Raw genomic sequence first — 144179 nt, 5'->3', positions numbered from 1 at the left:
CACCAATAATGACAATGGTCCTCAAGGTACTTATAGGTACAATCTGCGGCGTGTGAATCAATGAGCTGGTGTCGAACAGCCACAGAATCATTCGATCGGAGGCCAATGATGAAAACCTCACGTTGAACATGAAGAACCTGCCATTGAGGCATGCAGGCTCCAAGGCACCTAAAGGGAGTCTCTAAGTCGCCTTCTTGGATAATGAGCTGAAGTCGACAGGAAGTAACCTTGATCGAAGGTGGGCCATAATGCTTCCCACATCATCGACACGAGACAGAGAAGGATAAGATATTTTGTGTGAGGTATCAGAGGGAGGTTGTAAGTTTCTTGCAGAGGTCAACTTCTCTTGAACATATCGGCGGCACAACAGTGGATTTGGCAGTATCTGACATCAAATGAGCAGAGGTCGTGGTGACGGGGCAATGAGCAGATGAGAGGTCAAATAGGATAACCCAAACCCACGGAGGCTAGTGTAAAACAAGATGAGAAATCCCCACCCAAACACGAATTCAAACTAGTGCCATGTTCAAGAGCGACATACTGCCGACACGACGATTATTACAGTTCCATTTTCTCCACCATTTCTGGCAGGTACCCCAATCATTTTTGGATGACAAGCTTGACGGGGATAGCATATGCTTGGAAAGCGTCATTTCGACGATATCCAATGTCATTAAGTTTTAACGAGTCTGACAAAGGAAGAACTCGGCGTCTTTTCCTGTTTAGAGAGTCTGAAAAGACAGCAGAAAAGAAAACTCCAGGGGGGTCCTTTTCGTAAAGTTGTGTCTCTCGAGCCCGAAAAAGTATAAAACAATGCTCGAAAGAACCGCCCAACCAGTATGATCGAGGAGTACTTTTCGTAAGTAGTGACTTCGACCCGAAAAGTAGAAAAGCGGTCAGAAGCACGTCGTTTTGGAGCCAATTACAAGTTCAAAACGACAAAAACCCGACAATCTTTTTAGTTTAAACGGTCGAAAAAAGAGCTTTAAAGGCGACCGCCTCTCATTTCTTTAACGAGTCGAGAGGGGGACTCGACAATCTTTTCATCTTTAAACGGTTAGAAAAGAGCTGAAAGCAGACCTCCATTTTTATTCTCTTTAACGAGTTAAAAAGGGAAAAATACTCAGCAATCTTTTCACATTTTACGAGTCAGAAAAGAGCTTAAAGGTGACTCGTCCTAAAGGAACGAGTGGTATAAAAGGTAGCAACTGGTTCCGACAATGGTGGAACTGCTCAAAACATGTAATGGTCAAGAGGCTGGCTAATAAAACCATTCATCGTTGCGGTTCCTTAGGAAAGGATAAACAACCAGGTGAGAGTATATGATCGGCCAAAGAGATGGTAGCAATGGAATGAAACAACCAAGGCTCATCTAGCAGAATTCAGCGGATAAAAATGGCAATCACGAGATGTAAATCGGGTATGGGTTCATTTTTACACAAGCTTGAACCATGGAGAACTCTGCTTGGATTCAGTTTCATGTTTACACAAGCTTGAAACAAAAAACTATGCTTGTTATAAGTTCGCATGCCCCTAGCATAATAATGCAAATCGAGGTACATGCCCCCCAAGCTTCATTGCATTCAACAAAGTGGATGGAATGAAGGTTCACTCTCGAGGTCTATGAAAGACTCGACTTATATTTTACGAGATCTTAATCAAAAGACTCGATTTGGAAAGGGAGATGTTTCATTTTTTAATGAGGTTGACACAGTAAAAGAACTATCCTCATTACCCTTGTTTCATTTTTTAACGAGCTTGACACAAGATCAGGAACTATGCTCGACCAAACCGAGTTTCATTTTTTAAGGAGCTTGACATCGGAAAGGAAGTATGCTCCAACACCTAGTTTCATTGTTTAAGGAGCTTGACACGGGGAAACAAACTATGCTCCAACCAGACCCAATTTCCTTTTTTAAGGAGCTTGACATAGGAAAGCAAACTATGCTCCGACCAGAACTTCATCATAATGAATAGAAAGTCGGGGCTTCCAAGATTGCCACTCCCGGTGGAAAGACCACATCTTGGAAGTTAGGACCCAATGCCCACAGGACACTATGCACAACGGTGTCATCACTGGATACAGGCACGGGGTAGGTGGCCACGTAGTTGATCTGTGGTGGGGCAGATACAACTGGTGGATAAAAACTAGGAGGGGACGACAACTGCATAGGAGGCATCGGGGGACTAACGAATGACACTTGATCGATAGTCACAATTCTTCCATCGTGTGGAAAACAAACCACACAGAAAAGCGAAGAAATGAGGGCCCCCATGGCGTAAACATAGTCGCGACCAAGGAGAAGACTAAAGTCTAAAACACCTTGGGTAACCAAGACGTCTATATAGACGGTTTTGCCTCCCAAAGTAATAGGGAACTTTGGGAGAACTCCTAGAGATGGACAGGCTCCCCCGCCGAAGGCCAACAGATTCTGAGTGACTGGCCCAAGCTGCGGGGAACCTAAGGCTTGCCAAGTAGTGTACGGAATAAGACTGACTGACGCCCCTTCATCCAAAACAGTGCCAGGTACTGCCTTAGCACAGGCATGTACTGTGATCTCGAAAGGCATATGGGATGGAAGGCGACCGGCGATCAGGTGATTCCAATCAAAGGAAGCGACCAGACTACTTGGTGGGGGAATCGTATGACTGCCCCCATGTGCTAAAGGAACCGAAGGAGAACCTTCGGGAGCAGCTGGGTTAAGAGAGTCATTTTGGGACTCAGGAGAATCTGAAGAGACGAGAAGAACATGGGCGTGATTCTCTTCTGAAACAGAGTGAGCGAGCGGCGGACTCGAGTCGACACTCTTTCCGACCAATGGTTGGTCTGGAACAGGCTGGACACAGCCGGGTTCGGGAAGAGAAGAATGTGAACCAATCTCATTGTCGGGAGGCGGATGATCTGCAGCTGCAGAAAGACGTTGATATCCAACGGGGAGTTGGGGTGAGGGAGCTGGGAGACTTTCCAAGACACTGGAGGCTTTATCCATGAGTGGACAAAGGTGAAGGGGATGATTGCCTTCACAAAGTCTACAGGGGATTCGAATCTTCCCTTTTCCCTTACCATTCCCAACTGATAAGGTAGCATCACCGTGAGCTTCATAGGACGATGAGGGGCGGGTCGGATCGCGAGACCATACTTCTAGTACCTTGGGAATGCCAGGACAATCGCGAAGAAGATGGTCCTCCTTGCATAATCGACAAGGAAACTTGATCTTCCGTGGAGGAGCAGAAGGTGGCCCGACTTCAAGTGTACTCGGAGTAAGAGCTGTACTTCTAGCCTCTCCCTTGGGAACCTTCTTCTTCTTTGTCTTCTTCTTCTTCTTCTTAGCCACCTGTTTATTCGAATCGAGACTTTCACCAGGCGAAGTACAAGAGGAAGACGTAGAAGTAGGCGTTGAAGGGGAGAGATCCACCTTAGGATCAACATGATGTTGTTCAGGTGGAGGGACTGATGGACTAGCAGCCGATACGGTAGGGACCATAGAGGTTGAAAACAACCAAATAGGCAACCCGACAGTTAACCCCAGAAGGCATAACGTTGCCATATAAGGAGCACCAACATTCCCAAGAGGAGGGAAATGACCAAGATTCCCGTCAGGAGGGGAACTTGGGTTGGTGAACCCCGGAAAAGTTGCCATGGCAAACAAAAGAAGCCTACTCAAGCTAACGCACACAAGATCTAACCAGGTGATGTTAATGTGGCCGAATAAATTTTTAAGACACAAGAACTAAACTTGACCTTTTCATGTTTCGAGAGTCGAGAAAAGGACGAAAAGATGACTCTAGTCTCCTTCGAATGTTTAATGAGCACGGAGTGACAAGACGCTCACTGGCACCTTTTCTTTTAGGGAGTCCGAAAAGGATCAAAAGTGTCTGCTCTGGAGATTCTAGGCAAAGGGTTTACCAAGCAATCCGTAAAACTGCTTATACACCTTGGCAATCGTATGAGAACCAAGGACTTTCCGTACTGCAGTCAATCTTCCTGAATGCTGTGTTCGGTGCATTACGGTTCGCAGGGTGGTAGACTCGGCTTCCTATGGATCAAGGATAAAAGCCTAGTGGGGTCTCCCTATATACGCGACGGTACGTGGGAGCACAATCCGTGTTAGACCACTATCGAGTCACAGAAGGAGGAATCACCCAACCGTATTGTGAAACAATAGTGACTATGTTTAAAGACGCTGGAACACGTCTCTAGCCTAGACCTCTAGATGTTTGCGTTAAGCTCCAATGCATTTTTAGGTTTATTCAGTTTATTTTATGGTTTATCTTGAATTAAGTTTCGGTTTCAGGCCTTATCGTGTGATCTCTCACAATTACCTAGATGCAAGCTACATGCCAAAGAATATCATTTCGTTCGATGAATTCTAACTATGAGAGGGTTAAGAGTTTTCAGTCAAACAAAATGAACTCAATCAATCAAGCAATCTAATGCCGCTAATGGCAAAGAAATGAGACTTTTCTTTTGAGAATACAAATCAATGAAATGCTCTTATTTTCATTAACTATTGAATGCAAAAGGCATTAGTTCGATTCCTTTTTAAATGGCACTGTGCACTTAAAATGAATTTTGAGAGACAGCAACACCGAGTAAAGAGAAATAAAATCACTCAATGAAAAACAAAACAAGTGCGAAAAGAGCTGGTTGAACCCAAGCAATTGTGATCTGTGTCTGGGTAGTGAGAAGTAATCGAAACAATCCGAGGACTGGTTCAATGACAATCACCTAAACAACCAAGCAAAGAAAGAAAAAATAGGAAGGTTTTCACACTAGCAAAGGCAAGTAGCTACGAATCTTTGTGAACGAGTGATAAAACAAAGTCAATCCAGCGAAAACGGGATGATGGCATTAGGTCACAGGACACAAAAAAAGATTCGTCTGACAAGACTTCGCAAGCAAGTGTTTCATAATTCAAATAATAAAAATCAAGTCATAAACCAGGTAGAAAGAGTGGGAGATAGTCAAACCAACAGTCTCAGGAGGCAAAATTGAAACAAATTCAATTCTACAGGATCAGTGCGGGTAACTCGCAGCAACAATGCACTGACCAGAAAACATGCGTAGCAACAAAGCGCTGTCAGCGCGGAAGTACACGACTTAAGCGCGCTGGTTCGATTTTAGAACCGTCGCGACTGTTTAACGTGCAAGCGCGATGACCACGAAGTCAAAGAAACAGCTATGCGCTATCAGCGCGACTGTTTTGATATAAACCGCGCTGAGGCTAAAAAACAGGCAGAATCAAGCCAAAAGCTCCCAAACCAAGGCAATAACTCTTTAAACAATTAAGACACCTCCCAGACTGAACCAGGAAGTCTAAAAGCAGAGAACTAATCCCCAATCTTTGACAAGAGAGTAACAATCAAACTCAAAAACAAGAATGAACAAAAAGAGACAAAGGCCAGCTCCCCAGTGGAGTCGCCAAATTGTTGGAGAGGTAAATCCCCTCTATGGATAGAAGCGATCCCTACTAGCCCAAAATGGGTCTAGCAACAATTAGTCAATGCTACTATGCAAGTTCCTAATTGCAAATAAGAGATAGGCAATGAACACCTACTTGGATTCCAACGCTATTGTTTGATGAAGAGATGTCGTTCTCGCTCCTTCGCTTTGGCCGGTCACGATCTTCCACGATCCCCGTAGATAGATACCTACACACACGAAGAGAAACACAAACACAAGCGTGAAATCTAGTAAATGCAATTATACATCAGTCAGAAAGGATGTAATTCACATTAATCATTACAAAGACAAATGAGAATGGAACCATAATAGTAGTCATCTATTATTAATCAATAAGAGAGAAAGGTACAACCAAAGTTCTGACGTTGAGTCCTTCTCAAGAGGGTCCAGCCAGCAAGTCTCTTAAGCATTCACCCTTGGAGGTAGATCTCCCAAGACAAGAAACTCTCTCTCACACAAGCAATACTCACAACCTTCCTTAAGCTCTCTAGCAAATCCACACTTGTCACACCAACTACCTACTAGCAACAGCACTCTAAGCACTATGAATTCCACACTATCCAAAAACTATCCAAAACTAGCTGCTCATGGCAATGGTAGAGGCTTAAATAGGAAGGAGTCTCCATGAATGGTGGGAGGATGAGCTTATCTCCAAGGAAGGTGGCTCAAATGACGAAATAGGCATGCCAGAGAAGGGAGGGCGACATTTACAAGGCCAACAACCAGGTCTGGAGTCATCTGGAAGGCCGGATGTTAGAACAAACTCGCCCAAACTGGATCAGCGCGGGTCCATAACTGCACTAGAGCGCTGACATCGCAGCTGAATAACAAAGAAGGTTATGTCAGCGCGATCAGATATGAATAACAAACGCGCTGGCTCATGAAATTCGATCAGCGCGGGAAACACGTGTGCTTCCGCGTTGGCAGCGCATTCGGTCTGTTATGGAGCGCCCATCAGCGTGGTTATTTTGACAAAAGTCGCGATGATAGTAAAACTTTGGCAAAGTGGGTCATTTGGCAACATTAGAGAGCATGAGCATGATTAATTTGAACTCATGACACAGTAGGAAGACTGACAGGGAGACAGTGACAAATTACTGTGTAACACTCATATACAAAGATATTTTCCCCTGGATCCCAAAACCGGGACTACCAGCTTGATTTTTCATTATTTTCCTTTCAATGTTACAATACTTATTTATACATTCCGAAGCATCCAATACCATGGACCGAAAACCATCGCGTCCAAAACCATGTGCAAAAAATCATGCACAAACCATAGGTACATCCACAAAACCTAATATAGGGTCCAAAAACAAAATTTTCCAGGGCATTACCTCGGACCCCATAGAGTGGGGTTACCTGCACCCCTAAAACCCCCTGTGACTCCCCCCGCTAAGCAATCGGTGCAACAAATGGGAGGCTCCACCCCCCTTCTAACTTCTGGGTTAACTATGTGTGCTAGTCGTGGAAAGAATATAACACAACCCAACATTCTCCCACTTGTTTTTTTCTTTCCACAGGGGGCCACAAGAAAGCTTAGTCATTTATCTAGCCTCTCAACGCCCATTGTTTCTCTACACCAAGAGAACTTCACAGAGCTCACAGATTTTTTCATTGCATCTGTAGTATTCTTCTAAGTGTCCACCTTTACCAGCAACACCTTTTTGTCTTCTATCATATCCCTCACAAAGTGGTACTGAACATCAATGTGCTTTGTATTTGAATGATACGCAGGGTCATTTGACAAGAAAATTACACTTTGGCTGTCACAGTCTATCCTTATAGCTCCATGTACTAACCCCATACTTGAACACAATCTTTGCAACCAAACTACTTCCTTGCTTGCATGAGTGGCTGCCATGTATTCTACCTCTGTAGTTGATAGTGCCACTACGGATTATTTCTTACTCATCCAATTGACTGCATTTCCAAATAGGTTAGACACATACCCACTTGTAGATCTTCTTTGATCCAGATCTCTAGCACAGTCTGCATCAACAAAGCCATGAATATCCAACACTATGTCCAATCTTGGTCTTGTTTGGTAGTACAAACCATAATCACTAGTGCCACGCAAATACCGGAAAACCCGCTCCACTATTGTCTAGTGCTCCTTCCTTGGTTTTGACATAAACTTGCTCAATACTCCCACCGCATGTGCAATGTCTGGTCTAGTACAAACCATCGCATACATCAGGCTACCAACTGCACTTGCATATAGAACACGGGACATGTCCTCTTCCTCTTCTTGTGTCTTGGGACACTTTTTAGTAGATAAATTTACACCTACAGGAATAGGAACCTTCACTGGTTTACAATCCTGCATATTAAACCTTTACAGTATTGTCTCAACATACTTCCTCTGGTTTAACTAGAGCTTCCTCTTTGTCTGATCTCTTTTGATTTCCATGCCCAAAATATAGTTTGCAGCACCAAGATATTTCATGTCGAATTTGGAGGACAAATGGGTCTTCAAATCTTGGATAATTTCTTTATCATTTCCAACCAAAAACATATCATCCACATGCAAGACTAGATAAATAACATGGTCACCAATTAATTTCAACTACACACAGTGATCTACTTTTCTTCTAGTGAAGCCAAGTCCCCGTATAAATGTATCAAATTCCTGATACCACATCCTTGGTGACTGTTTTAACCCATACAAAGACTTCTTTAACTTGCATACCAGTTCTTTCTTACCATTCACCGCAACGCCTTTAGGTTGCTTCATGTAGATCTCCTCTTCCAGATCCCCGTGAAGAAATGTTGTCTTCACGTCCATTTGTTCTAATTCAAAATCAAAAGTAGCAACAACAGGTAAAATTAGTCTAATAGAAGTTACCTTGGTAACAAGAGAAAAAATATCACCAAAATCAATTCCCGACACATGGGAATAACCTTTTCTACCAACCAAGCTTTGTATTTCTCCACCTTTCCTTCTGCATTTGTATTCTTCTTGAACACCCATTTGTTGCCAATGGGTTTCCTTCCAGATAACAACTCTAGGAGATCCCAAGCCTCATTTTTTTGCAAAGATGCCATTTCATCAACCATGGCCTCTTTCCAGAGTTTTCCATCCTCTAAATATACTACTTCCTTCACAGTTCTGGGATCATCATCAGTAATAGATAAAGCAAAATTTGAATAGAAAGTAGATGGACTATACATTTCTGGTTGCCTTCTTTCTCGAACTGATCTTCTCACACCCACACTTTGTAGCTCTTCATCTTCTGATTCCTCCTTCGCTGTAGAGTCTAATTCTTCCTCCTTTAGCTCAAACTCTATCTTCTCAGGTTCCTTTAGTTGGACTTCATGTTTAATAACATATTTCACCTCTCTGAACACCACATCTCAGCTGTACACAACCTTCCTTATTACTGGGTTCCAAATCTTATAACCCTTTAAACCATCCTCATACCCAATAAAGATGCACTTTTCAAATTTACTATCCAACTTGGTTCATTTCTCCTTTCGAGCATGTACATATGCATCACATCTAAAGACCCTCAAATGTGAAAGAGAGGGTTTCTTACCAGTCTATACCTCTTGTGGATTCTTATCCTCCAACATTGATGAAGGTGATCTATTGACCAAGTAACATGATATCTCCACGGCCTCTGCCCAGAATTCCTATCCTAACCTGACACCACTGAGCATGCTTCTTGCCCTTTCTATCAACGTCTTGTTCATTCTTTCTGCAACTCCATTTTGCCGAGGTGTATATGGAGTAGTATTCTGATGTGCTATACCACACTTATTACAGAATTCTTCAAATTCCTTACTGCAAAACTCTCCACCGTTATCTATCCTCAACACCTTTATCTCCTTCTTTGTCTGGTTTTCCACTAGAAACTTAAATTCTTTAAACCTATCAAAGACTTTAGATTTCTTCTTAAGGAAATATATCGATGTATTCCTTGAGAAGTCATCTATAAATGATACATGTACACAGACTTACCCAGTGATGGAACCTTCATAGGTCCAAACACATCACTGTGCACAAGCTCTAATATTTGTTTCACCCTCTTACCACCAGAGGGGAAACTCACCTGATTTTGCTTCCCATATACACAATTTTCACATAAATAAAAATCCAGAGAGCTATTACTCATACCTTCTAACATACCTTTACCATTAAGTATTCGAGGGCTTTTCTCTCCAATATGTCCAAGCCTTTGATGCCACAGCATGGTCTTCTCTCCAGAGACCACTAGATTTTCTTCTCCACTTTCAAGAACCACGTAACTGTTGCACCCATCAACAACAATGTTACCTTGCAGCTTGTATAGAGTTCCAATTTGAGCTCCCCGCATCTATACCAGTGCCCCCAAAACCATCTTGCAGGTATCCTTCGCAAACACTATTTTTACACCTGCATCATCCAACTTGCTTACAGAAAAAAGATTTATGGCTAATGTAGGAATATGCAGAACACCCGGAAGTTTTCTAAGCCTTCCACCTTACAACTTCAACTTTACTTTTCCGCGACCAATGATTCTAGCCTTCCTGTCATAACCCAAGAAGACATCACCACCATCATATTTCTCATACTCACAGAACCACTCTCTATGGGGAGTGAAGTGAAAGGATGCACCTGAGTCAATCAACCATGCCTCATGATCTACATGTGTACTTGAAGAAGCCAAGTACACATCCCCACCTTCATCTGACGTGCTTTTCGCCTCTGCAAAAGGAGCACCATCAGATCCCTTTCCTTTGTCTAGAGCTTTAGATTTACAGTTCCTTTTGCAGTGCCCTTCCTTTCCGCATTTCCAGCAAACCACCTTTACAGGTTTTCCTAGAGATTTAGATCTCCTTCTAGATTTAGATCTCCCACTCGATGACTTATTTTTGTTTTTATTCTAGGACCATCCTCGTACAGACAAGGCATCACCATTCTGGCTCTCCATATTTTTCTGTCTGATCTCCTCTGTCAGCAAGGATGAGACTATTTCATGAAACTACAAGGCAGTTTCATCACTACCTATTGCAATAACTAGCCTATCCCACGAATCTGGTAGAGAAGAAAAAAAACTAATGCACTTATCTTCATCTGAAATTTTAATATCAACAGACAATAACTGGCTTACCACAATATTAAATGCATTCAAATGCTCTGTCACCGAGTCTCCATCTTTCATCCTCAGGTTATACAACTTTTTTCGTAGGAACAGTTTATTGACCAAAGACTTATATTGGTACAAAGTCCCTAACTTGTCCCATAAAGCCTTCACCATAGCTTCCCTTGATACATTCATCAATACTGAATTTGAGACACACAATCGTATTGTGCTCGTTGCCTTGTGATCCAACTTCTTCCATTCTTCATTGGACACTCCTGTTGGTTTAGTACCCAGATCTACCGCGATCCACTGATCTTTATCCACCAACAGATCCTCCATCTTGATCTTCCACAACTCAAAACTCTGACCGTTAAATTTCTTGATCTCTATCTTTCCACTGCTCGCCATGTTATTTCACCACCAAAATTGATCCCATAGATCTTCCATTGAACAGAGTCTACCATAGGCTCGAGCAAAACCCCTTAGCAAAAAAGGTGTCCCCTTGAAGCCAAAATAGCTTTGATACCAAATATAGGTTTAACCCCGTACAAAAATTACCTGCATACGAATTCTAAAACATAGAAAATAAACAATGAGAGAGCATAACACATAAACCATATACACAGAGATTTTCCCTCGATCCCAAAATCAGGACTACCAGCGTGATTTTTCATTATTTTCATTTGAATGTTACAATACATATTTATACATGCTGAAGCATCCAATACCATGGACCGAAAACCATTGTGTCCAAAACCATGTGTGAAAAATCATGCACAAAACCATAGGTAGGTCCGCCCAACCTAATATAGGGTCCAAAAACAAAATTTTCTGGGGCGCTACCCTGGACCCCATATAGTGGGGTTACATGCACCCCTCAAACCCCCTGTGACTCCCCCCGCTACCCAATCAGCTCAACAAAATGGGGGCTCTGCCCCCCTTCTAACCCCCAGGTTAACTACGTGGGCTAGTCGTGGAAAGAATATAACATAAACCAACACTATAAGCATTTGAGAAATGGTCCAGTGATTTCATTGGACCAATCATCCTGCTTACTCATCATTCCCACACTAGATATATCATCACCACAAAAAATTATTTGACTCATTGGGCAAAAGCAGCCCCTGTTAAGGAATTCACGGCTGATATAATAACACAATTCATTTTTGAAAACATAATTACCAGATTTGGATGTCCTCAAAGTCTTACAAGTGATCAAGGTTCCCACTTCATTAATGAGACAGTTCGGATGCTGCTACAAAACTTTATGATACAACACCACAAGAGTAGTCCTTATCATCTGCAAGCAAATGGTACTATTGAAGCGTTTAATAAGATTTTGGAGAAAGGTCTTACTAAAATTTTCTCAGTGAATAGGGATGAATGGGATGAATGGGTTCCTACAACATTGTGGGCTTACCGCAATATAACCAAGGGATTGCATAACTATACCCATTTTCCATTGGTTTATGTTTGGGAAGGCGTGGTTCTAGTAGAATTTATAGTTCCTAGCCTCTTTATTTCTCATGCTACCAAGATGTTAAAGGATGAATCTGTAGACTTCCATCAGGCAATGGAGAAAGGAAGACAAAAATATTGACATGACGAGAACATCAAGAAGAAGTCATTTTCTATTCAAGGTCATGTTTTACTTTATGACAATAAGTACCTGAAGCATCCTAGTAAGCTCCAAATGCATTGGATTGGTCCATTTTATGTTGTGGAAATTTCAAATTATGGCACTATCAATATTTCTCAATTAGATGGCATCCACTTTCCTGGTTGGGTGAACAAAGCTCGCCTAAAGCCCTATTTCGGTTCATCAACTTCTAGTTAATGTGCTCTCTAAAAAGGGATTATTAGTTAGGTTTTTAGAGTAGTTGTGTCATTTATAGTTAGTGTTTGTTCCTTTGATAGTTCTGATCGTCTCAGATAGAGTATGTATTCTTTTGTTATAAGCTAAATAAGGATTTTAGGGTTGTAACCCACCGCAAGTGATTGTGTTCAGGGAGGATTTTGGCACGTCCTGTTTTGTCATTTGATTTTAATACTTGTATTTTTAGTCATTAAGTCCAGTCTTGTCTTAGTTAGTTCATAATCTAATCCTCTCACCTATCGATAAGATTTCCCATTACTCGTCGATTCGAGGTGTCAATCATTTAATTTTTCAAATACTGTTGAGAGATTTCGTATAATCATTAGGGATTTTCAGGTCCAATGCATATCGATACCATAATGGTCAATTAATTTCAACCTTTCGTTGTACATCTCTCTATATAATGATATATTGGTGTCTTTCACATGTCATTCCACTTAAAATTTCCCTAGTTTGTAACCCTAGCAATTGTGTCATGTTCTACTGAGTCTACAATTTCTGGTTTACCCGTTGTGCATTTTTTTTATAGTCGGTTCTCTGATACCATAGGTCACACTATTAAAATCGTCATGCCTATTTTCCCCATCGACTCCTATATTCATTCCTATGATGACCTCATTGGAAAATATGACAAAGCCACTGTAGTCGAAATGATCTCTTGGACCTTGAAGTTTTTCACTGCCTCCGCACTGAAGTTTTCATGGAGCTAAATGTCATACCTAGTGCTCGATTTAATCTCAAGATCAAATTCAACTTCCACCCATAAAATCAGTCCTGCTTAGCATGTCTTACCTATGTTTGGTACCACAGGGGATGTCATGAGGTGTACTAAGTTCCTAATCATTCGTCTGCATGGAGGTTCACTATGGTTGGATCGAGAATTATCTGATTCATGTTCATATTTCCACACACTCACATGACTCTTTGACTATGGATCTGATGCTAATGCAACATTCCATAAGGTCTCAAAGTGGGGCAAGAAGAAGGATGAGAATAGCCTCTACAAAAAGTATGGCACCGAGAGGAAGGGATGAGGAGTTTTCATTGATATGATCAACAATCTACCTATCAAGGTTTCCTTCACTATAATCGCTAGCAAGCTCATGTGACATTTCATGAGAGGGGAATGTTCCTCTAGATATAATTTATGTTTCCAAGGCCTGTGTTCGAGAAGATCAACTAAATTTGTCCAAATACCTACTCAATGAATTGTTTGAAGTTGCAGAAAATGTCCATGCCAGGGCCACTTACTTTATTTTTGGGTATTTACTTATTCCTCTCGCCATGTACAAAAGGTGCACACTCGATGGAAGTGAATTAGAACATGTTCCTAAAGATGAACTATTTTCTTATGCATATTCTTCATGGCAGAATACCAAAGATACAACCAATCATGATTTTAATGAATTTGCCTTTGGGGATTGGTACAATAAGATGGTCAGTGTCACCTATAGATTTTTAAGAGTGCCTCTTTCACTCCTAGACAGATATGCTCACCAAATTTGGTTCAGGATAGGCCACAATCATTGTTATATTCGGCCAATGAATGTTAGCCATGGAACTTTATCCATGGCTAGTTTTCCCTCTATCTCAATCAAAATTCATTCCATAACGAGGTTCTTTCATGTCCTAGCATGCTTGCGTGGATGCAGGATGATCAAGACTTTTATTCTTTTGATGTTATGTGCTTGTTAGCTCCATATAATACTAGTGTATTCCCTTATTATTATTTTCATTGTATCCCTTCATTGTTATTTTTGTGCCCATGTTGTCCCCATATTGTTATTATTGTGCCCCATAGAAGCCCACTATTGTTATTGTTGTGAACTTACATTATTATTGTAATGTCAGATCTGATTATATTGTGACCCATTAGACTCCTATATATAGAAATGAGGTCTTGCCATTTGTATCAATGAAGAATAGTTCATTTGTGTAATGTAAAGGAGGTTTCCCCATCGAAGAGGCTACTTTTGAAGTTGTTGATCTATCTCATTCTTCTATTTTGTGAGTTGGTTGCATAACAATTGGTATCAAAGCTTCGGATTCTAGGTTTTTGTTGCTTCAAACATTTTTTCTACAAAGCTTCAGAAGAGGAAATTAAAACCCATTTGAGACAAACCCCTAATGAACCCTAGGACTAAATTACAAATCTTGTCTCGCTATAGTTTCAACGATATGAACTAAGGAAGTTAGAGTTTTTGCAGGCTCTCGAATTCGATCTCAAACAGGTCACGTTGGGGAAATCATTATAACCTTTTATCTGAGTATCAGATTGCAATTTTGTAAATAGTTATAGAAAGAGGATGGACTGTAGTTTTTTTGTATCATCTTCAGGTTCAAAGGTCGCAACAGTGACATGTGGAACTTTGTACAAGTTCGCTCTACTGAACTAGTCTATAATCAGGTCATTGTGGGAGACTTGACATACATCTTTCTTGGAAAATCCAATCTGTATCATACTTATGGGGTTTGAAAGAGGACATAGACGGATATCACAAGATGAAATTTCATACCTTGGAGATCTGAAATTACAGATATACAACAGATTCAATATCGATATCCTACAAAGAGAAAAAAGGTGTGTAGTATTTTTAAATTTGTTTTTCATAAGTTTGGTTTGAAAAATTTGTTTGAAGTGATTCAAAGGGCACAATGAAGAATATTTATCATTAATTGATGCCCTGAAGAAATAAAATGGAAACACCTAGTAAGCAACCTGAAAGCTCTAGCATGACTCATGAAGAAGAGGAAGAAATGCAACATGATATATCAAAATTACGAGACCAAGTGCAAAAAATTTTACTCTCACAAAAAATAACATAAGCTTAGTTGAATAGTTTAAAATTGCATGGAAGCCAATATGAACAGTTTAGAAGTAAACATTGAAGATTTGAAGAAATAGATGGAAGGTTTGAAAGGAGGTTTAACAAAGTTGCTACAAGAAATGCTTCCTAATGGCAAAAAGGTAGTAGAGGAAACTCATGATGAGAAAAAAAGAAATGTTAGTCATGATTTCATAGACTCTAACGTTGGATTGAATACCCATCATGTTCCAAAGATCAATGTTTGGTCAATTTAGAGTGTCCTAAATTGCTGTATTAATTGTCAATCCGGGAGTTGTAAATTGTTGAAGTGTGGCGCACTATATGTGCAAGATAACCTATTTCTTACATTTTGTCGTTTTGATTTTTTATTTTGTTTTGGGGGTTTTTATCTTCGTTTATCTCCCAATGTGAAATGGAAATTCTATCCCTGATTTTTAAGATTAATCTAAAAGACAAGTATGGATATAAATTTTCAAGGAAATTATGTCCTTTATAATGATTTCCAAAACTTCAAACTTCAGAGGGTCTTAGAACATACTAATGATGAAATTAATTCCTAAAAGGAAATGAAAATGTGCCACTATTCTAATCAAACAAACAATGAACTATTGATCATGAAACCATTATCCCTGCTGCTGTCTAAATACAAAAGAAATGAATTAAGCTACTGCACTCAAAGAAATCCAAAAATTGCAAGCAAAGTAAAGCTAAAATCAAATTACATCAATTCATAGTCTAACCCCTCGCTAGTTAGTCTAGCTATGGCTTTCGGAGGTAATCATCAACAACATGAGCAATCTGATATGTAATTGCACAAAAGTAAAACTTAAAATCAAATCACATCAATTCATAGTCTAACCCCTCGCCAGTTAGTCCAACTATGGCTTTCGGAGGTAATCATCAACAACTTGAGCAATCTGATATCTAAACTATCTAACGAAGCAAATGAACTAAACTGAAATCAACAAAACAGAACTGGAATTAAAAGCTAAGAAAAGCAAGTCAGCAGAAAGACTGATTCCATGTCACTAGTTTTTGCAAAAGGAAATGTATGAATATGCCTGGGCCTACTGTAATCTGGAACATACACATTGATTAGAATTAACAACAATGTACAAAGTATGTAAAATTATGAACAAGAATGAAGCGTTAGTACCATAGTAAATGAAATATACATAAGTGAATAACTATGGCATATTTGCAATAAACATAAAGAAACACGACATGAAACTGTACAGCAGTAAGAAACAAAACCTCGGCATGTGCAGGGGCCCTCTGCACAACCTCGGGTAGCAGCTGTCAATCAAGAATTGCGCTCACGCAATCATGTAGAAACAAATTCTTCGCATATATTTCAAAACGCAGTCACAACAATGAAACTAGTGTCACGACACAATGGGCTTTTTATCAGCAAAATTATATTCAAAAGACTAACTCCTATGCGTATAGAAATTCATTTTTTATAACAAAAGGTTACATAACTATTTTCCTGTAAACTACGCTGACAGAGGACACGTAAACGACAGCGTCCATGGATTTAGCATCATGGCTGTCGAGATTATGCAATCTATTGAAAAACGCTTGTTGGATTCACATCGTGGGTAGCCTATAGGTGTCAGCGTGCCTCCAAAGATCTAGAAACGGCCATGAAAATCTTTTACGTGCTTGGAAACAGAGTCTTGTTGTCGTAGGACTCTTCTATTTGACCACCGCTTGACCACCATTGACCACGACTTCCCCTGATGAATCCGACTGAGCCAATAGCACTTGGTCCATGTCCAAGTCATTTCCAACTTGCCCATGTGGCTCGCTTTGCCTGATGACACCTATAGTGTAGACTTTAACAAAAACAGCTGCGGAAAGTTGAAGCAGCTGCGAAAAGTGACAGGATTCCGCAGCTCAATGAGCAAAAATCTAGTTCAAACAGTAGACACAGAACATAGTTAAAAAACCACTTTAAATGCTCTTTTATGATTAATATGCAATTATGTTGATAGCTTAGGATATCGAGGTGAATGGAAAGAGTCTAGGAAAGTGTATAGGAAAGATGTAAGTTTAGGGCTCAACAATCAATATGAAGAAGTTTGATGGCAATTATCCCTTAACATGGATACTACAGATGGAGCAATATTCTGATCTCCATAATGTGCAAGACACACAAAAGGTATGCATTGCGACATTATATTTGGAACCCAATCAGTTTTTATGGTATCGATGGCTTTTCTCTCGTATACAAATTGTCAATTACACAATTTTTATGGAATAAATGATAGCACATTATGAGGATACAAAAAGAAACACCTTTTTTAACCAATTGATAAATATCAAACAAAAGGGTTCAATGGTGGAGCACATTGAGGACTTCCAAAAATTGAATATAAGGGTAAAAGATATTCCAGAGGAGCATAAGAGTGATTTGTTCATAGGGACTTTAAAGGATAACAACTAACATGAGGTTCACCTTTGGGAACCTAATTCATTGGAGAAGGAATTCAAGTTGGCAAGAAAAATTGAAAGTAAAATTATGGCAACAAGGAAGCCCACCAATCACAACTATAAAGATGGAAGTGTTGTTGCCCCTAGCCTTCCACAACCTACAAGGTTGACACCACAACAATTGGAAGAAGAAAAAGCAAATGGCCTTTGTTACATTTGTGATAGAAAATACACTAAAGGTCATAAATGTGCTTAGAAGATATTATTTTACATAGATTGTGAAGATGAAGAAGAAAAGGAACAAGAAACATCAAAAGAAGAGGATACACACCAGGAACAAACCCTAGAGAAAGAATAAATGAATCCAACCATATCTTGTAATGCATTGGGTGGAACTACCACTCCTCAAAATATCAAGATAGAAGGACATATCAAGAAGAAAAAGGTAATAGTGTTGATTGATTCAGGCAGTACCCATAATTTTATTCATCGTAAGATAGCGAAGGAATTGAATTGCTTCCTATATCCAACACCAGAGTGTTAAGTGATGGTTGCAAATGGAGGAACCATAAATTTATCTAGAAAGTTCCATAATATCAAGCTATCCATGGAAAAATATTTGTTTAATAGCCTAATGCTTTCCATTCCAATGGGTGGTGCTGATGTTATATTAGGAGTCTAATGGCTACAATCTTTGGGTACGATAGCTTTTAGTTTTCAAGAAATTTTCTTGAATTTTTTTCAGAAGGAAAGGAAGCTGAATTAAGGGGTATCATAGGGAAACAGGTAAAGATAATCAACTCTAATGGCATAAAAAATCTTCTAAATAAATAACAACGTGGCGTAATTTCACAATTATGTTCGCTAGAGGTTCCCACATCGAAATCATCTATTTCTCTAGATCTAAAAAACTTCTTCAACAATCATTCCAAGGAATTTGAGACTCCCAAAGGCCTCCCACCTATTCTTGATGATGATCATGCTATTCATTTGATTACAAGAAGTGTTCCTCCAAAAATTAGGCCTTATAGATATCTCTATGCCCAAAAGAGTGAAATTGAACGTATGGTTGTAGAAATGCTAGAGGCTGGTATAATTGAACCTAGTCAAATTTCTTTCTCTACTCCAATAGTATTAGTTCACCAGAAGGATGGATCATGGCGCATGTGCCGAGATTATAGGAAGCTCAAAAAGCTCACTATTAATGATAAATTTCCCATTCCTATCATTGATGAATTACTGGATGAATTGCATGGAGCAATTTACTTCACCAAGTTGGACCTTCATTCAGGATATCATCAAATCATAATGAAGACTGAAGACATTCCAAAAAAAACATTTAGAACTCATGAGGATCATTATGAATTTTTGGTCATGCCTTTTGGCCTTACCAATGCACCTTCTACATTTCAAGGTTTGATGAATTCCATTTTCAAACCCTTGCTTAGAAAATTTGTGTTAGTATTTTTTGATGATATACTAATCTATAGCAAGTCCTAGAAGGATCATGTTCAACATGTTGATAGAGTGCTCAAACTATTGGAGGAGAAACAATTATATGAAAAAAACCTCAAAATGTTTCTTTGGAGTACAAGAGGTGGAATATTTTGGTCATATTGTATCTCATGAATATGTTAAGGTAGACTCTAGAAAAATTAAAGCCATTAAGGAATGGAAAATCCCCACATCCATAAAGCATCTGTGAGGATTTCTCAGATTGACAGGGTTACATTATCACAAGTTTGTTAATAATTATGGGAGAATAGCAGCACCTCTAACAACATTACTGAAGGAAGATGTATTTTATTGGACTCGAAAATAAACGGAAGCCTTTGAACATCTTAAAGAGGAAATGTGCCAAGCACCAGTCATAGCTACGCTAGACTTCACAAAAACCTTTATTGTGGAATGTGATGCCTCAGGAAATGGAATTGGTGTTGTTTTAATGCAAGAATAATTACCCATTGATTTTGAAAGTCGTCCAATCAAAGGAAGATATTTACACAAAGCTATTTATGAGAAGGAAACGTTGGCAATACTACATGCACTGAAGAAATGGAGACCTTACCCAATGGGAAGACACTTCAAGGTAAAAATGGATCATGATATCCTTAAATACTTTTTAGAACAAATATTATCTTCAGAAGAGTAGCAAAAGTGGGTCACAAAGATGTTGGGTTATGACTTTGAAATCATCTACAAAAAAGGGAAGCAAAATGTTGTTGCAGCTGCACTCTCAAGAAAGGATGAGGATGTGGATGCATTGCTTTGTGTCATTTCTATTATCCAACCAGATTGGATAAACAAAGCAAGGGATGAATGGAAGAATGACGAAGAAGTGCGGGAACTCATTCAAAAGTTGCAACAAGATCCTAATACATCTGATACATTTAGCTAGAAAAATGTTTTGTTATGGTACAAAGATTGCTTATACCTCTGTAAGAAGTCCCAACTCAAACAAAATATTCCTCTGGAATTGCACACATGTCCCTTAGGAGGGCATTCAAGATTTTTTTAAAATTACCACAAGGTTAAGAAGGAATTTTTTTGGGATGGCCTTAAATCTGATATTCAAAATTTTATGGCAGAATGTTTGGTTTTCCAACAAAATAAAGTTGAGACAATTAAGACCCCAAGTCTATTACAACCTTTATCCATTCCAAATCAACGTTGGGAGGATGTTTCAATGGATTTTATCACATGTTTACCCAAGTCTGAAGGAAAGAGTGTCACCATAGTGGTAGTTGATAGACTTACCAAGTATGCACACTTTTTTGCATTATCTCATCCATTTAAAGCCAGTACAGTTGATATTGCATTTATGGAAACAATTCAAAAGGTACATGGAAACCCAAAGATTATTGTAAGCAATAAATATCCTATTTTCACCAGAAATTTTTGGACAAAGTTATTTTCTTGTCTGGGTACTCAGTTAGCTCATAGCTCATATTATCATCCTCAGTCTGATGGGAAAACTGAGATAGTGAACAATTGTTTGGAAGGATATATTTGTTTCTTTGTATATGATAAACATACATAACGGGTCAAATGATTTCCTCTCGCTGAATGGTGGTATAACACTTCCTTCCATACTACAACAAAAATGACCCCATTTATGGTAGTTTATGGATATCATCCACCGTCCATCACATCATATTTAATATAAAATTCTAAGGTTCAAGCAGTGGAAGATCACATCGAGCATCAACAAAAATTTCTCCAACTCTTAAAGGATAACCTGACTTTGGCACATAATAGAATGAAACAACAGGCAAATCAACATCGTAGCGAAAGAAGTTTTGATGTAGGTGACTGGGTATTTCTGTGACTACAACCATACAAACAAATGTCCCATAAGCAAGCTAAGAAGGATAATAAATTATCACCGAAGTATTATGGTCCATAAAAGGTGTTGCAAAATTTTGGTACTATGGCATACAAATTGGAACTTCCTGCATCTTCCCGAGTGCACCCAGTTTCCATGTTTCATTCTTGTAGAAGGTTATAGGTGACAAGCTCTCAGTTCAAACAATATTTCTAGAACTTGACGAGGAAGGAAATCTCATATTGGAACCTCAAGAAATCACTAAAACAAGAACTCAACAGCTACGAAATCAATCAATTTCAAAGTATCTCATCAAGTGGAAGAACTTACCCATTGAAGATTCCACATGGGAGGATGGTAATTTTATAAAGAAGCATCCAGAACTACTCAAGCGTTGAGGATAACACTTTTTTGAAGGAGAGGGGCATGTTAGGTCTCTATAATACTAGTGTATTCCCTTATTATTATTATCATTTTAGCCCTTTATTATTATTGTTGTGCCCATGTTGTCCCCATATTGTTATTATTGTGCCCTTACATTATTATTATTATGTTAGCTCTAATTATATTGTGACCCCTTAGACTCCTATATATAGAAAGGAGGTCTTATCATTTGTATCATTGAATAATTTTTCATTTGTGTAATGGAAAGGAGATTTCTCCCTCGAAGAGGCTACTTTTGAAGTCGTTGATCTATTTGATTCTTCTATTTTGTGAGCTCATTGCATAAAAATGCTCTAGAGATTCCATTGAAGATGTTCCTTATTCCTCTCGCAAGAATCCCACTGATACATATGAATACCTTCAACCCCTACTAAAGAAAGCACAAGAATGAATTTCCTCGATGTATACCACTTGGTCAAAGGTAAGTTCTCTTATTCATCAAGCCAAAACTATTCATTCCATCCCCCAATGTCTATTTCACTGCCCACTATTACCTTTGAATAAAATGATGCTCGCTCATTCTTAAACAAAAGTGCCACATGGGACATGTCGTGTAGGAATGTGTCATTGGATTCTAAGAGCTCTTCCAAGTATTAGTAGCATGTTGTGCCATGTGGTAGAAAATAGGAATATGTTAATTTTAATTGAATAAATTTTAAAAGAGCCTAACATAAGATTCCAAAGTTTGATCTGAATAAAATTTGTGTCACCATAATTGTGTCACTGAGACAAACTTGATGAAAACATGTAAATTTTGTTTTGAAGATGTTGAAGAAACATCAAATTATTATTTTTAATTATCCCATTTCTCTAACTATACCAAAATAGTTGGGTAAGTATAGTGAACACATTCTCAAGGTTAAGGGGTGTGTTTAGAAGTGGTATCATAGCATTCAGTTTTAACACTTGGAATGGACAGGCTCTATCATTGGCAAGTAACAATACAATTCCCACAATGGGGTCTTATAATTAATTTTAAAATTAACTAAATTAGTGTTTGAGTGTTAAAATCCAATCTATACTTGATTGATTGCACACATGGTTGATATGTTTAAATGGTGATTTAATTATGCAGCATGGCACTAGCAACGGATAATATTTTATTGTTATTTCTGAGCTAAAAATCTATGTTGACTAACATATGTTTGATGAATATGCATGAAAATGTGGTAATGGTTGTGGCTTGATGTTGATTAACATTGATGTACTAACATGACTTGTTTTCTTACAACTAGTTTATTAGGGAAGCTCCATAAAAGCAAGTTCATGCCCATGATTTTTTTCATTTATTTATGTCATGATGTATCTAATAGTTTTGTGTGATTAAAAATACATCACAAGAATCAAAAGGACAATGAGAATCAAAGCATGAGTAGCAGGATGGGTCAATACAGTTCTAATAGGTCACAATCTGGGCATGAAGAGGCTTCATTGGACAACATGGGAGGAGAAAAATCTCCAAATTAGATGGATACCTTGGGAAGCCTAAGGGATGAGATCAAAAAGCTTCAAGGTATATAATGAAAGTTTGGTAAGGGCTTAGAAGAAGCAAGCTGAGGTAAATGAAATCATACTATAAATCCTCTCAGACTTAAAGAGATAGAGATAGCATGAGTTAGGTGTTATCCATAAAGACAAGCATAGCCATTTTGGATCAGAAGAGAGGAAAAATGGGGTAGATGGGAGAAGGCCTAGGAAGAGGCACACACATGAAATCAAAGACATCGTGAAAGAGAACACACCATTGATCATCCCACAGAGAAGAACTAGCACTTATGGGCATCTCTCTGGTAGAAATTCTAGCTCTAGTACTAGGAGGAACCATCATCACTCTCATCAACACCATTAACATCAAAGAAAGAGACAACGAGAATATATTCCTAAGGAATTCAAGAAGTCAAAAACACCCACATTTGATGGAGAAATCAATAAAATGAAGATGCAGAATCATGTTTATTTGGCATGAAGAAATTCTTTAGAATCCATGTCTATTCTAAGAATATGAAAGCAAATGTAGACATCTATATTTTGAAAGGAAGGTTAGACATATGGTGGGAAGATTTGAAGAATGTAAAAGACATAACTAAATAGAGGCTGGCTTGGAATGAGTTTGAGGGATCTTGAGAGATAAATATTTATCAGACAAATATTACGACATAAAGGCAAACTTGGAAGTTTATGAGCTCAGAATGGGGCAAATGTTGGACAAGGAATACATCACCAGGTTCCTAGAATTGCTAAGATATGTGCGATATCTCAAGGATGGGAAAGAAAAATTTCAATGGTTTATCAGTGGGATAGCTCATATCATTCAAAGATCAAATTGAGTTTTATGAACCCCAGACCTTGGATGATATCATTGAAAAGCTAAACCACTACTATGTGAAAGAAAAATGTAGGCCATAATTCAAGGATGATTGGAAAGAAAAGAGTTTCATTAAGGATAAGAAGAAATGAAATAAAAATATTGTGAATAAGAAGAAAAGCACAACTGAAGCCAATGCAAGATGATTTCAACAGAAATTTGGTCTAGCTGAAAAGGCCATGCACATCAGCCTGGAAAAGAGCAGCATAGATCTGCGATAAAAGAGCCATCAAAATGTTGGACACGTGGTTGACCTCTTTATTTTTGTAGGTCAGAAACTGTTGAAGTGGCTGCATTGGAAGTTTGACTTCACATGACCTGATCTCCTCTCTAGTTAAATTAAGGTTTTAGGTTTAGACTAGTTTAGGGTTTACTTGTTAGGGTTTTCTAATTAAGGTTTACCTGTTAGAATTTTATTATTAGGGTTTACTTGTGAGAGTTTTCTAATTAGGGTTTTCTTATTAGGATTTTATTTTTAAGGTTTTAGATTTAGATTGGTTAAGTTTTAGATATGCTTTTATTGTGTTTTATTTATTCTAGGTAGTTAGTTTGCTACATAACATTTCACATTTATCAGAAATTCATCTTTTTGCTTTGCATTACATCGTCCTTTAGTCGCAATTAGTTGATTTTCTTACATTACATTGCATTGCACTAAATTTTTGTTTCATGTATTACATGTAGTTTTTCCTATTGTATTACATCACGCATTCATCTTACATTACAAACATTGTTTGTTTACCTAGCATCATATTTGTTCTCTATGCTGCATGGCACCAAATCAACTTTCACATTTTCATGTAAGCCTTGTTCTATGTGTGCCCCCTACAAACCTTTAATGTCGTGATTATATTCTCTTATGTTTCTTTGAACATGTCGAAACCCTAAAAGAGCTTCTCTAGTCACTTTTCCCTAATGCTAAAACCCTAGTCAGATGGTTGTGTGTGTTTGTGATGGTTACTCCTAGAGGCAACCTCTCTTATATTTATTTATTAAAGATGCACCTTGAACGTAATTAACATAAGTTTGACTCATTAACGAGGAAAATATGAATAGGTACTTATGGGGAACCCTAATTAGTGCATATGACCTACACCTTAACCTGGACCCTATGTTCGACATGATCCTGAATATTTCAATGATTTGTTTTCAATTTTCACTTGTTAATTAGAGATGTGATGTAGAAATGTGGCAAGAGGATAAACCTAAGTTAGAAAAAAATACATTAATCTATGAAAATAAGGAATAACCTCTCTTTCCTGTAAAATAAATTGGGATCCCTCATCTGACTTTGAGAAATAAATTCCTAAGAAATGACTGCAATGTGCATGATAAAGAAAACAAATGAATTAAAGGGTAAATGATTGAGAAAGGCTTCTTGCGTAGAGAGGTGATGTGAGCAACTTCATCAAGGTACTGAAAATGGCTACTGGCAGCGAAGCAATGCTTGTGATTTCTTGAGTGACTTCGTCGGGATACTAAATAGCCCTGCCGGCAGTGGGTCACACCAAAAACTTACTTTAAATTTTTGAATACAATAAACCATCTTTCATGTTGTCTGCATCATCATTCAAGTCTTACGGGTTTGAGCTCATGTTCTAATGTGTAAAGACTAAAAGGACCCACTTTGGATTCATGGGAAGGGAATATTTGTACAAAGTAAGGTATCTCAAAGCAGTACCCACAGTGTCTATTGAATACTTCCTTGGGACATTCACAAGAATTGATATTTGTTAAAATTGTAGAAATAAAAAGGCTCCATTTGACTTGTGCTTTAGTCAAATGGAGCTTTTTGATATTCCACATCAGCGGGATGAATTAGATTGAAATTAGCTCAAGTGACATGGCTTTATATCCTAGTTAAATTAGTAAATTCAAGTTATATGATATAGGTAGAGTTGTGAATGGATTGATTGCTAAATGTAGCAATCTAGTGTAGTTATTATTAGTTAAAATCAGTTAAATGAGCTCTTGTCTTTAGTGGAGTCAGTAGGATTTCAGTTGAGTAGTTATAACAATTTTTAACTCACTGATCTCTCGGTTAAGTAATCAAGTTGCTAAAAATAGTCTCATTCATGCATGGAATTCTAATTTCCAAGTTGGATTGGAGGAAAGGCACATTGTAAGTATCAATTGTATACTAGCTAAGTGTATGGAGGTTTTGCATCAGAGCAGGTGAACAATTCCTTTTCAGAATTTGCATAATGAAATAGGGAATTCTCCTATATTTTAGGAGCTAATTTCCTCAAGGATTGTGCAAGGAAATAGGAAAAAAGGTTGATGCTTATTTTTCCTAAGTGTTGTTCAGAGCAGGTCAGTGAGTAGGAGATCAAAATTTTAGTGCGAGATGTGCTTCAGGATTGAAGCAAGACATTCTGATTGATCCATATTCTCATATCATTTAATGCAAAACAGTAGAGGGGTTTTTCCCAGTTGGGTTCCCTTGTAAAATCATTCTATTCATTATTTTTTGATGGTATCATGTTGTTATGCTCTTGACTTATGAGAAATTCCAGAATTCCAAATATGCGAAGAAATACAACCTAGAACACAGAACAAAATGAGAAAAACAACAAGTATTTTATTATTAAGAGATGAAAGCAATGTTCACTTGCCTCTTCGAGCGGGCAACCTCCAACAGAGCAAGGCTCGATTACAAAATAAGACTAGATATGTCTTAATTGGGAGTCTCTATCCTTTACATAGGATTCATACATACAATACCATGGGTCATTACCATGGTTCTCTCAATACCATCTATCTAATACCATGGCCCATTTGCTACTAACTATGGTCCCTTTATTAAATGCGGGTCAACCACTTACAACTATTAATATGGGCTTTTTTGACTATTTGAATAACTATAACTATGACTTGACCATATTACATAAATAAAGGGGTTATGGTTGGACCTTAACATGCCCTCCCCCATCAAAAGCAACCTTGTCCTCAATGATGAAGCTACGGAAACTGCTAAAGAATAGTGGTTGGTTCCCAGGTCACATCTTCTGGAGAGGTATGTTTCCACTTTATGAGGACTTATTTGATCATGCGGCCGTGCAGATGTCGTTCTCATGTATCGAGGACCTATTCAGGTTGGAGCCAAAGTGAACCTTCTTCATCAAATTTAGGTAGACTGGTTTGAATTTTGCAATTGTTCCCCACCACTTTCTTGAGGCATGATACATGGAAGACTGGATGGATTTTTGAAGTTGGTGGCAAGGCCAGCTTGTAGGCTACTGCTCCAATGCACTGAAGTATTTGATAAGGTCTGTAGAATTTTGGAGCTGATTTTTGGCAGCCCCTTTCTTTTAGCGATGTTTTCTTATATGGTTACAACCACAGGAATACCTGATCCCCTTCTTGAAATGTGTGCTTTGAACGATGTTTGTCTGCTTGTTGCTTCATTCTGATCCGGATCTTGGGAGGAGGCCCCCAAGATCTGAAAGATTGAAATGGATCTTGGGATAGAGACACCCAAGATCTGAAAGATTGGAATGGATCTTGGGGGAAAGGCCCCCAAGATCTGAAAACTTGAATTGCCAGAAGAAAAATAAGGAGAATGCCCAATAAACAAAACCACAAAGAAACTTTTTTATTAAAACCGATAATAACTGTAAAGGCTACATTGTGGCGGACCATCTATCCTTTTACAAAATATGACTTGTTACTTATAGTATTTTTCAGTTACAATACCACGGGTCAATTCCATGGGTGAATGAATACCATGGGTGGATTTTACAATACCACGGGCAGATGCCATTTACAATACCATGGGTAAATTCCATGGGTGAATGAATACCATGGGTGGATTTTACAATACCACGGGCGGATGCCATTTACAATACCATGGGTAAATTCCATGGGTCAATGAATAATATGGGTGGATGAGTACCATGGGTTGATGCCATTTTCCATTCGGATCATTCCTCCCTCCTTAAGAAGCAATGGTCCCCATTGTGTAAAGTTCCCTCCTGCAAAGCCTTTGTTGAATATGAAGATCCACTGAAGATAAGGGTTTTACGTGGTTAACCCAAAACCCTGATAAATGAAGATCCGAGGATAGAGATACCCTGTAATGCTTGTGACCAACTGTGATTCTGACAGTGTGTGGCCTAGCAAATGGACTTCGATGAACTGTGGGTTTGTGGATGACCCATAACCATGAAGAACGAAGATCCGAGGATAGAGATACCCTGTAATGCTTGTGACCAACTGTGATACTAACAGTGTACAGCCTAGCAAATGGACTTCGATGAAGTGTGGGTTTGTGGATGACCCACAACTGTGATGTTGGTTGCTGATGAAGTAGCAGGTGCCTACATAGCCTGGGGTGGGAGGGCACATCTCCAAATAACCCAAGCCGATTGCTGCTATGTTGAAACTGATGAATGTGAAGCAGGTGCCTACTAAAGTGGGGTGGGAGGGCACGTCTCCAATGGAAACCCACTCCGAATGCTGCTCCAGAATTCAAATGGACATAAGTCGGCCAATATAACTCAGAATATTTATTATAACCTGTTTTTGGAAGCAGAAGGACCATTTTGCATCTTCCCATGTGATGGAAATCCTTATCTGGGCACTCTGAGATCTCAGATTTGTGCTGCAACAGTTCCGCCGTCACAAAAATTCTGATAAAATAGCTGATTTTAAATCAGCGATATCTCCCACATCCGGACTCCGATTTGACCCATTTTTTTTTTGAAATTGGGTGATTTTTCGAGAGGAATCCAGATCTGGTATTTGATTTTGTAAATTTTGTACCAAATGTTTCAGATCTGATCTGCAAAGTCGCCGCCCAAAAAAAAATCCTGCAAAAAAATGAGAAAAGAAAAATTCTTCCTGCTTGACCCAAGAAAGTGCTCTGTGGAGGTTGTAGCACATGCCTAAAGTTTGTTGAATATTGCTGCAAAATTTGAAACTGAAACATGCATCAAACCCTCATTCACATGGAATCATAACCTGCTCCGATACCACTGATCCGAATCTTGGGAGGAGGCCCCCAAGATCTGAAAGATTGAAATGGATCTTGGGATAGAGACCCCCAAGATCTGAAAGATTGAAATGGATCTTGGGGGAAAGGCCCCCAAGATCTGAAAACTTGAATTGCCAGAAGAAAAATAAGGAGAATGCCCAATAAACAAAACCACAAAGAAACTTTTTTATTAAAACCGATAATAACTGTAAAGGCTACATTGTGGCGGACCATCTGTCCTTTTACAAAATGTGACTTGCTACTTATAGTATTTTTCAGTTACAATACCACGGGTCAATTCCATGGGTGAATGAATACCATGGGTGGATTTTACAATACCACGGGCAGATGCCATTTAGAATACCATGGGTAAATTCCATGGGTGAATGAATACCATGGGTGGATTTTACAATACCACGGGCGGATGCCATTTACAATACCATGGGTAAATTCCATGGGTCGATGAATAATATGGGTGGATGAGCACCATGGGTTGATGCCATTTTCCATTCGGATCACATTCACTTCTGAGCTTGATGGAGATTATCTTTGAGATGGGCTAGCATGGCTGCATGTTTTTGTAGGATTTGATCCACAACTTTCACCTTAGAGCATCCATGGATATAAGAAATAGGTGAAGGTGGGAGTTGGCCATACACTGCTTTGTATGGAGTCATCTTGGTGGCTTCATGATAGTTATTATTATAACACCATTTAGCTAACCATAGCCATTGTATCCGTTGATGTTTCTTTTCTGAAGTGAAACACCTTAGGTATGTCTCCAAACATTTGTTGACTGCTTCAGTTTGACCATCAGTTTAGGGATGATAGGAAGTACTTAGTTGGAGTTGGGTGCCTTGTATCTTCAAAATTTCTTGCCAAAAGTTACTTGTGAAAGTCGGGTCATGATCAAACACAATGGAAGTGGGCTTGCCATGCAATTTGAAGATATGGTCCATGAATGTTTGATCCACCAAAGTAGGGGTAAATGGGTGGGGTAGAGTGTAAAAATCAGCATATTTAGAAATTTTTTCCACAACCACCATGATGACTGATTTGTTGCCTGACTTGGGGAGGCCTGTAATGAAATCCATAGAAACATTAATCCAGATGGAGGTAGGGATTGGCAATGGTTGTAAGGTGCCTGGTAACTTGACTATTTCTCCATTGTGGCATGACACACATCACATTCAGCTACAAAAGTAAGAATTTCAGTTTTCATGCATGTCCAAAAGAAAGAATGACGAGTGGGAACTTAACCTGCATGGCCTACAGTGGGAGATGAGTGCAACTCTACCAAGATGCGCATTTTGAGGTTGGATGTCGGCAATATAATTACTCTATCCCTGTAGTGAAGAATCTCATCCTTATAAGAGTAGCCAACTGAGGAATTAGGATCTTCTCTAAAGTTATTAATGAGTTTGGAGATAGAGGGGTTTGAAAACCATTCCTTACGGGCTTCTTCAATCCAATATGGCATGGTAAGATAAATTGATAGCAGGGTGCTTTCATCCTAAAATTTGCGTGATAAAGCATCTGCTACTACATTATCACACCCTTTTTTGTAAATTATCTCATAATCATATCCCAACATTTTGGCTAGCCATTTATTTTGTTGGGGCAAGGATAGATGTTGCTCCAAAAAATATTTCAGGCTTTGACGGTCTGTGCGGATTTGGAAATGTCGCCCCAATAAGTATGGTCACTAGGTATCTAATGCATGTAAGATGGCTATCATCTCCTTCTCATAGGTAGAGTGTCCCAGATGTTTCCCACTCAATTGTTGGCTGGTGAAAGCCAAGGGTCGACCTTCCTACATTAAAACAACACCAATACTAGTACCTAAAGCATCACATTCAATCACAAAAGAACCTGATTTGACCATGGTTCCAAGAAAAACCTTCCTCTAGATCCGTCTAGCCAAAGCCTCAACAATCCTCTTTGAAATTCATACACATAGATGTCATATAAAGGAGATGGACATATCTATGAGGAAAAAAGGGTTTCCTATAGTTGGGAGTGTAGGAGACACAGGGATAAATTAGAATTGATCAGGGACCAATTGGATATAATATCAATATCCTACCTTTCTCTCGCCTTAGGCCTTCCCATGAGGTGCATTTATACACCCTAAAACAATTGTTTTAGTTGGGGTACAGTTAGGCTATGAGCTCCTATAGGTGGGCTTCTGGTGTAATCCATAAACCCCTCCCATAAAATAGGGATTTTATATTTTTTTAATATTTTAAATTATATACATGGTTTATGCATAGTTGTACCCGTGTGTGCATGCACTTTTTGAAGGGTAGAGTCACGTATGGAATTTAAAATAATGTTTTTTAGTAAATAGACCAAGTCTGAAGGGAAAGGGGTGCCTAAGGCCATGATTGAGAGAACCAAGTATACAAGGGTGATAAACGATGCTATAAAAGAAGCTTAAAGGAATAAATAAGGATTTGTAAGGCAAATAATGACATAATCATACAAGCATAAGAGAAACAAGAAAAGGGAAATTCTATACTTCTTTAAAGTTTGTCAAAATTGCAACGGCAAGGGCCTCTTCAGATCTGCCATGGACAACAGGACAAAAATAATGGGGCATATGGTAGTAGGTCCCATGGTGGTCACCTTTCAAATAGATATGAGACTATTAGAGATGGCAGGTTGTTGGATACTCCTAATAGCATAGGTGATGGATACAGGTACTATTGTAGTTCTAGTTCTAATAGACATCATGATTGTCATTGTTATCATCCTTACAGGAGGAGTGATAGGGGGTACTTTCTAAATGATTTTAGGAAATAAGGCCACCTACTTTTGATGGAGATGTGAAGAGTCCAGAATATGCAGAGGCTTGGATACTTGGGATGAACAAATAATTTGAGTTGCATGAGTACACATATAACATGAAGGCTAGAGTAGTTGTCTTTAACTTGAAAGGAAAAGCAGACATTTGGTTGGAAGATGTGAAGCAGGTTAGAGACATCAGGACAAATGACTTGAGTTCGCATGAGTTCAAGAGGCTTTTCAAGAAGAAATACTTGTTAGAAAGGTACTACAATAGTAAGGCCAAAGAATTTGATGAGCTAAAGATGGGGTTAATGTCAGATGAAGAATACACGACCAAGTTTTTGGAGCTATTGAGATATGTACCGTATCTTAAGGATAAGACGGCTAAAGTTTAGTGCTTTTTCAGTGGTTTTCCATTAGCATTTATAAATCAGATTGAGTATGATGAGCCTTAGTCACTTGAGGAAGTCATTAGGAAATTGAAGCATTGTTATGAACATTCAAAGTGTAAGAATGAATCTTAGCAAGGATGGAAAGGGAAAAACAAATGTAAAGGTAAATGGTAGCCTAAGAGAGTAGGGCCTCCAAAAGCAGATGAGAAAGAAAATGTGGCACCACAAAAGAGGTTCAATGTAGCTAGACATGGACATGCATCACAAAAAAAGCATAAAGGTGATGGTATTGGTCAGTTGGAGTGTTGGACATGTGAAAAGGAGCAGCTCAAGAGAGATTGTCCACAAAATGAGGGTGGTAGGCCTCAAAAATATAGTGCACAGGAGGCACATACTGTTGGGGATGTTGGTGAGAGTGTTCCTCGTATTTATGCAGCATTGGATAATAACTAGGTAGACCATCATGCATATATCACTGAGATCTATGCTAAGCATTGTGATCAATTTATTTCTATTATAATTGACCCTAAATCTAATTATAGCTATGTTAGTCCTCACTTGGTGGATAAGTGTTGTTTGAGTAAGGAACTGTATGTAGTATCTTGGTTAGTGCATTTGGCTACAGGTACAAAGAAGTGATTCCATCATTGGGTAAGAGCTTGTGCATTTGATTTGAGTGGTATGCCTACTGCAACACATTTGAATTTATTACCATTGGGATCATAAAATATGTTGTTGGGCATGGATTGATTGTATCTTCATATAACCAAGGTGGATTGTAATGAAAAATCTATTGAGTGTGTTGATGACAATGGGGAACCAAGATTACTATAGGGAAAGAAGAAAGCCACATCAGTTTGGATGGTGACATTTATGCAAGTAAATCGTAGTCACAGGAAAGGATGTGTGTTATTTTTCCTACACATTTCTAGTGACAAGGGTAAGGAAGTTGAGGATGTAGTTGTTTTGAGCAGGTGCACAGTTCTACAACAAATTCATAATGTATTTCGTGGGGACATTTTAGATTTTCCACCTCACATGGAAGTAGACTTTTCTATTGAGTTATTGCCATGGGTAGCTTCAACATCAAATTACAAGATGAACAGTCCAGAGTTGGTTGAGTTGAAGTTGAATTTACAGGAAATGTTGGACAAGGGATACGTTAGACCAAGTGTATCACCTTGGAGTGCACTAGTATTATTCATGAAGAAGAAAGATGGAAATCTCAGATTTTTCATTGACTACAGGAAGTTGAACAAAGTTACTATTAAGAATAGGTATCCATTGCCGAGGATTGATGATTTGTTTGATCAAATGAAGGGAGAAAATGTGTTCTCTAAGATCGACTTGTGGTCAAGATATTGCCAAGTATGCACCAAAGAGGAGGACATTTACAAGACAATTTTCTGGACCAGGTATGGGCATTATGAGTCTGTTGTAGTTCCATTCCTTTTGACTAACACTCCAGCTACATTTATATGCTTGATGAATAGTGTGTTGCATCCATATTTGGATAAGTTTGATATTGTGTTCATCGATGACATATTGGTATATTCTAAAAATGAGGAAGAGCATGTCAAGCATTCAGAAGTAGTGTTGAGGTTATTGAGAGAGCATCAGTTATATGCTAATCTCAGCAAGTGTAGTTTCTTTCAGACTGAGGTACATTACTTGGGACATGTTGTCTCCAAGGAGAGCATTGTAGTAGATCCATAAAAGATAAAAGCCATCATTGAGTGGTAGCTCCCACGAATGTGGATGAGGTGAGATCTCTCATGGGATTGGAAATGGCAAGCTATTATAGGAGGTTAATCAAGAACTTCTCACATATTTCTTATCCTTTTACATCATTGCAGTGGAAAGGTAATAAGTTTGAATGGATAGAGGAATGTGAGGCTATTTTTGAGCATCTTAAGAAGTTGTTGACACATCCACCAATGCTACAGATTGTAGATCCAGACAAAGAGTTTGTAGGGTGCACAAATGCTTGTAAGAGAGGACTTGTTGGAGTCCTTATGCAAGATGGACAGGTGGTATGCTATGAGTCGTGAAAACTGAATGAGTGCGACTAGAACTACCCGGCACATGATTTGGACTTAGAAACAATCATACATGCATTGAAGATCTATAGGCACTATCTTCTTGGCAGGAGGTTTGTACTGATGAGTGATCACATCGGGTTGAGGTATTTGTGTGACCAAATGAATCTAAATGGTGGGTAATCTATATGGTTGGCCACAATCAGTGAGTTTGACTTCAAGATCAGGTACATCAAAGGAAACGAGAATAGGGTGGTAGATTCTCTCCGCAGGAGAATACATGTGAATCAATTAGCAGCTATGAGCTCCTATGGTACTAACTTACAAGATAATGTCTTGTAGGAACGTCACCATGATGTCAGGTATATAGAGATTATGCATAGGTTGTAGTAGAGTACTGGTACAGGTACATGTGATAGTATAGGTACAGGTACATGTACTGGTATAGGTGCAGGTGCACAGGATGTGGACTATTGTCTTATGATAAATGGATTGGTTAGACTTAGAGATAGGATATATGTGCCAGACAGTAGTGAGCTCAAGAAGGTGATCTTGAGAGAGTTTCATGTGAAACCATATTCAGGTCACCTAGGTTATCAGAAGACAATGAGTGTAATGAAGAAATTTTATCATTGGTCAAATTTGAAGAGGGATGTAGTAGGGTTTGTGGCTAAGTGTTTTGATTGTCAGCGTGTGAAGGAAGAGTGTAATCATCAAGGTGGACTATTACAACTGATTGTGATTCCAGAGTGAAAACAAGAAGTCATTTCCATGGACTTCATCGTAGGTTTTCCAAGGAAAGTGAGACAACATGATTCCATCATAGTTGTTGTGGACAGGTTGACAAAGGTTGTGCACCTCATTCTAGTGAACTCTACATTCTTAGCTAGTGATGTAGAACAACTATTCATCAGAGATGTGGTCAATTTGAATGGTGTTCCAAAGATGATTGTGTCAGATATGGATGCAAAGTTCAATTCCAAGATCTAGAAGGAGTTATTTGTAGGTTTAGCCACAGATTTGGCCTTTAGTACAACTTATCAACCATGGAAAAATGGACAGACAGAGAGGGTTAGAAGGATATTGGAGGACATGTTGAGGATGTATGTGATGCATCAACAACATAAGTGGGAAGAGTATCTTCCACTGGTAGAGTTCACTTACAACAATGGGTATTAGGTATATTTGAATGTGAGTCTATTTGAGGCATTGTAGGGACAGAGTTCTAATACTCCCATCAGCCAAAGTGATATATTGAACATGGTACTTATTGGACCAAATATATTGGCATACATGGAACGAGAAATGATGGTAATTAAGAAGAATATAAAGGTAGCACAAGATAGAAAGAATAGCTATGCATATCGGAATAGGTTGTTCAAGGAGTTCCAGGTGGGGGAACAAGTGTACTTGTGTATCTAACCAAAGAATATCTCCTTACAAATTGGATCATGTGCGAAGCTGGCACCATGGTTTTGTTGACCCTTTAGTATAATTAAGAGGATTGGGCCATTAGCCTATTGACTTGCACTACCTTTGACATTGAAATTCCATGATTTTTTCCATGTGTCATTGCTTAAGAGGTATATTAGAGATTTTGATCAAGTGATTGATTGGTTTGTATTGCAGGTGGAACCAAATGGAGAATTATAGTTGGAGGTTAAGTGTATATTGCAGAAAAAAGTTCTCATGCTTCGAAACCAAGAAATTGAGCAAGTTAAAGTGTAGTAGAAGCGCAATGGGCCTAATGAAGCTACACAAGAGATGGTGGATTAGATGCGGGCTATGCATCATTCTTGTTTTCCGATTGAGGCAAAGCAGTTTTGGTATATGTCTTGGTATATGTTTTGGTATATGCTTGATGATGTTATGGTATGTGTACATATGTATATGTATGTAAATACCACCATGAGATATGTTATAAATCTCCAATAAGTGGTATGGGTGTGATGTCATTATGTTGTCATGTTGTTATGTTGGTTTTATTTTCAGTAGGGTGATCATTGTAAATACTCCATAAAGCTATGTTATAAAGCTACATGAGCAGTATGTTTTCTTTTCAGTGGTTCTGTTGAGGTATAGGTGTAGTTGGACACTAAGGACAATGTCCCCTAAGGGGGAGGGTTTTGTAACAACCCTGGTGAAAATTCCATGTAATAAAAGTTAAAAAAGGAAAAATAATAACCACAGTTCATAGGACACTTATTCCAAGTTGAATGTTGGGCAAGACGTCCTAGTGTGGGTGTTCATAAGTTAATTATAGCTAAGGAAAATGGAAAAGGAAATGACTAAGGCTTTGGAAAGGTAAAATAGCATTTTTGGCACATCTAATTATGAAAATAATGGAAATTAGGAGAAAAGGGAGGTGAAATGTCACAAGTTACATGTGAGTAGGAAAATGAAGGAAAATGAAGGAAAATAATGGAAAATAAAGAAAATAGAGGCCTCATTCATAAAAATGCTTATAAGGATCAGTTGATAACCTTTTGCCAGATTAGTTTTGGAGATCTCTCATTATTCTCTCTCACTCTTGGAGACTTACAGTTTGCTTCGAGCATTTTGGCATGGGATCAAGAAAGGAAAAGAAGAGAAGAGGAAGCAAAGATCAAGTAGGGAAGGGCGGGTTCAACCAGATACAGTAGGATTCTTTGTAGGTATCAATTTGCATGTGTATTTTTCTTGCTAGATTTGGCATGCATGGTCTTTCATGTGGTTCTTTTTCTATTATGGCATGGGATTTTCCAGGGGTAACAATGTTTTCAACCTAGCCTTGTCGTTTTCAGATAGCCATGGTGTGATGGGGTTCTCATGTTTTGGTTGAGCTAGATTGCTAGATGGATTCGAAGCTGACTAAGGTGGATCTCTAATTGATAGAGCACATGGCCTAGTGGTCCTTGAACCAAAATTTGGATCACGATAAAGCCACTAGCATAGTGACCCCTGAGACAGACTGTGCTTTGTGGTAAAGTGAAGATTGTGTTAACTCGATGGGCATAGGAATCCTTGCCAGTGAATGGAAGGACATACGGTAAATCCAAGAGGTGGTTTTCTCTCCATTGGGCCTAGTAATCCTAGGTTTGGGATAGATGTTAAGCCTAGAGAGTGGGTCTTGGTTTAGTGCCTAGTGATCCAGGTTTGGATTGCCGTAAATCCTAAGAGACTAGGAGACAATAAATTTCCTCATGGTGTAGGTGAAGAAATCTAGTGGCATCCATGCTTTTTTGTCCTAGTGATCAGGTGGATATCATGGTAAAGCCTGTTATGACATGTTTATTGTGAAGACCTAATGATCTAGGATGGATTACAGTAAAGCCTGATTTCTATTGATGAGGGTGAGGTGGATTAGCCTCGAGATGCCCTAGTTGGTTCTTTTGGTTTGAGTCCCAAGTTCATGCTTGGAATATGGTAGGGGGTGAATGGATGAAGAGAGATTTGGCTCAACCATTCTATGGTCGGGTGGAATGTCGTAATCCCATCCCAGGTTTGGATTTTACATCATTAATGGGAGGTTATTTCTCCTTGTATTTATATGAGTATTATATTGATTTATATGTGGACCATATGGTTATGATTTCATTGGTATTTTGCTGCTATTATGTTGGTTATGTATGTTTTATGATAGTGGGTATGTATGGATCTCATCATGTTTTTACTTGTAAATGAATGTACAATTTATGTATGACCTAATAGATGATAATGCAGCAAACGATATGAGGAAACAATGGTTCTTAGCGATTCCCATATAAGTATGAGACCCCTACACTTAAATCTATTATTTACACTTGCAGATTACATATTTGTGATATGTTTGACGAAACACTTGTCATGGCTAGTAGGGGTCTGGTTAAAGGCTTGTTCAACTATTTTCTTTTACATCATTGTTTCCTTATTATTTTAGTGTTCTGGAGATGTCATTCAATTTTGGGCAGTGACCTAGGCTATGGGCTTGAAAAGGTGGCTTAAATATTGAGGACACTGACACAGAACTAGAAAAGATAGTCACTGGACACTAGCATGCCTATAGCATGAGAGCATACAAAGCCTCTTAGATGCTAGTGGACTTATAGTACGACAGCTTCCAGAGGTCAAGTGATCAAAAAATTCAATGGGACCGAGGGGCTAGTTGCCTGAAGTATTGGGATGGTTCTTAGGGGCCCTGTAGCTGATATGGAATGTTTGTATGTGGTGTTTCCATCAATTCCATTTCCTTAAGGTCACATAGGAGGTTGAATCTAATGATAGTAGACTCTCATTGCATGTTTACCCCGGTTGGCTAGTTACTTGGGTAGATGTGGGAGGAGGGTGTTACAATCCACACATATGATAACTGAAAGTAAGGACTTCTTTTGGGCAAGTGTTTCTGAGAAAACTAGTGTCTTTTCAATCTACTAGCCCTCTAGGATTGGCAGCTATCCTAGAAACAAACAATCAAAGCAATTTGGGATTTCCTCTATGTATGATAGATAAGGGAGAGGCAAAGGAACCAACCTGAATTTTCCACTTGAGTCCTTGCTTGATTTCTCTCCCCCTTGATGGAACTTGCAACTCTTCTCCTACTTATCCGCTTAAAGAATGCCTGTAGAGGCAAAGTAACCAAACACCATCAAAGCATCTCGATATATTATAACATAAGCATTGCAGAATCAGAAATACAATGAACATACAATGACATTCATAAATAACAACATTCACAAATACACGATTGTATGGAGGAAAACTCAAAGAACTTTATTAAAATAGAAGGGAGAATTACAACCTAGTTGTCTAATCCAGTATCATCCTCCCAGCATCAAAGCCCTCTTCACCTCATGAAAAGCGAGATCACCCAACAATACAATGCTCCTTCTCAAAGATAAACTATCAACACTTCCTTACAAATTGCAAAATTCCAGCCTCTAGATCTCTCACATGAGGGATCCATTTATAGATGTCTGCAAGGGTGTGAATCATCTCTGGGTTTTTTATTAGTGTCATTCCCGTTGTTGTTCTTGGTTCCACTTGGAGATTTCTTGGATCTCTTACTCATCCTTAGGTGAATTCAGAGAGGCAAGTGTCATAGGAGAAGTTTCTAGAAGATTCGATGAGCATCCACTTAGAAAATTGTCTCGGACATTTGTCCATTCTCACTCATCGCACCCCATAGAAGGCCTCTTCAGTATGCATCGCACCTGGCTAGTGTAGGAGTCAGTATGCATCACACCTTAATAGTGGAGTAGTCAGTATGGTCTAGTTTTGGCCAGTTCTGAGTGGTTTTCCAGGTGGAACTTCTGGGGAATGATGTAGTTAGTTGACCATGATCCTTTAGGGTATGAAACAACACTTTTAGTGGTTCAAGAGCCCTTGGTTTATCAACATATACGATTGGGGTTGCAGTGCCCAAATATGTCTATAACAGTTGCCCCCTAAAGCATGAAGTCGTAAATCTTTTGATGTCGGGTGAAATGCTTCATCATGAGGATCTGAGGTATTTGACCTAAAAGATGACCTGTATAAGATACAATACAATACATCATCACAACATAATTTTCCATGATCTAGCTGAGGTGGGCATTCCCATGCTCAGCTTTATAAATTCATTTTCATGTACATAGAATAGATAATCATCTGGAGTTGCAGACTGGTGATTCTTTATATGTAGAGTCATCATCCCTTAGCTTGGATGATCATCTGTGCAGCTTCTGTCTATATTTGATGTCCTTATATTCCTGAATATATCGTAGCCCAGATGGAAGAAACTAGATCTGAGGTCTTCAAACTCATTCAATCTTCGCCTGATGTACAAGTTGATCCATGTGAAAAGATGTCTTGAAGTCGAACATGGATAGACATCGCCTGATTACTAGCCAATAATATAAGTTGTTAATAGATGTGAGAGGAATCACCAATAATGATAATGACCCTCAAGGTACTACAGTATAATTCACATGGTGTGAATATATGATCTGATGTCAAACACCACACAAAATCTTTCGGTCGAAGGCCATTGATGTAAACCTATCGCCGGAAGTGAGAAACTTGCCATTGAGGCATACAAGCTTCAAGGTACTGAAAGGGTTGTTTCTAAGCCAACTTCTTGGATAATGAGCTGATGTCGGAAAGAAGTAACCCATTGTGGGAGGGCCTTAATATATCCCACATCAACGACATGAAACGAAGCAAATGATTTTCTGGAGGTGAAAAACGATCTGACGATACAAGGTTCAGGAATGGCGGTCATGAAAAATGGAGGGTGAAGGTATTCCAGCGAATGAGGCATTAACTGGATGGTGAATTCTCTGAATGACTTCTATTGAACATATCGGCGACATTGAGATGGATTGGTACCGTTAACCCCAAGAAATGGATAGTATGGAAGACCAATGGTGATATGACCAATGAATGGAATAATCCAACCTGACTCAATCATGGTGATGGAGTGAAAGTGTCATGTTCAAGAGCAACCTGCTACCAATAAAATTCTTCAATTTTTCTTCCTTTTTTCCCCAGTCATTGCTGACCAGTACCTCTTTATTTTTGTCAAGCTTGAGGAGGATAACATATGCTTGTTCTATAATTTTCCCTTTAGGAAAACCTATCACTATGTTTTAGCGAGCCTAGCGACAGTGAAACTCGTTCTTGTCTGGGTGGACAAGTTTGTCGCTATTATTTTAACGAGTTTAACAACAAGGATAACTCGATCCTTTTCATGCTTAGAGAGTTTGAAAAGGGACTAAAAGGAAACTCCAGTAGTTCTTTTTTGTAGCATAATCCCTTAAGTCCAAAAAAGGATAAAATAATATGAAAGGGATGATTTTTCGATAACTTTAGTGAGCCGAAAAGACAAGTGCTCGAACTTTTTCATGAGATAATCCCTCAGGTCTAAAAAAGGTTAAAATATATAGGAGGGATGGCACTTCCCCTTAATTTAACGAGCTGGAAAGGCCAATAGCTCAACAATCTTTTCATATTTGACGAGTTTGAAAATAGTTTAAAGGAGACTCGTTTTTGAGGAATGAGTGGCATTTTAGGGTAGAAACGGGTTCCAGGTAAGCTTGGAACTTCTCAAAACATGGTGATGTGAAGAGGGTGGCTAACAGGACCACTCGTCACAGTTGTTCCTCAAAAAGGTAAACAATCAAGTGGAAACATATGATTGGCCAAAATAATGGAGGTGATGGTAGGAACACAACCAAGGCTCAAAAGGCTGATAGTAGGGCAATCACAAATATTATTTACTAAGGGTGGATTCATTTTTTAACGAGCTTGAACCAAGAGAAACTATGCTCAGTGGTAGGTTTATTTTTTAACGAGCTTGGACCATGTGATAACATTTCTCATAGCCTAGTTCATTTTTTAATGAGCTTGAACCGTGTAATAACTTATGCTTAGTTTGTGGTCAAAATGTTTAATTCGATGTTTAGCACATCATATTCTTTCATTGGTCGTTCAACCTGCTCAATCACTCCATCAAACTGATTAGAAATACATATATATGTACGAAAAATGAGTTAAAACTAACATTTTTCTTGAAGTACGTGAATAGTAATCATAAAAGTAGTTTTACCTTTCATTTTCATCATTCTATTTCAAATTTGGGATTTGAAGCTCTGGAGTGGTTTTCCCCCTCAAATTACACCAGTTGATTTCGGGAGATCCAGTGGACTATTCTCTACACTGTCAAGACCAGGTAAGAGCTAACCCTGAGCTCTTCATTTTCATTCCATCCTTCTTTGATTCTGAGCATGTTTTTTCACATTTCTGGGCCCTTAGGGTTTGAAGATCTCGTTCCCAAATCATCGCACCTTGCCAGTATCGAAAGGTGTGATTCATACTGAGCTACCAACTAGCCAATTAGTATGCATCCCACCTTGCTCAAAGGCAGGGTGAAATGGGTGCAGAAGGGCATCTTTATACAGTGATTTTTCACCAAATTTTTTCCTATTTTTGCTCAAACTTGGATCCTAATCCATCTTTTGTTTGCATTTCAGATTTTCATTGGATCAAGATGGTTGTTACATGGTGTGAACGCAAACATGAAGAAAAGGAGATGATTGCTTTACATGACCTGGGCACAGTTGTTGCATTAAGAAATTGTGGCTTGTTGAAGTTCTTTCGCATATCCAGCATGGGGAAACAAATTAGTTTGTTGTAGTATTTTCTTGATGCTTGGGATATTATTGACCAGGTATTCTAGATTGGAGGTAAATCCATTCCATTGACAGTCGAGGACATTTACTTTCTGACAGGGTTGTCGAGACGTGGTGCCCCTCTTTCACTTTCAAGATTCGCTCGTGGGGGTGAATCCGTGAAAGATTATATTCATCAGTTCTGTAGAGATGGATATCAGCCTAATAGAGATGGAAAGATCAATATCCAAGATGTCACTGATCGGCCTCTGAGGACCATTTTATTTACCTTTGATAGATTGGCTGATAGCGCAGCTTTGCATTTGGCAAACAGATCTTACATGTAGTTTCCCTATCCTGGAACTAAAGGTGTTCAACTGCTGCGAGGCGGTACTTCCTGTCATAAAGGAACAACTCTCCAAAGTAAAGAATGGAAGAACCAATAATTTTGGCTATGGTTCCATATTGTCTGCTTTTGCCTTGGAGAGGATTCCACTGATGCAACCTCAGTACATTTCATTAGGATTGCTAGCATCGGGGGAACCACAACAAGTCGGCGTATGCCATTTGAAATGGCATCAAAGAGAAGTTCAATCAACGTGCTATACTCAACAATTTTGTTCGTTGCTCGACCAATACATATCCCTCTGAAACTCACTAACTCACTGCTTGGAGTGAAAATGGCACAGGACACAGAGGATAGGTTCCATGTACTACAACTACCTCCATTGGCATACCCAACAAATGGTTCCAAAAAGTTTGACATCTGCAACAAAAGCGAAGTGGATTACCTAACCAAAATGACAACTCTAAAAGAAAACAAAAATGTAACAAAATCATATATACAATAAGCGTACTACACTTAATCAAGCATAGTAATGTTTAAGATACAACCCGTTATGGGGCTGTGATAGAGGAATCCCATCATAATCGACCAGCTCGTAGGCTCCTTTTGTCAATACTCATTTAACAATGTAGGGGCCCATCCATAATGGTTCTAACTTACCTGCTCCCAATTTATCAGAGTCCTGATCGTAAAGCAAGACCAGGTCACCTTCCGAGAAGACACGGGGCTTGACATTTTTGTCAAATTGCACCTTGACACGTTTCTTATGTGCTTCGTTAGCCAGCGCGGTGTCATGACCGGTTTCATCCAAGTGGATTAGTTCCAAGAAATGAGCCTCTTCCTCCGAAGTTTCGGGAAGCAGATCAATTGCGAGCTTGAGAGACGAAATTTCACACTGAATTGGTAAGACAACTTCTAGACCATACACCAACTGAAAAGGCGTAAATCTGGTCGCATTTCTCATCGATGTCCTATATGCCCACAGAGCTGAGTATAGGATTAAATACCAATTCCATTTGTGTACTCTAATCATTCTCTGCAGCATGCACTTAAGGACTTTATTGATTGCCTCAACCTGTCCGTTAGCCTGCGGATAATATGGAGTAGAAATATTGTGGGATAGTCCTAATTTGGTAGTCAATTCAACCATCATGTGATTGCGAAAATGTGATCCATGATCTGTGACTATAGTCCGTGGAACACCAACTTTAGAGACTACATGATTAAAAAAAGAAAAGAGCAGCCGTTTTGTTGCTGTTGTTTAATGTAGGCATCGCCTTGACCCATTTTTTAAAATAGTCAACAAGGACGATAATATACCCATGCCCCCCCGCCGAGGTGAGGTTACATGTCATGAAATCTATGCCCCATTTAGCGAATGGCCCAACAACAACTAATAGATGCAATGGTGCGGGTGGTAATCTGGTTTTGCGATCAAAAATTTGACAAGCATGGAAACTTCTGACTGCAATTATGTAATCTTTGAATATAGTGGGCCAGAAGTAACCAGCTCGTAAGATATTTTGTGTAGTAGCGTAACCAGATAGATGCCCCCCACACGCACCTGAATGACAGTCATTCAGGGCTTTTTCGGCCTCCTCATGCATGAGGCACCTTCGCAGAACTGTATCGACACCATGATGGTAAAGTGCATCACCGATGATCATGTAGTCTTTGGCTTGGTATCGAATACACCATTGTTTAGAGCGAGAGGTATTAGGCCTAAAGGTTTGGGTTTGGAGATAGACCAGTATATCTCTGTACCACGGATCGCTTGACGTTATCAGAAACATAGTCTCATCCACAATTAATGTTTTAGATGTTAAATCATTGGATGACGATGGAAGGTCACAAAGTAACTCTGCGAAGACGAGAGACTTCTTTGATTTGGATTTGGTGAATTCCATATCAAACTCTTGCAAAATGGCTATCCATTTGGAATATTTGCCCCCTAGTAATTGACATGACAGAATGTAGGTCATAGGGTTGCAATCTAACACAATGGTAGTTTTGCAAAAGAGAATATAGTGTCAAAATATTTGTACTACTTGAACAGCTGCTAAAGCCAGCTTTTCGACATAGGAGTACTTGCTTTCTGTATCATTTAGGTTGCGGCTTAAATAATATATAGGATGTTCTATTCCATTGTCTTCTTGCACTAAAACCATGGCAATGGTTGTATCTGTAGCGGCGAGATATAGGTTAAAGTATTTTTGATAGTCAGGAGCGTACATTAATGATGCTTTTACTAGGGAACCTTTTAAAGCATCAAAGGAAGCTTGCGCAACTTGATCCTAGTGGAAGGATTCTCCTTTTTTCAAAATACACGTATAACCTTTAGTGAGTTCGACATAATGTGGAATGAACCTCCTCAGAAAGTTAGCTTTCCCTTGGAGTTTTTAAATCTGAAGCAAATTTAAAGGTGGAGGCATGTCAAAGATTGCCTGAACCTTAAATTAGTCGAGCCGAATTCTGTCCTTAGAAACTACGAAACCAAGTAATCAATCCAAACCAACACAAAACATGCACTTGTGTGAATTGATTCGTATCTTGTAGTGTTAGCAATGTAGAAATATGGCTCTCAAGTGTTGCAGATGATCAGTTCGCTATTACGAATGAGTCAGTAGGTCGTCGAGATATGGTTGAACGATGTGCTTGATGTCATGGAAGGTGTAGTTCATTGCCCTCTGAAAATTTTCCCCTGCGTTCTTCAAACCGAAAGGTATCTTATGGCACGCGATTGTGCCCCACGTACATATAAATGCAGTATTCAACTGGTCCTATGGGTGGATATTGATTTGATTGTATCCGTAAAATCCATCCATGAATGAAAATATTTTGCATCCGACGCATTCATCAATGCTCTGGTCGATGAAGGGTGTAGGGTAGTTGTCTTTTGGACACGCTTGATTTACATCCCTATAATCGACACACACTCTAATTGTTCCTTGCTTTTTCATCACAGGAACAATGTTCGATACCCAATCAGATAGAGGAATAGGGTAAAAGAAACTAGCATGCAGAAGTTTTTCAACTTCTGCCTTAATGGTAGTGGCTTTCTTTGGGTGAACAGGTGGAAGCCGTTGTCATACCAGTTTGACATCTGGATACATCTTGATTTCATGTTCAACAATTCTTGAGTCAATGCCTAGCATTTCTTCATATGACCATACAAAGACATCTCTGAATTCATGAAAGAGAGCATAATATATTTCCAGTTCTGAAGGAGAACAAGATTTGCCAACATGAATCTACAACATTAGGTTTTGTCGAGATATTAATGGCGATAGTTTCTTCAATATTGGATAGATTTCACTTGAAATCCACTGTATTTATAGTATTTGATAAAAAAATAAAAAACTGAAGGATGATTAAGGTCGCTTGAATAATATTCATTGTTATCTTGAAGGTGGGAACGATGGTGGTAATCTTCCCACGGCGTCTCTCCTATCATCATCGACTGAATGGGTCCTTCATCTGTAGAATGTATATGAGACCAAGGATTGGAAGAGGTACCATACTTTAGAGACCTATCTATCCAAACACTCACTGAGTGTTGATTTGGGTTCGCCGCCCAGGCCCAGAAAATTGATTGCTACAAAGATTCTATGGGGCTTGGGGGTAACACCTCACGATGATCCACACTATCAAAATGGTCAGAGTTCTTCTTTATCTTAGACGATGTAGAAGAGATCATATGATAGGTTTCCACTGTGGCCACTTCCACCAGATTACTTGGAGGCAGGAGGGAAAAAGTACCCATTAAGGAAGGGTCTTTTAGGAGACCTACTCTGACATTTTGAAGCGATTGAGAACTTCCATGGATCAATGGAATGCTTCCAGTAGCTTGTGAACTATTGGGGAAAAAGGTTAGTTGGTCAACGATTGTAATTCCACCTTGGAAGGGAAATGCAATCTTTCTAAAATATGTAGACACAACAGCAGCCATAGCATAAATCCATGGCCTTCCCAGCAAGATATTGTAGTCAAGGTTTCCATCAATGACTTCGACCTCAATTTCTATTGTCTTGCCCCCCAGTTCAACTTGAAAGTTACTTAAAATCCCATACGACGTGTATGTTCTTCCATTGAATGCTTTTAATGTCGTTGATGATCGCGACAAGGGTGGTGAACCTAAAGTTTTCCAGCAACTCATTGACATAATGTAGGTAGATGCCCCCTCATCAATGATTGTTCGATGAACAGTTTTATTGAGGGATTTTACCTGTATAAGGAAAGCGAGTTGGGCCAATAACTGAGGTTCGTATCCTTTATGGTTAAAGGCCACAAGATTGGAATCCGTTGGATCAATCCCACCTATTGCTGATAACAAAGCCTGCTTTTGGGAGGGGAAATTCTGCAGTACCTCAAGGGTCGACATAGCAGATGGTGATTGAGCTAGATCCTCCACTATATTATAATTTTGTGCTACTTGAGCACGAGGATTAAATGTCGATTTATGTACTACTCCCTTTGGTGGCTTTATAGTTAATTCAGGAATGATGGGCGGAACAACTTCTGGTGAAGTTGTTGTCGAACTACTGGGTTGATCTATAGCCTTGTTGTTCGACGACTGTGGATTCCCATAATCTTTGTTCCTTGTTGATATCAAAGCATCATTTTTCTGTTTTGAGATGGATAGCATAAGAACTTGTGATGTGGAAGCATGATCGAGAGCAACTAGATTGGTTTCTGGGTTTGGAAATGGATCAATCAACACTGCCGAGGTACTTGAAGTTTTTAAAAATTTCGCAACCTCAGCTCGATGTGGACAATATTTCGTGAAATGCTCATCATTACATATGTAACATGGATAACGAGGTTTCTTTTGCCTAGTAGGTTTTTCAGAAGATTTTTCAGGAGTTGAATTCTCCTATTTCTTCTTATTATTTTTCCCTTTCTTCTTGCCCCCTGGTTGCTTTGGATTCTTGCCTTTGTCAAATGACACGGCATTAACCTCTGAGGCAAGCGGTTTATCATTTTCTTTTTGACTAGTAACTACAAGGGCTTTACCAGATGGAGCCTTTGCGATTTCCGTGCTTGAGATACCGATCACGCCATTATCGGCGTGAGAGTCCCTGTTCGATTTAGGAGGAGGGGGAACAAAAAATTCTAGTCTAGGAGCATTAGGAATTTTATCATAGAGTGTGCCAAATTGAGTATAGATCAAGTCTAAATATTGTGCATGAGAAATGACTTGCTCTTCAGTGACAACTCCTCCCCTCGCCACATCTTCAGTAATAGAAGTCAATAAGGACTTAATGAACCACTCAGATAGAAGCTAATTAGGAACATACATCTTTACCATTCGATGATGGCATCACCACTCATGAATATGATCGGATATGTGAGTGGATGTGGTCTATTTAAAATTGGTAAGGAGTTCTGTTCCCATTTCGTACCTTATGGGTAACTGGAAGTGGGTTAGAAAAGTAGTGGAAAGGGTGCTGAAGTTATCAAATGAAGCTCTCGGCAATTCAATATACCATTTCACTTCCGGACCAATAAGCGTTCTCTAAAAAGGCGAAGCCTAATCAAATCATCATTTAGGGTGTTAGATGAGCACCACAAATGAAAATTCATTACGTGATTCGATGGATCTTCGCCTCGATTTCCATTGAATTTAGGAATATCGGAGGGAAGTTTATGAGGAATCGTTGGTCACCAAGGGGTGTATGCAATTGGATCATTAGTCAACTGGTTCAAATCTGGTAATTCTAGAGTTGCTACAAAAGGCAACTGTTTATTCAAGTTATGTGAAGCATACCCAGGATAAGATGGAATCACCTGAGCAATAGGTCTTTACATACCATCATAATGTATCTGATGCTGGTAACTCTGATAAGGTTGTTGGTAACCACTATAGTGTGGGTGTTGATAACTGTTTTGAAAATGTGGTTATCCATTACCTACAAAGCCTTGTTGCTCAGGTCCTCAGTATGTTTGCTAGAATTCAGTTGTTGATATTGTACCAGCCATGGTTGTTGGACCATTTGCTATTGCCCAATTCTAGAATATTGACCAAGATGTCAGGTGATAATACTCATTTGAGCCTGAGTCGTTCGAGGTATGGAAGCACTAACCTGAGGTTGTGATTGAGCTGTAGAGACAAGAGGTTGTTGTATTGCAACCTGAGAGACTTGAGGCTGACATACAACAACCAGTGTTTGTACTTGCGACACAGTCACAATAGCAGGTGTAGTGGGAATATTTGACATAGGTTGGATCGGTTGCATTGAATATACAACCCTTGGTTGTTGAGGCAGTATTGGTACCCAACTGCTGGATGTAATTCCAGTTTGACCTGAATCTTTTTGTGAACTCTCATATGGTTGTGTCCCGGGAGGGAACAATGAAAAAGCATACTGCCCTCCATATGTGTTATAGACATTTTTGTGCCTTACAGCTATAAGCATGAAATGTCCATAATTCAAGGGATCCAAAGTCCCTAAAGATGTTGTTACAGCTCCTAAAGGAACAAGGTCAACCAATGACAACTTCTCCCAGAAGTTCTCCACCAAAAACCACTCAGAAATAGTCAATTCAGGATCAATTCAGAGGCTCCACTAGCTTCCTGCATTGAAATGCAGAGACTACACTGGCTAGGTGCACTGAAACACAGGTGGAAGCACTACCAGGGTGCGCTGAGTGAGAAATGACAAATGGCAAGCTCATTCAACGAGGTGGAAAGACCCTGGAAGCTTCCAGAATCTTCTCCAATGACACTTGCCTCAATGAATTCGACTAGTGATGAGTAAGAGGTTCTCAACCTCCAAGTGGAAGCAAGAACTGACAAAGAGAAGCCACAAGTCAAAACATAAGCTGACTCATCCTCTCTGCTTACATCTATATATGGATCTCTCACCCAGAGGTTCAGGAGGCTGGAATTTTGTACTTTGCAGAGAATTGCTGTTGGTTTGAGATTGAGATTAGTACATTGGGTGATTTATGCTTTGTTGGAGGAGAGGAAGGGATTCCTTTGCTGGGAGGTAGATGCTAGATCGGAACTCACTTGGTTGTATCTCCTCTTGGACTTTCTTATTCTAGCAATAAACTACTTGAGTTTCTCCTACATGTTGTGTACCAATGATGTTCTGTTATGCTTACATGTTTATCTTAATCTGATCTTGAGCTTTTTATGAATGTATATCTGTATCTTTGTGTAGTTTCTCTCTCTTGTGATCTTGCAAGAATTCGGTGAAGCTGCACCGGTGAAGGAGCAAGAAGCTGGGAGCTACTGAAGAGAGGAGTGATTTGGATCGACAAACTAGCGGAAGACACAAGTTAGTTACATCCTTCTTCCTCATTTACATTTCATAAAGAAGAATACTCAATTAGTTTACTTCGTTTGTTGCTAAGGCACTATCACACCTTAGAGTGGGATAGGGGCATTCCGAATTAGATACTTTTCCCAACAAAAAATTGGCGACTCCACTGGGGAGAGTATCTTGTTAGTTTATTTGCGTTTCTATTGTTGTTCTTCTCATAAACTCAGGAGGGCCGAATCGAAATGCATTTGCCATTTTCAAATGCAAAGTAGAGATCCGCCACTCTAGTCCACTCACTGGGCCTGTTTTTATGATCTGAACAAACCAATCCACAAGTGCTCTAACAGCCCTTTGTGATAGATCTTAGTCCTCCTTTAAATCATCCTCCTAATTGTACCTAATTGATAGCTTTTATCCGGCCAAAACTGTAGATTAAACTGCAAACCGTGACCCAGAACCTAGAGACAACTCTCGTTTCTGCTTCAGCGCAGACTCTGTGAAGAGGTTCTGCATTTCAACGCAGGTCCCGTGAAGGCTACCTGCGCTGAAGTTCAGTTTCTTTGTGCTGAGGGTGCGCTGATCAGCCCTTGCCTTGTGTAGCTGTGGTTCCCTGCTTCCTTTTGCTCAGTTTTATCTCTATTTTTGCAGCGTGTTATCAGTCAGTGTACCTATCTGAAACCCCTTTTCTTTGCCTCAATTCCGCCTTAGTTGTATAAAGAAAATGTATTTGTTCTTTGTGTATTTGTTACATCATTTGCAGTTTCCCATTACAAAAGTAAACTAGTCATACTGTTGCCCTTAGATCTAGACCTGTCGTAAGTGTCGTTTTGATCTTAGGAGTGAGTTTGTTTGCTATTCACAGTTGATTGAGCTTTTAATTTTGTCGTTTGGCTTGAATTTATGCATTTCTAGTGTCGAAACAAGTAAATCATAAAGTGTCGTAATCGTCTTTTTGATTTCGAAAAAGGAACTTGTTTATGTTTTCACTTGAAATCAAATTCAAATTTGTACAACAACTTTCTTTTTAGGCATCAATATTAAGAAAGCGAAAACAAATACATGCATATGTGCATTTTCATTTTGATAGTTTGCATGCTTTGATTTAGGAAAAGTGCATTTACAGTGTGCTCTATGCTCTTTGAGAAACGTTTGTGTCTTCCTTTTCCCCTTGTAGCTAGGATTTTCATTGTTGAAAAGATATAAAAGTTTGCTTATCATCTTTAGACTGCATTTAGGAATTGTATCATACATCTCGTGGTGATCCAAAAAGGCAAACTTCTAAGAAATATCAACCTAAAATAAATTAAATGAACTTAACAACGCTTTGTAACTTAACGCACAACATAGAGGTCTAGGCTAGAGACGTGTTCCGGCGTCGTAAAACTTGGTGACTGTCGGCCTCACTGATGGTTGGGTGATTCCTCCTGAGAGACGATAAGCGCCAGTACGGATTGTGCTCCCACGTACCGTCGAGTATATATTGGGAGACCCCTATAGGCATAAAACCTTTATCCTTAGGAAGCCGTGTCGGCCGCCTTACTGATCACAATGCACTAAACACAGCATTCGGGAAGATTGACCGCCCGTACCTTAAAAAGTATTCTGCGGTTTTGCAAAAAGTTTGGCACACCCTCTACCTAGAACTCCAGAGCATTTCCTTTTGGCCTTTTTCAGACTCTATAATGGAAAAAGTCCATCTGAGCATTTGTCACTTCGTGCTCGTTAAAACATCGAAGGAGACTAGAGTCATCTTTAGCTTTTTCTCGACTCTTTAAAATTGAAAAAGCAAGTTGTGTCTAAGCGTCGTTAAAATTTATTTTAAACGGAACAATCACCCCTTTTTCCCACATTGATCTTTAGGTTGAGAAAATGGAACCCACCAACCAAGGAATTCCCCTTGGTGGAAATCCTAGTCCCTTCTCCTCTTGGGGAGATGTTGGTGCGCCCCATATGGCCACATTGTCGCTTCCAGGACTGACAATTGGCTTGCCGGTCTAGCTCTTCTCAACCAATGTCGTTCAGAACACCACTATTCCTGAACAGTCGAATCAACAGTTAGACCAGTCTAGAGTTACCCACCAGCCTTCTACTTCCTCTAATTCTTCCTTTCCTCCTTCCTCTTCGCTTGACAGAACTGGTAAAACAAAAAACCAAGTTCCTAAGGAGAAGAAGGAAAAGAAGAAGAAAGAGAAGAAGAAGAAGGAGCCAAAAGCGACTGGGGGCAAACAAGTGTCGTCTAACAAAAATCCACACATAGCACTGACTAGGCCTAAATCGCCATGTGTCATATGCAAGGGAGACCACTTCCACAGAGATTGTCCCTGCATCCCTCGGATACTAAGGGATTGGTCTCCCCGTTTGCACAATCCGGTGGCATCAACCTCTGATAGCCATGTTGAATGCATACCGTCAACTAGCGAAAGTGAAGTCCTTGGACAAAAAGGGAGAGCTAGATCCCCCTGTAGACTGTGCGAAGGCAACCACGCCATCCACCGTTGTCCCTTCTTAGACGAAGCGAAAAGAGTTTTGGATGATCATCCGGTTTCGCCATTATGACTTCCTCCTGGATATAAAAAACTCTTGCCGAGTCCTTCGTTAGTTGAAAATCCAGCTGGCCCGCTCAAGTGGTCAGCTGAAGCGCCGGTCATTGAAGATGAACCAGCTGAATCCATACCCGACGAAAGTCAAAAGGTCGAGGCGGCAGTTGACCCGGTCTTGCCTTCAGAGGTTTTGTCTTCGAATGATACGGTCCCTGAAGAGGATAAAGATGACACCATCTAAATTCTCTTCATCAACACAGACTCCGACGAACCCGGGGGCAATCCCCCCATTCCTTTATCGCAGGAAGGAATTTCGTTAGAGCGATACCCGGCCGTCTACTCGGTCCCACCACCAAGCAACCTAGTTGTCTCCTTCGACTGGAACCAACTAGGCAGACCCCGTTTGCCAGCAAGCATACCATTCAGAATTATCGTCCAAATATACAGAATGGTCATGGCTGGCACCATCATTGATGAAGGGGCATCTGTGAGTATCCTTTCCTCTATTGCTTGGAAAGCGCTTGGTTCGCCAACGCTTTTGCCTGAAATGAGAAATCTGACAGGCTTTGATAAAGGAACCAGTCGACCTTTAGGGATCCTCCCCAATGTGCCCATAACATTGAAAGGGAAGACCATTCAAATGAACGTGATGGTCGTTCAAGGACCCTTGGATTATAACCTACTCCTTGGACGAGACTATATATATTGCATGGGAGCCATCGTCTCCTCACTCTTTAGAGTAATGTGTTTTCCGCACGAAGGAAGAGTGGTCAAGCTTGTGGACCAGCTTTCATTTCCTGGATCATGCATCGTGAATAGTCATATACCTTCCCTAAATGGTCTCTTCATGCAAGAAATGTCTCAACCCATGGTCCGTCCTCCCGATGAGCGCGAGTAATTCGGAGGGATATGACTGGAACCCAGGGGGCATGCGTCCTGGTCTGCTTCGGTAGGAAAACTTTGGGTATAGGGTAGGTTTCCGCGGGAGAATATGACTAGTCTATACCCCGTCCGTCTTGGAAGAGGGGTTATTCTAGAATAAGATTCTTTTGTCAAAGTTATGTGTTTGGCGCTCGTTGTCACTCACCTTTTTCTATCTCGGTAGACACCGCCGAAGAAATGTTTTGTTTGAAAGATTAATAGAACAATCTTTGGGTAACCTAAAAGAGGTAGGCCTTTCCTGGTAGAACAAATGTTTTATCTGCAAATTGAGGGGTAACCTTGAAATCGTACTTTATGCTTGGGGGCATGCAAACCTTTTTGAGTGCAAGCAAGGGGCGACTATTTATTTTTTAAATTTTTAGGTCCTCCCTTTAAACCCGTAGGTCTAACCCTTTAAACTCGTAGGATTAGTCGTTTCCGAACTTGCATAAAGAAAGGATTCCAGGAGCATAGCTTTGTGAGGCACAAGCTCCATAAAAAATGGGATCTTACATGAGACATTCTTATCATATGACTGGATAATCGAACAGTTTTAGCACATAGTTCATGCTCGTTAAAAAATAAACATAAGACCGAGCAGTGTTTTTCCGCGTTTAAGCTCGTTAAAAAATGAACTACCCTCCGATAAATAACCACCGTGAATGTAAAATTATCAGCCACTAAAGCCTTGGTCATGTTTGCACCGTCACCTCCACTTTTCCATTGGCCGATCGTTCACCTCCATATGATTGTTTACCCATTTTGAGGAACAGCAGCGAAGAGTGATTTCACTAGCCATCCTTGTGACACTGCCGTGATTGGAAAATTCCAACCCTTACCTGGAATCAGCTGCTAACCCGTTTTATCACTCGTTCCTCAAAAGACGAGTCTTCTTTAAGCTCTTTTCATATGACTCGTAAAATATGAAAAGATTGTCGAGTTTTGGCCTTCCAGCTCGTTAAAGCAACCGGAAGTGCTATCCCTCCTCTAGATTTTAATCTTTTTGGACCTGAGGGATTATTGCACAAAAAGATCGAGCGCTTGTTTTTTTCGGCTTGTAAAAACTATCGAAAATTCATCCCTTCTGTATTGTTTTATACTTTTTCGTACTTAAGGGATTAGATGACGAAAAAGGAACTTTGGAGTTATCTTTACGTACCTTTTTAGACTCTCTAAAAATGAAAAGGGACCGAGTTATCTTTGTCGTTAAACTCGTTAAAAAACATTAATAGCGACAAACTTGTCTTTAGACGAGAACGAGTTTCACTATCGCTAGGCTTGTTAAAACATAGCGATGGGTTTGCCCGAAGGGCAAATTATAGAACAAGCATATGTTATCCTCCTCAAGCTTGACAAAAATAAAGAGGTACTGGTCAGCAATGACTGGGGAAAAATTGGGAAGAAACTCAAAGAACTTTATTGGTAGCAAGTCGCTCTTGAACATGACACTTCCGCTCCGTGCCTGAGTCGGGTTGGGTTGTTTCATTCACCGTTCACATCACCATGGTCTCGCCATACCATCCATCTTTGGGGTAAATGCTACCAATCCATCACACCAATGTCGCCAATATGTTCAAGAGAAGTCATCCAGAGAAGTCAACTGTGTCCCATCCACTACCATACATTATCCTTCATTCTTTCATGACCGCCACCCTGAACCATATATCATCAGATCGTTTTCACCTCCATCAAAATCATTTGCTCCATTCCGTGTCACTGATGTGGGATACATTAAGGCCATCCTTTGACGGATCACTTCTTGTCGACATCAGCTCATTATCCAAGAAGTTGATCTAGGGACAACCCCTTCAGTACTTTGAAGCTTGCATGCCTCAATGGCAAGTTTCTCACTTCCGGCGAAAGGTATACATCAATGACCTTCGACCGAAAGATTTTGCGTGGTGTTCGACGCCAAGTCCTTTATTCACACCATGTGAATTGTACTGCAGTACCTTGAGGGTCATTATCATTATCGGTGATTCCTCTCGCGCTTGTTAACGGTTTACATCATTGACCGGTAATCAAGCGATGTCTTTCCATGTTCGACTTCAGAACATTTCTCACATGGATCGACTTGTACTTAGAGTGAAGATCGAACGAGTTTGAAGACCCCGGATATAGTTTCATCCATCCGGGCTGCGATATATATTTAGGAAAAATAAAGACATTGACATGTACTGTTATAGCTCCAAATCTCACTCTTATGGTTTGTGATGCTGCACTTATGGCCTAGGGCAACCCCTCCTTCCAGACCTGGTCCAAAAATTTAAAAAACAGTGTTTTATTCCCTATACGTGACTTTGCCCTGTGTTAAACGCGTGTACACGCGGGTCTGTCATACCCAACCCGCGTGTATCTATTAAAACACTTAAAAAAATAATAAATTCCTCTTTTTCGGGCGGTGATCGCGGGTTTACCTGCTGGATCACCTGTTAGTGCCCGTGGCCCAACTGTTCCCAACCAACTCCTAACTAAAAAACTACTTTGGAGAGGGTATAAAAAGACATCAAAGGGAAGGCCAAGGGAGAGAGAAAAAGGAGAGCAAGATTATTATGCTGAGATTTTTCCCTTAGACCAGGTCTGAAGTCCTTGGTGCATTCTGCACTTCCCCCATTTTGCATAGGAAACCCTTGTTTCCATGTGTATTGGTGATCATTCATCCTTGACATCATCATTGAGTAAGACTTGGAAGGAGCTCTTGTTGGAGGCTTGAGGCTGGAACGAATCCGGGAGGAAGCTTGCTTGGAGCCTGCTGAAGGTGTTCAGGTGATATCTTTCCGATATATGTACTTTATTTGCCTTTATATATAAAGAAACACGTCTTTGTTCCCGAATAATCTTTCTTTATGCTTATGAGATTCTTGTGTTGAATTCTTATGAAAGTGGTTACTTAAAGATTTTTTATAACTAACTTTATAGCATGAAGATGATTTATATATAAGTATTTGCACATGTACTGTTGTGTTCTTTGATTTGTTTGTCTTGCAGGTCAAAGAAAGAAGAAGGGAACTCCAAGAAGGGTTTGGACCCTTAAGGTCTTCTCGAACGTAGGACCTTAGGTACGCACCCTTAACGTTAGCATTTCCTTAAAAGTAAAATGATGGCTGTGTGTGTGTTTCTTTGAATAAGCAATTTTCATTCTGGTAGAGTCTTAGCCCAAAGGACCCTAGGGGTATTTTCCCTTCAACCAGAATTGGCGACTCCGCTGGGGACAACACTCTTGTTGTTCCTAGTTTGGGTAGTCCTCAAGCCAATCAAGGCTCAGCCCCTCTGTTTGTTGGCTCTGACTGTCTGATCTTTTCTTGAAATCCAAGCTTTTCCAGTTTTTCAGTCTGTGTTTTTTTATTTTTCTTGAAAGACTTCAGATACGCTCTTTTTCTAGATTACAGAAGCGTATATATGCAAGTTACACTAAGTGAACCCGCGTATACGCAGGTTTCCTTAGTTACAGGCGCGTATACACGCATTCTGCAAATAATTGCAGGCGCGTATATTCCATAATTTTCAAGATTTATAATTTTTCTTTTTGCTGAATATCTGTCTGGTGGTTTGGGTCAGTTTAAAGCAGTCAATTCCCTGTGACAGTTCTCTGTTTAACAGGGGGCATCTTGTTCTGAACTCTCTCTAGTTATAAGGAGTGCTAGTCTTGTTTTTCGTTGATTGCAAGCGTCATTGATTTTTGACACACAAGATTTCTGTTTAAGAATCTTGATTGCTCTGTTTCGGCAGAGTGGGAAGATTGTCTTCAATCTTTGTGTCCATTTTGTTTTCATGACATTTGTGTTTGCTTAACGAAATCATTTTTATGACCATTTACTCCTTTGTTTCGGGAAATTTGTTTGTTACCAGTTTCTTGAAACTTGTCTTTTGATATTTTGGACTTTCATTGCTGCTTTTGATTGTCAAAAGCGATTTCGAACACATTTTATTTTTGTTGAGTTCTCATCATTTGAAAGGTGTCAATTCACAAAAGTGTTTGGTTGCTTGTTTATCAATCATTAGTGTCAGTATTTTTGAGAGCTTTCCTTTGAAAAAGACTTTTTGGTTTGATTGAAAGAAAATCTTTTGAAAGTTTTGAGTTTCGCTTTCTTAAACTTGCTTTTCATTTGATTTCCTTTTTGCGAAGTGAAAGTGCTTTGTTTTTATCTTAAAACTTGTTTTTATTGTTTGGACGAAATGATTGGCAACACATCATCTTCTATCTAAGCATTTTAGTGGCAAGACAAAAATTTGGTAAAGCAGCAACTTTCCTTCTTTGTTTTTAGAGTAGTCTTTGAATCTTGCATCCACATATAGTTCTTGCATTAGGGTAAGATTTGCATCTCTTTTTAGGCATATTTAGTTTTGTTAGTTTTTGTGAGTGTGGAGTCTGAAAAGAAAAAGATTTTTTTTTTTTTTTATATTACAAGTGCCTTCTGAACCTCATAGAAATTGCTCTTCATCGAAAACAAAAGTGCATGTGCATATAGCTAAGTTTTATTAATTTCTTTTGCGTCCATAAAAACACCACAAGTTTCACCTCCATCACCTTTGACTTAAAGAACAGCCTAATAAAATCAAGCGCTTAATTAAAATCCACTAGAACTTTTTGTTTTAGTTATTACACCAACAAGTTTAGGATTTTAGGGCCTTGGATTAGGCGAGTGGAGAGTTAACTCTCCAAGGCCACACAAAACGTCAAACATAAGAGTCTGATTAAAGAGAGTAAATCCAATAGCGTTAGGAAGACCAGGAAAGCTCTGGATCTGGGAGTTAAGCACAAGGGTCTGTGAAGACAGGGAAGAGAGATACCCCCTCTCCTACTTGTCCGAACTTACCTCACGACTGTTCCGCCTGGCTTCTGCGACGAGTTGGTACCCATAGTTGCCTCTCCTAGGGATCTGCATAGGTGGCTGCAGAGGGGAATCCTGTGGCACCTGAGGTCGACGTTGTATCACTCTCGACAGTACTTCCGGAGGGCACCCTTGCGAAGCTTGGGGGCTTGCACCGGTGCAAGCTGTTGTTAGGAGGTCAGCGTAACTTCCTCTGATACCTTCGCTGATAGGACTGGGCCCTCATCATCCCAGACTATCTTCGGAAGGCCCTTTGATTCACTTTCTCATATTTTGGTATCCGGTCCTAATCACCCAGAGTGGAAATACTTGAAATTTGTTTGACTGGCTGTATCTTTAGGAACTTTATAGTGTGTGCTCTGTGCTCCTAGTTAGCCTAGCTTTTAATTTTTTGAGTCTTTAGATAAGATCATAACAAAAAATTCAAAGTGGCTGACCGGTCTCCAAGACGGTCTCGAAGACTTCGTGGTCTCTCGCCACCTAGTTTAGAGCCTTCTCCTAGAAGGCGCAGAGGGAATACTACCGGTGGGGTCCGTCCCACGCCGGTTGACGCATCGGGGATTGATCCTCCTCTCGGGGATATTAGTGGCCAAGCAAGGCCTGGTACTTCTGAACAAGAGAGGGACACTCCAGTCCTTTCTCGAGTTCGCTTTCAAGCAGAGAATAACGTAGAGGTAGAAGAACTTTCAGAATCATTAGTGATTCCAAATTCTCCACTACCATCTAGTTATCCAGACGTATTGCAATACGTTGGGCCTCCATTATATAGACCAGCGAGTCCAGGTTACGCTACGCGCTTACCATTTATGATCACTACTGGAAGCATGGCTTCTACGGGTGCTGCGACTATGCAAACCCCAACATCGGTGCAAGGGGGAGGAACCATTTCCATCCCCTCCGCTTCCTTGTTCGGATCGTTTGCTAGCACATCTTTGGTTGGGTCTACCTCCATTCCGTCCACGAGTGGAAATGCCCAAACCAATGCTTTTAGTACTGGTTCCTTCCTTTTTGGCACCCAATCACAGGGTATTCCATCAGTTCCGTTCAGTGCCGCTACGTCCATGATGGGCGGATCAGCTTCATTTCAGGGTTTTCCTTTTGGAAGTGGTCATATCCCACATTCCAACCCAACGGTAGGATCCATGCCTTTTTCTTCAATAGGACAAAGCAGCAATCCTTTCCAAGGTTGGAATAACCCTGGGGTTAGTAACGTAGGAACTGCGAATCCATTCATTGGCCAACAAGGAAGTAGGCCATATTCCACGGTTAGCATGTTTCAAAGTATTCCTCCCCTCGCTTCGGCTTGGAACCCATATCAGGGGTTATCGACTCCTTACAATTCTTTAGGAGGAAACTTTGCAAGCTATGGAGCTTATACGGCAGGAGTTGGTCAAACTCCGAATTTTGCTAGACCACAAGGCTTGCCTTTTGGTTCAGCCGGTTCTACTGGTCACTTCGGGCAACCTGGTGCCTCCCAAATCCCAGGACAATCTTTTCAGAACTTTGGGAGTTCTGCCCAGTCTGGGTGGAATCCCCTAGGTCCTCCTAGGCTTCCGTTTCTGGCAACGTTAAACTTGCCAGATCTCACTAAGCTAACGAATGACCCTATCAGGTATAATCCGGCCTGGCCTCCGGTCCCAACCAAACTCCCTTCGGACATTCCAAAATTCGAAGGGAAGAGTGGTGAAGATCTGGGCGATCATGTAACCACATTCCATTTGTGGTGCTCATCTAACTCCCTCATTGAGGATTCGATTAGGTTGAGACTCTTTCAGCGCACCTTGACTGGTAATGCGGCTAAATGGTATATAGAGTTGCCAGGGGGCAGCTTTACATCGTTCGCTGACTTAGCCAATATCTTCTTGAATCACTTCCAGTTGCCTGTCCGCTATGACGCCGGAACTGAACTTCTGGCTACCTTTCGTCAGGATAAGGCAACCCACATTTCTGATCACATTCAGGAATGGAGACGGAGAAAGAGGCTCATTAAAGCCGAAATCCCTCCGGAGTACCGTCTAGAGTGGTTTTTGAAGTCTTTGCAACCCGAGATCTCCAAGGATGTCTCCATGTCTGGGGTCTATTCTGAGGAGCAAGCCATTTTCAGGGCCCAGCAATTAGAACTGATCTACTCTCAGTCTGGGATCCTCCAAAAGTACTTGCCAGATGCTCCTGGATCTAAGGTTGATTTAGCTAAGCCAAAGCCAGGTCCGCACGCGGATGGTATCGTGGGGTCAGTAGACTCGACTACAGTGAACTTGTTGAATCAATTGCAGCAGTTGTCATTACAAACTGCTCCTAACAACCAAGTCACAATGTCTAATCCTCAAGCCTCCCAAAATTCTTCCATTAACACCGTCCAATCCGATAACCCCAAAGGAAATCAAAATTCCAATGGGAAAAAGAAAGGACGTGGTAAAAAGAAGAATTCGGATGGGAAGCCCGATGCAAATAAATCCGGCAACAACGCTGGTGGTGGTGGAAATGAGTCGAGAAAGAAAGTCAAGTTTCCTTGCAAATTGTGCAATGGAGACCATCTAACTCATCTCTGCCCCAAGATTCAAGACGCTCAGCGCTTGTTAGGGCAGCAAGGAACTTCTAGTTCTCAAGCTGTGTTAACTAACCCGTTTCCCCAAGGGCAACAACTTCTTGCTGGCGCGAATTCAAACCCTGGTACCTCCGCAGGGGGCAACCAGGAAGGGGACAAGTCTTCAAATGTATTCATGATGGGTGCTCACGCTAATGTGGCCACACGGTCACGCGATTATGGTGAAGGTGAAAATTATAAGGGTAAATCAGTTCCCGAAACCAACAACCCACTTCATATTGAGCGACCTTCTGTTGAGACTATACCTCGGGTGCCGAAAGGTTCCGCTAAACGCGCGACTATCAACCCTAATCTTAGGGCAGCCCAGAATTACTCCATTGTCGAGGATCTGGCTCAGAGTCCATGTGCTATGTCCGCGTTAGAGGTTCTCCAGACATGTCCTACTCAACGAAGTGCCTTTCTATCGGCAATGGGGGCAGTCGATCCAAGTAATTCCTTAGCTCTCTCTTTTGATATGAGTAATGTCAAAAAGAGACTTCCTCATCACATGGCTTTCCAGATAAAGTCTACCTACCAGAAAACGAATATTTTCCGGACGGTTGTAGATGAGGGAGCTTCCATGTGTGTCATGTCTATGTCATGCTGGAAGGCCATTGGATCACCGACGGTTGTTCCTTCGCCCACCCTATTGACAGCATTTGATGGTCACTCTCATAGACCATACGGGATTATCCCGGCTTTTCCTATATGTGTTGGAGGAAAGGTCGTTAATATTGAAGTAGAAGTCATAGACGCTAACCTAGATTATAATCTCCTATTAGGAAGGAACTGGGTATACGAGATGGAAGCCGTTGTTTCGACTCTATTTCGTGTCATTTGCTTTCCTTATGAGGGGAAAATCGTTAAGGTTGACCAATTGGACTATTGTCCAGCTGATCCTCAAGCAAACTCTGACTCTACCATTCCTTTAGTGTGTAACCCCCGTCCGCCTATTGAGAGTCTAGGAGTCGGGATGTACTCTTCATTGATGGGTACGTTTAATCTTCCCCCTCCTACAGCTGGTATAGATACAATTTCATCCTCCAGGGATCCTTTACGGAGAGAGTTTGTTCAAACTCCTTATTCATCGAATCCTGGAACCTTAGCTTCATCTGTGACCACATCAGGTGACGACAAGGTGGGTGAAATAGAATCTCTTATGTCTGCAGCAGAACCTAGATGTGAATCTATCGACAACTCTGTAGATAACCATTCTACTATTTCCTTTGGGAAAGAAATAGATGGTGATGTGGCTCATTTTAGGACCCTTGATTCCACCACTGCATTGGATTGCTCAGATATTGTTTTTCCATCGGATGAAGCGGTATTCGAAGCAATGACGGCCGTAGATCGACCTTTGGAAGATTTACATCGTCGGTTACACTTTCATTCCCCTGTGCATGAAGTAGAATCTCGGTCCTCCGGTTCGACTAGTGATGTTTGTACGGTCCCTTTGGCTCCAACACATTTATTTGCCGAAGAGAGTATATTCATTGGTTCGATTGTCGTACCTATAAACATCCCTCGGAGTCAGTTGGCGGAGCCCCCTGACGGGCTCTACCTCAGGAAGTGCTTTGCTTAGCTTTGGCCAGGCAATGGCTTCTTTGTGTTTTAAGTATATTTGTACATATCTTATCGAGCGTTTTCTGATATCAGCACTTTTTGGTCTGCTTTGGCAGGTGTTGATGGATGATTTGGTTTATTTTGGATTCGCCGATGGTGCTAGTCGGCACACTCGGAATCTTGCTTCCGCAGCTTGGGTAATTTATTACCCAACTGGTCAGTTGATGACATCGAGAGGCGTGTGTATCGGTCCTGCTTCAAACAATATGGCCAAGTATACAGCTGTTATCAATTTACTATCCGAGGCAATCTCTTATGGGATCAACTCGTTGGTGGTGTATCTTGATTCTCAATTGATAGTGTCTCAGTTAAATAACATTTATCGGGTTAGAGATCCATCATTATATCGCCAATATTTAAGGGTGAGGTTGTTGCAAAGATCATTTACTTACATTAATTATTTGCACATTCCAAGATCTCAAAATTGGTTAGCTGATTCTATCGCTAATCAAGCATTAGACTGGCATATCAATCATTCATCATCATAAAATCATGCATCAAAAAGTCAAACTGTATATATATATATATCGCAAAGCGTCTCGAGTGTACATATGTGTGTCCAAAATATACAAAATTGGGACTCAAATGCCCATAATCATGTCAGGCATATCTAATGCCTCGGCTCTGGATGAGCAGCTAAATAACTAACTATAGCAGTGGCCACGCGCCGAAAGACGCGAACCCAGTCACGTGGCATCCCAACCACATGACGCTACATATCTGGAGGAAGGTCCTCTATCTCGGCCATCGGTACTTGGTAGCTCAATCTCGCCAAGTGTCACTGGACGTTGGCGAGGGTCCTTTGCGCATCCGCAGCCGCCTCTTCGGCTCCTCGGCCACGCCGTCCGTGCCGTGGGAATCCATCTGGTCGCACAGGCCCAATGTCTGGAAAATGATCATCATATTAGCCATTTGAATCTCATCAAAAATATTTTTTCAAAGTTCATCATTATATTTGAAAAATCATAAAAATCATAAAATCATAAAAAACAAAAAATCTTACCGATCTCGCCCCATGCTGCATCCGGTGGTAACACTAGATCAGGATCTCCTCGGAAATCCAGTCCAACATAGGGGTAGTCATCTATGGCGATGATCTGTTGCTCCCACCAAGCAAAAAAGTCGTCGTCGAATGCATTCCTGGGCACTTCCCCACCCCCCAGACGTTTCATCAAGTCAGCCCACCGGCCCATACGTGGATCACGTGGACTACTGATGGGAACTGCTACCCTGGGGCGGAGTGCGGGAACCTTCTCGAAGAAGAAAGTGCATAAAATGGTTCCATACCCAAAGTTCTTGGTCTGTCCCCTCCTGATAGAAGCAAGTTGTTCCTTCATGTTGGCAAGTAGAGGAGTACACCAGTCAAACACCGTGGTGAGACAGTCCACTGCTACGCTCATGTTTACCCGTGATGCCTGATGTAGCGAGGATGATCCGTTCACTCGAGCTATGGTGAACAAGATTATCCGCAGTGACAAACTCGCCACGTGTGGGATCGAGATCTGACTCCCGACCTTCCGATGACCTGGGCAGTAAAGTTGTACATAGTCGTCTACACTGAGACTATTCCGGGTCCTGCCCCGGGAGTGTACTACCTCTCCCCTTCGGGAAAGGCCCGTGATGAAATATATATCTTCCACTTCTACCCTGAGTGGCATCTGATCAATCACAAAAGCTTCTTCCTCGACATCCCAATAATCAATGAGTCTCTTGAGCAGACGCACATTTGCTTTCATATTTGGCAACTTGAAGAATTTTAACAATCCGCATCCCCGTAGGGCGTCTAATGCCTCATCATTGTTCATAACTTCATTATCTACGGTTGAGTGCTCTCTTTCACGCCATGTGAGAGTCATCCTGGAAGAAAAAATCATTTTCATCCATTAGTTTTATGTATAAAAAATTTTCGCTGCGCACACGCGGTTTACCCTATACACAGTCGCGTGTAGGGCCGTCGTATACGCGATTTATATACATCCAACCCGCGTGTACGCCGCAGAACGATTTTTTGCAAAAATCTAACGGTGAAACATTAATTAAACTTCCTAAAAACTATCACAATTGATTGCAAGACAAGTTTAGTGCTTACCTGGAAGTTTTCGGCAAGTTTGAACGGTTGAATAAGTCACGGGGAAGTTTGCTCCTTTTGCTCCACAATTTTTGCTCTCCAAGTCAAACGGTGAAAATGGTAAGTCCAAAATTTCTTTTTATAAGTTTTGAAAATGCAAAATTTTTTCAAAATTTTATTTTGTTTGGTTTCATGTCACTTTTAACTTGGGAGCTTGGAATGTCGAGATTGAGTTGTTTTTCAGGACATTTTGGACATTTTTCGATGGTTCGAGACGGTTCCATGACTGCTGACCCGTCATGGCAGGTATCGTGTTCTCACTGGCATATAGGTTAGGGACACCATTTCTCCGTTGCACTATCCATACTAGCCTCCATTTGACCGATACATCTGCCGTAGGGTCGACCCCATCATGTTATGGTTCGCAAGCCATTTTCACTCGCCGATTCTTTAAATCATGACATGATGGTAGAGCCATCCTTTTACATGGGCATCCTAGTTAGCACCTCACTGACATTTGTTGCCCATGCTGCTTCGTTTTGAGTAGGCTCGGGAGTCCTCTGTAGTCCCGCCATGACTTATGCGTTGAAGACTCATTCTTCTTTGCTTCTTCGCTTCGTTCTGGCCTTATACCCTAGAGGCTCCTATGTGTGTTGAGTTGTACTTCTGCATTGCATGTTGACCATTTGCACCTTTTGGCCTATAGCCGGCTTCACTTGGACTCGTGTTTAAGCCCACTTTTGACCATGATGTCTGCAAAATCAACCTTGCATACCCTTGACCTCTGCAGCTTGACATACCCAGATCCGTGGAAGGAACATACCTCTGAGTGTCACTGACCAGTTTTTCACCTCCCTGCATTGAGCATAGGAACGTTCCTTTCCCAGGAACTAGATCATCTGTTTCACCGACACTCGTTCTTTCCACTGTACCATAGCATTCTTTTATTCTTTTTTCGGCTTATCAGAAAAAGACAAAAAAATTAAATATTCCAAAAAGAGCGGGAACAGGGACATTATTTCCATTTATTGTTGGCAGCTAGAGTCAGTCGTGTCGCCCTTGAACAAAGCACTCAAAACAAAGTCTCCTCCGCATGGGTGGGATTTAGTTTGACTTAGGTAAGCCATAACCTTGTTATCGAGTCAGTTCTCCCCCGATTGGTTATCTCTTCCAATCATATGGAGGGTTCGTTCGTGCCTCCTGCATGACGAACTTATACAGATTCATTATATGCTGCCACATAGTCACATTGAGTCGTGCTTTTGTTCAAGGGAAGTTAGCCTGAGTCGGCCTTTCTGCGGTGTCTCTTGACTCATTTTTCAGTCGGCCATCCCTGGTTGTCAGTGTCATGTCTATCATCACATCAGTTATATTGGTCCTTCACTCGTGCCGGTTTGAGAAGGTCCCCATTGACTTCTTGCTGGCGGGTCTTGTCCTTATCGACGACGACACATTGCTCTAAGGGCAGACCTAGAGACCGCACCCTGGCCCTATTTTCATTATTGATAGGTCACCTTGTGCTCAGCATCGATCAGTATCATGGGTCTTTGACTGAGTGGTTTCCCTTGTGTTCGACATCAGCATACATTATCACACATTGGGATTCGTGCAGTACCTTGGTTTCCATTTGACCCTATTGGTGGATACCTCGCCTCTGTGTCAGCTTTCATTATTGGTTGGTTCAGAGGGTTTCTGCCGTGCGCTAGCCACATCTTGTGTACGCCGGAAACGTACTTCGGTTGGGTTACTACATCTTTTTCGTCCGATTCCTTCCACATTATTGGCCTACGGGTTACACTCGCGCTAGATTGATGGAGGATGCCTTAATGCCTTCCTTCTAGCGGATCTTTCCCTATCGACTCCGACTCATTGCTCTGGGGCAAAGATCTAGAGTCCATTTGGCAGTACCTTGGGGTTTGCAGTCATTAGTGGCAGATTCCTCGCTATCGACAGTGGGAAACCATCATTGTCTCCTGATTGATAGATTCTTACAGGTGTTCGACTTCAGCTCATCTATTCACACTTGTTAGATTGTACTGGGTACCTTGACGCTCATTATCATTATCGGTGAGTAGTCTCGCGTTTGTTAACGGTATACATCAATGACCGGTAATCAAACGATTTCTCACATGGTCGACTTCAGATCATTTATTCCCATGGTGTAGAAATGTACCACGGCGGTCGGTGAAGACCTCAGGTTGTATCAGCATTCATTGGTTCACTTGACAGTTGCTCCTGTTGCTGCTAGTTGATACCACTCCACCTTATATGTTGCAGTCAGTCATGGCGACATTCTATATGCTGGCACCTGAGTTTGTAGTGTAGTACCATCCTATTCCATCATGTTCAGTTGGTACCTTATGGGATCAGTCTTTGATTTCAGTGATCCGTTGCATCTTTCAGCATCATTGATAGTTTTATATGTGATATTCAGACATGTACTTACTCATTATGATCAGATGATCCATTATGTATTTTACAGTCATTTATACTTGTATACTTAGTGGATCCGCTCGTACTTGATATGCGGACATGCTTTACTTTTCCTGAGCATGGGTATGCCCGCCTCAGACAGTGTTTCTTTCTGATCTCCTTTCGGTGGCTTGGCAGGCTGAATTCTGGTGAAGTCCTCCTCGGTTTTTCGGCAGAGTTCCTTTCCTTGTACTTACTTAATATATTTCGGCCATCATGTTCCCCTTCTGACCTCATACATTAGGGGGAATCTGTTATAGCTCCAAATCTCACTCTTATGGTTTGTGATGCTGCACTTATGGCCTAGGGCAACCCCTCCTTCCAGACCTGGTCCAAAAATTTAAAAAACAGTGTTTTATTCCCTATACGCGACTTTGCCCTGTGTTAAACGCGTGTACACGCGGGTCTGTCATACCCAACCCACGTGTATCTATTAAAACACTTAAAAAAATAATAAATTCCTCTTTTTCGGGCGGTGATCGCGGGTTTACCTGCTGGATCACCTGTTAGTGCCCGTGGCCCAACTGTTCCCAACCAACTCCTAACTAAAAAACTACTTTGGAGAGGGTATAAAAAGACATCAAAGGGAAGACCAAGGGAGAGAGAAAAAGGAGAGCAAGATTATTATGCTGAGATTTTTCCCTTAGACCAGGTCTGAAGTCCTTGGTGCATTCTGCACTTCCCCCATTTTGCATAGGAAACCCTTGTTTCCATGTGTATTGGTGATCATTCATCCTTGACATCATCATTGAGTAAGACTTGGAAGGAGCTCTTGTTGGAGGCTTGAGGCTAGAACGAATCCGGGAGGAAGCTTGCTTGGAGCCTGCTGAAGGTGTTCAGGTGATATCTTTCCGATATATGTACTTTATTTGCCTTTATATATAAAGAAACACGTCTTTGTTCCCGAATAATCTTTCTTTATGCTTATGAGATTCTTGTGTTGAATTCTTATGAAAGTGGTTACTTAAAGATTTTTTATAACTAACTTTATAGCATGAAGATGATTTATATATAAGTATTTGCACATGTACTGTTGTGTTCTTTGATTTGTTTGTCTTGCAGGTCAAAGAAAGAAGAAGGGAACTCCAAGAAGGGTTTGGACCCTTAAGGTCTTCTCGAACGTAGGACCTTAGGTACGCACCCTTAACGTTAGCATTTGCTTAAAAGTAAAATGATGGCTGTGTGTGTGTTTCTTTGAATAAGCAATTTTCAGTCTGGTAGAGTCTTAGCCCAAAGGACCCTAGGGGTATTTTCCCTTCAACCATGTACAACATTGCAGCACAGACAATCATCCTACCAAAGGATGATGATTTCAGCAGGATCATCAGTCTATCATCAGACAATTGTCCGTCCTATGTACATAAAAATGAATTTATAAAGCTGAGCATGGGAATGCCCGCCTCAGCTAGATCATGAAAACAGTATGAAAAATAATGTATTGTATTGTATCTTATTACAGGTCTCCTCCCAGCATTGAATGAACTTCAGATCCTCCTAATAAAGCATTTCACCCGATAAACGACCTCATACTTTAGGGGGCAACTGTTATAGACATTTTTGTGGCTTACATCTATAAGCATGAAATGTCCATAATTCAAGGGATCCAAAGTCCCTAAATATGTTGTTACAGCTCCTAAAGGAACAAGGTCAACCAATGACAGCTTCTCCCAGAAGTTCTCCACCAAAAACCACTCAGAAATAGTCAATTCAGGATCAATTCAGAGGCTCCACTAGCTACCTACGTTGAAATGCAGAGACTACACTGGCTAGGTGCACTACAACGCAGGTGGAAGCACTACCAGGGTGCACTGAGCGGGAAATGACAAATGGAAAGCTCATTCAACAAGGTGGAAAGACCCTGGAAGCTTCCAGAATCTTCTCCAATGACACTTGCCTCAATGAATTCGACTAGTGATGAGTAAGAGGTTCTCAACCTCCAAATGGAAGCAAGAAATGACAGAGAGAAGCCACAAGTCAAAACATAAGCTGACTCATCCTCTCTGCTTACATCTATATATGGATCTCTCACCCAGAGGTTCAGGAGGCTGGAATTTTGTACTTTGCAGAGAATTACTATTGGTTTGAGATTGAGATGAGTACATTGGGTGATTTATGCTTTGTTGGAGGAGAGGAAGGGATTCCTTTGCTGGGAGGTAGATGCTGGATCAGAACTCACTTGGTTGTATCTCCTCTTGGACTTTCTTATTCTAGTAAAAACTACTTGAGTTTCTCCTACATGTTGTGCACCAATGATGTTTTGTTATGCTTACATGTTTAGCTTAATTTGATCTTGAGCTGTTTATGAATGTATATCTGTATCTTTGTGTAGTTTCTCTCTCTTGTGATCTTGCAGGAATTCGGTGAAGCTGGGCCGGTGAAGGAGCAAGAAGCTGGGAGCTACTGAAGAGAAGAGTGATTTGGATCGACAAACTAGCGGAAGACACAGGGTAGTTACATCCTTCTTCCTCATTTACATTTCATAAAGAAGAATACTCAATTAGTTTACTTCGTTTGTTGCTAAGGCACAATCACACCTTAGAGTGGGATAGGGGCATTCCGAATTGGATACTTTTCCCAACAACAATATGGTGACAATCCAGTGTTCAAAGGCTATATCAGTCTTTGAAGACTAGTCTGCCCAAATTGATACTAGCATGTAGGTTCAATTTGCTGAGTTTCAACATAAGAAATACCAGATGGGATTCTGGATGAACAAATAGGAACATACTATGTCGTCAAAATAGTCCCTGAGTGGACTCCAGCTAGTGATTTATAACTAGTTGGGACAGATGGTATACCAGAGAACGTTGTAGGAATGGTAACAGGAAGCTCCGCTATAGTTGTATCAGATGATATAGTCCTAGATGTTGATGGTTGCTCAAACATGTTTAGTCTATCCAAAAGATTTCCTAGCGATTCGACAAGAACTTGCGATGAAGGATGATTAAAAGAACTAACTTCAGGAGTAGAAGGATACAGATGAATCCCAGTCCCAAAATGTAATGGGGTACTGGATGGAAGATCCTCTACTATCTCCTCTATAGCAATCAGTCCAGGTGGAAGAGGTAGACTGTCAGGTCCGTAAAATATTTCTGGAGCCGAAGAAGGTATAGCTTCTGCAGTGACAGATACTAGAGGGGTGACACCTTCTGAATTCTGGGACTCAACTTCTAGATGTTCAGGTAAGTGGACTTTAGTCTCTGGATCAACTCTAGCTGGAGTTGTTTCAGGTATAGAAGTGTCTACCATTACACTAGGATTAGTTCTAATGTCCTCTTGTAACTGCGGAACTTTTTCTGTAAAGGTAGTTGTACCAGAAATGATCGGAGTAACTGTAGTCTCTAATGATGTTGAAACACAAGTTTCAAATAAATCAGGTGAATTGGACTCAGTTAAACGAGACCATTTTGCCCAGAATGGCTTCATTTCCGGAGTTAAAGATGGTTGACTCACTAGTCTCCGCGAATGATGGGGTTTTGATTGACTTTCTTCCACGATTGCGGATTACTTGATCAACTCAAAATTAAAGGGAAAATGATGTTATTATGAATTAGATAAATTTTAAATGCGCTTTGACACAACTTTTCTTTTTCAATTTTTAAGAGTCGAGAAAAAGCTAAAGATGACTCTAGTCCCATTCGATTTTTAATGAGCTTGAAGTGACAAGTGCTTAGATGGACCTTTTCTTTTAAGGAGTAAAAAAGGAACAAAAGTGACTACTCTGGAAATATAGACAGAGGGATTACCAAACCAATCGCAAAACTGCAATATACACCTTGGTGATAAACTAAAGAGAAATTACCAAGGACTTATGTACGGTAGTCAATCTTCCCGAATGTTGTGTTCAGTGCATTGTGATTGATAGGGTAGCAGACATGGCTTCCTATGGATAAAGGATGTAAGCCTATTGTGGTCTCCAAATATATAGTCGATAGTATGTGGAGCACAAGTTTGTGCTAGCACTTGTCATGTCAAAGAGGAGGAATCACCCAACCCTCGATGAAAACGATAGTTACTATATTTTACGATGCCGGAACACGTCTCTAGCCTAGACCTCTAGATGTGTTGTGTTAGGTTCCAAAGCATTGTTAAGTTCATTGAAATTTATTTTAGAGTTGATCTTGTTTAGAAGTTTTCCTTTCAGTGGTTCACCGCGTGATGTAGATGTGAAATTCCTAAAAATGCAATCTACAATGATAAACATTCATTGTTTATTTTGATCAATGAAAATCCTAGCTACTAGGGAAAGAAAATTACAATTGTTTCAAACAAAGAGCAAGGAGCACACTCTAAATGCACTTTCCCAAATCATTTTTTGCACATAATCTAAATGCAAATGCAAATGCATGTATTTGTTTTCCATTCCCTTAATGTGAGGAAATGCCAAAAGAAGAACTAGGTATAGATCTAAAACATTTCACTCAAAGCGACATTTCGACAATTTCTTTTCAAAATGGAAAGGAAGACTAAATGACACTTTTCAATTTCTAATAGAAAATGCTTTAGACACTTCGAATAACAACAAATCAAATCAAATATATAACAAAAAGTTCAATCGACTATTTAGAGAAGAAAGACTTTACGACACTTCTCTTTTTTGACACAAAACGACAGATCGATTTAGGCAACTTTTTGACGAAGGATTATAAATGATGGACAAATACATAAAAAACATTTACTAATCCTATCAATGGAGGCTGAACGATATAATGCAAGTATGATTCAGAAATGAGATATTGTTCATAAGCAACAAAAACAACTAAACAGAGCTGAAAACAAAGACAAAAAACCCCAACTTTCAAGGAGAGAAATAGGCTCAGTCAGTCATCGCACCTGGGCTTCACAGAAAGAGGGATGCATCACTCCTACTACACTCAAGAAGTGCAATGGATACTGGCTTCCAGTGACAGATAGTGCGATGGGCCATGTTACACTAAAATTTGTCACCATGACTATTTGCAGTTAGTATGGCTCCATCAACTGTCATACTATCCTCCTTGGCAAGTCTCATACCTCTCCTCTTCATGTCAAACTCCAAGAAAGAGAGAAAGTCTTTAAAAATCTATATATCTATGGGTACGCAGTTTCTCTTAGCCTTACCTGCGTGTACGCACCCCAAGTTCACAATACCTGCGTAATTGTACGCTCTGTCTGTAAAGGGGAGGGTGCGTACTCCTGTAAAGGTCAAAAGGTGCAAGTTTCACTCCAAAAAAGTTACTTGTGGTCATTTCTAGAGCATTCTAGAAGCTTGTTTGACGTGTATTGAGCGCCTCCAGATGGTTCATGTATCCCTATGAAAGAGGAACTTATGATATCCCATCAAGAGGGGAGCTATCCCATTCAAAGAGGGGCTTATCCCATTGATGGTGGACCTGATTAACTTCCTCTAGAGCACTATAAATACAGGCATTGTGCCAGAAGGAGTGGAGGTTGAAAGCTGAACATTCCTAAGGGTAGATGCTGCTGGAATTAGGACTCCCTTATAGAGCTTGAGAGGAGATATTCCCATCCTTTCCTAGCCTTATTTGGAAGTGGGTGAGCTGATCAAAGTAAAGGAAAACTCTTGCTGGACCCTAGGAGGGACCTGCACAACACCAAGGCTCAGGTTGTAATGGTTTCTTCTGTTTCCACTTAATGCAAATAAACTCATTTTTCTCAACAAATTGTTATCCATGATTTGTTTCATATACTCCTTGGTCTGTATGATGAATATGTGTTATTTTATAAGTTTATCAGGTGCTATGTAATCTTTTGGCTTGTTAGTGAATGCAGGTTTCGAAGAGAAGGAGGAGCTCATCCGAATCAGCGACGCTGGACTACTACAAAGCGTTGGACTAAAGGTATGTTATAATCACCTGATTACTTGTATTCTAAATGCATGTTTAGAGAAAGGTAGTGTTTATTTGTCTTGTTTGTCACTAGAAAGCCTTAGCTTCTAGGGAGGTTGGTTTTGTCCACAAAATCGACTCTTTCCGCATGACAAAATGGTGACTCCGCTGGGGAATCCATTGATGTGAATGATTTTTCCTTTGTGTGAAACTTTGATCTGAGAAAAGTCGTTTGTTTTCTGGTTTTTGGTTGTTTGACTGTGTATTTGGGTAGGATAGCTTAGGGTTAAATTAGATTTTAGTTTTTCTTGGTTTTGCTAGTAGTACGCACCCTCTGAGTTAAGCACAGTGCGTACCTGTACGCACTGCAGCTTTGTGCACAGAGCGTACACGCACCTGTGCAAACAAGTTGCCTGCGTACCCTGTCAAAATTGAGAAAATTTCAATTTTCTCCTTTTTTGCCTCTTAGATTTTGTTTTTAATTATTTTTTGCTGCCCATATCCACTGGTTACTTGTCATAAATCTTCACTTAAGCTTGTTTCATCAGTGTCAAGAGTTTTAGTGAAATTCATAGAGATTTTGCCCTAGGGTTTGATTTTTGCATTGGTCCTGTAGTGACTTTGGCTTTAGAAGTTGTAAAACCTTGGATCTCCCTGGTCTTTTCAGTCTTCTTAGGAGTCGGACCTGTCATAGAATCCACCCTTGTGAGAAACCTACCTTTGTGTTGTCTCTTTGCCAAATCTCGAAAAAGTTTGTTAATTGAAATTTGAATTTTATTCTTAAGAAAAAGAACAAAAGATTTTGATTTTTGTTTTTGACTGGTTTTTTATTCTGCATTAGCTAGTCCTTAGTTAAATTTTGACTGAGTAAAACATCCTGGAATCACACTTGGTAGGCTTTTGCCTCATTAGATTTACTTTTAGGTGCATTTCTCTTCGATTTTATTTTGTGTGAAATTGAGTTGATTTGATTGCCATAGATTTTTTAACTTTGATTTCTGTTAAAGTAAGTTTTACATGCTTTGCTAATATAGGGAAAAATACAAAAAAAAAATTCTTTTGAAGAAAAGTTTGCTTTGGTAGCATTTGAGTCTTTGAAAAGAAAAGGAATTTTTGTGAAGTAATTAGTGGTCATGTGTTGTATGTTTTGGAAAAGATAAAGAGTTTGTTTCTTTGATTTTCATTGCCAAGAAAGTTGTTTTTATATCCATTTGGCATTCTCCAACTCTCTTAGCTAGGGAATTCATTGAAAAAGAAAATTAGTATAAATCATCCTAAGTGGATCTTTTTAGTGGATTTGAGTCGAGTCTACACACCATCAGTTTCATCTCCGCTACCTTTTGTCCTAAAGAAAAGCCATAAAAATTAACGCTTAAAGTAAAATCAACTTAGTAACTTTTTATTTACTAGGGCTCTGAAACACCAATATAGATCAGGCTAGTGTCTTGGAGTAGGAGAGTAATTAACTCTCCAAGACAGTAAAACCAAACAAGTAGCTCATATTGTGGTAGGATAAATCCAACTATTTCATTTGTACTCTGGGAAAGCTCCTCTTAAAGGAGAAGCACGAGACCGTGTCCGAACCAGTGAGGGGATCAATCCTCCTTCATTGGGAAAGACGTCAGATACGCACGTACTACAAACGGTAAACCTTGGATTATTGTCGAGGAGCCTGGGGTCACTTGTCGGTAAACCTTGGATTATTGTCAAGGAGCCGGCAAGGGGATTGAGCTTGTTACTCTGCCCTTGCGTGCTATCGGGTCATAGACTATTCCCCTAGGTATATTTGTTGCTGTTGGTAACCTTAGTGACCATTATCTTTAGGATTCTACCGAGGTGACGGTGGAGGGAAGATCCCACTGTACCTGGAGCAGACGTCGGCTAGACTCACTTGGATTTTCCAGGGGGTTCACTTCACTCGAGACGGTTAAAGTGGAGGAACTTGTGCCAGTCTATTCATTAAGCAGGTTTCCGGGGTAACTGTTCCACCCACCACTTCTGTACTGAATTCCGCGATGTTGGGTTTCATCTCCAACTAGTGTATTCGGTCTGGAAGGCTACTATTTGTGTATGGTTTGACGCCCTAGATTCTTTAGGCATGTGATTCGAATTTGTTTGGTTCTTTAGAGACTTTAGGCGGTTTACTTTGAGATTTTACTTTGTTTGCGTGTGCAGTAGTTAAAAGTTTTTAACTGTGGCTGAATTACCGAGACAATCCCGTAGACTTTGGGGCAAGTCTCCTGAGATTGTTACCGTGGCCGATTTGTTGAGGAAGTCCCGTAGACTTCGGGGCGAACCTCCTGAAGATGTCCTGGGTCATTATGAAGGTTTGAAAGTCCTTGTAACTCCTAGTGGCAGTAAAGTAGGTTCACCTGAAGAAGGAGAGTCGTCATTGGTAGTCCATCCAGATTACCAAGGTCTAGAAACAGGTTATAATCCCGAAGCTGTTGCAGTTTCCGAGCTTGCTGGTAGTTTTTCATCTACTAGTGATATAGGCGAAGAACCTGAAATATCTGAACCTGTTACTCCAACTTCTAGTGCTCCTGATTCACCTAGGGTAGAAAGAGTCATCACCGAAAATCTTCCTGCTGGTTTAATAGCTATTGAAGAACTTGCTCCAGAAGAAGAATTTGGCGCCTCTATCCTTGAAGATCAACCTACTATTGATCTAAGGGAGCGTGAATCCATCTTTTACAATCCTCCTAGAAGCACTACTTGGTATCTTTCATTAACCAATTATTTGGACAACTCAGGGTTAAGTTTTTCTCCACCTCGTACTCCTTATCCGCCTGGAGGTATTTATACTCCTGTAAATATGTCTGGTCAGTCTTCTGTGTTCACTCAATCTCCTGAATCTTTCTTGTACGGCGGTCCTTCTGTTCCCTTTGGGTATCAGTCACTTTCTGGTACTTTTGCGAGAGCATCTCCTCAACCCATTGAACATGGGTTATTAGCTGGAAAGAATGGTAATAAACCGTTGGGTGTAGGAGACATTTACATGATGTTAGGTTCAGTTCCCGGTTCTCAACCTCAAGGTGGCCAATTACCGCCTGGGGGCAGCCTCAATTAACGCCTGGGGGGAAACCTCAAGGTACACAAATTGCGTCTAGGGGGAAACCTCAAGGACAGTATGTACCCATAGTACAATACATTCCTCAAGGTCAACCCCAGCCTCAATATGTACCCCAAGGTCAACCTCAGTATCAATTTATAGCTCAAGGTCAACCCCAATATCAGTACTTACCTCAAGGGTATCTACCTCAAGGTCAGTACTCGAATCAAGGTTATCAACCACCCCAAGGTCAATCTTATGTTCAAGGTAAGGGAAATGTAACTTTCAATTATCAATCCTACCCTCAATCCGGTTATGGATCTCAATATCCTCAACCTGTCATGGGTCAATACTCTAGAATGAACATAGTGTGGGATCCATCGCAAGTTCAATAGGTGTTGCAGCCAAGCGTACAGTTGTCATCTCAAGCTGGACAACCCTTAGTTGCTGGTTCACCCCAGCAACCAGTCCAGTCTAATGTTCAAACTTCTGTACCTTCGGTAGTTACTGAGTCGCCCATTGCACCTAGTACTCCATCTCAAACGACTGCTACAACTACCGCAACATCTATTCCTTCCACCACACTTACTTCTGGAGTATCGACAGCTCCGGTTTCTATTATCTCTGCAACTACTCCTTAGACATATTTACCATTTTCTGGATCTACGATTCAAACTACGGTTCAGATGCCTGTAGGACAACCTGGTTTAAGTACGGTTGTTACTAGTCAACCACAATTCGCTTATCAACCGTACCAGGGATAGTACCAATATGGCCATGCTGTCCAACAGCTAGTTTACCAGTATCAACCGTATCCTGGGTACACTTATCAACAACCTCAGCAACCCCAGTACGGTCCGGTTAATCCTGGTTTTCCAGGAGGATACAATATCCCGAATGCGATTCCTATTCCAAGTTATCCTGGATATCCTCCTCTTAGGACTGGTCTTGTGACCCAGAGTTTTAGGGATCCTAATCGGCAATTACCGTTTATCGCAACTTTGGATTTACTGGACTTGTCGCGCCTAACGAACGATCCAATAAATTATCTTCCGTTTTGGCCGCCAATGCCAAATAAGTTGCCCAGTGACATTCCCAAGTTCGAAGGTAAGTCTGGAGAGGATCCGTCAAATCATGTGATGACTTACCACCTCTGGTGTGCTTCAAATTCCATCTCGGATGATTCGATCCGCTTACGTCTTTTCCAGCGTACGCTCATTGGTCTCGCAGCCAAGTGGTACATTGAGTTACCACGGGCCTCTTTTTATAATTTTAGTCAGTTAGCTACCTCGTTCCTAACTCATTTTCAGTTGCCAGTCAGATATGATAATGGCACGGAGCTACTAACTTCATTAAAACAGTCGACGTCCACTTATATTTCTGATCACATACATGAATGGAGACGTCGAAGGCGATTAGTGAAAGTTTTTATCCTGGACCAAATCTTAGCTGAATGGTTTGTTAAATCATTGTTACCAAAGATTACTGAATACGTAGCTAAGGCCGGAGTAGTTACTGAGGAGCAGGTGATTGCTCAAGCGCAGTACCTTGACTTAGTTTACACTCAGTCAGGTACGTTACACGAAAAGATCCCAGATCTTCCAAAGTCAAATCAAATCGTTGCTGCTCCTTCGAGATCTCATGCTGCTGATGGCATGATTGGTACGGTGAATACTAAAAGCAAGAAGAAGTCTTCAAAGAATTCTTCGCCCATTATAACCTTACCAGATTCCCCGACAGGAGAATCTTCTCCTGAAGTTTCCACTGATATCCACGTTGTAGAGTCATCTACGGCTAAATCAAAAAACGGTGGGAAGAAGAAAGGTAAGAAGAAGAGTAAAGCAGACAAGACTCCAAAGGAGAAAACAGAAAAGTCGGAAACCAATGACGAAAAGCGCAAACCTCAATATCCTTGTCTTATTTGTGAAGAGGATCATTTTACAAGAGATTGCCCTCATCGCGCCGAGGTTGTGAAAATCGTCAAGGGTTCCCCAACTCCTTCTGTTTTGAAAGATCCATTTCCAAAGCAGGAGAGTAAGATGATAGGTTCTTCCTCAAGTGCCAGTGAAGAACCCATATTGATGATGTCTCATGTAAGGATTGTGACTCGATCGCAAGATTATGGTAGTAAAAGTCCTGTTGATGGATCGAAAGAAGCAGAATCTTCTCATTCAAATCCATCAACCTCAGCTCCCAGTTCCGATCCACTACAAATCGAGAAACCTAACCCTGACTTAGTAATCAAACCGCCCGCCAAGGGTGTACTTTGAAGGTCTGCTTTCAGTCCACATGCGAGAGCGGCCCAGAATTACAACATTGTTGAGGATTTAGCTGTTTCACCCTCAGCAATGTCGGCTTTAGAAGTGCTGCAATCATGCCCAGCACAGCGAAAATTACTTTTGTCGGCTATAGGAGCTGTTGATGTTCAGGACCCGAACCTAATAATCTTTGATCTAGAAAATAGTACACTGCGTTTGCCTCATCAGATGGCTTTCCAGATCCCAATGATAGTCAAAAACAGGCCTATTCATCGGACTGTAATTGATGAGGGAGCTTCCATGTGTATTATGTCGATACAGTGCTGGAGATCGCTTGGTTCTCCTTCACTAAATCAATCCCCGTCAATTCTTAAGGCCTCTGATGGCCGTGGGTTCCATCCATTTGGCATTCTACAAGATTTGCCTATAGGGGTTGAAGGAAAAACCGTTAGTCTAGATGTGGAGGTGGTTGATGCCCCTTTAGACTACAACCTTCTTTTGGGTCGAAGTTGGTCTTACGCTATGACAGCGGTCGTTTCATCGGTCTTCAGAGTAATAAAATTTCCACATAATGGCAAGATTGTAACCATAGACCAGCTGGCTTACTTTTCATCCGACCCAGCCTCTTCAGAGAGTATCCAGCATGTCGGTAAAATGACTATCCCTTACAAGGATGTTGGCGTAGGATTAGTTAAAGATGCCGGTTTACTGGGAACTTTTCCTTTTCCTCCAATCAACGTCATGTCTTCATTTGCATCTATTCATATGATTACTTCAGACACCATTGTTTATGACGATCCTTGGATCGTTCCTTCTTAATCTGAGATAGACTCATTTGGTGATGCAATGCCTTTGAGTCCATATGAAATTGCCTATGAAGCCGTGCAGTCTTTTACCGACCCGAATTCAACCAAAATCAACCAAATGAATGTGGTGCATGAGGAATCCCTTTTCGCGTCAACCTCGGAGTTAATAACGTTTCCCGAAGTTGTGTCATCTGACGAACAACTTTGTGAAGTCCTGTGCGTAGACGATTTACCATGGGAAGATCTCCATCATAGATCTTCATTTTTACCTGAGGATGATCATTTTGAAAACGATTTTTCATCAATCTTTACGGCAGAATATGTCAAAGAAGCTCAGAGTCCAATGAAACATCCTGATTCAGAGCTGAATTTGGGAAACATTTCTCCCACTATTCCCATTGATATTTCAGTCAAGCTCGAAATTGTTGAGCACATTCATATAGGTGCCTCGTGTTCAGATAACGAAATTCAGACATACAAGGCCCTATTTCAAGAATTTCGTGACGTGTTTGCCTGGTCTTACGAGGAAATGCCAGGAATTGATCCCGCCATTGTTGTCCATGAGATTAAGACTTACCCAGACGCTAAACCCGTCCGACAACGTTTGCGTCAGATTCACCCACGAAAAGCGACTGCAATTAAAGCAGAAGTTGAGAAACTGTTCAAAGCAGGTTTCATTTATCCGATCCCGTTAACGGATTGGGTGTCGAATATTGTTCCGGTTAACAAAAAACAGGGAACAATAAGAATATGTATCGACTATAGGGATATCAATCGTGCTTGTCCCAAGGACAACTATCCAGCACCCTATATCGATCAAATAATTGATGATTGTGCCGACAGTGAAATATTTTCCTTTATGGATGGTTTTTCCGGTTACAACCAAATCAATATTCTACCTGCCGATCAACCAAAAACGGCTTTCATTTGTCCATGGGGGACATTTTCTTATTGCAAATTACCTTTTGGGCTTAAGAATGCCGGAGCCACGTTTCAAAGGGCGATGTCTTATGCATTTCATGACATCAAACACATTGTGCAACCGTATCTCGATGATTTGCCCGCTCACTCCTTATATCGAGCTGATCACCTTGTCCATTTACGAGCAATTTTTATGAGGTGTAGGCATTATCGTATACGGTTGAACCCACACAAATTTGTCTTCTGTATAGAAGTGGGACGATTGCTAGGATTTGTAGTTTCAAAAGCCGGCATTCGCGTCAATCCCTCGAAGGTAGAAGCTATCATCAAATTGCCTCCTCCTTCGAGTCTTCGCCAACTCCAAAGTTTGCAGGGGAAAGCAAACTTTTTACGCCGATTCATTCCTAACTACGCCAAGATTACCAAAGGTTTTACCCAGTTGTTGAAAAAAAAACGCTCAATTCTCTTGGGATGAGATTGCTCAGAAATATTTTGATGCACTCAAGCACGCGTTGACCCATGCACCGTTGCTGCATCCTCCCAACTACAACCAGGATTACTTTTTGTACCTCGCCGTCGCTCATTCCACCATTGGAATGGTCTTAGTCTAGGAAGACAAATTCGGGACAGAACCTGTGATCTATTACCTTAGTCAGACGTTAAATCCCACTAAGCTCAAATATTCGCATGTGAAGAAATTGGTCTTGGCAGTCGTTCAAGTTGTCCAACGTTTTCGTCACTACATTCTTCTCCATAAAACTACAGTCATTTCGGATTGAAACCCTATGATCTACATTTTGACTAAACAATTGCTAGGGGGCAAGTACTCTAAATGGATCGTTATCCTGCAGGAGTTCGACTTGGAATTTGAAAAGTCTAAGTCTAAGAAATCTTTAGTTTTTGCAGAGTTGATGTGTGATTTCCCGCGTGCTGACACAGGAACTGTGGCAGAGGAACCCATTGCAGATGAATCTTTGTTTCTAATCAGCACTTTAGATCCGTGGTATGGGGATATAATTGTCTATCTCCAAACCCAATCCTTTCGGCCCGAAGTTTCAAAGTCGGAACGTTGGAAAATTCGATTCCAGTCCCAACAGTACAAAATTATTGGAGATACTCTTTATCGCCGCGGGGCGGACTTGGTTTTTCGCCGTTGCTTAACTCACGAGGAAGCTGAAAGGGTTTTGAATGACTGTCACTCTGGAGCATGTGGCGGTCATATGTCTGGGTATGCCACAGCCCAAAAGATATTGCGTTCTGGCTACTTCTGGCCGTCCTTGTTTAAAGACTGTATCATTGCGGTCCGGAAATGCCACAACTGTCAAGTGTTTGATCGCAAGATGCACGCACCACCTGCTCCTCTCCACCCTATAATTGTCGTTGGTCCTTTTGCCAAATGGGGTATCGATTTTATTACATGTAACCCTCACTCGGCCGAGGGGTATACGTATATCATCCTTGCGGTTGATTATTTTACTAAATGGGCCAAGGTGATGCCTACATTCGAGGCAGACGGCAAGACAACTGCAATTTTCGTATTCAATCACATTATTGCTAGGTTTGGTGTCCCACAAGCGATAATCACTAACCATGGGCACCATTTTCGAAACGTTATGATGACAGAACTTACAGGCCAGCTTGGTTTGCGTCACGATAGCTCAACTCCTTATTATCCACAAGCCAATGGCCTGGTTGAGTCCATCAACAAACTTTTAGTTATCATGATCCGACGAATCATTGGTATTCATCGGTCGAATTGGCACAACATGTTATTTTCTGCGCTTTGGGCGTACCGAACCTCAGTGAAAATATCAACAGGGTTCACTCCTTTCCAACTAGTTTATTGTTTGGAGGCAGTGCTTCCCATTGAATGTGAAATCCCGTCACTTCAAATGGCTGTCGAATTACTTCCAGCTACTTCCGAAGAGGAGAAGCGTCTATTATACTTAGCTCAATTAGATGAGACTCGACGTGACGCTGCATTGGCAATCGAGACTCACGCAAAACGGATGAAAGCTCAGTATGATCGCAACGTGACCCCTCGAAATTTTTCGGAAGGAGACCTAGTGCTATTATATGATCAAGCTAACGATAAATTAGGTGCTGGAAAATTCGTTCCTATGTGGCATGGGCCCTACATTGTCAAGCGAAAGCTAGAAAAAGGGGCCTATGAGCTGGTAGATTTTGATGGGGACTCTTTGGGTAAACCCAGAAATGGACTTTACCTAAAGAGGTATTATGCTTAAATGATGGGTATGGAGATTTAGTTAGGTTAGATTTTTCTTTCTAGCTGGTGTGTTTGTTAGTATAGACAGTGTGCTTAGCTTAGAGAGTGTGTTTTTCGTCGTTATTCTGGCTTATCTTGGTTTTACTCTTGATATTGCAGATGTCGACGCCTCTCCAAACGTACATTGGATTCGCTGATGGTGCTTGTCGTAGTACATGGAATATCTCTTCCGCAGCTTGGGTTATCTATTCGCCCTCTGACGAGTTAGTTTCTATGCATGGGGTGAGCCTCGGTCAAACAACAAACAACATTGCAGAATACAATGCAGTGATTGAGTTATTGTCTGAATCTATTTCGTTTGGGATTCGGAGTTTGATAGTGAGGTTAGATTCTGAACTCGTTGTATTACAGCTTAATAGAATATATGCCATTAGAAATCCAGTGTTATTAAGGTTATTTTTGAGAGTGCGCCTCTTGGAACGTGAATTTGATTACATTGAATATCAGCATATTCCAAAGTCTTTAAATACATTAGTAGATGAAATTGCTTCTCGAATGTTAGACAGACATTTGCGATAATCATACATGTAAATTTAAAAATATTTCATCACACATGTTTAACAAGATAAGCTGGTAATAATGATATATATAGATAGGAGTGTGTCAAAAAATACATCGTCTTCGATCATAGGTTGAAAAACACCTTATGATCGGCAAAAATGATAAGTACAAAAAACCAAAATGTCACATGTGTCTACAAAAGTGACCATCCAATCACTGGTGGTGCTCTCTATATTTCACCACTGCACGGGCTACCCTACACAAGAACCTCCTAAAAGGTCCTGGGACTGCGACCACATAGCGCTGAAGTCTGATAGGAATATCATCTATAGTCGTCTCTGGTATGTCTGCCGTAAGATGCTCTAGGTCTTGTTCCAACTCAGCTAAGGTCTCTACGGCCGCGTCCTATGGGGCTGGTGCTGGTGCAACTGGTACTCTCCTCTCGAAAGGCCGGAGATTGGCCGGACGCTGTGGGACAACATCTGCATTTTGAAAATTGTCACTGTCAGTTTTGAGACGATATAAAAACAAAAAAAAGTAAATAATTTAAAAACTTGTGAAAAATGAAGTACCTGTGTCATCCCACTGTTCTCCCGGTGGAAGAATTATGTCCAGATCTCCATGAAAATCAACTCCGGCATACGGAAAATCCTGTATCGAGAAGACCTGGTTCTCTAACCAGGGAAAATACTCCGGTCTAAATCGGACAACCTCTGTGCCCTCGTCAGGATGATGGACCATCACCGCAACCCATCGCATCAACTTAGGCTCTCGGGGAGGCCTATCCTCAACAATGAGCTGTTGTGGGATCAGCATCGGAACCCTCTCTAGGGCAAAACTCACAACTAAAGACCCATAACCAAAAGTCTTCAGCTATCCGTTTTTGGTCCTAGTCAGTTGGCCCTTTAAGTTGGCCAACACAGCATCGCACTAGTTGAAAATGGTGCCCTGATAGCAATCAATCGCCATCCGCATCTGGGATCCAGTGGCAATGTGCAAGGCGGCAGCCCCGCAAAGTCTGGTAACTGTAAAGGCAATTACCATAAGTTCAGGTTGGGATATCTTATTGATTTCTATCCCCTTATCCTAGTTTTGATTATTGCACCACTCTAGTTGAAGACTAGCAATGGACTGGCCACCCGGCCTAGTCCCAGACAGAGTCAATTGTTCGCCCCTCTTGGGAAAACCAGTGAGAAAGTAAATATCAGAGGGCTCTATCTCGAGCTGGTGCCCTCCAATGTAAAAGCACTGATCCTGAACGTTCCACCTTTCAACCAGCCACTCTAGAAACCGCACCTGGGCCCTCATGCCAGGTATGGCCCAGTATTTGTAAAGATCGCATGCCTTCAAAGCATCAATGGAAGGTTGGTGATTAATCGCGGCCAAATCAACATCTTCGTGTTCTCTCTCGCGCCAATCAAGCATGGTGGACAATCTACACAACATAAAACATCTGTTAGAGTCCATTAATTTAAAAGTTTTTGGTTCATTTTGGAGAAATGGAGGTTTCAAAATCCATTCCGCGGTGTACACAGCCCGCCTTTAGAGACAGGGTGTATGTACATAGGTTCTCTTAAGGCAAGCTGTGTACGCCCGGCATTTTCCCAACTGAGAAAATGTCGGGGTACGGAGGTGTTGGGACCCTATAATACTAGTGATTACCCCATTACTATTGTAGTTATACCCCATATTTATATTGTTGTGCCCCTATTACCCCCATATTGTTATTTCTGTGCCCCATAGAATCCCTCTATTTTTATTTTTGTGGCTTTATATTATTATTGTTAGGTCGGCTGGATTATATTGTGACTCCTTAGACTCCTATATATAGAAAGGAGGTTTTGTCATTTGTATCATCCAAGAATTGTTCATTTATGTAATGTAAAGGAGGTTTCCCCCTCGAAGAGGCTGAATTCTAAGGCGTGGATCTCTCTTTTCTATCTTTTTGTGAGCTGGTTTCATAACATTTGGTATCAGAGCTTTGGATTCTAGGGTTTCGCTGCTCCAAACAGGTCATCGTGGCATTTTCGCTATAACGTTTTTTCTGTGACGTTTCAGAAGTTGCAAAAAAAACCCATTTGAGAAGAAATCGCGCTAAACATTGAGTCTGAATTTCAGAGCATTTAGAGCGATATTTGCGGAGATATGATCTGAGGAAGTTTGTTTTTTTGCAGACTCCCGAATTACATTCAAAACAGGTGACCTGGGGAAAATCGTCATAACTTTCTCTCTGGGGATCGGATTGAAATTTCGTAAGAAGGTATAGAAAGAGGATGGACTGTAGCTTTTTTTATGTGTGTTTCAGATTAAAAGGTTGAAACAGTGACTCGTGGCACGTTGTACAAGTTTGCTCTATTGAACGAGTCTAAAAGCAAGTCACTGTGGGAGATTTCATATAACTCTTCCTTGGAGAATCCAATTTGGCTCAAAATTTGGAATTGGAAAGAGGACGCAGAAGGCTACTACAGGTAGCAATTTCAGAATTGGAGGATCCGAAATTATAGAGATACATCAGATTCAATATCAGACTTCTATAAAGTGAAAAATGGTGTGTAGTTTTTTTTTTTATTTTTGTGTAAGCTTGGTTTAACAGAATTCAAAGGGCATAATAAAACATTATTATCGGTAACTGATGCCCCGAGGAAAGAAAATGCAAACACCTAGTAAGGAACCTGAAAGCTCTAGCATGACTCATGAAGAAGAGGAAGAAATGCTACATGATATATCAAAATTACAAGAACAAGTGCAACAAATGTCACGCTCACAAAAGCTAACAGAAGCTAAGATAAGTGGTGTGGAATCTAAGATAAATGGCGTGGAATCTAAGGTAAATGGCGTGGAATCCAAGATAAAGGGCATGGAAGCTAAGATGGATGGCATGGAAGCTAAGGTGAATGGCATGGACGCTAAAATTGATGGCATGGATGATAAGATGGATGAATTGAAGAAGTTGCTACAAGAAAGGGTCACTAATGGTGAAAAGGTAGTAAAGGAAACTCATGATGAGAACAAAAGAAATGTTAATCATGATTCCATAGACTCTAATGTTGGATCAAAGACTCACCATGTTCCAAAAATCGATATGAGGAAGTTTGATGGCAAGGATCCCGCCACATGGATATTACAGATGGAGCAATTCTTCGATCTCAATAATGTGCAAAACACACAAAAGGTACGTATGGCAACTTTATATTTGGAACCAAATCAGTTTGTATGGTATCAATGGCTTTGTTCTCGTAAAAAATTTATCACTTGGGCAATTTTTACGAAGAATTGATAGCACATTATGAGGATACAAAAAGCAACACTTTTTTTAGCCAATTGATAAGTCTCAAACAAAAGGGTTCAATAATGGAGCACATTGAGGAGTTCCAAAAATTGAACATAAGGGTAAAAGATATTCCAGAGGAGCATAGGATTGATGTGTTCATAGGGTCTTTAAAGGATAATATCCAACATGATGTGCGCCTTTGGGAACCTGATTCATTAGAGAAGGCATTCAGGTTAGCAAGAAAAATGGAAAGCAAAATTATGGCAACTAGGAAGCATACCATTCACAACTATAAAGATGGAAGTGTTGTTGCCCATAGTCTTCCACAACCTACAAGGTTGACACCACAACAATTGGAAGAAAAAAGAGCAAAAGGGCTTTGTTACAATTGTGATAGCAAATACACAAAAGGTCATAAGTGTGCTGAGAAGAAATTATTCTACATAGATTGTGAAGAGGAAGAAGAAAAGGAGCAAGAAAGGTCAAAAGAAGAGGATATATTCCAGGAACAAAGCCTAGATGAAGAACAAATAAATCCGACCATATCTTGTAATGCATTGGCGGGAATTACCACTCCTCAAACCATCAAGATAGAAGGACAAATCAAGAAGAAAAAGGTAATAGTGTTGATTGATTCAGGAAGCACCCACAATTTTATTCATTGTAGGGTAGCAAAAGAATTGAATTGCTTCCTATATCCAGCACCAGAGTGTCAAGTGATGATTGCAAATGGAGGAACAATAAATTGTTCTGGAAAGTGCCATAATATCAAGCTATCCATGGGAGAATATGTATTGACTAGCCCAATGCTTTCCATTCCAATGGGAGGTGCTGATGTTGTACTAGGAGTCCAATGGCTACAATCCTTGGGTACAATAGCTTTTAATTTTCAAGAACTTTTCATGAAATTTTCTGTGGAAGGAAAGGAAGTTGAATTAAGGGGTATTGCAGGGAAACCAGGAAAGATAATCAGCTCTAATGGCATGACAAAGCTTCTAAAAAAGGAGCAAAGAGGTGTAATTGCACAATTATGTTCGCTAGATGTTTCCACATTGGAATCATCTATTTCTCCAGATCTCCAAAAAGTCCTGGACAATCATTCCAAGGTATTTGAGACTCCCAAAGGTCTCCCACCTATGCGTGATCATGATCATGCTATTCATCTGATTCCAGGAAGTGTTCCTCCAAACATCAGGCCGTACAGATATCCATATGTCCAAAAAAGTGAAATTGAACGTATGGTTGCAGAAATGCTAGAGGCTGGTATAATTCAACCGAGTCAAAGTTCTTTCTCAGCTCCAGTAGTATTGGTGCACAAGAAGGATGGATCATGGCGCATGTGTCCAGATTATAGGGAGCTCAACAAGCTCACTATTAAAGATAAGTTCCCCATTCCTGTTATTGATGAATTACTGGATGAATTGCATGGATCAATTTACTTCACCAAGTTGGATCTTCGTTCGGGATATCATCAAATCAGAATGAAGATTGAAGACATTCCGAAAACAGCATTTAGAACTCATGAGGGTCATTATGAATTTTTGGTCATGCCTTTTGGCCTTACCAATGCACCTTCAACATTTCAAGGTTTGATGAATTCAATTTTCAAACCATTCCTTAGAAAATTTGTGTTAGTATTTTTTGATGATATACTAATCTACAGCAAGTCTTGGAAGGATCATGTTGAACATGTTGACAGGGTGTTACAACTATTGGAGGAGAAACAATTATATGCAAAAAGATCCAAATGTTTCTTTGGAGTCCAGGAGGTGGAATATTTGGGTCATATTGTATCTCATGAAGGAGTTAAGGTAGACCCTAGCAAAATTAAAGCCATTAAGGAATGGAAAATCCCCACATCCATAAAGCATCTGCGAGGATTTCTTGGGTTGACAGGGTATTATCGCAAGTTTGTTAAGAATTATGGGAGAATAGTAGCACCTCCATTATTGAAGAAAGATTCATTTTCATGGACTTCGGAAGCAGCAAAGGCCTTTGAACATCTTAAAGAGGCAATGTGCCAAGCACCGGTCTTAGCTACGCCGGACTTCACAAAAACCTTTATTGTGGAATGTGATGCTTCAGGAAATGGAATTGGTGCTGTTCTAATGCAAGATGAAAGACCCATTGCTTTTGAAAGTCGTCCAATCAAGGGAAAGTTTTTAAACAAAGCTATTTATGAGAAGGAAATGTTGGCAATACTCCATGCACTTAAGAAATGGCGACCCTACCTAATGGGAAGACACTTCAAGGTAAAAACGGATCATGATAGCCTTAAATACTTTTTAGAACAAAGATTATCCTCTGAAGAGCAACAAAAGTGGGTCACAAAGATGTTGGGTTATGACTTTGAAATCATCTACAAAAAAGGGAAGCAAAATGTGGTGGCAGATGCACTCTCAAGAAAGGATGAGGATGTGGAAGCATTGTTGTGTGCCATTTCTATTATCCAACCAGATTGGATAAACGAAGCAAGGGAGGAATGGAAGAATGACGAAGAAGTGTGGGCACTTATTCAAAAGCTACAACAAGATTCCAGTACTTCTGATACATTTAGCTGGCAAAATGATTCGTTATGGTACAAAGATCGCTTATACCTCTGTAAGAATTCCCAGCTAAAACAAAAGATTCTTATGGAATTGCACACTTCTCCCTTAGGAGGGCACTCAGGATTTTTAAAAACTTACCACAGGGTTAAGAAGGAATTTTTTTGGGATGGCCTTAAATCAGATATTCAAAAGTTTGTGGCAGAATGTTTGGTTTGCCAGCAAAATAAAGTTGAAACAATTAAGACACCAGGTCTATTACAACCTTTATCCATTCCAAGCCAACGTTGGGAGGAGGTTTCAATGGATTTTATCACAGGTTTACCCAAGTCTGAGGGAAAGAGTGTCATCATGGTGGTAGTTGACAGACTTACCAAGTATGCACACTTTTGTGCATTATCACATCCATTTAAAGCCAGTACAGTTTCTACTGCATTTATGGAAACAGTTCAAAAGCTACATGGAAACCCAAAGATTATTGTAAGTGACAGAGATCCCATTTTCACTGGAAATTTTTGGACAGAATTATTTTCTTGTCTTGGTACTCAGTTAGCTCATAGCTCATCTTATCATCCTCAATCTGATGGGCAAACTGAGATAGTAAACAAATGTTTGGAAGGATATCTTCGTTGCTTTGTATCTGATAAACAGACACAATGGGTCAAATGGTTGCCTCTGGCTGAATGGTGGTATAACACTTCCTTCCATACAGCAACAAAAATGACCCCATTTATGGCACTTTATGGGTATCAACCACCATCCATCACATCATATTTAAGAGAAAATTCTAAGGTTCAGGCAGTGGAACATCACATCGAACATCAACAACAAGTCCTCCAACTCTTAAAGGATAACCTCGTGTTGGCACAAAATAGAATGAAACAACAGGCAGATCAACATCGCAGTGAAAGAAGTTTTGATGTAGGTGATTGGGTATTCCTACGGCTACAACCATATAAGCAAATGTCCCTAAAGCAAGCTAAGAAGGATAATAAATTATCACCAAAGTATTATGGTCCGTACAAGGTGTTGGAAAAGATTGGTACTATGGCATACAAATTGGAGCTTCCTGCAGCTTCTCGATTGCACCCAGTTTTCCATGTTTCATGTTTAAAGAAGGTTATAGGTGACAAGCTCCCAATTCAAACAATATTGCCAGAACTTGACGAGGAAGGAAAAATTATATTGGAACCGGAAGCAGTCACAGAAACAAGAACTCGACAGCTACGAAATCGATCAATTTCAGAGTATCTTATCAAGTGGAAGAACTTATCCGCTGAAGATTCCACATGGGAGGATGAGAATTTTATGCAGAAGTATCCAGAACTGCTCAAGCGTTGAGGACAACACTTTTTTGAAGGAGAGGGGCATGTTGGGTCCCTATAATACTAGTGATTACCCCATTACTATTGTAGTTATACCCCCTATTTATATTGTTGTGCCCCTATTACCCCAATATTGTTATTTATGTGCCCCATAGAATCCCTCTATTGTTATTTTTGTGGCTTTATATTATTATTGTTAGGTCGGCTGGATTATATTGTGACTCCTTAGACTCCTATATATAGAAAGGAGGTTTTGTCATTTGTATCATCCAAGAATTGTTCATTTATGTAATGTAAAAGAGGTTGCCCCCTCGAAGAGGCTGAATTCTAAGGCGTGGATCTCTCTTTTCTATCTTTTTGTGAGCTGGTTTCATAACAGCAGGTCACCCATGGGGCACCTGCGTACCCCGAAAAGCGGACCTTGAAACCCCCAAGGCCTCCAAAAAATAAAACTAAAGCTTAAAAACAAATTCTAAACGGATGGAAATGCAAGGGAGGATGTTGTAGAATACCTGATGAGACGATGTTCGGTTTCAACGGTCGGATTCTCCGCAATGTCCACGGGAAGTTTCTTGCCAAAAGCCCTTTTTCTCTCCTCAATAGTAAAATGGTAAAAATGAAATGGTAAAAACCCTTTTTATAGGTTTTTTGAGTAAATAAATGTCAAATTTGTTTATTTTCCACCATGAAAAGGTATTTTTCAAGTATTTTTATCTATCTTTAAATAGGTATGAGTAATGTGTTGGTTTTTGCGCAGGATAAAAGGATTTTCAGGGAAAATGTCATTTTTCACAAAAAAAAACATCAGAGTCATATTTTAAGCCCTTTTATGACTCCTAAAACATGAAAAGATTGCCGAGCGTTTCTTTTACACTCGTTATAACGGAATTAAAAGACGGTCCTCTTACAGCCCTTTTCTAACCGTAAAAACACGAAAAGATTGCCGGATTTTTGTCGTTTCAAATTCAATATTGGAAATAAAATGACGTGTCCTTGATCGCTTTTTACTTTTCAGGTCAAAGACACTAATCATGAAAGTACTCCTTGGTCGCAAGATCAAGCGGTTCTCTCAAGTATTATTTTATACTTTTTTGGGCTTGGGAGACACAACTTTACGAAAAAGTTCAACCCTGGAGTCTTCTTAAGTTTTTTCAGACTCTCTAAAATTGAAAAACGCCGAGTTTCTCCTATACTGGACTCGTTAAAATTTCACAGTAAAGGACCTGTTCGATTACAAACAGGAACAGACCACTCCTTCTCAGGGTTCGAATCAAAACTAAGTTGGACTCATCCGAAGGATGAGCTTATAATCAAGCATATGTTATCCTCCTCAAGCTTGTAAAAAATAAAGAGGTACTTGCCAGAAATGGTGGGGGAAAAGAGAGAAAAATGAGCCTATTTGTTATCCTTTGTCTCAGAAGAAGCCTTATCACCACTCTTGAACACGACACTTTTCATTCACCTGGGTTGGGAAATCCTTTGCCTCACAGTTGATCAAACCACATTGAAAGTCTTCAGGCGGGTATTAACTTTGGGTCAAATGTCACTAAGCCATCTGTTGTGTCGTTATGTGTTCAAGAGGTCACTGCAAATAAACCATTCATCTGCAAAATACTCGTCATCCATCTCGACCATCCCTGAGTCAGTCCTTACAGCTACATTTCTTCAACTTGATCTATGATTTCATGTTGTGGGCTTGCCTACAACGGGTCGCTTTCTATCGACATCAGCACATTATCTAGAAAGATGACCTAGAAATCGTCAGTACCTTGAAATCTGCATGCATCAATGGCAGGTTTCTCGCCTTTGACGACGGTTTACATCATTGACTTTCGATCGAAGGATTCCGTGAAATGTTCGACATCAACTCATTCATTCACATCTCATGGATTGTACTGGGTACTTTGAGAACCATTGACATCACTGGTGGTCTCTCTCACACTTGTTAACAGTTTACATCATTGACTGGTAATCAAGTGGTTTCTACCATGTTCGACATCAACTCATTTTTTCGCATGGATAGAATCGTACTATTTCGGGAAGTAGAAAAGAAGACCCTGGATCTAGTTTCCACCATCCAGGCTGTGAGGAGTTTTTTATTCATTGTATAGTAGACCAACTATAAACAGATGGCTGCGTCCATACTGTGTCTACACAAGTCTATGTTTATGATGTACTACAAAATCATTCCTGTATCAGAGCAGTAGTTAGTTTGTTAGTTAAAGTTTTCAATATGAGTATGGGAATGCCTACCTCAGCGATGATATGATCTTATATATGTATTTTGTGTTGAATACTTGCAGGTTCCATCTGGGTTCTCCACAAGATAATCCTTGAAATGATAAAGTACTTCACCCTTCCTAGATGATATGAAACCCTAATCTACTACAGGCTTCGCACTTTAGGGGGCAATCTGTTACACTAAAATTTGTCACCATGACTATTTGCAGTTAATATGGCTCCATCAACTGTCATACTATCCTCCTTGGCAAGTCTCATACCTCTCCTCTTCATGTCAAACTCCAAGAAAGAGAGAAAGTCTTTAAAAATCTATATATCTCTGGGTACGCAGTTTCTCTTAGCCTTACCTGCGTGTACGCACCCCAAGTTCACAATACCTGCGTACTTGTACACTCTGTCTGTAAAGGGGAGGGTGCGTACTCCTGTAAAGGTCAAAAGGCACAAGTTTCACTCCAAAAAAGTTACTTGTGGTCATTTATAGAGCATTCTAGAAGCTTGTTTGACGTGTATTGAGCGCCTCCAGATGGTTCATGTATCCCTATGAAAGAGGAACTTATCCCATCAAGAGGGGAGCTATCCCATTCAAAGAGGGGCTTATCCCATTGATGGTGGACCTGATTAACTTCCTCTAGAGCACTATAAATACAGGCATTGGGCCAGAAGGAGGGGAGGTTGAAAGCTGAACATTCCTAAGGGTAGATGCTGTTGGAATTAGGACTCCCTTATAGAGCTTGAGAGGAGATATTCCCATCCTTTCCTAGCCTTATTTGGAAGTGGGTGAGCTGATCAAAGTAAAGGAAAACTCTTGCTGGACCCTAGGAGGGACCTGCACAACACCAAGGGTCAGGTTGTAATGGTTTCTTTTGTTTCCACTTAATGCAAATAAACTCATTTTTCTCAACAAATTGTTATTCATGATTTGTTTCATATACTCCTTGGTCTGTATGATGAATATGTGTTATTTTATAAGTTTATCAGGTGCTATGTAATCTTTTGGCTTGTTAGTGAATGCATGTTTCGAAGAGAAGGAGGACCTCATCCAGATCAGCGAGGCTGGACTACTACAAAGCGTTGGACTAAAGGTATGTTATAATCACCTGATTACTTGTATTCTAAATGCATGTTTAGAGAAAGGTAGTGTTTATTTGTCTTGTTTGTCACTAGAAAGCCTTAGCTTCTAGGGAGGTCAGTTTTGTCCGCAAAATCGACTCTTTCCGCATGACAGGCCAGGGAGCGCAACTGAGATAGGTTTTGGCTCAAATTTGCAGCTGATTTCAGTGAGTTGAGCTGAGATATGATGGACAGTAAAGAGCAAAGTACAGGGGTATGATCTTGAGAGGTGACTGAGCTACCAAAATGGCATCTAGAATGCTTGTAAGTTAGATGTTCAACTCATAAACTAAACCGGAGATTGACTAAAGCAGCATTCATCTACTCTACAATTACAGAGAAAGAGCAATTCAAAGGCTATCTGGCTAACTTCAGGCTCCATCTATAGTTTATAAAGCAAACAACAACAACAAACAATCAAACTATTTGATCCCCAGTGGAGCCACCATTTTTTTCTGGGAAAACTAGTGTCTTTTCGATTTGCTAGTCCTCTAGGATTGGCATCTATCCTAGAAACAAACAGTCAAAGCAATTTGGGATTTCCTCTATGTATGATAGATAAGAGAGTGGCAAAGGAACCAACCTGAATCTTCCACTTGACTCCTTGCTTGATTTCTCTCCCCCTTGATAGAGCTTGCAACTCTTCTCCTACTTATCTCACTTAAAGAATACCTATAAAGGCAAAGTAACAAAACACCATCAAAGCATCTCGATCTACTATATCATAAGCATTGTAGAATCAGAAATACAATGAACATACAATGGCATTCACAAATAAAAACATTCACAAATACACGATTGTATGGAGGAAAACTCAAAGAACTTTATTGAAATAGAAGGGAGAATTACAACCCAGCTGTCTAATCCAGCATCATCCTCCCAGCATCAAAGCCGTCTTCACCTCATGGAAAGCAAGATCACCCAACAATAAAATGCTCCTTCTCAAAGGCAAACTATCAGCGCTTCCTTACAAATTGCAAAATTCGAGCCTCTAGATCTCTCAAATGAGTGATCCATTTATAGATGTCTATAAGGGTGTGATTCATCTCTGGGTTTTTTATTAGTGTCATTCCACTTGTTGTTCTTGGTTCCACTTGGAGATTTCTTGGATCTCTTACTCATCCCTTGGCGAATTCAGAGAGGCAAGTGTCATAGGAGAAGTTTCTAGAAGATTCCATGAGCATCCACTTAGAAAACTGTCTCAGACATTTGACCATTCTCACTCATCTCACCCCACAAAAGGCCTCTTTAGTATGCATCGCACCTGGCTAGCGTAGGAGTCAGTATGGTCCAGTTTTGGCCAGTTCTGAGTGGTTTTCTAGGTGGAACTTCTGGGGAATGATGTAATCAGTTGGCCATGATCCTTTAGGGTATGAAACAACACTTTTAGGGGTTAAAGAGCCCTTGGTTTATCGACATATAATATTGGGGTTGCAGTGCCCAAATATTTCTATAACAACAAGGAAGTTTTGCAACACCTTAAGATACGACATAGTCAACAGAGACTGAGCAAAGTCTTCAAATACATTATAATTCTAAGTGGCTCTTGCATGAGGGTTGAAAATTGACTTATGAATAACGCCCTTTGGAGGTTTAATAGTCAATTTAGTAGGAATCGATAGTGGAGTGTGATATGAAAAGGTTGGTGCCAAACTGGTAAATTGATCAGTAGCCTGATCATTCAATGGATTCGCATTACCATAATCCTTTTTCTGAGTGGCTACCAAAACATTAGATCTCAGCTTTGAGGAGGAAAGCATCAAAACTGTGTTAGAGGAAGATGGGTCCTAAGCAACCATATGAGTGTCTTGATTAGGAAACAGGTCAATCAACATTGCAAGAGAAGTGGAGGACTTAAGAAATTTATTCACTTCATAATGGTGAGGAAAATCATGTGTAAAGTGTTCCTCATTGCAAATCAAGCAAGGATATTGAGGCTTCCATTTCTCATCAGAAGACTGATTTGTTTGTTTCTCCTACGGAGAGGGATATTTCTTTTTCTTACCCTTTCCTTTCTTCTTTCTTCCAAGTTGTTGTTGAGACTTGCCTTTATCATATGAAATGAAATTTATCTCAGAAGTAGAAGTCATAGGTGCATGGGATTGAGGGTTTTAAGCAGATGCAGGTGGAGCAACATGAGATGGTTTACTCGTCGTTTGCAAATTGGTAGAAACAATAATTCCATTAGCAACATGAGATTATTTACTAGGCAGAGGAGGAAAGATACTCGAAGGTCTCAGAGTGTTCAGTAACTTATTGTAGAGCATGCTAGATTGGTTATAAACCAAATCCAAATATTGTGCACAAGTAATTACTTACTCTTCAATCATTACTCCACCTTTGTCCATATCTTATTTTATGGGTGCTAACATAGATTTCATAAAGCATTCCACCGGAAATTGATCAGGAACATAAGATTTGACCAACCGGCAATGACGCCTCCATTCATGAATGTGATCTGAAATGTGAGTGGAATCACATTGTTTGAATTTGGTTAACAATTCCATTCCAGATTCGTATTTGATGGGCAAATCAAAATGTGAGAGTAAGGTTGTGGCTAAGGAGGTGAAATCATGGAAGGAAGCTCTAGGTAACATGATATACCATTTGCAGTACCCGTAAGCACTCCCTAGAAAATACAAAGTCGAAGAGAATCATCCTTAAGGGATTTTGATGAACAACATAGATGATATGTCATGACATGCATTGATGGGTCTTCTCCTAGATTCCCATTGAATTTAGGGATATCAGAAGGAAATTTGGTAGGAATAATTGGCCACTAAGGTGAATGAGCGATGGGTTCATTGATGAGTCAAGTCAAATATGGTGATTCAAGAGTGGCTACAAAAGGGAACCGTCGATTAAATTCCAACAGAGGATGACCTGGATATGAAGGAATAGCCTAGGAAAAAGACACTTTCATTCTTGGATAAGGAGGGTTCTGGTAATAAGGAACTTGGGTACCATAATAAGGAAAATTTTGATAGCCGGAATGTAAGTGACCTTGTTGACCAGCCCCAGGGTAAGCATGAATTTGTTGGCCTGGAAAAGACACCTGAGGAATACCTCGATAAGTTCTATACTATTGCCTGATGGGAGTTTTCATTGTCACATGATAAAGAGGGTTCGATTGAGACTCTTTCATGCCATACATAGCCTATCCTACTAGAATTTGAGGAATACATTACTCAAGTGATTGAGATTGGAAAGGAACTTGTAAAGGCTGAGTAAGTGGGACCTGAGAGGTACTAGATACTGAAGGAATGGGTTGAGGCAATCATAGCATCTAAAACTTAAGTTACATTTTTGAGCTTGTTGAGGTACAAATTGAGGAATAGGAATTTTAGATGAAGATGGCATAGGTTGGGAAACAAACAATGAACCCAACATCAAACTAGGTTGAATGGGTAAAGTAGGCTTCCAAAAACTAGTAGTGATACTAGGATAAGGAGGACCATAATAAGGTTGGTTATCAATTTGAGGTATACCAACAACTGGTTGCTCCCTTGCCAAAGGGGGAGGGGATGATGGAGGAAACTGCCCCCCATGTGGAGGGTACCCAACATAAGTATGGTTAGGTTGTTGAAGAGGACCTTGCCCACTAACAGAAGGGCTAACTTGGTATTCAACTGTCGGTGTAGGACGAGGAGAAGGATTAGGCTGAGCTACACTCATGAGAGCAGTGCTAGATGTAATTGTTGAAGTGGAGGACATGGGGGATGTCCACAAATAAGAAGATGCACCAGAGAAGGTACCTGATAAGGACTGTAACCTGGTGGGATAGATGGGACCCCATACAGATGTGCCTCTGGGAATGTTGAAAACATAGATGTGGAAGCGACATTTGGTGTCTCAACCATAGTGGTATCTGTAGGCTAGGAAGCCATATTGGTTCCAGTCAAAATAACCAGGCAAAGGAGTTTTTATAGGAGGTGGAGGAGGAGGAAGAGGGTGGGTTGGATAAAGGAAAATTCCCTCCAAATGAGTAGAAGGACAAGGCTCTTCTTGCGAGATCTCCTCGATACTCACAAATCCAAGTGGAAGTTTTTCACTGTCGAGTCTGAGATATATGGCAGGCAGATGTTTCTAAGTCAAAGGAAGAGAATATGGAAAACTTGAAGTAACAGGTAAAGATGACTGAAACTCCTCATGTTTGATGACCTCAGGAAATAAAGTTTCTGACTTAGGAATGTCAGATTGTATAACCTCAGGTAACAAAGTTTTAGGTAATTCAGTATTGGTTGTGTCAGCTTCACTGACAATATTAGATGTAACCTCGGGTTCGCTACTCAAGGGAGCAGATGATTCTAGTTAATCAAATTTAGGAGGAGTACCAAAAGTAATTCCCAAGTTTCCTGATCTAGTAGTTTCTGTTCTTTTATTCTTCTAATCACATCCAGGAGTAGCCTCTGGTGGAAGAGGAGGCTTATTTTTCATTCTACAAGAATGATGTAGAGGGGGATCTTGTTGTTCCAATCAACTGTGAAATACAATATACACCTTAGCGAACCAAGGAATTAAGGTATGACATCCAATCTCCCCAAATGTTCTGTTCAATGTATTGCGGTATCAACGGTGGTGCACTAAGTTACCTATGGATGGATAGAAACCTATTGGGGACTCCCAAAATATACTTGACAGTATGTGGGAGTGCAATCTGTAATATCGTTGTCTAATGCATAACTGTTCAATGAGAGCATTCCCATATACTTTACGTGTGTGGAACACCACCAATATACCCAAAGGTACATAGAGTACGATCTTATACACTCACATACGTGGAATGAGATTTCATCCCTAGGATGCAACACTGGAAAACAATGACAGCTACTACGTTTAACAATGACAAAACATGTCTCTAGCCTAGAACTCTGTGTTTGTGTTAATGTTACAAATTCTCCTTAGGTTGATTCAGTAAATTTTAAATTGATCTTGAATTAAGTTTCAGTTTTATGGCTCACCACGAATTCACCTGAATTCCATAAAATGCAAATCTAGCATGAGGAAATGGAATCTTTCTCTTCAATGAAAATCTAGCTAAGGAAGGGAAGAGACAAACAATACATAGTATAGAAAATGCAGCAAATAAAGTGCTCAATTCAACTCCATTTTCGTGCAACTATTCCTAAATAAATATAGATGCAAAAACCCTAAATGCCAATGCAATGTTTTTTCTTTTCACCACACTTAATTTTCGAAAATGAGGAAAACTAAGATGTAAAGTCTAATCACTTATTCAAATGCACTTTTCAGAATGAGGACTAGAACAACAATTCATCCAAGTGATCAATGGTCAAACAAAACAAGTTTGCAAGTGGCCTAATGATAATAAAAAATAAAAATCGAAAGCAATTCTTACCGAAGGAAATCAAACAAAAATGAAAACCAAATGGAGACTTTAGAGAGACAACAACACACTCAAGGCTCAGGGAAGGTCAGTTGGAAGTAGGTTGATCAAAGCAACACTAAGAAAAATAAGGAAAATTTTGTGCAAAAGTAGGGATCAGCGCACGTGCAAAAGAGGCATGAGTGCTTTTCAACACAAGCATAGAGAGGTCCTGGGTGGGCTGCAATGCTTTTTCAGTAGACCAGAGGGTCTATTAGTCCTGGGAAAGAGGATTTCAACACAAAAATTGCAAACAAGAATCATTGCAATCACTTCCTAGGTCTTTTCCTGGCTGATTAAAGCAGCAAAGGTCCATGAAAGAGGTAAATAAAACATAATGGACAAAGAAACCACCAAGGGAATACATCAGTCCCTAGCATGGTCACCAATTTGTTACACGGTATTTATTACTGTGGACAAAAATATCTCCCCTAGGTCTGGTGGTTAACCTAGAATAACATAATGACAAAGGACTCAATGTTTTCCTTAAAGCAAGTAGATGAGGGGATGAAACCTACCTGGGATCTATCGTATGTTTCACTCCTTTTGCTTGAATGCTCCAATCCTAGCTCTAACTACCAAAATTAGAACTAGCACAACCAAAAAAAACAAGCCAAGAAACTACGAGATCTATGTAGCATCATTTATCTACTTCATTCCAAAGATCAACATGGTATTGAAATGTATGAAATAATGACATCACATAACTCTTTGTAATGATATAAATGGATTGAGTTACAACCATAAATAGGAATTGTTCTTGTAGAAGAGCTCCTCCAAGTTGTTGTCTTGTCCATCCTTTGTCACAAAGTGTACCTCCAATCACCCTAAATGCATGAAAGGATAAATCTCACAAACACAACATAAGGGTAGAATCACTCTCCAAAATCCAACCCCTTGCATATGGAAGATTGTAAATATATATATAGGAGTGAGGTAAGTTGGGAATTATTATCCCTTTACCAATCTTAGGATTGAGATCCACTCTTGATGGGAGGATGAGATATAAGGATAAGGGATAGAAAATTCAAGGTAGGATAGGATAGTTTTATAAAGTTTTATATGAGGTAAATGGTTACAATAGATCCTGGAAGCTTTTGGAAATGGAGGCTTTAGGGTTCTCTCAATTTTTCCCAAATTTCTAGAACCAATGCAAGTGCAAGGGGGAGAAACTTGTAGGTGATCAACGCAGGCCACATTGGAGCAACCTATAGGTGAAGTTTATCCAGCAAGAGGCCAGGGTGTGTTTGTCCTAAAAATGGCTAAAATTATGCAGATTAGGACAGAAACTCTACGGATGAGAGAGTCATGCATAGGGCTTTGTGAAATGATGATGTAAAGGGGGAATATGATGTGAATGATCCGATTATGAGGTTGATTGATCAGATGAGAAAAAATAGCCTATAACAAACTTGGTGGTAAAATGAAGAAAACAAATCAAAAGAGCCCTTCTAAAAATTCTCAAGAGACACAATAACCCAAACCTAAAATGGATGGGAGCATGAATGAATAACAAAGTAAAGTTAGGTTTCCTTGAAATATTTTTTAGGGTGACCACCTAACTCATGAGCTCCCATGTATGAATGATATTAATCAAATTATTGTGAAATAGATTATGAGGAAGTAGCTTCTAATATTAACACATCTGTTCCTCACTAAATCACAACAAAAAATGGTTCCAACACCTCCTCCTCCTCTACTCAGGGTCATGGGAGGACAAAAATTTCATGGAGGCTCATCCCATATTGTTTTGCTCAATGAGACTATGAACTTATCTCTAAGGACCTAATCATCCCTACTAAATTAAATAGACCTCTTACATTAGATAAGTCTTTAGAGACAATGAATTTCTTGCCTAAATTTGTTCCCCATCAATTGACACATTCCAAATTCTATAGTTTCCCAACACTACAATATTGTCAAGGATCTAGCCTAAGAACCATGTGTTATGTCTACTTTGGATATTTTACAGAGGTTTCCTATCCAATCTAGAGCCTATTTAATTTTTATTGAATGGGTTTATCCCTTATAGTTGAATTTGATTATGTTTGACATTGATGTAAGTTGATATTGGTTATCCCATCATGTTTCTTTTCAATCTCAGTGCATATCTATAGCATTTTTTTTTTCATACTCTTGTGGATGAAGGATACTCCACTTGTATAATGGACTCATAATGCTAGAAATCACTTTGTTCTCTAGCACTTATTTAGCAAAGTACTACCCTTCAATATTGTGATGGCCACACTTTCATACCTCATGGAGTTATTTCTTCATTTTCGATTGAGCTAGGGGAAATCATTGCCATTGGTATAGAAGTTTTTTATGCCCCCTCTTGAATATAATGTTGTACTTGGATGTAGTTGGTGTTATGTTATGATTTATTTTATATCATCCATATTTTTTATTCTTTTTTCCCCATGAAGGAAATATTGTTACTATTGATCAACATGAGTATTATATGCCAGCGAGCAAATTAACTATTGCAGGCACCACCTTGTCATTTGTTGGGGATAACACTTCAATATATGGGAATGTTGGTGTGGTTTTATTTAATAACTCATCAATTATGGAAATTATTTGATGTCACTGCTCGATGTTCCATCTAACACTTGTTCTCCCATGCATATGATCACGATTCCATCACCAATGGATCACAACATCAAATGACCCTTTGGTGATTCCATCTCCTTCTGAAATATACTCGTATGATAAGCACATGTCTCTCTTAGTGGAAGATATTTCCTCTTCAATGGTCCCATCAACACCTTCTAACACTTATGAAAAAATCTATCCCATATGGCATATGATCAGAATGCTTTTCCCACATGATCTATTTCACTCCACCTATTTCACATGAATCCCTTAGCGTCAAGTTCTCTTCAAGATAGGCCATCTTGGAGGTCCTGGATTCATTTGATAATCCACATGAGGATATGCCTCATGATGCCTCTATTCCCCACAATCTATAGACGTTGGAGCTTGGAAAACAAAATCTAGAAACCGTGCCAAGGGGAATTTCTCAGATCATTCAATGAAGTGTCACCCTTGTACTAAGTCAAGTTTTGGATTTGTAATACTGAATTTGCCAATGAATTTTCCAATCAAATAACACATATTTATGAGTTCCTTGTACCTCAATAATGTCTTGATATCCACCATAAAAGAGTTTTAATCTCTCATGAGACCACTCTCTCTCTCTATATTCTTAGGTGGTTTGTGATAATGATATTATTCTAAGATTTTAATGGAATAATCAACATTTAGGAATGTGGAAATTCAAATCTATGTGGTGTGGCCCTAACATGGTGTGTCATAAGATGCCAACAATAATACATGAGTTCATACACATCAATATGAATCCTTGGCTTGTGCTTAGTAGTGTGTGCTACATGATGTAACCTATCATACTATGTTGTGACTTGAACATATGTATTTTAGTTTTGGCTTGGTGTTTGATGTTAGCACTTTTTATTTTTCAGTGTGGTTCTTTCAGTTTGATGCTTATCATGCTTTGTGCTTGATTTACACTTGATAGTCACATACTCTTGGCTTTTCATAGGCACAATCATGGTGAAACCAAGAGGTTACATATGTTATTCCTCTAGTTGTCTTGATATTTGTCACAATAATTGAGTATTTATACAAGAATTCATGTCCAAAAAACATGGATTATGAAACACATCATTTTAAATCATAAGAGTTGAACTATGCATAGGTAGTATATCATATATGCCAAAAATACTAAAATGTTATAAAACATAAAAATCAGAAATATGTGGTCTGCTTTTTCTTTATCCATATTTTATTTCTTTCATCGTGTGATTTAATCATGGGTCTAATCATTCTAGATGGTTTTGGCAACATCAGGTGGTGTTTTTATTGCAACATCCATTAGATCCTAAGTCTATTTTCTTGATGTTGGACTATAGGGGTAGGACTTTCCCTATCATCTTAGATGCAATATTGAATGTTGATTCCATCTTCCTTATGCCCTAGTTCCAATCCTATTAGGTTGCAATAATAACCTTTCTTTATTTTCACATCATAACTTGTGCAATAAGGCCTTGCTCTACATGGATTCACTAGTTTAGCACCTATTTACCATTTTGGTGTTCATATTGTGTCTTTTAATAGGCCTAAAGTCCCTCCTTTAGACTTTCCATGACTTTGAATCTAAGCCTCATTTTCCCCTTCTCTATCATATTCTAGAAATACCCTAAAATGATTTCAAAAACTTTTCTACCTTGCGATATGAATTACCTTACTCACTTATGCATGTTGATATACCATGGCTTTCCTTGTCGCCATTGTAGTCACATTTATCGTGGCCCTATTTCTAGCTTTTTCTTGGTGTTCTTACCTTTCTTAGAGAGACCATCACAATGAGTGGGTTTCCTTTTCCAACCTATCTACTTCACTTTACATAGGGTAGTTTCATTGGCTTGGTACAATAGATGACCTCTATACAACTCATTTCTCTAGGATGATCTTCCTTACTATTATTCCCATTCTCTTTAAGCATTGAAGGGTATTGAGCATCATCTTATCTGTTTTTCGGGTTCACTAAAGCCTCATGGAAAAGAAATTTTATATCAAGGATAATGGTAATTCTTTTTTTATCTTGTTAAACCATAAAGAAGAAATCCTATCAAGTATCCTTTTATATCTTTTTTTATCTCGTTAAAATTAAATGAAAATGACACTAATGAGCTTACTTATCTTCATTTTTTTTGCTCGTTAAACTATGAAGGAAATATAAAAAAATAAAAAGAGAGAGGAGGAACATTTTGGTAGTCTATCAACCAAAATGGAAATTCCAATAATGTATCCCTTGAACATGGAACATATTTGCCTAAATATCTTACAAATGGATTTTAGCTTTCCTAGGATCTATACCATACATATGAGTCTTTTTACTCCTACATCTTGTTACACTTTCAATCATTATCAAGTGTGCTTAAATGTCTTTGACATTATTGGATGATATCACGTGGTGTTCATTAGTCAACACTTCCAAGTCAATTTTTTGTTGTGTTATTATATGTTCAAAGGAAGTCTAAACCTCCATCAACCATCTACAGTCATTGTTGACCTTTTGTGTTGGCCATCACTATGATAGATGTACTTGAAGACTTCATATGTTCACATCATTAGTCATCTTAGTCCATGTTCATTATTGGGGTATACATTAAGTCCCTCCTTTTATGACTCTTCTCTAATCCGATTCAGCTCATTGTCTAGGAGATTGATCTATAAACCATTAGTACCTATGAGTGTGCAATACTTAGTGGCAAGCTTCCTCATTATTGATGTTGGTTTATTTTATTGACTTTGGATTGGTTGAGTTCAAGAATGCTTGGCATCAACTTATTTATTCACACTTTGTGGATTATGCAAGGTAACTTAGGGTCTAATTGCATCATTGGTGGGTCCCCTTGTATTTGTTAATGGTATAACTCAATGACCCATAATCATATGGTTTTTACCATGCTTGACACTATCTCATCTATTCACATGATGTAGATTGATACCATTTGTATTGAGCAGAAAAGATTGGGTTTGGGGACATATCACTCTTATATGGAACCTCTCTCAATATGTGTTGGAGTTTGTACCATATTATGTACTTTGAGAACTACCTTGGGACACCTCTCTTCTATGTGACCATAGTTTTACTAATGTATATTATGACATAGATCCACACTGTGTTTTTTTTGCTATGATATTTTGATTTATTGCATGGATCCACTATGTATTTCTTCATGGCCACGTACTAGAATTTCATGCCATGTATCTATATTGTATAATTTTGGTGTCTATATTCAATTATTCTTTATGCCAAGCATGGGCATGCCTACCTTGGGCATGACCTATTTATGATTGAGACTTTGTTTTCAATATCACTTTGATTTGGTTCCTTGATCCAAACTCCTTCCTTCCATTTTGACACCTGACTGTAATACATTTCATCCATTGTTAATCTTATGACCTCATGCATTAGGGGGAATATGATATAACCCTATTTGCAACTCCACTTTGGTAAGAGGAACCATAAATAAAATCCATTACTTTTCATCTTGAATGCATCCCTTTTCACCCTTGTATATGCATAGTTAGATACCCATCACTCCCACATCACTACCATATTGTATACTATTGCTCGATGATAGCGCACATCTTGACACTCATCCCTAAAACTACACAACATGCCTTATTTTAGTGATTGATGCATCTTATATTTTCTATAGATCAACCTTCCCAATAGGATCAAATCGAAGTAGGATGTCATTGGTTTTCTTTGGGTCAAAAATTGAGGAAGTTTATAAACCTTTCTTGGCCATAAGTGTACAGATACATCCTACTAGATCTAGGAATGGGCAATATAATGAGACCCTCTTAGGGGTGTATAGGGGAGGAGAATGTAATTATAATACTTTGTTATGCTATATAATTTCCACCAAAAAGTCTTCTCATGCTTCATTAATGATCCCAATTTTTTATTCAACCAAGGGAGGATAAAGGTCAAGGGATCAAAGGAGAGTACTTGACACCAAGATGTATAATTTTGTTATTTTATTAATGCTTTATATGGAATATGAATTTGGTTTCCCTTTCTATATGATGTATTTTCATGATATCATAGTGTGTTTATTTTGATTATACTTTTTTTCCACCTAAATTTTCTTTCTTGGAGGCAAAGGCATTGTCCTTGTATATTTGTGTATGTGTGTAGGTAATTGGACCAGGGATTTGTAGCAAGATATTTGAGTAAGATTTGGTTTTTCAGCTACTATATTACATTTGTAACTTGTATCAACATATGAGGGTATTAAGGTTCATTTCCATCTCTTTTATTTTCATTGAATGGAAGGAGTAGTTTGAATTAATTCTAGGGAACTTGATTTCTTGTTCTATCCATCATCTAGTAGATAATAAGATGGGATCTATGGGACAATAATCCCTTTGTATTTGAGTAAATTTTAGGCAAACACCAAGGAAGACTTAGACTAGAAAAAGTGTTTATAATTCACAAAACTTTGTTCATGTACATTGGGCTAGATATATGGATTATAGAATATCTATAAATAGTTATACTTTTAAAATATTTGGAGGATAGATAAGTTGGATAATTAAAATACAGTTTATAGTTGCACTATTAACTATAGAAGATGAATATATGGTAGCCACTTATGCAAATAAGGAATTTTTACAGTTGTAGAGATTGTGTTTGAGTATTGGATCTATATAGGAAGTTGTGAGGGTACATTGTGACAATAAAAGTGCAACCTTTCTAGCAAAGAACCCTAATTATCATTCTAAAATGAAACATATTGGTTGCTAGTATCACTTTGTGAGAGATGTGCTTGAAGACAAGAAGGTGTTATACAAATATTGTTAGTGTTGTGGAGTTCTCTTGTTGTAAAGAAGTAGTAGATATTTCTGTGATTTATTGATCGTTAATCCCAGGTGCTATATATTATGCCAACCCTATGGTGGGGATCAAAGGGGGTTTGGGAATAGAAACCTTAAAAAAAATTGGTGTTTTTGGTTTTCTTTTTATTGCCCCATTTTTTGTGTCCTTTTTCCAATAGTATTTCATCCCATTGTAGTCCAATTCTAATGAAGGAATATAATCCATGTAAACAAATAGTGATTTGAGGCACTATTAGTATCCTTGGATACCTACAAGCTTTTTTTAGGAACCAAGATGTGAATTCCCTCCTACAATGATGTTGAGGGCCTTGAGAGTGATACCAAGTTCTAAAAACATGTAAATGTTGAAAAATTCACCACCTAAAGGCCAAGGATATCTTTTAAAGTTCATATACGTTAATCCTAGGCATGATGTTTTTTATATGATGACATGTTATTATTATGGTCACCTTACATCTATTATTTAAAGGCCTGAAATGCAAGATAATTATATTTCGAATTTATGGGAAACCTCTCTAAATATCCCTATATTATGCATAATAATGTCTTCACTCAAGGCCTTGGTAGTCTTTAGAATAATTATACTCATTGTTCAACCTTATCATGGGTTTCCACGCTTATTCCATTGTCTAGAAACTATAACAATTTATGTACATATATTATAATTACTCTTTGCATTCATTCACCCAATTTAGTACATCACAGTATCTCAAACTAAGATAAATACATGTCTGTCATTCATGTTTTTTTTGTACACATGACTCATGTTTGAGTGATTATGAAAAAGGAGACAGAGCTAGGTAGAGTGGGTAACAATAATCATTATCCTAAGAGAAAAGCAATAAATATATATTGTATCCTTTGGAATTTAGGTGATTGGGTAAACAAAAGTGGGCTCATAAAAATTGAATAGTCTAAATTCCCCTTTTTCGTGTCCTTCCACAATTTGATTGTTTCTTCTTCTAATTCTAACTTCATCATAGAGGGAAGTTTGGACTCCAAGAATGAATTTGAAATAAGTACTTGACCTATGATTATTGTGTAGACCTGAAAATGTTCCCCAAACGAATAGCCTTAAATGAAAAAAAAAACCCAATATCAACACTATTATTAAAATGTATTGATCTATTGTTGAATCTTAGTTTTGTTGTGCTAATTTCAACTTCAGAATTAAAAAGAAACGTATTATCATTTTCTTCATGTGCATAGGTTTCGTTTATGGTGTGCTGGGCGTGGAATCCCCCCAAGGCATGTTTTTGGGCTTAAAGCCTAAGTTTTGACCAAGTCCATTGTAAAGACTCCCCAATTTGTGGGCGCGGAGCACGAAGTCATAATAGAGTAATATGGTTGTCCACCCTTGTTTTTGTAATATAATGTCGGCTTGAAAGATCCACCCATGGTCTGCAGACCATGGGATTGTATTAATAGAGTGAGGCTCTAAGTGTAGAAGATAGTTAATCAAGGAATAGAAAAGAAGCATGATGAGTCTAAGAGATTGAGTCGAAGTGTAAAGTGTGTCTTGGGTCGTAGAGTAGGAGAAGGCTCTGCAGCTATGTCTGTAAAGGCCTAGTAGTCTGCAGCTGAGTGCGTGGACCCCTACATCTAAGTGTGCAGGGCAGGTCGAGTCTATAACCGTGGGAAGAATTAATAAAGAGAATTTTACCATATTTCTATGTATTTTTTCCTGCTTTATGTATTATTGGGTATAATTTGCAAGTTCACTGTTTATTTGCTACGAGAACTTATATGTATGTACTGTATAAATAAATATAACACAAGGCTTCCACTTACATGAAGATAGCTAACTGGTGTAAGAAGGCAAGTAATATCTCAGGTGTGATTTAGGGAAATAGTGTAAAACGTTGCTCCAGCAGCGCGGAAGCCCCACAACCCCTGGTTAGGGTTGTGCGAAGGTGATCTATCAAGGCGCGAAGGCCAGGGAAGTGTGCGAAGAAACTTGTTCGCAAGGACTAGCAGTTGGACCAAATCAACCCCTCACAATCTCAAGCGTGCAGAAACCTGGTTCCAGTACCCCCCCATACTGCTCTGGGTGAGACCTCAGTCCACGCTCCGTGGACTGTTGCCGAAAGGGCTAGTAGTACAGGGATTTGTTTCTCTAATTAACTCTGAACCTAGGTTAGGCCCCAATAAACCAACAAATGGTTCTATTGTTGGGACCGAGATCTGCATAAAGATGTCTGATGTCATATCACAAGAATCCAACAAAGAAAGTAATTGAAGATTGGTTGGATAGAAAGATTCACGAGTTCACAGCGCAGGAAAATAGGAATCCACAACTATCAAAGGAAGAGTGGTTAGACTGCTACTTATAGATAGATATCCATGAAATTTTCTTCGCATCTTTCCATACTAAGCAATACGAGTGGATCAAAAAACTAGAAAATAGCCAAGGAAGGTGTAAGCTTGACAAACCTATTGTGTGGACTCCATAATTGGTGCGTAGATTACAAGAATCAGAGGATAATATTGTGCACGCTGTTGATCACTGGCTCGATCGAATTATAAGAGGATTCATCACTAAGTTTGCGGTAGATACTTTAGTCAGCTATAGCGAAGCAGAGCGACGCTTCCTCAAAGGACCATGAGGTAAGTACGCTAAGTCTTTGAACACTTGGATTAAAATTCTACTATGTGAAAAATGGGTTATGCGAATAAATTGATGTTTAGGTCTACGTGAAGTGGGAGAATCTACAGAAACGAAGGTAGTACAAAACTAGAAGATAGCCCCTTGATTTCACCTCCACAAGGGGACGAGGAAGAGCTCACGAAGGTCTCACTAAGGTGTCCATTCAATTTGATAAGGTAGAGGATTCCGCGCATACCACCCCCACGCACACCGCTGCTAGTTTCACCATATTCAACCCCATCTTCGCCCATACCACCTCCACCACCACCACGAGTCAGTATGGCAAGCGCGATAAAGTTGCTAGTGTTCAAGGGAGTAGGAAGTGAAGATCCAGACCAGTTTTGGTTCGTGATAAAAGTTGTATGGGAAGCGCAGGGAGTTACAAATGATAATATAAAGAAAGTGACATTGGTTACCACTTTGTAGGATTGCACACTGACCTGGTACATCAAGCAATCCAATGATAATCTGAATGTGGGGATCATAGATATTCAAACTGCGCTAAAAAAAGAAGTTAGCAGGCCGAAGTCAGAGGCGCAGTCAATCATTGGGTTCAAGGAAATCACAATGCTACTGGGCGAGACCTCTTGGGAGTTGGATCAGAGACTGAAGTGTATGATTCGCGAAGCTAACATGATGCTGACAGATGGACAACGCCACGAATGGCTTTTAACATCGTTAACGCCACATTTAAGGAATGCGCTACCACAACAGAGGCTAACAACTCAGGCAAATGCCTTGGAGATCGTGATGAGACTGCATGAGACCTTGATACAAGATCCCAACCTAGGAGTTCAGCAGATCCACGTGGAGTTGAAAAACTTATGCCTTGAGATGCAGAGTCTAAAACAAGACAAGAAAGCTCGTCTAGAAGTGCGCGACGAGGTATGGTGTGTAAAGTGCAAGGGTCAGGGACATGACAAGGATCATTGCCCGATGTTCGCAAATTACCTTGTGGGAGGAGGACCAATGCCATGGAGACTAGAGGCACAAGCAAGACCGAGCACGACACCTACATTATGGTGCACGATTTATCAAATAGGAGGAAAGCATGCTACAGATAACTGCCATTTATTACAGAAGTACACGCAAAATTCACAGTAGTTGTTCTATAATTTCTGTAGGTCATTGGGACATGATGAGCACACCTGTAGAAGTTATAAGTTGATGATGGATCAGACTCCTACCTATAGAGTTTAGGCCGAAACGTGGCCCCTTGACCAGAATGCAGGGATGGCGCGAACTAGATTTCAGGGGCGCAGACGAGGCCGAGGTGGAGGAGGGATTGGAAGAGGTCGTGGACAACTGATATGTTACAATTGCAGAGGGTCAGGACATTATGCCTATAATTGTATGAATCCAACATGGCCATCATGCTTGTATTTTACATTGTTTGATCATGAGACGGAGGATTGTCCCACATTGATAGCGAGGTTGTGCGATAAAGGAGCACTCCAACCTCCCCCGACTCAGAACCTGCAAATGATGATCTCTGAGCCGCGCGAGGAAGACCCTAATGTGAATATTGTACTTCGAAGTGGAATTATGACAGGGGATGACAAAGGCAAGTAGCCTAAAGAGAGTACTTGGGTTCACTAGACTCCGACAAAAGAACTAGAGTTTTATTTGGAGCGCACTAAGGAAACCTTCATAGAAGCCAGGAAGAGCTTCACTGATACCTCCACTTCAGGAAGAAAAGATGAACTGGAGCTGGAAATGGACCCATTGATGCTCACGATGTTCCTGGAAACATGCATGAAGCTGCTGTGTGATAGTAAGGCTATAAAGGGGCTCTAGGAACTCATAAATAGATGTGCTGGGACCGCGCTAGGAGAACTGTGCATAGTCCAGAAGCTTGGAAAGCACAAAATGCGAACAGCAAGGAAAATGAGATTGACCATGCAGATTGGGGAATATGAGATGGACCAAGTGATTCTGGACCTAGGATCAGAAGCAAACATTCTACCAAAGGAAACATGGGAGCACATGGGAAGACCTACGCTGCAATGGTCTCCTATCCAACTATGAATGGTGAACCAACAAAAGGTCCTACCTATGGGGAGATTGCAGGGAATCATAGTGGATATCAAAGGAGCAAGCGCGCTAGTAGAATTCGAAGAAATAGAGATTGTTGATGACAGAAATCCCTACCCTATGCTATTAGGAATAGATTGGGCCACTGACATGAATGGGGTGATAAATCGAAAGAAGCACAAGATGAATTTTGAGAAAAAGTCTTTGTATGTAGTTGTACCTTTGGTACTTGCAGAAGGATCGCGCTACATGGAGCCAGTGCGCAACTATGATAGCAACAACGATTTAGACTACATCTACAATAAAACCACGCAACAATAAGACTGGGTGAATCCAACTGCAAATGGACAAATGTCATGGGAGCGCGAAAGCTCCTGCACATTATATTCTGATGGGGAGATAGAACGATGGTAGAACTAGTTACATAAGGTAACCACATTGAACTGTAACAAGATGACTAGATCATTGCACTGCGTATCAACGAAGGTAAGGGATCTACCTAGTATTATGGTTTAAGTGAGGTAGATGAATTCCTAAACAGATTCGAAAGGGAGGTGCCAGAACAGCAACGTTTCGAAGATTTGAAATGGGTACTGCATGCTACACCGATGAGGTGGTGGGGTACACACCAAAGAAGCTTTGAGGACTAGTGCGAATGCAAGAGGATGATGAGCATGTGATTTGGGAAGCCTCAGATGCAATTAACAGACAAGATTGTTGGACAAGACGGTCTGCGTGCCCACCTGTCCAGATGGATGCAGGCATATGGTATGAAACCTGCGCAGATGCACATAGTCTTCACATTAGGAGACACGGTCAGTAACCATGTGCAGGCAACGCAATAGCATGAACAAGCCCTCTGGTTGGAACCATGGAGTATGGAAAGACCAAGTGTGCAGAAGGTTATCAATGTAGAAGCCTTTAACGAAGTATGTGGAGCGTTGAACAAGGTCCACAATGAGTAGCGAACTGACTAGGACCTATGCGTATTGGCGGTTATATGGGCTTATAGGACCGTGTGCAAGAAACTGACGGCGCAGGCACCTCTAAGGCTAGAGTATGAAGTGAACGCTATAATCCCCATAGAGTATGAAATTCCTAGTCTATGCACGGAATCATCCACAGATATGACGGTTCGCGGAGCCTTGGAAGAAGGGATCGCACAGCCGAATGAAGCAAAATGCTTGGGACATGAGGAAGAAATCCAACATGGTAATTTTAGGCTCCAAGAACATGGGAAAGAAAGGGTGTGATTAAGGGAGAAAAGCACTCTAGTGGAAGTGGAAGTAAAGAAGCTTGAGGACGAGATAAAGGAAGATTTTCTCGATAAGAAGATAGGGTGATAAAATACGGTGCACATGATCCCGCTAACAAATTTGGTGACTATCGCCATGAATTGATCAGTCTAATTCCTTGGCTTGGACCACATATTACTACACGAATCAACCAAGGTGGTGCATGGTAGATGATAAAGTGCACAATGCCACTAGTAACAATAAAAGGTAGGTATTTTCCAGGAAAAGTGATGGATGACCAGATGAAACCCTATACAGGTGGCGCGGCCACCTGACTAGCTGTGGCAAGTACAGTATTAGTGCTCCAGGAAGTTGAAAGGAGGCATGGGGATATAAACTACTATGCTCAAGAGCTATGCGATGTTGGAGTTGCGCATAGAAGTAAAGTGTCACAAGGTCCTCGACTACGCAAGGGGGGTTGCACTGCCATGTGGGTTGGCCGGAAAGTGACTGTTGGAGTCACTATTCATGATTTGATTCTTGAATTGAGACCAAATGGAGAGGGGGGTAGGCATTTAAGACATGATCTATGGGAAACATTTGGGAAAATCTGTCACAATGGAGCATTAATGAACCGAATTTGGGGAGAACGGTTGAATTCAAATTCAAAAGGCGCTATAAATCACAAAGGGTTGCCCAACAAACAACATTTGGTCATTTGCGAATTGAGCTATTGTATAGCCCACGCATTCTGAGAAGAGCCCTGGTTGACCTATGCAGAGCATTGATTGAGCTCCCGATTCCACGAGTGATAGATTTCTGGATGGAAACGATGGCAACATTTGAGAAAGTTATGGAAATTGCAGAGATAATCGTCGAAGAGGCCACACAGACCCTGACTATGGGGGATGCCCCTGAAGGCACCGAGATTGTGGTGAAAATACCTAAATCACTGTGCACACTGAGGCCAAAGAAATAAAAGTAGCCTATGATTCCTATATGTGTGTCCTCACGAAACCCGCTGCGCACTAGGTTAACAATGGAGGAGAAAGGGAAAGTCGTTAGCTTGGAAATCGATGAGGAAGAGGAAGACCTGGAGGACCTTATCATCGAAGATGACGAGGATGAAGGCATGGAGGAAGAAACTGAGCCTATGCACCTTCCAACAAAGTTGCACACCTATATCCCCCCATATAAGGGGAAGGAAAAAGTGCCAAGGATCTCAACAAAAGCAAGAGCTCTCTCCCAACCCTGCTCCTCCTGGATGACATCATTTTTAAGGGCACATGCATAGGACAGTTTCCTAGCTTGAAATTTGAAGATTGGGATCTCGCTGACCATGAGAAGTTCCCTCACCTGGAGACCATGCAGCTCATTAAGCCCAAGCAGAACACCATGTTGGGGGTTATCAAATTGGAGCTGCGAAATTGGTTGCCTGTAGTAGAAAAAGCAGGGTTACTAAACTTGCTTCAGGTGCTACATTTCCACCACACCCCAATAACAATTTTCATCATCAGGAAGTTGCTCTTCCTGGTGCATGGTGGGTATTTGTGGCTAGATGAGCCCATCCCCATCACGGACCACTTGATTCACCACATTAACCAGATCCCATGCAGAGGAGAAGACCCCGCAAACATCTCGAAGGGGAAGAGTAGTGACTTGGCCATCGCGAAGGCCATGAAGAAGAAATATAAATTGGAGAAGAAGTAAAGGGGCTATGCCATATCCAGCATCAACAATAAAGTAGTTTGAGTGGTGACCCAAATACTGGTGAGTAAATTTATGTGCAAGTGTCGCACCGACAAGGTACCCGCGCCGGTGGTGGCACTTGCTGAGCAGTGCATGGAGGGAGTCTAGTTTAACTGGTCTGAGTTCCTTTGCAAGGAGTTCTTAGAAAATTGTTGTGAGGCTTAGGAACAAGGAAAAACGTTCCACTATGCATGGCTTCTGTTATCCATAGTGCTTGTGGTAGGGGAATTACCAAAGGACAGTCAGTTACCCATAATGGACAGAGAGTTTTCGAAGGCCACGAAGTACGCTTCGCTCTGGGCCACAAAGGATGCAAACCTATTGTGCAATAGTAAGATATTCTAGGTGTTGATGGAAATGAACCTCAGAATGGGGATTAACCACAAGACACGGTTATCACCCACTATCTACAATAGCCTGCAAATTTTTGTAGAGTTTAAAGCAGACCTCCACAACATATACATCAGAGTGTGGAAGGACCTAGCTAAGAAATGGAGCAAGCCACCCTTTGTAGCTACAGACGATGTAATTTTTGATGTACTGGAGACATGGCCACCATAGTGGCAGGCCCCAAACATCATGACAATGGAGAATTATATGGCACAAAAGAAGAAAAATGAGGACAAACTATGCATGGCACAGTTGGCAGAAAAGAGAAGGTAAGAAACAGTGGCAAAAAAAGCCTAGGAGGCACGGGTCGCTGAACAGATAGCAGCAGAACAGAAAAAGGCCGTAGCAACACAAGAGGTAGTTGAGAAGGTATGCAAGGGCTAGAAGTTGCCTTCGCATGGGAAGGAAATAGAGGAAGAGGAAGGCAACGCAGACCCACAAACCATGTCAACACAACTAAAGCACCAGTGCCTAAGCGAGCAAACAGGGCTGCGTAAGAAGGTCTAAGAATCAAAGTTGTCGATTGACCTGATCACCCTTACTGAGTGTGATCTGCATGACATCGACGAGACGGTGCGAGATGTCACCTCCGAGGCCCTCCAAAAATTTATGCAAGAGAACCAGATTGTGTTTAGGGATCTCAAAGCGCAGCTGCAGGAGTTGCAGGTGTGCACTCCTCAGGCTGGTACCCTCTCGACCAGCCTCATAGTAAGGACAATTGTAGCAGAGCAGATGCTGTGCTCCTAGACAAAAAACACCATCATGCTACCAGAAGGGGCACTGGTCACCACAAATGAGCCTGACAGGCCTACGATTAGCGCACTCAAATGTATCGAGATCAACATGGCTGTGCTCCTGTGGGAGATGCTATAAGTTCTACAGGATGGGATTACTATAGAACTGCAGGCTAGGGAGAGCCGCGCGCTGCAAGTGCTGAGCGAGCAAAATATCAACATGGAGCAGTTGAGCTTGCAGTGCGATGAAGTGGTGTCACAGAATAGGAAGATGGTACAGGTACTAGAAGAAGCCTATCAGATGGTCCCTAGGCTGTCCATCCCAGCAGACGCACCAACAGAGGCATGCATCCACCCACTAGTTGCAGGGGTGCGTGAGGTGCAAGAAGAAATGACTAAGGTTTAGCTGGAGCTGAACCTTCAGATAGTAGAGCTGCGGTTGAAGGCTTAGTCTTCCAACCCTCCAGAAGTAAGAGATCAGTGTGCCAGTGCTATTACATCAGGGCTAAAAGAGATTGGCAGTACAGTAAGGGACTGCACCAATATGTTGGAGGAGTCATTTGAGGTCCTCATGAATCTGCAAGAGGACCCCAACATCCAACGCTTAGAAATAGAGGCACATCAACTCCAGCAATAGTATGATAGCGTCAAAGGGACTGCGCAGATGGTGGCCCTCACTCAAAGGCTCGCATGAGTGCAACAGGCTAAAGCACTGAAATAGCAAGTGGACACCACACGACACTGAGAAGTGGTTCTGAAGGTGCTTGTTTAGCCTTGGATTGAAAAGGCCTTCACCATTACCACAATAATTGAAGGCAAGCTTACGCAAATGTACGGGACGCAGGAACAGATCCAGGGAAGTAGTTTCGACAACACGGTCTTGGAACAACGGGTACAGGAGATCTATTAGGTAGCCACTCATTGCGATGCCAACCTTACAGCTGTTCGAGCAGAGTTGGAGGGACTCTGCGCGAAGATCTCCACATCAATAGAGTGACTCAAGGGAGAGTCACAATGTTTGCGTTGGGGGCCTATTGGGCATGGAATCCCCCCAAGGCATGTTTTAGGGCTTAAAGCTCAAGTTTTGACCATGTCCATTATAAAGACTCTACGATTTGTGGGCACAGAGAGCAAATTCATAATAGATTCACACGGTTGTCTGCCTTTGTTTTTGTAATATAATGTTGGCTTGAAAGATCCACCCATGGTTCGTGGACCATGGGATTGTATAAATAGAGTGAGTCTCTAAGTGTAGAAGATAGTTAATCAAGGAATAGAAAAGAAGCATGATGAGTCTAAGAGCTTGAGTTGAAGTGTAAAGTGTGTCTTGGGTCGTAGAGTAGGAGAAGGCTCTGCAGCTGTGTGCGCAGAGGCCTAGTAGTCCGCAGCTGAGTGCACGGACCCCTGCAGCTGAGTGCACAGGGCAAGTCGAGTCTGTAACCGTGGGAAGAATTAATAAAGAGAAGTTTACCATATTTCTATGTATCTTTTCCTGATTTATGTATTATTGGGTATAATTTGCAAGTTTACTGTTTATTTGTTGTGCGAACTTATATGTATGTACTTTATAAATAAATATAACACACGGCTTCCACTTACGTGAAGATGCTAACTGGTGTAAGAAGGCAAGAAAGATCTTAGGTGTGATTTAGGGAAATAGTGAAAAACGCTGCTCCAGCAGCACAGAAGCCCCACAGCCCCTGGTTAGGGCTACGCGAAGGCAAATCTATCAGGGCGCGAAGGCCAGGGAAGTGCACGAAGCAACCTACATGGAGGGACTAGTAGTTGGACCAAATCAACCCCTTAGACATCTCAAGGGTGCAGAAACCTAGTTCCAACACCCCCCATACTACTTCGGGTGAGACCTCAATCCGTGCTTCGTGGACTGTTGCCGAAAGGGCCAGTAGTACAAGGATTTATTTGGCTAATTAACTCCGAACCTGGGTTAGGCCCCAATAAGCCAACATGGTGTTTGTGAATGACCATGTAAATTTTATCAAGTTTTATGTTAAAAAAATGAACAGAATAGCAAGAAAGTAAAGTGATGAACGACAACAAACAAATGTACAACAAACTATCAAAATGAACATTTAACACAGTGTTTTGATGAAGGAGTTCACCCCTCCTGGGCTACATCTCCTTGGTCCAGCTTCCATGGCTTAGGCCTCTGTATTAGTTCAAAATGGAAAAAGTGATGTTTACAATGCTCTACTACTCCTGCAACCTGCTTCAATTTTCTCAAAACATCAAAATGATCTAGGAATGCCTTTTCTTGATCCCAATTTGGTTGAATTTTGCAAACGTTATGGCAAAACCAATTTCTCCTAGGAATTCTCCAATAAAATTGGAGGAACTCCAGTTAACTCTGTTAAAAGTGGAGTTAGCGATGAATTTGGAGGAACTGCCAAAAGTTTACCAACCTAACTATAGTTTAAGTAAATGATAATCATGTATTAAATATGGACTAATCCACAGTTAGCTCAATAATTCGCTGAGTTAGGTTAATTGTCAGCCTTCGGGTTTTGTGGTCGTGGTCATGTAGGCGGTAAATACCAACGGAACTTCTGGTGGTTTTTGGTTAACCACAAACCATTAGCCACTGGTTTCAGTAGTGGTCACATGGGAGGGCACTGGTCCGTGAGCTGGCTCCCTCCACCCCCCAACTGTCAACATATATTATAATAAATATAATATGCAACCATTATATGTTAGGACTCATCATGGCGATGTAACCGTAGGACATGGAGTTAATGCGGGCCAGGTCGCGGGTTCGACTTTGCCAACCTGCCCATAAATTTTACCATTGCACGCCATAGTCAATCTGACCTTTGGGGAGGGACATGTGGTGCCCTTAGGGCTTGCCACTTGTCCCCTCCTCATTGGTCCATTCTCCGATTAATCACATTGATGAGCCTCATAAATGGGTAATTATATGGGCTCATTTTACCTCCTAACCTAGTCAAATCAACCATTCTCTTAGCTTATTGTATGATTTTCTGATTATATTTATGCTTATAGAGTGAGTTGAGTTATTTATGATGCCATGTGGTCTAATATGTGTTTAATGCAGATTATTGATGAATTTTAAGGTCAAAGTCAAGGATCTAGTGGAAAAATGGTAGCAATAGCTCGAAGTGGACAAAGGAGAGGACTTATAGGAGGGAATCCCCCTCATTTATTACTCCTCACTTTGAATTCCCCTTCATTCATCTTGGAGTACATATAGCCCAGTCATGCATTAGTAGGAAGCCGAGCAAGTGGAGGATAACTAATGATTATCTCGAGTTTTGGGAGCCAAGCCTCCCTGATTTTGAGGAAGTTGTTGGTAGCTTCATTTGTATAAGTAGAGAGGCCTAGGGCCTCACTAGGGTCAGATTTTTGTTGGATTTTTGCATATGTAAACTCTGCTCAACTTCGAGCTTATTATTTTGTGATAGTGCATGTAATCTTGCTATTGTTTTGAGAATAAAGATGGAATCCTTTTTGAGTTAGCACTGAGTTACCTCAGAGGGCTGAAGCTCTTGGGTTAGGGCCCAATCCAAGCAGCCAAGCTCCTCTTTACTTGTATTTGTATGTTTCATTTCAATTTGTAGAATAGGTTGATGTTAGATGTATTTCTTTTATCGTTAATAATAGGTTGCTTTTGTTGATTCAGTAGTTTTCTTCCATTTGTGCTTTCTATCGTAGGTTAAGCAGTGATAAAAAGAAGATTCAAAAGGCTAGAAGTAGTGCCTTGGCCTCTCTTCCTCCCTTTGGGACCATGATTTGAGGCAAAGACCCTCTTGCTGCCCTAAAAACATAGATTTTCCTCATTCATAGGATTTCTAGTGTTTGCAGCTTCTTAGTTGGTTCATAGTCTAGTTTATCTTGCTTAGAACTTCTTCATCATGCTCATTTCCTTATTTTCAATAGTCTTCTTTCATGCTTTATTTTCCTGCATGGTTATCAACATTTCCTTTCATATATCATAGTTTACTTGATGCAAAAACTCTGTTTTTTAGACATACTTATTTCCTTTCTTGCTTAATCTCATTGGTTTACTATCAGTTGTTTATGCAACAAATATCTTCTAGCAGTAGGCTAGCCTATCATCCATTCCATTCTCCATCTGATCCATTCCCTACAGGTCTCCCAAGTCTCCCCTCAATTCTACCTTAGTTTCCTGCATTTTCCATAGAATTTCTTCCTCTCTCCTTGAGCAAATCCAATCATCTTTCTATGTCCTAATGATTCTTGGTAGACCCTAGGTGCCCTAACACTTCATTCCAAACTTTAGCCACCTTTTCCACCCACTCTCACACCCTCAAAACAGCCAAAACTGCTCTCGGCCTCCTCTTGTAGGCCTCCTGTAGAACGTTTTTTTTTCCTCTTGTACATTTCATGTGTCCTCATGTAGATTTTCTTGTAGGCTTTCTTTTGAAGGCCAAGTGTGGGAAAAGCCTCTAGAGGACCACATGAGACCTCCTACGACCCATCCACACCATCCTACATCCTCTCAAGTCCCAAAACTTCCCTCCATCGCCACCTATTCGCTGCCACATTCACAAACAAATAAATTACATGCATGACACATTCACATAAAAATATATAAAAGTCCAAAAAAGATGATTTTTGCTCATTTACTTCCAGAAATAGCTTAGGTAGATGTTGTTTACTTCCTTGAGTAGGTAATGGCATTCTTTTCATGGTTTTCATAGTGCTTTTTGTAAATCTAGGATTAGTGGTTAACTAGGATTTCCTTGGTTTGCTTTACATTTCAGTCTTCCTTTGTACAAGTAGAATCAGTAGAGTAATCTCTCTTTTTCCTTTCCTCACATATAGAGCTTCTTCTAGAATCCATAGAAGTTGGCTTGAGCTCCTAGTGATCTTGTGTTGGCTGACCAAGTGACGACTTGCAGTAAGAACTAGTACTTATGCATATAGCACCGTCGCTTCCAAGTTTTTTATGAACTACTGGGTTGATGAGAAGGACCCTTAGGTGAATAGCCCAACATATTTGAAGAACCTGTAGGGGAAGAAGAAGAAGAAAACATTCCTTTAGAGCTAATGGCTAAACACATAAATGCTAGGAGGAATGGAGAAGGAATAGAGGGTACCTTTCCCATTTGGGAGACCAATGGGGACACCAAAATGAGGAATATATGCCCTTCCACCCTACCTCATTTCCATGGTTTGACTACAGAAGATCCTAACACCTTTTTGTTTGAGTTTTTTGTTATCTGTTGAAGCTATGACTATGTAGAATATGAGCAAAAGTTGAAATTGTTTCCTTCTACTCTCAAGGGTGCAGCCTTGCGCTTGTTCATGGGATTACCTGGCAATAGCATCACAACTTGGGCTCAGATGCAGCAAGCCTTTAACAACAAGTATCGAGACTATTGTAGGTCAAAAGATGTTAAAGGACCGGGTGTACACTTGACCCTGAGTCTTTGAAGTTGGTCCTGCTCAAGGGAATTTGGGAAGATCTTTTAGACACCCTCCATCTACTGGCCGAGGGAGGCATCTACCAACTGTCATATGAAGACATAAATACTGTTTTTAGAAACCATTCTAGAGTAGCTAGAAAGAAAAGTAGGGGGAGTCAACCCATAGCCAATACCTCTTCCTCTAGCTCATCCATTAAAGGAAAAATTGGAAACATGTTGGAAGACTTCAAGAGTAAGATGCTGCAGACTCTTGCCATGCAAATGGATACCTTACATATCAAAAGGAAACAAGAGGAAGAAAAGAGGGATTTGGCCATTTTTTTCCCTAGATGCAGCAGGAGGCATCCTAGGAATGAATGCCCATTGAACACTATAGAAGTTTGTGCAGTATGTGAAGAAAATAATTCTATAGACAAGTACCCTTCCTTACCCAGACTTAAAGCTATATATCAAGGGGCTGAGGGAGTCACTGAACTCTATTACATAAAACAAAGGAGGCTGCATGGACCTAGACCATACCAGCAGGGGATGCAAGGGACATCTTAGGCATACTACAACCCCAACCAAGTAACTTCCATACCTTCTTTGGCCCTCCTACTCATCCTTCCTGGTCCACATCTCCTCCTTGGTCCTTCACATCTCCATATCATTCCCAACTAGCCACCCATTCATTCCAATCCTATGCTCACCCGCAACCTTAGTGGAATGCATCTCATCAGGGGTGGAGGCCCCAGTACAACTCTCCTCCCGCTATTTTGCCTCCACCACCTGCCCAACCACAACTGTTACCTCCTGCTCCACCAAAGCAACCCCAAATGCCTGCTCAGCCAAATCTGAACCCGAACAAAAGACAGGTAGCTATATTAGAAACAAACAAACTAAAGTTACTCTTGTTTTCCTTTATGAGAGATAGATGAGAGAGAAGCATAGAGTACCAACCTCAGTCTTTCGCTTGGCTCCTTGCTTGTTTCCTCTCTCCTTTGATAGAGCTTTCACCACTCCTTTCTCACTTGTCCCACTTCAAAGAACACCTGTAGAGTCAAAGCAGCATAATACCATCAAAGCATAGAGATCTATAATCATAAACAATGTAGGATCAAATATACATTAACCATACAAATGCATACACAAATACAAGATTCAGAGATATACAAGGATATGGAGGAAAACTCAAATAGCTTTATTGATAGAAGTTGTATAAGAGGGGATTACAACCAAGCTATCTAATCCAGTGCCATCCTCCCAACATGAAGGCCCTCTTCACCTCATGAAAAGCTAGATCACCCAACAATGCAATGTGTCACAGAGAAACCAACAACACTTCCTTACAAAATACAAAATTCCAGCCTTTGGATCTCTAGGATGAGGGATCCATATATAGATATTTGTTGGTGGGTGAGTCAGCTTCTAGGATTTTGATTAGTGTCATTTCATTGATAGTTCTTGGTTCCACTTGGAGACTTCATGATCTCTTACTCATCCCTAGGCGAATTCAAAGAGGCAAGTGTCAAATGAGCAGCTTCTAGAAGATTATTTGAGTTTCCACCTAGCAAAATTCCTCTGCCATTTGTCTACTCTCGCCCATTGAACCCTACAGAAGGGATTTTCAATATGAATTTCACCCCCCATGTGCAATAGGTGAGATGCATCACACCCTGACCATGGAGCGAGTGAGATGGTCCAGTTTTGACCAGTTCTGAGTAGTTTTTCAGGGAGAACTTCTGGGAAATGATGTAATCAGTTGACCTTGATCCTTTAGGGTATGACACAACACTTTTAGGGGTTTAGAAGCCCTTTGTTTATGGACATATGTGATTGGGGTTGTAGTGCCTAAATATGTCTATAACAGTTGCCCCCTAAAGCATGAGGTCGTAAATCTTATGATCTCGGGTGAAATGCTTTATCATGAGGATTTGAGGTTTTTAGAACTTGAAGGTGACCTGTAATAAGATACAATACAATACATTATCTTCATAATATTTTCATGATCTAGCTACGGTGGGCATTCCCATGCTCGGCTTTATAAATTCATTTTCATGTACATAGGATAGAAAATCGACTGTGAGGCGGACTGATGATTCTGGTAGAGCCATCATCCCTTATCTTGGATGATTATCAGTGTAGCTATGATTTACATTTGATGTCTTTATTTTCCTGAATATATTGTAGCTCGGATGGATGAAACTCGATCCAGGGTCTTCAAATTCATTCAATCTTTGCATGGAGTACAAGTCGATCCATGTGAAAAGATGTTCTGGTGTTGAACATGGAAAGACATCACCTGATTACCAGCCAATGTTGTAAGCTATTAACAGGTGCGAGAGGAATCACCGATAATGATAATGACCCTCAAGGTACTGTAGTACAATTCACGTGGTGTGAATACATGAGTTGATGTCGAACACCATGCAAAATCTTTCAATCGATGGCCATTGATGTAAACCTGTCACCGAAAGTGAGAAACTTGCCATTGGGGCATGCAAGCTTCAAAGTACTCAAAGGGTTGTTCCTAGGTCAACTTCTTGGATAATGAACTAATGTTGACAAGAAGTGACCCTTCGTAGGAGGGCCTTAATGAATCCCACATCTACGACACAAAACGGAGCAAATGATTTTGTGGAGGTGAAAGCGATCTGATGATACAAGGTTTAGGATGGCGGTCATGAAAGAATGAAGCGTGAAGGTATTGCAGCAGATGAGATGTTTGCTGGGTTGGTGAATTCTCTGAGTGACTTCTCTTGAACATATCGATGACACTGAAATGGATTGGTAGCGCTAACCCCAAAAATGGATGGTACTGAGGACCAATGGTGATATGACCGGTGAACAGAATAACCCAACTCGACTCAATCATGGTGATGGAGTGAAAGTGTCATGTTCAAGAGCAACCTGCTACCAATGAAGTTCTTCAAGTTTTCTTCCCAATTTTTCCCCAGTGATTGCTAGCCAGTACCTCTTTATTTTTGTCAAGCTTGAAGAGGATAACATATGCTTGTTCTATAATTTTCCCTTCGGGAAATCTTGCTGCTATGTTTTAGCGAGCCTAGCGACAGTGAGACTCGCTCTTGTCTATAATGGACAAGCTTGTCGCTATTGTTTTAACGAGTTTAATGACAATGATAACTCGGTCCTTTTCAGTTTTAGAGACTCTGAAAAGAGACGGAAAGGAAACTCCAATAGTCCTTTTTCATAGTATAATCCCTTAAGTCCAAAAAATTATAAAATAATACAAAAGGTATGAGTTTTCCGATCACTTTACCGAGCCGAAAAAGACAAGCGCTCAATATTTTTGTGTAATGATCCCTTAGGTCTAAAAAGATTAAAATATAGAGGAGGGATGGCACTTCCAATCACTTTAACGAGCTAGAGAGGCCAATTGCTTGGTAATCTTTTTATATTTTATGAGTCTAAAAAGAGCTTAGAAGAGACTCGTTACTTCAAAACACTTTAACAAGATGGAATGCTCGACAATATTTTCATATTTAATGAGTCTGAAGAGGGTTTAAAGAAAACTCGTTATTTCCAAACACTTTAATGAGCTGGAATGCTCGACAATCTTTTCATATTTAACGAGTCTAAAAAGGGTTTAAAGAAAACTTGATATTGAGGAATGAGTGATATTTTCGGGTAGCAGCTGGTTCCAGGTGAGGTTTAGAACTTTTCAATCATGGTAGTGTAAAGAAGGTGGCTAATAGAATCACTTGTTGCAGTCGTTCCTTAAAAGGGTAAACAATCAAGTGGAGGCGTATGATCGGCTAAAAGGTGGAGGTGATGGTAAGAACACGACCAAGTCTCAAACGCTGATAGTAATGCGATCACAAAGGTTATTTATCGAAGGTGGGTTCATTTTTTAATGAGCTTGAACTCTTGGGGAACATATGCTCATTGCTAGGTTTATTTTTTAACGAGCTTGAACTTCGCGTAAACTTGCTCATGGGTGGGTTCATTTTTTAATGATCTTGAACTCTGGCGAAACATATGCTCATCGCTAGGTTTATTTTGTAACAAGCTTGAACTTTGCATAAACTTGCTCATGTGGTTTGCATGCCCCCAGCATGATGAAAAGGAGAGTCTCTTGTAACCAGATGGAAATCACTGCGGTGAAGCAGGACAGCTTCGTCCAGAATAGACAAAGGTGAATGGTGTGATAGACCAATCACATAAGCTACAAGGAAACTTATCTTTACAACTAGGTGCATGCCCCCTAAGCTTCATTACATTCACCAAACTACTCACGGAAATTAGGTGGATGGAATGAAGGTTCAAGAGATACAGATTTTGCTCGAAATCCACTGTATTTACAGTATTTGATAGAAAATAAAAAACTGAAGGATGATTAAGGTCTCTAGAATAATCTTTGTGGTAATCTAGAAGATGGGAACGATGGTGGTAATCTTCCCATGGTGCCTCTCCTATCATCATTGATTGAATGATTCCTTCATCTGTAGAATGTAAATGTGACCAAGGATCTAAAGAGGTGACATATTCCTTAGACCTATCTATCCAGACACTCGATGAGAATTCATTTGGGTTTGCCCCCCAGGCCAAGAAAATTGATTGCTACAATATTTCTATTGGGCTTGGAGGCAATACCTGGCGATGATCCATGCTAACAAAATTTTTAGAAATCTTCTGAATCCTTGTAGATATAGAAGATATCATATTGGAGGTTTCCACCGTGGTCAGTTCCGCCAGATTACTTGGAGGTGGTAGGGCAAAAGTACCCATTAAGGTAGGGTCTTATAGGAGGCCTACTCCGATATTTTGAAGCAAATGAGAGCTTCCATGGATCATTGGAATGCTTCCCGTAACTTGTGAACTATTGGGGATAAAGGTTTTTTGGTCAACGATTGTAATTCCTCCTTAGAAGGGAAATGCATTCTTTCTAAAGTATGTTGACACAACAGTGGCCAAAGCATAAATCCAGGGCCTTCCCAGTAGGATATTGTAATTGAGGTTTCCATCGATAACTTCGACGTCAATTTCTATTGTCTTGCCCCCCAGTTCAACTTGGAAGTTACTTAAAATCCCGTACAGGGTGTATGTTTGTCTATCGAATGCTTTTAATGTCATTGATGATCGCAACATGTGTGGTGAGCCTAAAGTTTTGCAACAACTCATTGACATAATGCATGTAGATGCGCCCTCATCAATAATTGTTCGGTGAACAGTTTTGTTGAGGGCTTTCACTTGTATGAGGAAAGCGAGTTGAGCCGGTAACTGAGGTTCATATCCTTTATGATTAAAGGCCGCAAGATTGGAATCCACTGGGTCAATCCCACCTATTGCTGATAATAGAGCCTGCTTTTGGGAGGGGAAATTTTGCAGTACTTCAAGTGTTGACATAGTGGACGACGATTGGGCCAAGTCCTCTACTATATTATAATTATGTGCTACTCTGGCACGAGGATTAAATGTTGATTTGTGTACTACTCCCTTTGGTGGCTTTATTGTTAGCTCAGGAATGATGGGTGGCGCAACTTCGGTTGAAGTTGTTGTCGAACTACTTGGTTGATCTGCAGCCTTGTTGTTTGACAGCTGTGGATTCTCGTAATATTTATTCCTTGTTGCTATCAAAGCATCATTTTACTATTTTGAAATGGACAACATAAGCACTTGGGATGGAGAAGCATTGTCGCTAGCAACCAGATTGGTTTCTAGGTTTGGAAACGGGTCGGTCAATGCTGTTGAGGTTTTTGAACTCTTAAAGAACTTCTTAATCTTAGCTTTATGTGGACAATCTCTCATCCAATGGTCTTCATCACATATATGACATGGCCGATTAGGTTTCTTTCTCCTAGAAGGGTTTTCAGAAGATTTTTCAGGAGATGAATCATCCTATTTCTTCTTGCCCCCTGGTTGCTTCAGTTCTTTGCCTTTGTCGGTTGACACAACATTAACCTCTGAGGCAGGAAGTTTCTCATTTGCCTTTTTACTGGAAACTGCAAGGGCTTTACCAGATGAGGCCTTCGTAGTTTGCGTACTTGATGTGCCAATCACGCCATTGCCGGCATGAGAGTCCTTGTTTGATTTAGGATAAGGAGGAATGGAAAACTATGGTCTAGGAGCATCAGGAATTTTGTCGTAGAGCATGCTAGACTGAGTATAGATCAAGTCTAGATATTGTGCACGAGCAATGACTTGCTCTCCAGTGACAACTCCTCCCTTAGCCACATATTCTGTAATAGAAGGTAACAATGAATTAACAAACCATTCAGCTAACAGCTGATCAAGAACACATGTATTTACCATTCTACAATGACGTCGCCACTCATGAATATGATCAGATATGTGAGTGACTGTCGTCTGCTTAAAATTAGTAAGAAGCTCCATTTCTATTTCGTACCTTATAGGCAACTGAAAATGGGTTAAAAAGGTGGTGGCAAGGGCGCTGAAGTTATCAAATGAAGCCCTAGGCAATTCGATGTACCATTTTTCTACCAGACTAGTTAACGTTTGCTGAAAATGGCGAAGCCTAATCGAATCATCATTGAGAGTGTTGGATGAACACCATATATGAAGGTCATCACATGATTCCATGGATCTTCACCTAGATTTCCATTGAATTTAGGGATATCTGACGGAATTTTATGAGGAATCACTGGCCACCAAGGGGCGTAAGCAATTGGATCATTTGTTAGCTAATTCAGATCTGGTAATTCCAAAGTTGCAATGAAAGGCAACTGTTGATTCAGGTTTGGCGAAGCATACCCAGGATAAGATGGGATCACCTGAGTCGTGGGTCTTTGCATACCAACATAATGTATTTGATGTTGATAACTTTGATAAGGTTGGTGGGCATAGCCATTATAATATGATTGTTGGTAACCATTTTGAATATACGGCTACCCATTACCTACAAAGCTTTGTTGCTCGGGTCCTTGGTAAGCTTGCTGGAATTGTGGTTGTTGATATTGCACCAGCCATGGCTGTGAGACCATTTGCTGTTGTCCAATACTAGATGTTTGACTAAGATGACGGGTTATAGTACCCGTTTGAGCCTGAGTCGCTTTAGTTAAGGAACCACTAATCGGTGGTTGTGATTGAGTCACTGAGACAAGAGGCTGTTGTATTATGACCTGAGAGACTTGAGGTTGACATATAACAGGTAGTGCTTATACTTGAGACACTGTCACAGTAGCTAGTGTAGTGGGAATGTTCGACACAGGTTGATTTTGTTGCATTGAATATACAACTCTCGGCTATTGAGGCAGTATTGGTACCAACCACTGGACCGGAATTCTGTTGTGAACTCTCATATGGTTGTCCTCCGCCAGGGAATAATGAAAAGCCATACTGCCCTCCATATGGAGGAAATCCAGTGCTCAAATGGAAAATTGGCGTTTAGAGACCGACCTGCCCAAATTGATACTATTGTGAAGGATCAATTTGCTGAGACTCAACATAAGAAATTCCAGATAAGGCTTCGGATGAACAAATAGGAACAGACCATACTGTCAAAACAGTCCCTGGGTGGACTCCATCTAGTGGTTGAGAACTAGTTGGGATAGATGGTACACCAGCAAACATTGTCGGAGTGGCGGCAGGAGGTTCTGCTACTGCTGTATCAGATGACACAGTCCTAGATGTCAATGGTTTTTCAGACATATCAAGTCTATCCAAAATATTTCCTAGCGATTCTACAGGAACTTGCGATGAAGGATGACTAACTTCTGTAGTAGAAGGATATAGGTGGATCCCAGTTCCAAAATGCAATGGAGTACTGGATGGAAGATCCTCCACAATCTCTTCTATAGCAATCAGTCCAAGCGGAAGAGGCAGACCGTCAGGTCCATAAAATATTTCTGGTGCCAAAGAAGGTATAGACTCTGCAGCGACAGATGTTGGAGGGGTGACACCTTCCGAATTAGCCCTAGATGGAGCTGGTTTAGGAATAGAAGTGTTTACCATTACACTAGGATCAGTTCTAATGTCCTCTTGTAATTGCGGAACTTCTTCTGTAGAGGCAGGGATACCAGAAATAGTTGGAGTAACTAGAGTCTCTGAGGATGTTGAAACACAAGTTTCAAATAAACCAAGAGACTTTGACCCAGTTAAACGAGATTGATTGGCCCGAAATGGTTTCGTTTCTGGAGTCAAAGACAGTTGACTCGTTAGTCTCCGCGAATGACGGGGTTTTGATTGAATTTCTTCCACGATTTCGGATTACTTGATCAACTCAAAATAAAAAGGGGAAAATGTTATTCTGAATTAAATTAATTTTATGATGCTTTGACAGAACTTGCTTTTTCAATTTTTAAGAGTCAATAAAAAGCTAAAGATGACTCTAGTCACCTTCGATTTTTAATGAGCCTGAAGTGACAAGTGCTCAGATGGACCTTTTCTTTTAAGGAGTCTGAAAAGGGACAAAAGTGACTACTCTGGAAATACAGACAGAGGGATTACCAAACCAATCGCAAAACCACAAAATACTTTTTACGTATGGCAATCAATCTTCCCGAATGTTGTGTTCAGTGCATTGCAATTGATAGGGCGCAGACACGACTTCCTAAGGATAAAGGATATAGCCTATTGTAGTCTCCCAATATATACTCGACGGTACATGGGAGCACAAGTCTGTACTAGCACTTGTCGTATCAAAGAGGAGGAATCACCCAACCTATGATGAAAACGATAGTTACCAAGCTTTACGACGCTGGAATATGTCTCTAGCCTAGACTTCTAGATGTTGTGCATTAGGTTCCAAAGCGTTTTTATGTTCATTGAGGTTTATTTTACAGTTGATATTTCTTAAGAAGTTTGCCTTTAAGGTTCACCGCGTGATGTAGATATACAATTCCTAAATATGCAATGTAAGATGATAAACAATGATTTACTTTCTTTTTGCAATGAAAATCCTAGCTACTAAGGAAAGAGAAGTAAAATTCTTTCAACATAGAGTAGAGAGCACACACTAGACGCACTTTTCCTAAATCAATTTCCGCATGCAGTCTAAATGAAAATGCACATGCATGTATTTGCTTTTCATTTTCCTTAATGTGTGAATGACAAAAAGAACACTAAGTACAGATCTGAATTATCTCTCCCCAAAGCGACACTTTAACAATTTCTTTTCAAAACGAAAGGAAGACTAAGAAGACACTTTCAATTTTGACTTGAAAACTGCTTTCGACACTTCAAAGAAGTGATGGTTCAAATCAAATACAATTACAAAAGTGTAATCTACTATCTAAAAGAGGAAGACTTTACAACACTCTTTTCTTTGACTGAAAACGACACTTGCGACACTTTCAAATCAAAAGACGATAGTTCAATTAAGCTACTGTTGGAAAAGGAGAACTGTAAATGATGAAAAATACATAAAAAAACATTCACAATTCTTTATCAATGGAGGCTGCATAATGCAAATGAAGGGAGTTTCAACAGTGATATACTGATCATAGATAGAAAAACTAATGAATAAAGCTGAAGACAATGAAGAAAAAAACAAAATTTGGAGGCATAAACAGTCTCACTCAATCATCGCGCCTGTAACACAGGGAAACAGGGATGCATCTCACCTACAACACATGGGAGGAGAAATGCATCCAGATTTCCAATGAGAGGCAGTGCGATGGTCCAGGGACGAGACTGAGCTCGGTTTTCACTCATAGTTTGCAGCTAAGTTCAAGGGTTTAGGCTGAGCTTATGATAGACAGTAAACACAAAGTACAGGGGCTCATATAATGAAGTTACTTGAGCTACCATAGGGCACTTAGGATGTTTGCAAGTATGTTTTTCAATTCATAAACAAACCCAGAGATTGACTGAAGCAACATTGATCTACTTTGCACTTTCATAGAAAATGCAGTTCGAAGGCTAGCTGGCTTAACTTCAGGCTCCATCTGTAGTTTATAAAGCAAACAAATACAAACAAACAAACAAACTATTCGCTCCCCAGTGGAGTCGCCATTTTGTTATCGAAAAACAAGTGTCCATTCGGAGCTGCTAGTCCCACTAAGACAGGTAGCTATCTTAGAAACAAACAAAATAAAGTTACTTGTGTTTTCCTTTATGAGAGATAGATGAGAGAGACGCAGAGAGTACCAACCTCAGTCTTTTGCTTATCTCCTTACTTGTTTCCTCTCTCCTTTGATAGAGCTTTCACCACCCTTTTCTCACTTGTCTCACTTCAAAGAACACCTGTAGAGTCAAAGCAGCATAATAGCATCAAAGCATAGAGATCTATAATCATAAACAATGTAGGATCAAATATACATTAACCATACAAATGCATACACAAATACAAGATTCAGAGATATACAAGTTTATGGAGGAAAACTCAAATAGATTTATTGATAGAAGTAGTAGAAGAGAGGATTACAACCAAGCTGTCTGATCTAGCGCCATCCTCCCAGCATGAAAGCCCTCTTCACCTCATGAAAAGCTAGATCACCCAACAATGCAATGTTTCACAGAGAAACCAACAGCACTTCCTTACAAAATACAAAATTCCAGCCTTTGGATCTCTAGGATGAGGGATCCATATATAGATATTTGCAGGTGGGTGAGTCAACTTCTGGGATTTTGATTAGTGTCATTTCACTAATATTTCTTGGTTCCACTTGGAGATTTCATGATCTCTTACTCATCCTTGGGTGAATTCAGAGAGGCAAGCGTCAAATGAGCATCTTCTAGAAGATTCTTTGAGTTTCCACCTAGCAAACTAGCTCTGCCATTTGTCTACTCTCACCCATTGCACCCTACAGAAGGGATTTTCAGTATGCATCACACCCCCTGTGTGCAATAGGTGAGATGCATCGCACCCTGACCATGGAGCAGGTGAGATGGTCCAGTTTTGACCAGTTTTGAGTAGTTTTTCAAGGAGAACTTCTGGGAAATGATGTAATCAGTTGACCTTGATCCTTTAGGGTATGACACAACACTTTTAGTGGTTTATAAGCCCTTGGTTTATGGACATATGTGATTGGGGTTGTAGTGCCCAAATATGTCTAAAACACCCCCAGTGTGTCACCAAAAATAACTCCTCAACTGATCTCTGTGCGGCCGACTCCACTCCTCTCCATGTTAAGAATATAGAGTTCGGCCTAGAAAGAACCTTGAAAATCAATCCATCCCTATCCACTTCCCAGGAGAAGGAACTATGTAGCTTGCTGAGAAAACACCTAGATGCCTTCGCCTGGAGTTATAAGGAGATGAAGGGAGTGAGCCCTTCAGTATGTACTCATCATATATACATCAAGGAGGATTGTAAGCAAGTCAGGCAGCCTCAAAGGAGGATGAATCCAGCACTTAAAGATATTGTTAATGAAGAACTACAGAAATTTCTTGATGTGAGATTCATCTATCCCATCTCTGACAGTGAATGGATCTCTCCTTTGGTGCTAGTGCCAAAGAAAAATGGTAAGTGGAGAATCTATGTCGAGTATCAGGAATTGAACAAAGCCACTAAAAAGGACGATTTTCCTTTACCTTTCATAGATCAAGTGTTAGATAGTTTGGTAGGGAAAATGTTTTTCTCTTTCCTAGATGGGTTTAGAGGGTACAACTAGATTCAAATTACCCTGGAAGACCAAGATAAAACCACTTTCACTTGTCCTTAGGGTACCTTTGCATACCAGGTCCTTCCTTTTGGTTTGTGTAATGCTCTAGCCACTTTCCAAAGAGCGGTATTGAGTATATTTTCTGAATTAGTTCATGATGCAGTAGAGATATACATGGATGACTTTACTCCTTATGGCTTTTACTTTTAGGAAGCTTTATCTAACCTAGGAAAGTTTCTAGACAAGTGTATTGAGATGAACCTATCCCTTAGTCCAGAAAAATGTGAATTTTTTATGACTGAAGGGACCATGCTAGGTCATGCATTATCTCAACAAGGACTGCAGGTGGACCCCAACAAATCACAATCATCCAAAGGGTCCCACCTCCTCAAAAAGTTGGAGATGTCAGAAGTTTCCTAGGTTTCGCTAGGTATTACCAGAGATTCATTAAAGATTTCAGTAAGCTAGCCTCTCCTTTGTTTGGTGTAATGTACCCCGGTAAGCTCGCATGTAAAAGCATGGAGTTAGAATTTTTTATACAAATTACCCACAAGTAATTATCTAATTCAAAACTCCACAATTCCTCATTAACCATTATATATAATGTTCTTTAGTACATCAAGTAAATTGCAATAAAAGACAGTAAGTTGCATAACCATTAACCACCACTATGGTAGTGTAATAACATAAACTATCTCATGAATCCTTGCATCCATTTCATGATTTCCTTAACCATATTAATTAATCTCATACTTGGACATTATGGTTATGCCATCAAATAAAGAACCATCAATATCAAGGATTCATCGTCATCAAACTGACACAAAAGGCAATCACACCATTGAACACCAATATACCCTGGAAACACCATAGGGTGAAAACTAGCAAACGTTTAATCTTATTATTAAATTCTCGTGAGGGTTTTCACCCCTCACTCAATGGCTTATAAGGGATTCCATCCCTTAACCATTGTTATAAAATCATTACAACAAATTATCATTAAGTTGTCACATAACTAGCTAAAAGCTAATACATTTTCTATGAAACCCTTTTCTTACATACCGCCACATGCAACATTCCTTGTGGCATGATTTTTCTAGCAATGGCCGATCCTGCAACTCGAACTCATCTGCATGGACCATTAATCCTTTTCCTACCACAATGTTAAAAATCACTTTCCTTTGGCACCAACCGCCATCGTTTCCTGTCAATGTAGTTGTCAACAAGCTTTGGCAACAATATTAGATACATTATTAATCAATTAATAGGCAACCTCTAAAAGTGATCTTTTAAAATCTACTCATCTGCATGAGCAAGCATAACATACTAATTAACTAGTACATATATTCAAGTAAATTCTTGTTCTACTTTTCACAATGCTTATTCACACTAATGCATATTTCTCTTTAAGAGATCTAACCATTAGTTTTACAAGTCCATGTTTCCCTTTAAAACATATAACACATTAGTTATGTTTACATACAGGTAATAAACTATTGTTTCTGCGCCTTTGCACATGCGTTCCTTCCACATAGTTATTTTCCAAGAAATTAACATATTTTCTTTAACACACAAAGAACACATCTCCATAACACAATGACTATTCTTTGAGTATCCAATAGCTTATCTTATAGCCCTTCTTTAATATATGCAACACATATTCCCTTCTCTAGAACTCTACCATCATTTCATGTAAACAATTACTTACTTCTTTCTTAAAGGAAGTCATCATAACCCCATTTCTCTATCTTCCTATAAGTAAGTTTCTCATGCTTTTCCTTTCAAGAAATTATTATAGATACCCATCTTTACGCTTAAAGAATCAAGAAACAATAACAAGGTTAACTTAACCTTTTATGCACCAAAATCAAGAATTTGATCCAACTCATCTAGAAAGACAATCTTTTCAAGAGATTAATATTTCCAAGAATGTTAACATCAATTATCATTATTTACAAGAAAGTCAACATAATACTTTCTCTACGTACACACCAAATCATATTCCCAATGTCACAATAGCTACCCTTATGTGCATGCAACATGTGTTTTTCCTAACACAATTACTTTTATTTCAATGCACATAATCTTTTCATGAAACAAGTATGGATTCTTGTTCTTGTATGAACACTATTCATATGTGTCTTTTAAGGAAAGAATCTTTATTTTTGTTTTCAAGAGATCTCCCATAAGGTCATTATTTTCATGCATGAAGAATGCACTCTTTTCCTAAAAGAAACTATATTTATGTGTATATAAAACATACTTTTTCTTCAAGAAAGTTAGTATGATTACCTATGTGCCTAGAAGCACATCATTAGCAATTTCTATCATGCATGCAATGCATAACTATTTCACAAAAACTTCGAAATTAGCTAATATCCCAATGCAATAAAGCATATATCCCTTCTCAATAAAATCCAACTTAACTGCTATTTCTTTTATATGCATTCATTAAAATACTTTCTTTACCAAGAAAACATATAAAATATTCAATCTTTTACCGCATGCATTAACATATTTTCTTTACCAAGAAAACATATAAAATAATCATCTTTTACCGCATGCATTAACATGTTTTCTTTACCAAGAAAACATATAAAATAATCATCTTTTACTGCATGCATTAACATGTTTTCTTCACCAAGAAAACATATAAAATATTCAATCTTTAACTGCATGCATTAACATGTTTTCTTCACCAAGAAAACATATAAAATATTTAATCTTTTACTGCATGCATTAACATGTTTTCTTCACCAAGGAAACATGTAAAATATTTAATCTTTTACTGCATACTATTATGCATATGTTATCTATATTTGGTAAGAAATGCTTAATAAGATACCCAAATAAAACAAACATATATTTTTCTTCAAGAAAGCGAGCTAGTTACTTATCTTTTCATGGCAGCCTCCTTGTCTCCATCACCTCTGTTCCGTGTTTGTACAAAGAAATCACATCCATGGCGAGGAGGGTTCGAGTCCTAGCTGTGGAAGGAGAGGCGGTAACGTCGACGCGCTTGGCCAACACCGGTAGTTTCTTGCTACCAGTCACATGCGTGCTGGCCCTAGTTGTTGTGGTTACGGCATTTGTGCCATGCACTCGCACTTCTGCAGTAGTAGAGACAACAACAGTAGCACTTGCAGCGCTAGTCTCACTCTCACTGAAAGTAGCACTCGTAGAGCTAGTCCCACACAAAATTTCAAACCCGCGCCCATGTCCCCAGATAGGGCTCTTAACAATAGCAGTAAGAAGCTGTTGATTTCCAAGAAACAAGAAGAAAGCGATCAGGAAAATGAGGCAAATCACTGTGGTGCTAAGGTGGAGGAAGGCGGAGCAGAATCCGCGTGGCAGAGGAGAATTCTAATGGGCAAGCGGTGCCAGCCACTGAATTTCTTCAATCTAATCGTATACGACCGCCAGGGAAACAGGCTTTTCTCCATTCAATTACCAAAAAATCCCCTCCACTAAACCTCTATTCCCTTGTTTTTCATCCTCAATCCGTTTAACGAATATCAAGAATTAGTTGTAACCGATTCGTAAGTTTTCAAATTACTATATCTCAACTGATTAATTTTACACTCAGTTATTACGATAGGGATATTACATTTGGCCTTTTAGGTAAAGATGTCAAGTTTATATGGTCGAAGAACTGTCAAGAAGTCGTATATACCTTGAAGAGCAAGCTCGTGACTGCCCCAATTCTGAGAGGCCCAAACTGGGCCCTACCTTTCCACATTCACACAGATGCCTCGAACAAAGCAATAGGAGCAGCCTTGGGGAAAATTGATGAAACGTTACCTTATCCCATATACTTTATAAGCAAAAACTTGTCAAAGGCAGAGTTAAAATATACGGTGACCGAGAAGGAACTCCTCGTTGTCGCGCATTCCTTAAAAACATTCAGACATTATATCATAGGCTATCAAACCTTTGTGCACACTGATCATGCTACAATTAGATATTTAATGAACAAACTAGATGTGAATGCTCACATTATTACATGGTTTCTTTTACTGCAGCAGTTTGATTTGACCATCATTGATAAGCCTGGTAAAGAAAATGTTGTTGCTGACTTTTTGTCTAGAGTAAATTTGCCTGTAGGTGAAGAAGGAATGGTGGATGATCAATTGCTCGATGAACACCTATTTCCTATCTCAGTACTCTCTCCATGGTTTGCTGATATAGCAAACTACTTGGTTTCAGCACAGTTTCCACCACATCTGTCCTCAAAAGAGAAGAGCAAGATAGTGAGGAAAAGCACCCGTTTCACCTGGATTGTGGGTAATCTCTTCAAACTTGGCCAAGATGAGATCTTGAGAAGATGTGTTAGGGAGGAGGAGGTCTTTGACATCCTCCTGACCTGTCATGACAGGCCTTGTGGAGGTCATTTTACAGCAAAAATAACTGCCTTCAAGATACTGCAAGCAAGCTACTATTGGCCCACTCTTCATTAGGATATGAGGAGATATACTAGCCAGTGTGATCAGTGTTAAAGGATGGGGAAACCAACTCCAAAGGATGAAATGCCCATGCAACCTCAAGTGACCTTTGAGCCATTTGAGAAGTGGGGCATGGACTTCGTGGGGCCCATCAGCACTCCTTCAAAGCGAAAGAAATACATCATTATGGGCACCGATTACCTGACAAAGTGGGCAGAGACAAAAGCAATCAAAGTAGCGACAGAGGAAAAAGTAGCTAAATTTTTGAGAGAGAACATATTCAACAAGTTCGAGTATCCAAGAGAATTGGTCATGGATCAAGGTAGACAGTTTACTTCCAATTTGATTGAAGACCCGCTCACACATCATAGAATCAAGCACGTAACTTACACCCCTTACCATCCATAAGCCAATGGGTAGGTGGAGGTCACTAATAGAGCATTGGAAGGGATCCTGACACAGGTAGTAAGCAGCAGTAGAAAAGACTAGGTGGACAAACTAGTTGAGGCCACTTGAGCCTACAACACAACATGGAAGACCACTACAGGGTTCACACCCTATGAGCTGGTCTATGGGAAGAAGGCTTTGCTGTCAATAGAATTTGAATTCAATACCATGAGGATGGCAGCCCAACTAGACCTAGACCTCATCCATGCATAGAAAAAAAGATTACTCTAGCTCAATTGATTGGATGAACACAGAATGTAGGCCCTTCTCCATACAGAGGTAGTTCAGCTTCAGAGAAAGATATGGCATGAATAAAACATCAAGGAGAGGAAATTCCAAGAGGGAGATTGGGCACTACTCTATGATTCAAGATACAAATATTTCAAGGGAAAGCTAAGGACAAGATGGCTGGGACCCTATACTATGGAGAAATGCAATGACAATGGTTCATTTCTGATCATAACCATTGATGATGAAGCCATCCCCATGCCTCTCAATGGACACCAGTTGAAATTCTACAAGAATCCCTCTCCAAGCGAGAGTTCATTGAAGGTTTGAATAAAACAGTGATGGTAGTGGAGTATGTCTTAGCCTCCACTTCACCCACTCACTAAAGAAAAAGAAAAAAACAATAAAAAATTAAGGACTTAAGTGAAAACCTCCATGAGGCGCTTGAGTCCCATCATTGGGTTGAAAACCTCTCCTAAGTTAGCCCAGTGATGTAAAAAAAAAAGAGAGAAGAAAGAAAATAAAATCCCTGGGTGAAAACCTCCCTTGGAGGAGCCTAGGGTAGGCAACTAGGCTGAAAACCTCCTTGAGGCACCCTGGTTGTTTTCAAAAAAAAAAAATTGAATTTCCAGTCACATTACAGGTTTGTAGGAGGACTATAGGAAGCAAAAGAAGGTGCCAAGGGACCTCTGAAATCAATACCAGCACCTATCCTACCTTCTCACACCTTTCTCCATCATTCTTGGCATTCTTTTCACCTCAATGTGCTTCTTTTCCAGAAACTGTGTTTTCTACAGGAGGCTCCTGTAGGAATTACAAAGAACCATAAATGAATATAAAAGGCAGTTTGAGGGGTAGGGAAGCTTCATAAAAGATCTATAAATCCTCCTGCAGTCTTCAAACCTCTTTTCCATCACTTGCAGACCTCCACCACATCCCGAGCATTGTTCTTTTTCCTGCCTAAGAAAAAAACACAGAAACAACAGTTTTTTAGAAAAAAGGAAAAAAAAGAAAAAAAAGGAAACAACACCATCCACCTTACCTGAAGCCTACCTATTACCTCTCCATCTCTATCTGCATTTTTTGCATCATTCTCACAACTCCAAGCATAGAAAAACGCGGAAGTTTCAAAGGGAGAATCGGCTACAGGAGCTCTTGTAGGAATTCCTGTAGCAGCTGATCCCATTAAAATTTAGCATCAGCAACAAGAGGGTGCAAATATGAAGGTTGAAGTAGACACCTAAAGATCAGATCCAGCTAGAGAGGAACCTACACAAATCATAGCCACACATTAGCAAGCAGACAAGCATGCATCAAAATAAATAAAGGCATGCAGCAGAGGGAGAGAGCCACAACACCTCACAACAAATGCATTCAGATCTCAGGTAAGTAACTAACCCGCTCCTCTGTTTGCATTTGTATAATTAGAAGGCATGCAACAGCAACGAGATGGTTGAGGTTGAATGAGGGAAAGGTGGCCAGTTAACTTTTCCACCTTCATCTAGTTGACTTCACTCATCTGAAGATTTCACCCACACGTGCGCACAGTCAACTCAAGGGAGATGTCAAAGACAGGTAGTGGAGGCAGTGTGAACTCGATCAATCATGAGGGATGATTATGAGGAAAGGGCCATGATGAAAAGGTAGGTGGGGACCAATGGTTTGAATAGGGCCAACGTACACTTGGCCAGCTAACCCTCCATCAACGGAAAATATCCATAAAAAGCAATAAGTACTCCTCCCCGATCACTCTCACCACCTTTTCCTTCATTCTCTCCTCGAAACTCTGCTCCTGCAACCTTCTCGTGCCTCCACAGCATCGTAAACATCATTCTCCATTAATCTCTCCTGGATCCCTACTCTCGGCGTTTTCTATAGGAGCACTTACAGGTTCTACAGGAGAACCTATAGGAATCCTATAGGAGGGCCAGCAGTCTTCTACAGGAGGGCCAGTAAGTTGTTTTGGAGGGAGAAAACATGAGTTTTAGCACAATTCTCACACTGAGGAGGTAGGTTCTATGCATACCCCATTGAAAATCAAAATATGCAAGCAATGGTTTAATTTTTAGGATGAAATAAAGCCTTTAGGTGGAGGAAATACATCAAATAATTTATGCTTATTTCTTATAATAATAAAAACACAGTCTCTCTGTTTCTCTATTTTTCATCAAAAATTGTTGTCTCCTTCCCCACATTTGGATTCCAAAAGTAGCCTAAACAAAATGATAGGAGGTGTTATGAGGAAGGAGCCCACGAACTCCTCCAGGCTCCATGCACATCCCCAAGTAGTGGACATATTCACAAGAGAAAATTGGATGAACGTTTTTGAGAAATTCTGAGGGTTTGATGAGGAAATTGCTTAAGAATTTTCCCACTGTTTGGTCCCTCACACCAGAACACATGCCACTATCACCTTTATAGGTCTTTCCATGGAGATAACCCCTAAGTTTATCATTAGGGTCACTACCCTTCCTCTTGGATTGCCCTGGAGTAAGGGTGAAAAACCAATTAGCCAGGCTGCCAAGAAAAACTTCTTCCAAAAAAATGAAACCAATGTAGAGGATAAAAATGGCATTAGAAGGTCTAGCATACCATACCCTTTGGATGAGGTTAGCTATAAAATAATCAAGTATATTTCCTATGAGGGGAGGTACAACATTGTCTATGGTTACCACTTTAGAATCATGCATGAATTAAGGTATGGCATGAACACTCCAACCCCTTAGAAGATCAGCATCCCCTACTTCCTCTTGCAATCCCTCATTGACTCGAGTACTAAAGTAAAAGAAGGAAATCCAGAGTAGCTAGCTCACCATGGGTTAATCAAAATTTTAGTGGAAGAAACCCTCCATACATTCACACTCCCCATAGCATGGGAAATCTTCCAAAACATGACAGCTGAAGATGACATAAAGACCTTGACCTATGATATTGGTCCTACTGGCAGTGAGGAGGAAGAGTAGAAAGGTGGAGAAGGTGAAGTACCTGGGGATTTAGAAGAACGAGAAGGGCAGAAGGAAGAAACCAAGATAGAGGAGGAGAAAGTTGAAGAAACAGAGAAGGGAGAAACAGAGACAAAGAAACAGACAGGAGGAGAAAAATGGGCAAAAAAGATAGAAGTGTCCCCTGAGACCCTAGAAAGGGAGGTGACAGCTACTCTCACTACCCTTAGCACACTAATTAATCCAAAGCAAAAGAGGAAGAGGCAAGCCTCAATGTATTGCAGGGCTAGGAAGAGCACAAGATTCAAAACAATGAAACCCCAACCTTCTTCTAGAGTGCCAATTATTATTGAAGATTCACCTCTACCCAAGGAAAAGAATCCTCTTCCAAGGAAATTATCACTTATGAAAGGGGGATTCCTAGATCTCCCACATGGAAAGAAAAACTATAGCTACAGGACTCAAAAACAATCCTACAGGAGGCATAGACTGTTCTATAGGAGACACTATTAAAATTACAAGAGACCCAAAAGCTTGAAAAAAGGGTAGAAGGATAGCCACAGGGAAAGGAGGAAGCAACAAAGACACAAGAACTTGACCCCCAGCCTAGTCTTGGCTTATACTACAGTCTTCTTGAACGGGGAATAATAATTCCACAATAATTTGCAATTCCATTATTCTTTGAATTAGAGAAAGAAGTAATAAGGACCCATAGGTGGATGCAAATAGCCAAATCCAAAGGAGTTGAGGATATTGGCCATATGGGGTCAACAAACTCAGAGAAATGGGTACAGAGTTAAGTGTTGTTAGACACAGGGAAGCAATCACAAAAGGTCACCTTGAAACTGTGGAGTACTAAAGAAGGTATGTTTTTGATGATTATTCCAACATCTTTTCATTAAAACTTACAAACCTTTTCCATCATGAACTAGGTAGATGATAAGGAATTGTAATAAAACCTGTAAGATTAATGTGCAAAACAAAAACACTGACAATTGTCATTTTCTTATGCAGGAAGAAGGAAAAACGAATGACTACTGTTCCAAAGGAAAGGACAAGGCCAGGTTAACCGTTGTCCCTTTGACGGGGAACCATATGCAAACAAGGAAAACCAAATCAAAGTGCATCAGCCCTGGAAAGGAAATGGAGATATCGGCTTGGTGCAAGAAAGTAAAGAGATAACTGAGGACCAACAGTTCGGCGAATCCCTCAAGATCCTTTGATCTTGAGGGATCGCTGCTTTAACTATTTTTGCACCTACACATCTTTGCCTTCACCATTATAAAAAGGGGCAGCACTGTTAGCCCGGGGAGTCTGTTATGTTTTTATGTAATTTCTCTTAAGGTTGAGACTTTGATCATCGACTCTCGATTGAGAAGTGATCCACTGTAATTTTATCTTATGCATTAATACAAACTCAGTTGATATTTCATCTTCGATTCTGCAATAACTTCAAGCGGTGTACCCCTCGAGGCTAAGGGCTTGGCCCTAGAGGAACACTTGCTCTTGTACTATTACTTTTGGTTTATGCGTGGTTTGCTCATCAGCGTTATTTGGTAATATGATATGTTTTGTTAGTTTACATCACACGCTCTATTATGTTTGATTTATTGAGTAATATCATTTATGAAGAAAAAACCATTGTATTAACTTTGCAACGTATTACTATTCTTTTAAGTGCTGATATAATATTGCCGGTCTTTACAGAATACTATTTCTGTTAAATTACAGAGTATCTGTGTGTACACTTATTCATTGGTATTACTGAACTCATCTTAGGGATTATGTTCCGTTGCGATTGTTGAATCTATAGATGTTGTTGTTCCATTCTGAAATACAATTGTATTCTTTATAACTGAGATTGATCACTGGATTACTAGAATCAGATTACTATTAAGGTGTGTCGTGTGCATGTATGAGTGGCTTTCAAGCGTTGTGCTATAGTCCATTATTAATCAGTGCTATTCCATTTTTGTGTGTTGTTCGATTCATCCTTAAAAGTGGAGGATTGCCATTTGATTTCTGTAGGACACGATTACTGCATTCGATCTTGTCGACTAAGGTGTTGTTTCTTATTAGACTTAATTGTTGTTACAGTTTCCTGTTTGCTGTTCCATTTCTTATTTGCTATTCCATTTCTTATCTGCCATTCCATTTCTTGTCATTTGCGTTATTGTCACTTTGGTGTGAGGAACGATCTAAGACTGTAGTGGGCGTTGATATTTACTGTCCATTCCCCAGATCAACGATCTGTTCCCTGATTTCCTTTAGCCCATCAGTTTACAAAGGGATGAGTTATTGCTACTGAACCCTTGACTGATAAATTGCTTAGTTTTCTGAATGCATGGTTTAGTCTTTGAAAGTAGTTTGCTGTAAACAAGCATCTGTTTACTCTTGTATTTTTTAGCACTGTACTACTAGCATTACTCTGGAAAATGATAGCCTCAGACTGAGACACTCTTTGAAATAAAAAAACATTCCTGGATTGACAAACTAATGTGAGGTAATTAGAGGTGAAAGAGACCCTTTTTATAGCTCGACCCTTTTTATAGCCGTTGCAGGGGAAAGAGTGTAGCCATTTGTTTATTTTCAAAATAGTGTAAGATCTTGCTAGGGAAGAATTGGGTTTTAAAAAAGGAAGGTAAGAACCTACTTGTGGAGCATGTAACAACCCTGCTCCTCTGCCCGCTTTCCTGCAGATTTGTCATTTTTTTGTTTGGGTAGAACCTAGCAGTTGATTTGTGTGCATGACTAAGCAGGAAAAGCCAGAAAAAGCTAAGGGGCCGGTGACCCTTGGCCGATCAACCTTTATAGACGAAATTTTTAAGAAAGCAGAATCTCATCCTTCAGTAGGACCCAGGAAAGTTATTTCCAAATAGCCTACTAGTTCCCTTCAGGCCACAGGATCACCATCTGTAGCCTTTGCTGAGGTGCATAGTCAAACTAAAGAGCAGAATTTTCAAGAAATTGAAAATTTTACTCCAGAACTATTGCAAGAAGGGAATTTCAACAATCTTTGTGAAGGAAGAGGAGAGATAGGAGAAATTGAGGAACCAAAGTCTCCTCTTGGGACAACTAAGCCATTGAGTAGCCCAGATAAGGGAAGTGCTGCAAAGATCATTTTTGAAGAAACTCAATCTCCTCAGACATCAGGCACTCTCATTATCCCAGATAGAGGAAGTGCTATTAAAACCATTCCTGTTAAAGCCATTCCCTCTCAACCTAGGAACACTCTCCTAGATATCCCAGAAGGTTATTGGCATATATTTGACCAAATGGCCCAAAACTAGCCAAACACTCAAACCTCCACATTGCAATACCCCATAGTCGATACTGCAGCGAATGCACCAATGAAAGCAATTCCTCTTTAGCATATCCCTACATTCCATGGTCTTACATCAGAGGATTTGGATGCATTCCTATTTGAGTTCAATGTTCTGTGCAGGGGTTATGACTACACCACTGACCCCCAGAAACTGAAATTATTCCCCTCTACATTAAAAGGGGTTGCTTTGAGATGGTTCATGGGACTAGGTGGCGGAGTTATAAATAACTGGGATCAAATGAAAGAATCTTTTCTAAAAAAATATCAAGACTATTGCAAGTCTAGAGAACTAAAAGACGAAATATTCCAGATGGTAGCTAGACCAAATGAAACATTAGAGGAGTATGTGGAACATTTTCAGTATAATCTTCAAAGATCTCCTTATGCATCACTACCTTTACCTGATAATGTGTTAAAAACAACATTAATTAGGGGTATGAAGGAACAATGGATTGAAACATTAAACATTATGGGAAAAGGAGATATTTATCAGGAAAATTTTGCTGACATTATTGATTTATGTATCAGGAGCTCGAGAGGCAGCACAAGATTAAAACCGGCAGAACATGATCGGTTTGTAAGAGATAATAAAATTTCGACAGAAGGAGTAACGCGTGCAGAAATTGGAAATTTATTGGAAAATTTTAAAACTGATATACTAGGGACGCTAACTACACAACTTGATATTATGCAGGCCAAACAAAAGCAAATGGAGGCAGAACAGAATTTGGCAATCTTCTGTCCCCGATGCAGGAAGAAACATAGCCATAAGGAGTGTCCACTAGATGCAATCCAAACATGCACCATCTGCACAAAAGACCACCTTACGGAAAGTTGTCCCTCACTTCCTGGATTAAAAGCAGTATACAAGGAAGCAGAAGAAGAGCCAGAATCGGTGTATCTACTCAATCAGCGCCGTCAGTGGCAGCCATGACAGTCTGGTATGTTTTTGGACCCAACTTCTTCTTTTCAGTCCCCACAGTATAATGCTCAGCAATATAATATGTGGCAAAATCAACCTCAACCCCCATTTCCAAATTGGTCACCACAGTCATTTCCTTCATCAACTCCGTGGCCGAATCAAGCAAGCCAATCTAATTGGCCAAATTTTCCCTATGCCCCACCATATTAGCAAAGTAACACATACCAGCACAATGGACTCCTCCTACTTCACAAAGTCCAGCCTAGCAGACAAACTGGCAGAGACCGATGCATCAACCAGTAGGAACCATTCCGCTCCCTCAACCTACACTGCCAGCCTTACAACAAAACCCCTAGTCTAACCTGAGACCGCAACTCCTAGCCCAACCCAACCCTAACCCAAATAATAGACCGGTCCAATCTG

Source organism: Pinus tabuliformis, chromosome 1_2 (genome assembly GCF_031772625.1).
Source record: "Pinus tabuliformis cultivar Carrire ecotype Pingquan chromosome 1_2, CPIR1, whole genome shotgun sequence".
NCBI lineage: Eukaryota > Viridiplantae > Streptophyta > Pinopsida > Pinales > Pinaceae > Pinus > Pinus tabuliformis.
This window is presented reverse-complemented; position numbering follows the sequence as displayed.